Genomic DNA, 144,179 nt, shown 5'->3' with positions numbered 1-144,179 from the left:
GCTTCAATTCCATCCCCATTCCAATCCATCTTCCATTCAACTGCTAAAGTGATTTTTCTAAAGCACAGGTGTTACCATGTCACCCACCAGTCCACCCCTCCCCTACCTTACCCAGTGCCAGGTCTTTGCACTGACTGTGTTTTATGCCTGGAATGTCTGCCCCCTTGATTCTGCCTCCTGGTTTTCCCAGCATCCTCTCAGCTCAAAACCCATTTTCTTCAAAAGGCCTTTCCCAATCACTCCTGCCAAGTAGTGCCTTCTTTTTGATATTACTTTTAATTCATGTAGCCATTTTTGTATGTTTTCTCCCCCATTAGACTGTGAGTTCCTTGAGGTAAGGCAAAGTGTTCTTCCTTCTCTTTATATCCCTGGATTCACCACAGAGTATGGCATATAAGCACAGTAGGTGCTTAAAGGCTTGTTGTTTAATTGATAAGGATGTGATTTGTTCAAGGTCATATAAACAGTAAGTGACAGCACAGGATTGGAATCCAGATTTTCTCGTTCAATTTTCTGTCTGCCCTACCATGCTTCCTCTGCTGTCATTTTTGTTGATTAAATCATGAAGAACAGGAAAAGGTAGAACCAAAATGATTAATAAAATGTTAATGTACAAGACAGATGATAGGATAATAAGAAATCACCTAACTTCTTTACATGATTCAACTCTTCATTGTCTTACCCCACATATCCAATTAGTTCCCCAATATTGTCATTTTTACCTCCACCGTATCTCTTGAATATCTCACTTTTCTCTCCACTCATATAGCTGCGTCCCTAACTCAGGCCCACATTAGCTCTCATCTGGATTATTGCAATAGCTTCCGAAGTTCCCTCCCTGCCTCAAATATTTCCTTTCTCCAATCCATACTGCCCACAGCTGCCAAAGTGATCTGCCTTCCATAAATGTCAGATTTCACTACATAACTTCCCTACTTAGTAAAATCCACTGGCTCCCTATTGGCTTGAAGATCAACTATTATTTAATCCTTATATCATTAAAAAAATCTGTTTTAATTTTGTTTGTATGTACACATACAGTGCATGTATTAGTGTATCAGTATGTATATGTAACTTTAAAATAAATAAATATATTGGGGGTTCATGATTAACATTTTTTGGGGGCTGACAAGGATGAGCACCCAAAACAGATCAAACAGAATGGCACAGTGGATGGAAAGTTGACCTTTGAACAAAGGATACCTAGGTTCAGTTCCTGCCCCTGACACATGCTGCCTGTGTGAGCTTGGGCAAGTCAAATCATTTAGCTTCTCAATGACCCAGGCAGCTCTTTGAATTGGAGAGCAGATGCTGAACTACATTTGTCAGGTAGAATTTCTCACTAGCAGTCTCCTAGGATGAAAGTACAGGCTCAGATTTTTTTAAAAAGGCAGAATGTATCAAACTAATATAATGTTTGAGCACTGGAAAAGGTAATATGATGACGGCCTAGATCAGAGTGGTAGCAGTATCAGAGGACAGAAGTTGGCAGTTAGAATAGATGTCATAAATGTACAATTGACAGGTATTGGCAATACATTCAATATGGAGGAGGTGAGGATGACAACTATGTTGCTAGCCTGGGTGACTGGGAAGATGGTGGTACCTTTGACTGTAATTGAAAAGTTAGGAAGAAGGGAGAATTTTGGGAAAAAGATAAGGAGTTCACTTACAGATATGTTAAATTTAAGGTGTCTACTGGACACTTTAGAGATACGTGAAAGGCAGTCATTAGTAACACTGGAGGGAGCCGTTTCCATTTAATGATGATGTTGGAAGTCAGACTGAAGAGAATTGATGAGAAAAGCAATGGAGGTACTGATTGTAGATTGCCTTCTGAAGGAGTTTAGCCCCAAAAGAAAGGGTAAAGTTATATGGGATGATAGCTTGAAGGAATGGGTGGATCAAGTGAGGACATTTTGAGGATTAAGGAGGCACAAGTGGGTTAATAGACAATAGAGAAGAAACTAGTAGACAGGAAGGGGTTGAAGATATAGGAAAGAATGAGGGTGATAAAGGGGGAAATCCAATGGAGAAGAAATGATAGGCTGAAATCACCGATGCATTTGGAGCGGTTTGTCTTGGCAAGGATAAGGGCCACCTTTTCACCTGAGAAAAGGTGAAAGGACATTATGGCTAAAAGGCTCTATGTGATATGAGATGAGAACAGGGAATTCTTACCAATGATTCTATGAGACAAAGTTTTTAGCTGAGAGAGTATGGACAGAGAGAGAGACAGAACAATAGAAAATATTTACTTATCAGTATTATTAATATTTACTACATGCCAAGCAATGTGCTAAGCACTGGAAATATAAATTTGGCATTGTAAGGCAGAGAAATAGGAGGAATAACACCAGATTGTGATCACATAAGGGAATTTCAGAGTTCATGGACATGGAAATGAAACACTTGTGGGTGATGGCAAGATCAAAGATATGAGAATCCTTCATATAGCTGAGGTGGAGTGGAGGAACAGATCACAGGAAATGAATAAGCTGAGATATTGAGAGATGAGAGTGCTTGAAGGAGTATTAACATGCTCCCTCAAAGTATGTGAAAGTCTCCTAGAATGAGATCAAGGAAGAAAGAAAGACCAATCTAGGTGCTGAACTTGTTGAGGAAGGATGTCCTGGAGGTTGGTAGACAATCACTGGAATCCTAGTTGATTGATAAATATACGTTGAATGAACCCCAAAGGATGAGAGGTAATTGAGTGATAGTGGTAGGAGAATTTGGAAACGGCAATGAGAAGTAAGGCATATTCCAACTCCCTTACCACAACCACAAGTAGGGAAGGGGGGATGAGTGAATGGGCAGCCATTGCTTGGGAGGGTTGCCAAGGAAGCTCTGCTATTAAGAGGGTCCGAGTCCCAAGGAGTACAAAAAGATGGAAGGAGTAGGAAATGATAAGGTTTGTTATGAAAGCTAGTTTGTTACTTATGGAGCAGGTATTCTAGAGAGCATAGTGGAAAAACTGGATAGCTTTAGAGTGAGACATCATGGGATGGGAGGTTCTGTTTAGGAGTTTGGGAATAATGAAGCAGTCATTGGCAGACAGGGAACAGGGTATGAACAGTAGCAGCCAGGTTTAGTCTTGGAGTGGAGTTGTCCCAAGGTTGTTGTGTAGTTGTGTAGTGCAGTTGTGTAGCCAGAAAGGGGAGGGTGCTCAGGCAAGGGGAAGGAAAAAGCTATAGAGTTATAGGGGGCCAGAGTTGGGGTCTAGAGTATGATAACTGCTCAATTGGACCAGGAAGCTCTCCATCTTCCCAGGCAGACATAGGTGAGACAATTGCTATGGAGCTGCAGCAGGCCAGAATCTAAATTTTATTTTACTTTTGTAGAGTTACTAACTGAGAGACTATTGAAATCTGTAGATAGAGTTTAGCTGGAAGAATTGACAAAATTTCTCATGATACTCTTGGGAATAAGATAGAGAAATGCATTGCTGCATAAGGGAAGTTCAGATGGATTCAGAACTGGTTGAATGACAGTCCCAGAAGTGTTGATTAGTGGATCAATAATAATTTGGAGGAGCATATTTCTTGCTGTGACTTGGAGGTAGGCATAGATGGCATGCTCATCACATTTCTGGATGACATTAAGTTGGAGGTAATAGCTAATAGATGGGCAACACCACTGGCTCTAAAAAGTTCTTGACAGGCTGGAATGATGGGTTGAATATAAATACGCCAAAGTGTAATAGAGAAGAGACATAAAGTCCTACACTTAAGATTAAAAATAATAATTGTACAAGTATAGCTAGAATGGCACAAGATGGCATTTCATATGAAAAAGACAGGGATTTTAATGGCCTGAAAGCTCAGTATCACTCAGTATCACTGCAGTCTTTAGTTACATTAATAGAAGTAGCAGAACAAGGAAAGTGATAATCAGCCAATCATTTGTGAAGTACCCACTATGTACTTCACATAGTGAAGATTCACATCATGTTAGATTCTGCTCTAGGTGTTAAGGATAAAAATACAAAACAGATAGGTTCTGTCCTTAAGGAATTTACATTCCAGTTGAGGGATACGTTATTCTAAGACCAAGAGCTATGAAAGAGATGAAGAATGGAAATGGTACACAAAGATGTGCTGGGCAGGCCCTGCAGTTCTGCAGGATGGTTGAATGAGATGTGAAATGCCATCTAGGGCCTACTCAATATAGTAGCTGAGGTGAGTCTCTTGCCCTCCAATTAGGAAAGTTCAGTCCCAGAAGAAAGTGGATTACCTCCCTTCAATTTTTCCCCAACTCTACTACTCCCAACCACCTATGGTGGATATGGTATCTGGTTATTCAGACTACATCTGGAGTATTGTGTTCAATTCTGGCCACCACACTGACAAATTGGATTTTGCCCAGCATGGACTTTTAACTAAAAACCATGACATATAAGGAGTGACTAAAACAAAAACAGTTTAACTTGGAGAAGAGGAGTAAGGAACACAACATAATAATTTTGCAATGTTTTAAGGGATCAAACAGTGATAGTCCTGACTATAGGATATCGAACTGAAGAGGTAAAGAAGATGGATTAGACTTACTTTATGTTGTTCTTGAGGACAAAACTAAAACCCAGGGATAGAAAACTGATTCTGGTTCCTTGTAGACAAGAAAGAATTTCTAGCTACTAGAGATGTCCAAAAAATGGGGTTGCTTCAGTAAGCACTGAGTTTCTTGTCACTTGAGATTGTCAAACTCAGGCTGGATGACCACTTTTTTGGAATGTAGTAAAGGGAATTTGAATACTTTATAGATCATTAGAATAACTAGGACTTCTCTACCCTGTCCCTTTGTGGGAGGGGCGTGTTGGAACCAGCTTGAACTGATTGTTAAATTTTCAGTACATCTTCATTTACACCTCAGAAATGGGCAAATGCTACAAATTAGGATTTGATTGTTTCGTTGATTGTCTAGATTTAAGAAAGTGATGTAGAAAATGTTGATAATGGAGATTTAACCTTAAATGTGTCATGCATGCACATTTTTTTCAGGGAGCCAATTATTCAACATTTATCAGCACATGTCTGCTTTGAGGGTGTTTTCTCTCCCTCTTTCCCCTTCATCTTCTTTTTATTACTTTTCTTCCCTGATTACAATGTAAGCTCCTTGAAGGTAGCGATGGTCTTTCTTTTTCTTCGTATTTATATTTCCAGTGCACAGTGCCTGGCAAATGATAAATACTTAACAAATGTTTGTAGATTGTTGACTTATTGGTTAACTAACCTCCAGATTACCTTTTAACTCTAAGATCCCAGGATGGATTCTAGATAAATTTATATTCCGGTGGATTTTGTAAAAAAAAAAGTATACTATATAAGGTGTATACATATAACTGTATCTATATCCATACATCTATTTCATCTTTATTTATGTCTATATACATGAAGGCTGAATTGAACAATGAGATACGTTTTTAAAGGGACTTCCTGCCTCTAGATTTCAATAGAATGGAGCCTTTCTTCTGATTCCAAAGGGGAATGGCACCTCTGTGTTTTATACAGCTAATGGGAGAAAAGAATTTTAAGCTTGACAGGAAGCCAGTGGAAAAACTTTAATGAGAAAATATATTCTCTTGTGGCTTTTAGTCTATGCTCTGGGCTGCAGTGATCCAGATGCTTGGGATAAGGACTAATATTAAGGAGGTTTATCTAAATTCTGTCTTAGTTCTCAGATTTTTGAAGAGTTTGGGCATCAGCAATGTAATTAATACTTAAAATATAAAGTGGATTGTCATAAAGATAGACATATCTTGAGCACAAAGTATTGTTATTGAACCAGCACAAACAACCCTAGTGTGTGATGAATAGCTGCTTTTTCTCTTCATCCCATATTTAAGGAATATGCAATTTTTCATCTGCTGCTGAGAGTTCCTATTATGTTACCACTTAATTGTTCTAGTTATCAGAGAGAAAAACAAATCATCTCTTCTTTTTAAAGAACTAAAACTCTCCCAAGACAATTTGTCTGTTTTCTGGGAGATGCAAAATAATATTCAGTTGCTACCCAAGATAAGAAATAGAAAATTGTGCTTCCCCTTCCCCTTCAGTGATGTGCTGACCACTCTGGAAGCAGTGGTAGGGATGGTGGTAGTGATGTTAACAAAGATGGCACTATTGACCCAAGGAAGTATTCCACAAGTTATTTTTCTAGGACCGTTTATAAAATCACATATTAGAATTTCAAACCAAGGAATTGATAACATAAGGATCAAACTTGGCCTCCGTTGAGATGAAGATTTGGATTTTCCAAAGTCTTCAGGTAAGTGGATAATTCACTGATTTCTCAAGACTATGAAAGTAGCCAGTTTTCTATCTGTCTCCTTGAACACTGCTGTTTTTCTCCTTAATGTGTCCCTAACGGTTTTTTCTGCTTCTGGATCATACAAGCTAAGAGGAAGGTGGATGTCTCTAGAAGTATATCGGGGTTTCAGTTCTGCTTCATTCAAATATTACCCAGAATCACTCTGCATGCACATAAATGGAACCATTTTGCTTGGCCCCAAATAGGGCAAGCCTGAGAACATAGTGAGAGCAATGCAAAAAATGCCTTAGAACTTTGGGTGTATTTGAAGGAAATATTGATGCCCTCTCACTTCCAAACAAAGATAGTTTGAATTTGGTTTTCCAGTGTGTTCCTGTCCTAGAAGGAGGATATTGGTTAGATGACATTTGGAGGCCTGTCTTTTCAAAAACCGAAGGTTTGGGGAAGAATTTGAACATTATCTTTTAAATATAATTTCGAACCTCGAACTTATCTTGAGCTTTCTAGCATAAATGACATCTCAACTAGAAATTTAATAAGAGGGGCTAGATGCTAAAGATTTATCTACACATTCTATCCAATATGATGAAAAAGAGGAGACTTGAAAACTATGTTTATGATCATTTGATTTGTGCTACCCTGGTCTGAATTAGAGGAGTTATGTGATTAAAAATAAAAGGATTCAACCCTTTCTTGGCATCATACAGTTAGGAGATAAATTTTAATGAAATGGTTGCTACAGTTTCTCATAAAAGCAACTTGGGAAATTAACTTGCATTAGTCTGGATATGAACATTGTCATAAGAGCTGAATCTTGGGTAAAACACCAAGAAGAAAGAATAATGATGATCAACAGTATATTGAATCTGAAGAAATATGCTCAGCCTGGTGCCTCGGGAAGCTGGCTTTGGTCTGGTTTAAGTTAATTTTTTAATTAGTGATTTAAAAATTAGAGGGGGATGGTGTGGAGAAAAGTGGCCTGCAATTCCCTAGATGCAAATTTTGTTGTCAGTGGGAACATTACCACCTCCCCCCAAATCTCAAAACAAGGGAAAGACCAGAAATTTCTCTGTCAACCTTAAGACATTTTAAATATCCCTAGCTCATTCTTCTTGTGACTAACTTTTTCTGTAAGTTTAAAATAAATTGCCTTAACTTCAAAAGTTTTTTCCTTCCAGAATGTGTAAACCAGTTTATATTAACTATTTCACACCACTGTTTGTGAAGTAACACAACAGGATGGAAATAGCCGAACCAAGAGAGGAGAGGGAGCTGCTGTGTAGCTTTTTGAGACATTGGCAAAGTGTCTTAAGCAGAAGTTCCCAAATTTATTTGGCCTACTTCCCCCTTTAAAAAAAAATTACTCAGTACCCCCACTGGAAATCTACTTTCTTTAACCCTTTAATAGTTTTTTTTTTTGAAATTTGTGTCATTTCAAAAATTATATGATTTTTTTAAAAAAGATGCATCTTAAATTTAATAATTTATTGTAAATTTGTGTTTTTTTTCCTAAGTTGAAATTTTGATGGCACAATATTGCATCATATAACCTTATAATATCATATTGTAAACAAGTCATTACACACACATATTCCTGACAGTGCATGCTGCATTTCCTGACAATCAGCAACAAGCTCTCCTGCCAACACTTGCTTGTTAAGACCTATTGGTGGACTTGACCACTGATAGATTATAACTTGCATTTTGTGTGTTTATTTGGAAAATAATGCAATCACTATGACACTAAGTCTGTTACACAACAAACAAAGCATATACAAACAGTTTTTCAAATTTTTCTTATCTTTTCTTCTTTCTTTATGCTTCCAAGGTCCCCTTATTTTTATTCAAAGATCCCTGATTGCAACCAAGGCTATTACCATCCCCTCCATTTTTCAGTGCCCTCCAGCGGGTGATATCGTGCACTTTGGAAACCTATGGAAAGGGATGCTTTGAGTTCCTTCTTCATTCACTTGTTCAGTGCTTAAATGGGGAACTTAGAAGAGTTGAAATGTATCATTCTACAAAATGAAGGTAACCATGGCTTAGTTTGGGTGGTTTCCTGTCCTAAAGGCAGGGAATAAAATGGATAATATTTTGGGGTACTGGAATTCTGAGTTAAACTTACATCACACAATCACAGTGATTGTATTAGAAGTGAGAAACAGTTCTGAGGTTCCTGGTAGTTCACACCTTGAACAACAATGATCCTTTAAACCAGTGGTCTTCTGAGTTTTTTGATAACTAACCTCCATCAATAATGAATTTTGAACACACATTCCCCAATATGACTATATTTACTTACTTATAAATTATGTAAATGTAATATTATGCTAATAATTATACATATTATAAAGGTTATACAAAAATAAAAATTAAAAGATAATTATTATGAAATAATATTTAATTCTAGAGTCAGTAGGGAGCTACTGGAGTTTATTGAGTCAGAGAGTGACATGGTTTATACTTGTGGAAGAGGGAGACTTGAGGCTGGATAATCTTATGTTTATATAGCACTTTTGCAAGGATTTGTGAAGAACCTTACAGAAATTGTTTCATTTAATCCCACTTAAGTCAGGGATTTTATAGATAAGGAAACTGTAGTTGAGAGAAGTTAAGGGACAGGACCACGATCCCATTGTTAAAAGAGGCAGGATTCAAACCCAGGTTTTTCCATACTGTCTTTCTTTGAGGAGAAATAAGAAATCTGAAAGGTAGAGATGGAGAGAGAATATAGTCCAGGCATGGGGAGTAGACTGTACAAATACACTGAGAGAAGATGGATCTCATAGTTGAAGAATATTAAGTGGTCCAGTTTGGCTGAAATGAGATATGGAGTGTATGAAGGAGCGAGGTGTGAGATAAGGCTAGACAGACAGATTGGCAAAGGGCCTTGAATGCCAACTCAGGACTTTGTATTATATCCTGATGGCAATAGGGAGCCACTAGAGTGAATTGGTCAGGTATATGACTTAGTAAGATTATTTAGGATCATGACGTAATAGACTTAGAGTTAGAAAGGACTTTTTATACTATGTAATTGAATCCTCCCAATTTCAGATAGGAAAAAAAAAATGTGGTTTAAAGGTTGTGACTTGCCTAAGTTACAAAAAAAGTAAATGAGGCAGTCTCAGGATATGAACCCATGTCTTCTGACTTCAGAGGGCTTTTCAATATACCACAATTTTTGCTTATGACAGTTGTGTCAAGAACCTATTGGAGAAAAGAAATTGTGGAGACAGGGAGACCAATGAGGAGGCCATTATAAATAGCCATGGGCAGGTAGGTGGCATGGTGGATAGACTGCCTGCCTTGCAGTCTGGAAGATCTGAGTCCAAATCCAGCCTCAGACACTTACTAGCTGTGTGACCCTGGGCAACTCATATAACCCTGTTTGCCTCAGTTTCCTTATCTGTAAAATGAACTGGAGAAGGTAATGGTAAACTGCTCCAACATCTTTGCCAAGAAAACCCCAAATGGAGTTACAAAGAGTTGGATACCACAAAACAATAACAACAAATAAATAGCCCAGGCAAGAGATGATGTTGACCTAAATTTAGGTGATGGCACTACCATTCAGAGGAGATGGATGCTAGAAATATAGGTAGGATTGAATGCCCCTGATAAGTGAATGACTTGGGGGTGGAGAGGCAGGTGTCTCATCCTGGTTAGCTTTTCTATGAGTTGGTGCCTTACTTGACCTCTGTGACCTATCTCCCTGATTAAGTTGCCTCTGACATATGGATTCCCTATCCCCGCCCCCCTCTTTGAATGTAAAATCTTGGAGGTCAAGGGCTACTTCAATTTTTTCTTTCCCCAGTATTTAGCTCAGTGCCTGGAACATAATAGGCCCTCAATAAATGTCACTGATTGACGGATTGCTACCTGTGTAAAGGAGGACTAAGCAATCCCTTTGTAGGATTAGATCCATGCATCAATTATTGCATACTGAAACCACAAACGCGATCCTTATTTTAGGAGATTCCTTTCATAATTGGAATAAACATTTATGTTAAGGATAGCTTACTCTAATCCTTTGTGCTTGTCTATTAAAAATTAATGGTTTTCTCTGAAGCCTAGGTAGCTACATATAACCTCATACTTTGCATGCTTAAAGCCCAGCAGTGGTTTCTCCCTTGCGTAATTTTTTTTGTAGGAAGCCTAATTAATCAGGTTTTGCCATTCCCTTTACTGCCCTCCCCTGCCCCAACTCAAGATAATGTGGTTTCTTCCAGGTCACGGACAAGATAATTATTTGTTATCTGAACTGGACAGGCCACTTGTCCTGAGATGACAGCGGCCTTTCCAAGTCACTTGAATAAGCATCATTATTAATCTCATGAGAAATGAGCCACCACATGCATAAAAGGCTACTGAAGGTGTTGAAGGCCTAGTCGCCCATAAGAACAAAGGTGAGCTCATAAAAGTCTGTTACAAGCTTAGCTACTTCTACCCTCATGGTGAATGCTCCTGCCCTCTCCCCAAGACTATATTTTATTGATGCGTTATGACAGAAATGGATCTTTTTATCCATATAAGAAAGAAAAATCCAGCAAAAATTGCATTTCTGCTGAAGATCTGTCCCGTTATCTTCACATGATAAAGGTGCTAATATCAGTATGCCAATGGCTAACACAGGTCAAGGAACACTAAAGATGCAGAGTCGTTAACTGAAATCATCCAAGGGACCTCTGGCAACTTTCATATTCCCTGCACCTGCTATTCATTCAAGACCACAGCTGCTAAACTATAACCTTCTATTAATTTCATTGGAATAAGTATGAGTTGTGCGTTGTGTTGTGCTGTGCAGGTAATGCTTATCATATAGCTATCCATTTAGAGAGCATTTGCTGCTAAATATTAGGTGGGATAAACTGATCATTTCTTCTACCCTTGAAATTATGAGTCCCTTGAACTTTAGGACAGGGATGAGAGTGAAGAGTCAAGTATGATTTCCAAGTTATAAACCTGTATAGTTCACAAGTTCCTTAGTATAAGGTATAATAGTACCAGAAAATGCCTGGGGAGAATTAAACTCATTTAGACTTAAACCAGATGGATTTTCAGGGATATAAATTTCCATAAATTTCTTTTGTTGGCTCTTTTATCAGTCCTTTATTAGATTTCAACAAATAATCCAATTCAACAAAGACTTGTTCAGCTTCTGCTATATGCAAAGCAATGTGCTAGGTAGTACAGTTAGATCACCTCCAGAAGTTTCTAATCTAGTAAGGAAGATATTAGAACCACACAAACAGAATATCATAGATGCCTGAGAGAGATGTAATAATAGCATCTTATTAGCTCTATTTAGCAGTTTTCTAGTAGTGAGTTCACATATATTATTCATATGAGCTTTACAATAGCACCTATGAGGGTAGGTATTATGTTCATTTTACAGATGAGAAAACTGAGGCTGAGAGTGATTAAGTAATTTGTCCAAATTTATATGGATACTTAGTGGCAGAGTCTGGTTTTGATTCTTGGTCTTCTATACCAAGTCAAGTTCTAATCAACTGCAGCATTTTTTTTAAGTTTTAGTTATTTTATTTTTAATTTATGAAATAAAACAAGCATTTCCATAACATAGCAGAATAATAAAAAGATGATTGCACATGAAACTGCACATCTGCTATGTATAACTTGCTATTGCTTTTAAATGTATAATAATCACATAAATTGCCTTTTTTTCCCCCTTCTGTCCCCCCAAGAGATGGCTACCATTAGACACAAATATATATATGCACACACACGTAAAACCATTCTATACATCTATCTATCAGTTCTTTCTCTGGATGCAGATAGTGTCTTCCTTCATATGTCCTTTGTAGTTAATTTGGGCATTATATAATAGTCAAAGTGACTTAGTCTCTTAAAGTTGTTCTTAATGTTGCTTTTTCTGTATACAACACTTCTCAATTTGACCAAATCAGCAGCTGCAGACGGCATAACTAAAGAGTATCACAAGATCAAGCTACATTTCTCGAAAATGTGGTATGTCTTTGGAGGTAGAACTGAAGATAGAATTACTCTTCTTCCTCCTCTCCTCCTTCCTCCCTCCCTCCTCTCCTCCTTCCTTTTCCTCCTCCTCTCCTCCTCTCCTCCCTCTCCTTCCTCCCTCCTCCCTCCCTTCCTTCCTTCCTTCCTTCCTTCCTTCCTTCCTTCCTTCCTTCCTTCCTTCCTTCCTTCCTTCCTTCCTTCCTTCCTTCCTTCCTTCCTTCCTTCCTTCCTTCCTTTCTAATATACATATAAATAAATATACACAAAGTATTCAATTGCTCAAAATAAAGAGGCAAAAGATTATAAGAAATGGGAGTTATGTTATTTATAAGGCTAAGGACAAAGCACTTTCTTTCCCTCTCTACAAGCTACAGTTAGTAAAGGGGAGAAAACTTTTATTCTGTAAATGATCATAAGCTTGTTAATCCTTAGACCCACTGAGCCTCCTGCTGGACATGAGAAGTATGGGCTAATGAGCTAATGAAAGCTTTGGATTGTGTCTCAGTAATTTCTGTATGTAGACATGGAATTCTTTACCTAATGGTTTCAGATGAAAGACAGTTAATTAAGTTCGTGTTCTCAGCTCAGAAATCTATTAGCTTCTTTGGAATAAACTATTTTCTGTACATAAACAATGAAGCAAAGATTAGAACTCAGTGTATAGACCCATAGGCTTGTTCAGTGTAATACATTGCTTAACCAGACTTGTTTTTCAATGTTTGCCCTTCTTCAGCTCATCACAGATTTGTTTCTAATGAGTATGTCTGTTAAAGGGCAACATTTCTAGAATAAATGTGGTGTAATTCTATCTAAGGGAAGAATAAAATAAAAAAATAAGATAGTAGCCTCTTTTAAAGCAAATAAGCAAATAAAGTAAAAGTTAATGGATTCTTCCATATCCAAGATGATGGAAGCTGGGCTCAGGTCTTTTTTTCAAACAATTGCCCATCAAACATTTTACTAGGGCCTGGGAAAACCCTTGAGGAGAGTAACTGCATTTACAGATTCATTTCTCTCATCATTTACTTTCCACCTTTCCCCATCCAATTTTGAGGAAGAAATAAATTATTTTTTTCCCCTGAGTAATTTCCCCATTTTTGCTCTAATGCAACTGAGACTGTCCCTAGAGCAATTTCACAGCTGAAGCTGTTGATTCCATGGCAGGAGAGCAAACTATTTTTCTGTGTTCTCCCTCTGGTCTTGCTCAGCTATTTTCCTTTCCCCCAACCTTACCGGAACACACTCTAGGCAATGAATGACAGTATCTTCTCTACCTCCACCTCTCTCTACGTTAAAGTTTTAAATTATTTTAAAAAATGGAGTAAACAGCCATGCAAATAAATAGTGATATTCAGATTGCACCTTTAACAGAAATTGCATAATTCTGATTTCAAGCAGGGCTCTGGTTCACAAAATCTGTTTTGAATTTAATGCTTTGTAAGTTCATAGGGTCACTCTTGATGGAGACCAAATGGAGGGAGAGGATAAAAGGTAAGAAATTGAAGACTTTTATAAAATGGCCACTTTAGATGACTGTAAATTCTTCAAGCATATATGTCAGCTTGTAATGCAGAGCGCATGCTTACAGGGAATTTACCATTACATATGCTAACTAGTGACATGGAAAGACTAATTAGACTTATGATTCTTATTACATGCAATCAAACTTTATTAATCAGTAGTGCAAGTAATACAAACATCAACCCTTCTAAGAACAAAGTGGGGGTTGAGGGAGCAAACATTTATTGTCTAGTATGTGCTGGGTATTGTTCTAAGTACTTTACTGATATCTCATTTGATCTTCACAACAACCCTGGGAGGTAGGTGAGATTATTATCCCCATTTTACACTTGAGGAAACTGAGATAGGAAGAGATTAAAGAGCTGTGCAAGGTCGCACAGCTAACAGGTGTCAGAAACAGGATATGAAATCAGATCTTCCTTATTCTAAGTCCGGCACTCTATTCACAGCACCGCCTAGTGTCACAAATTGCCAAACTGCCTGGTAAGCATCTTAAACAGGTGATGGTGACAAGCTTCTCTCTCTATTCAGTTATAGGCCATGTGTCTCCCGTCTCATCAATCGTCTGACAATTCTCAGTCAATTGGCACTTATCCCAAGCAGACAGCAGAGACTACCTGAGTCTCAAATGTAGGGAACACAGGAGTCTGTCCTCCACTAAATCTAGGAACAGGCCACTAGCTAGGGCCTCTGGTGTATTTCTTATAGTTCTAGCTAATTTATTTGTTTGGGAGTTGATTACATTAGCTAATGATAAAATTGTTTATGGTATTTTTTCATTATAGTCTATTCTAGGGGTGAGGAACCTGCAGCCTAGAGGCCTCATGTGGCCCTCTAGGTCCTCAAGTGCAGCGCTCTTTGACTGAATCCAAACTTCACAGAACAAGTCCCCTTAATAAAAGGATTTGTTCTGTAAAACTTGGACTCAGTCAAAAGGCAGCACCCAAGGAGCTAGAAGGCCACATATGGCCTCAAGGCCACAAGTTCCCCACCCCTGGTATTCTTTCAGAGGATTTACATATACTTTTCTTTTTTTTCTTTTCTTTTTTTTAGGCAGTTGGGGTTAAGTGACTTGCCCAGGGTCACACAGCTAGTAAGTATTAAGGTCTGAGGCCAGATCTGAACTCAGGTCCTCCTGACTTCAGGGCCTGTGCTCTATCCACTGTGCCACCTAGCTGCCCCTACATATACTTTTCGATTGATTATGAAAACATACATTTTTTTTTTTTACTAAATCATACATGTTGTTTACTAGATCATACCACAGAAATCCTTATCTTATTTTTTAATAACAACTTATAGGAAAACAAACTTAAGCAAAACAACTCAATAACAAAATGAAGGCTTAAAATAAAATAGTCAGTTATGCCAAATTGGCATATTTACTTCTACTATCTTATTAATGTAATAATACTTATTGTCATTACACTGGTAGGTCTACTCTTGATGAAAAGTAGGATAAAACCCCGGGTGAAAAAATATACCAAATGGTAAGAGTAACACAGGAAAATTCTTAGGGATAATCCAGTTCAATAATCATTTATTAAACAGGTACTGTGGAAAGACCTTCCCTTGGGAATGGGCAGACAAGAACAATTTGTTCCAATGGCCATGTAAGTGGCTGAAGAGGTGCTGTGGAGAGCTTAGAGCTTGGTCAGATATTGAAGATGCCAAGGTGCACCCTGGGCCATCACCAGTCATTTTGACCTTTGTCCTTCCACTGGACTTTGATGACTCTAGAGGAAAGAGTGAGGCTGATGACTTGATGCAACTCTGCCTCACTTAGATCCAGTTCATGCTCAAGTCAAGATATCACCTGGGGATGTCACTGGTCGTCTTCAAAAATGAAGGACAAGCAGTCATAATCACCAGGACAATCACGGCAACATGTACAAGGCCCTAGAGATATAAAGATGAGACAAAAAAATAGATTCTCCCTTCAAGGAGCTTAAAATCTATTGCAGGGAAATACCGTGTAAAGTATGTTCATGGTAATTTGAAGAAGAACAAGGTGTTAAAAACTAGGGGGTTAGGAAAGACTTCCTGTAGGAGGTGGCACATGACCTGACCCTTGAAGAAATCTTGTGTTCTAAGAGGCAGATTTAAAGAGGAAGTATATCTCAAGCATGAAAATATCTGTGAAAGGCACATAAATGGGAGATAGGATGCCAATTCTGGAGGACTGCAATTGGGCCAATAGAAACGGAATATACAGTACATACAAGGGAGTTATTTGCAATACGCCTAGAAAGGAAAGGTGTACCTCCTTCTCTCTCCACCCCCTTTCTCGGCTCTCCATTTATAGTTTGTCTTCCTCCATTAGAATATATACATTAGAACACATACATATACATATATAAACACACATACATACACATTTATGCATATATACATGTGTAAACAACTGTTGCCCAGCATAGTAATTGCTGAATAAACGTTGGTTGAATGACTGAAACACAAAGTTTTGGAGATTGAGAGGTGTCCCCTGGAAGGTATCTGATGATATCTCTCTTCCCTCCCACCCCATTACTTCACTGATGGAGCCTCTTTCCATTGTGGAGGAGGATGGGCTACTTCTCAGCTTGATTCTGTTTCCCTGGGCTTCTCTGGGGAGTCAGGTGTATTTCCCTGATAGTCTGTCTCCATTAAGGAGAATGGTTTATCAGTGAGTTTCACCTCCCTCTCCACCCCTAGGCTGGGTCAGAGTTTGGGTCCTAATAGCTATGCCCACTAAGCAAGACCTCTACCCAGGGAACTCAGGAGACAATTCACCCTGTCCCCATCTTCTATTCCTTAGAAGAATGCAATGGCTTGTCAGTGGTCCTTTAAATTTCCCTTCTTGAGGCAAATTTTTTACCCTTGGGGAATTGCTCCACTCTAGAGCAAAACCTCTTTCCCCAACCTGGTTACATTTGTAGCAGCAGTAGTGAAGTAATTGGAGATCACTGTAAGGATGAAGAAAAAGTTAAGAGAACTGAGGTACCAAAAGAGATAGATAAGTACAACTGAGTGACCTTTTCCTTTTTTAAAAATATGATCTTATATATAAAATACTAGTGAACCAGTGCTCATAGAATTAATTAGATATACAAGTCTGAAAGAGAGAAGGCTCTAAACCAAGAAATGTTTATAGATTAAATCCCATAGTGAAAAATGCTTTTTTTTTCAAAAGAGGGGGTTCTATTTCCCCATCTCAATTAATATAGTCACAGAAGCCCCACATACCTCAACTGAATCAATAAATAAACAATATAAATTAGACATTAAGGATTTTCATACAATCTACCAAATGTGTGACTAAGTAATTAATCAATTTGAGAGGATTTAGGGTTTTAGTTATTGGATGAAGACAGATGATACCACAGAGGAAATAAATAAACGTGATTGTCTGAAAGAATCAGACACAGCTCTGGGGTCTATATATTTAAAAAAAACAGCTAGTCCAGCAGTGGAGAACACCAAGTTCAGGAGAGGAGTTTTCCATTGCAGAAGTCAGAGCCCAGACTCTAAAGGCAATCAATCTTGGAATCTTCCTCTGTCACTGACCTTGTCATCAGAGAAACTGGACAACTAGCAAATAGTTTATTAGCTGAGATCAGTGAAATTAGACTAGCACAGGGGTGGGTAACCTGTGGCCTGGAGGTCATTTGTGGCTTTTAGGTCCTTGGGTGAGGCCTTTTGACTGTGTCTGAGTTTTACAGAACAAATCCTTTTAAGGGGATTTGTTTTGTGAAGTTTGGATTCAACCAAAGGGCAGCACTTGAGGACCTACCGGGTTCCCCAACCTGAGACTAGTAAAATACACACAGAGGAGCAGAGTAACACACTGAAGACAAATAGCTGTGGGCACATAGTCACCTGGGGAGAAAAGATGTTTCAAGGAGTAACACAGTAGAATGCAGAGTATGGACTCAAGAAAGAACTTACAGGGGTAGCTAGGTGGCACAGTGGATAGAGCACCAGCCCTGGAGTCAGGAGGACCTGAGTTCAAATTTGGTCTCAGACCAGACACTTGATACTTACTAGCTGTGTGACCCTGGGTAAGTCACTTAACCCCAACTGCCTCGCCTAAACAAATAAATCAATAAACAAACAAACAAACAAACAAATAAACATCCAGGCCATAAAGCAATACAAATTGTCCATTATTTCTTCACCATATTCATATTCTACATATGTGCCTCACTAGCTTTGAGCTCTGAATTTAAGCCCACTCTTCCCATGGATTTGTGTGTTTTTGTGGGAAGTGCCTCAGGCTTTTGGAGTGAATGTTTTATATCATTTTTTTCTTACTAGACTACTTTAGTAAATACCTTTGTAAGACATCATTGAGTCAACCAGCTGATTGTTAATGGGGAATACACTAGTAGGGCTCATGAATGACATAGAAACCAAGTCTTTTGGGGTTACCACTAGGACCCTGCGAGTAAGTAGTATTCTCCTTGATATACAATCTATGAGTTTAAGTATGAATATTAGTGCGTGTTGGGGAAATGGCCTCAGAAGCAGGGTGCTATACTGTGTTTACGTGAATGTCCACAAAACTGAGAGATCTTCAAGCTCCTTCTGGTTATGTGCTGTTTTCTCTCATCAATATTTTGTTACACTTCATGGTGCTGCAGATAGGATTTTTGTGTGGATAGGGTCTTTCCAAACAGGGCTGGAGCTCCTACAAATACATGGAAAGACATCTATGTTCTCTCCTTCCCATTAATGTTATTGGAAAGCTGAGCCATCAGTCAACATCATATCAGCCAGCAACTGCTTAGTGATAGTCCAATCTGCCCTTCTCTTCTGTCTGCCCTTCCTTATCTCGCCAAAATAGCAGTATGTAAGCTCTTCGAGGGTGGGTACAATCTCATATTTGCATTTGTATCCTTAGTGCCTAGAATAGTTCCAAGTATGTATTACTAAAAACTTGTTGATTGATTGAAGCCAAGTGTTATTTGGAATGAATCTCCTACAGTTAGGCAGATAGGTGGCATAGTGGATAAAGCACTGGGCCCAGAGTTAGGAAGACCTGAGTTCAAATCCAGCCTCAGATATTTACTAGCGGTGTGAAACTGGGCAAATCATTCAATCTCTGTCTGCCTCAGTTTCCTCAACTATAAAATGGGAAGAATAACAGCACCAACTTTGCAGAGTTGTTGAGAAGGTTAAATAAGATAATGTTTTTAAAGTGCTTAGCACAGTGCCTGGCATGCAGTAGATGCTATAAAAATGCTTATCCTCTCCTAGTTCTGCTTTTCCCATCAACCACACCATCCAATTAAGTTTTTTTTTTATGGATTTTTTGAGAGAAAAAAAAATTAAGAGGCCCTGAAGTTCTACGCAATGAACTTAAACAGACCAAAGGATTCTTTTGGCATCTTCCAGAATCTGTTTCTGGACTATGTAATTAAAAGAAAAGGGTAGCCCATAGATCAGACCAAAGATGCAGCAAAACTCAAGTTACTAAATGGTAAATGAGTCATGGTACTTGGGAGCCAGCATATTAAAGAGCAGATATCAGGTGTTTTCCCATGATAGCACACTACAAAGGTGGTATAAAATAAAATTCCATTAATAAATACCAGTTTTATGGATTTAATAAGCTCACTTGTCAAAACTTGTGAATACCAGTTAAATCACTGCCAGATGTATGTTGACTAAATTTTTTTTAATGGAATTGGAATGGGAAATGAATATGTCTTGAAGTTGACTGTGGCTTAAAAGTAAATATTTGCTGGGTATACTGGGAGGTCAGCTTGACTGCTTTAGATGTGGATTGTGTTGAGGAAGGCTGGATAAGCAGGAGGGAGATGATAACCATACTACTAGTTGGACTTCTGGCAGAATAGAAGAAAAGAGAGGGAGGCAGAATGGACAAAACGAGGGAACTTTGGAAGTGAATGAAACAATCTTTAAAATGTCATTATAGAAGTCAACAGAATAATAATAGCTGACATTATATTATACTTTAAGATTTGCAAAATACTTTAAATAAATTATTTCATTTGATCCGTAAGTACTCTGAGATGTAAGTTCTAAAGATATTCTGTGGTATCTGAAATCCCTTCTAGCTCTAATTTCATGTTTCTCTAAATTCTGAAATCTATACTTTTTCTGAAGAGGTTGACCTAGTTAGAAGTAGATGCTAATTGAGTTAGAACTAAATGCTAATCAATTTCTGAAATATTAATTAATTGAGCATTGTAGATACTCAATATTCTAACTTTCCTGTTACTTGAGATTAAACTGAGTCTATAGGCAGAAGTAAATAAAAGAAAATCAGAATTTGAAAAATTAAAGTTAACACATATGAGCAGGTTCTTTGTAATGTTGGCATTTTCAATACCTGTCACAAGGGTGAGCCTGATCTATAAGTTAACTTCATTCCATATATACAACACATAACATATATAACATGTATACATATGTAGTATTTATAGCTTTAAATGCTAGAATTAACATAGAACCTTAGAACATTAGAATTCCAAAGAAACTTTAAGATAACCTAGCCCAGCTTCTAATTTTACAGCTGTGTAAACTGAGGCTACATAGGTTAGTAATGATAGAACTGTGGGCCTGGAATTGGGAAGACTTGAGTTCAAATATGACCTCTGACACTTACTAGCTGTGTGCCCCTGGCAAGTCACTTAACTTCTGAGTGTAACAGTTTCCTCAACTGTAAAGAGGATAATAATAGCACCTACCTCATAGGGTTATTGTGAAGATCAAATGAAGTAACATATGTGTAAAATACTTAGCATAGTTCCTGGTACATAATGCTTGTTTCCCTTCCTCCAATATCAGCATCTTTGTTTCATGGATTGTTACAAGACCCTTTCTAGGAGAATATTTGGACAAGAAATGTAGTCTATTGCTAGGATTATGTTGGAAACCTTTTCACCATGGTGGAATCTGCCAATTTTAGAAGGGATGAACTTTCAAGAATTCAGACTCACCTCCATACCACAATGAGGCATCAGAGTTCATCAAGCCTTTTGTGGAAGCCCTGGGTATGTTGGGTAGATCACAGGATAAGACAGAGTAGATGGGTTGCAATCTTTACCTTTAGAGGAAGATGAAAAGATGGACCTATGGAGAGATTGAGGACATCTGTCCCTTTGGGGGTACCACAAGTAATAAATAAGAAGGAGATTAGAAGCCTCACTGATGCAAGATAACCACTTCTTATAGTATCCTCTCTTGATTTGGAATTCTTAACCTAAGGTCTGTGAATACACACACACACACACACACACACACACACACACACATACATATATATACACACACACATATATATGTATGTATACAAATATTTCAATATAGTTAATTTTCTTTGTAACCTTATATGTTTTATGCATTTATAAATGTTATTCTGAGAAGAGGGGCTTTAGAATTCACTAGATTGCCTCCCCATCTCTGTTGGCCTTGACTATTTGCTTATTTGTATATATTTCTATAAATGCATATATATATATATATATATGTATATACATCTGTTGTTTCCTTAATACAGTTCAAATTTAATTTGTGGCAAGGATTGTTTTATCATTGTTCTTGCATCCCCAAAACCTAACATAGAACTTGGGACAAAATAGGGGCTTACTTAATGCTCGTTGATTATATGCCCCTTGGGAACAGGACCTATGTCTTCTATTCCTTGTATTAAATGTCCTTTCAATTTCTGGGATTGTATTTCTTATAAAGTGTACAACGTATTTGGTGATTTTAGCTCAGTCATTTTGAGAAATTTTGTGTCATAATTCAAATTCAGAGTGGTACAAATGCTGAGGATAGGATTTTAAGCAATGCCCTATAAGTCCTTATCATTTTGATTTCAGCTCTTTTGACAATTTGCCTGCTAATGGGGCGATCTTGAAAATAATCATTGCATTTCATCTGTTTAATAAGGCTCTCATAAGAGTCAATCTGAGTTGGAATAAAAAGGCCCCCAAAGGGGATAATCCCACCATGATGTTTGGAATCAGGGAGAAAGCTTTTTGTGAATCCCATGGCAGGCTTTTTCAGACTTCATTTGTCTTTCTCTATGATTCACGCCAAAGTACTGTTAGACCCTACTGGCAAGCTGGCCAAAAGTGCAATCTGATCTCCTATTCTCTAGAAAAGATTTGGACACATTAGGTCATAGAGTGGCCAACATTCAAAGACAGATGAAAACTTCTGGAAATTCTTTTATTGTAGCTTGAAGATGATGGCCACTTCTAATGTAGATGAAAAAGCAAAGTTGATTCTTACGAAGGTAAAAGCTTGGAGCCCAGCAACTCTCTCTTGTTTGGATCTCAGGTTCACGGAAGCTAGAAACATGTCTTTCATGTACTCTTGTAGACAATGAATCTGGAGGGCAGGCCTCTATAATTTGGAGGCTCAGATGCTTTTCTTTAAGACTAATGCAAGATATATATGGTGGCTAGGAGACCTCCTGCAGTATTTAGCATAGAAACTGCCTTGGTTTGGGGAACTTCTGGTACCTGAATGTTGGGATGATAGCAAGGCACAACCTAACCAGTCTATGAAGGATTCTATCACCATCCAGTAGATCCCAGGTACAGGAGTCTGACTGAAAGAAAATTCAGAGAACCTTCCAGTTTAGAGGTTATGGGGCTCTTAGTCAAACCCCTAGCAGTTTTTTAAGTGATGTGACAACTATCTTGGGAGAACAGCAGCTAAAAGGTTTTTTTTCCCCCATACATTTCTTGATCATCTGTGCTCTCATGGGAACATGTTTAATATTAAATTTTTAGAGCATTAAAATCCATATAAAATGAAGAATTTAGTGGTTAGAATAAATGATTTTCCTATAAAATATGAGTTTAAGTAGATCAATATTTTAAGGGAACCTCTACCATCTCAGCTTATCAGCTAGAATTCACTTGGAACAGACTTTTCCTGCAGAACTGAACATCAGTTAAAGAGAAAGGAATTTACTAGCAAGCCCAAATAGATCCATCAACACTTTTTTTCTTTGCTAGAAAGTAGCTAAGTTTATTAAATATAGCACTCTTCAGCTTCTGTACCAGTTTTAACTACTTTTGTAATTATTTTCATTATTTGCTAAAAAAAAAGAGCCTACAAGTCTATAAGGACTTTACTGCTCCATTTTTTTTTTTTACCAGATGCCTAGCTGCTCCCTTTGTAGAATTTCTCTATCCCAATTTTCCCTTCCCCTGCCTCCTTTCTCCTCCTCTTCCCCCCACCCAGTTATGAACCAAATCAATATTGCTACTGCTACTGGAAAGGCTTTGACAATCTACTTTCCTATAATTCAATTTACTGTCTCTGTAACTTTCCAAACAAAAATACTAATCTCTGCCCACTACTCCTCTAAATTAGAATACAAGTCCCTGGTGAATAGGGAGTTTATGTTTTATATGTAAATTTTATATCTTAATTTTATATTCATATATCCAGGTCTTAGTTCTCTGCTTGGTACATAATAAGTGCTTAATAAATGACTTTTCATTCATTTATCCATTAATTTTTTGTTCTTTCTTTCCTCCCTCCTTACCTCCTCTTTGCTTTTATACTCCTTCCTTCCTTCCTTCCTTCCTTCCTTCCTTCCTTCCTTCCTTCCTTCCTTCCTTCCTTCCTTCCTTCCTTCCTTCCTTCCTTCCTTCCTTCCTTCCTCCCTTCCTTCCTCCCTCCCTCCCTCCCTCCCTCCCTCCTCCTCCCTTCCTCCTCCCTTCCTCCCCCTCCCTCCTCCCTCTCCTTTTCCTCCTTCTCCTTCTTCTTCCTTCCTTCCTTCCTTCCTCCTTCCTTCCTTCCTCTCTCCTCCTTCCTTCTTCCTTCCTTCTTTTCCTTCCTTCCTTCCTTCCTTCCTTCCTTCCTTCCTTCCTTCCTTCCTTCCTTCCTTCCTTCCTTCCTTCCTTCATTATGACTATCCTTGCCAGTAAGAAAATTTATAAATATATCAAATTCCCTGGTAAACAATTTTAGTTAAAACTCAGTGGTTCAGTCATCCAGGCCTACTTGCTGCTCCTCACATGGCATTCACTATCTTTCTTCTCTCTTTGCATTAGATGTGCTCAGTATCTGGAATGTTCTCCTTTTTTACTTACACTTCTTAAAGGAAATCCTTTTCCTTTAAGACTCTGTTTAAATATTACCTCTTGCCAAGGGCTTTTCCTGGTCTTTCAAGCTGCCAATGCTTTCCCATCCGAGGTTTACCTGTGTCTGCTTTGTATGGTTCTTATAGATAGCTTGATTTTTATATGTCTCCTAGTTAGAAAGTAAATACCTTAAGAGCAAACACTTGCTCACTGTTGTCCTTATATCCTCACATTCTAGCACAGAGCTTAGCACATACTAACCACTTAATAAAGTTATCGTTTATTGATGAAAATATTCTCATTTCCCACCAAACTCTTCTCCCATATTACCTAATGAGTAATGTACAGAATTGAGTTTTATTCTTTGTTTCTCTGCCAATATGAGGTTTGTAGAAAAATGACTAATGAGCACAAAGCAGGCCAGGAAATAAAGAGCTGGAAGAACTTACCATCAACCATTAAATAATTGAGAGCCAAATATAGATTGGTTAAAAACAGAGGGATTTTCTTTTTTAAAAAGTTAAATTGAAATTTTTGGTTGCATTTTAAGTTCTGAACTGTCTCTTTCCCTCCCTCCCCATCCTGCACTACAGAAGGCCACCATTTAATGCTGATTTATACATATATGTGAAATCATACTATGTGTACTTCTATTTATTAGTTCTTTCTCTGGATGAATATAGTGCCTTCCTTCATAGGTCCTTTATAGTTGATTCGAGTATTTATAGTACTCAGAATAACTTGGTTGTTCACAATTCGGATCTTTCCTAGTGTCTTCCCAAGTTGTCTTTAGTGGACAACTGCTTTACCGCAACTTTTAATTCTTTCTGCCACTTAAAGTTCACTTGGAGGCTTTATTTTATATTGTTAGTGGGGGAATTTAGGAGAGCCAGGTAATTTCCTGCCTTATTCCACCATCTTCCCTGACAAAGGGATTTCCCAGAAATTCACAGATAATTGGTTGTGAGGTATCTATTTCATAGGAATAACCTTATCACAGAATGGTAAAAGACATGAATCCCCTACATAATACCTGCAAAATGAGAAGGTTATACTAGATCACTTTTAAGATCTCTTCCAGCTCCATATCTATCTTATGAAATAGTATTTATAAAGCACTTCACATACTGCCTAGTACATAGTAAGTTCTTAATAAATGCTTATTCTCTTCCCTCTTATGATCTATGACAGGGAGCATCCTCTGCTTAAAGATCTCCAGAGACAAGAAACTCAGGGCATCATAGGGTATCCTACTTCATGTTTTAATAACTGAAGGTATTAGGAAATAATTCCCTATATTGAGCCCAAATGTGCCTTCCTGAGCCTGCTAACCATTGCTTCTAGTTCTCCCCACTGCTGCCACTCCACAAATGCTCCTTATTTAGAAGCAATTATCATGCCCAAGATATTTTTTAGCTAAAAGTCCCAATTCTTTCAATAATTCTTCATTTTAAATTTTAATTTAATTTAAAATTTAATTTACTTTAAAATTTAATTCCATCACCTTCCTGTCATTCTACTGTTTTTTTCTAACATATCACTTGAATATCTTGATTTTCATGATCTATCACAAAAAAGGATTTACATTCCTGACAGTATATACGCTATAGTCCTTTTTAGTTCTGTTTTACAGTTATGTGGGAAATGTTGGTTTCAAATCTGGTTTTCAACCTGGTTTCAAATCTGGGTTTCAAACCTGGTTTCAAATCTCACCTATGATAATTACTAGCTGTGTGATCCTAGGCAAATCATCTAATCTCCATGTGCCTTAATAAGTTACAAATGAGTTTTCTATCTATATTAGTAGAAGGAATTCTTACATTGGGAGTTAACCAACCAATAAAATCACTGGTCTAGACTAACAACCTTCTATCCACATTCCTCTCCCCACAAAAATCCAAAGAGTAGTTAAAATTATTTCTGTGTGTGAGTACAAAAGCTGTTAAATTTGCTTGACTTTCCCCATGAATACAAGCAGGACCTATCTAACGGGAGCTAAATGGACTGCATTTTATAGTTTAAGCACTATAAACAACAAAATAAACAGATCAAAAAGGAAAGAAATTAAATTCAATAAATATTTATTAACAACTTTGTGCCTGACATAAAATATTTTCTTGTTTTGAGAGACTGTCCTTAGTGGAATTGTCCAAGTTGGCATATTCCTTCAAAAACTCCAAGTGTTCATTTTATGGTGCATAGTATAGCTTGAGCAGAGGGAAACAGCAGACAGCCTAATAGATATTTTCCACCTCCATTTTCTTTGATTTGATGATTTAGCCATGCCTATTCGCACAGATTAATGCTGGGTTTTGTTTCTTTGGACAAGCGTGGGTGGAAAAACCTACAGTCACAATCCTGGAAAACCTTTAAAGTTTGACCTCTATTATCACTCTTTTTACTTAGGCTGTTTTGGACATTGACTCTAAAACTTAATTTTCTTGGGAAAAAAAGTCCAAAGGACAAAAACTTAGCTAATTTTAAAAATAGACCAGTTACGATAGTCTTTATCCTAATGTTATGCCTAATTGTGACTTAGGCAAGCCCTTTCTGTGTCTCAGGTTTCATCATTTGTAAAATGAAATGGATGAACCAGGTGAGCCCCATGGTCTCTTCACAATTTGACATTTTGTGACTTGATGAGTTGTAGGATTTAAGAATATTTGAGGGGCAGCTAGGTGGTGTAGTGGATAGAGAACTGTCCCTGGAATCAGGAGGACCTGAGTGGAAATTCGGCCTCTGACCAAACATCTTGACACTTACTAGCTGTGTGACCCTGGGCAAGTCACCTCACCCCATTGCTTAGCAAAAAATAATACTTGAGTTTGAAAGGACCCCAGAGATTATCTAATCCCACCCTATTTTAGACCTTGAATCTCTTCCATGACCTACAAGTCATCAGTTATTTGGACCCTGTTCCAATACATCTACTCAAGGCTCTTTTATTACTTAACAATCCACTATTCTACACATGTCTTCTTTCTATAGATTTGTTGGTATGTCGTCTCTTTCATTAGATTGTGAACTCCTGTGGCCAGGGACTGTTTTTGCCTTTCTATGTATCCCCAGAAAAAGGCTTAGTACATAGTGGGCAGTTAATAAATGTTCATTAATATGAACTATCGAGATATCCCATTCTTTTTTGAATATCTCTAATCTCTTTACCATTCCTCCTTACTTTGAACTGAAATCTGTCTCCCTGTCATTTCCACCCAATGGTCTTAGTTACTACCAAAGATTATAGCAACAATATTCACAGAATCACGGAATCTCAGAGCTGGCAACGATCTCAGATGTCATCTAATTAAATCCATACTTGAGCAGGAATGCCCTCTCCAATATTCCCAAGAAGGCCATTCAGCCTCCATTTGAAGGTTTCCAGTAAGAAAGCACTCAATGTCTTCTGAGAAATCCCATTCCAGGTTTTGACAGTGCTATTTAAGCAGGCTGTTTCCCTATATATTAACCCCAAGTCTGCTTCTCTTCAACATTTATCTAATTTTAATATTCTAGTTTGTAGTATCATTCAGAGGAAATCTACTACTTCTTTGACATTAAATTCCTTCAAAATTTAAAGAAGACTTGGTACTTGCTCTGGAATTCAAAGCATTTAATAAATACTTGTTGACTGACTAACTAATAATTCTCTGGGCTCAATATCCCACTTACTTCTATTGGTTTACATAAAGTCTGGTTCCCTTCAGGACATTTACCATACTGATCACTGTTTCAGAAATGCTTGAGTTAATCAATGCCCTTACTAAGACATGCCATCAGAAGTAGGCAGAACAATGAATGTGATCTGAGTAGGGCAGTGGGACTGTCACTTTCCTTATTCTGTACACTGTATACTTAATGTAACCCAAGAGTGTAATAACTTCTTTTTTAGCTTCCATTACGCATTTTTTTAGGTGTTGAGATTATAGTCCACTGAAACGTACACATATTTTTTCAAATGAATTATGTCCTGTGATAACCATACCTTCCCCCCTTTGCCATATTTGGAATATTTACAAATATCTTATTTGGTTAGCAAAGTAATGGAAGATGAATACAAATCATGTCTGCTGTAAAAAGAATATGAAAAGTACTAACCCTCAGAACGGGAGGTGGCTCTCCAAACAAATTAAGGACAACAGGACTTTAAAAAAAAGAATTTAATTGGGTGCACTAGTGCTACAAATCCTTTACCTTTAAAAGTCTTTAGGTAAGAATAACTGCTGCTTTCTTGCAAGACGTGAATGCAAAAGCTAACAGCTTGTATTAACCAACCTGCCTTAATACATAGATGTCCAAATCCCATCAGAATCTAAATCCCCTTAATACTGAAGCCCTTCGGTCTGAGAGCTTCATGAATCACCTTTGACAGCTCTCTGAGCATAAGCACCTTGCTGATTTCCTGGCAAGATTGCTCCCCATTACAAGAATCCCAGGCATTAGCAGCTGGGAAGCTCATCCACTTAGCTGAATGATGGTATGCTATCTATTCCTACCAGAATAGACTGGAGTAGGACACAAACTGAGGACAATAGCATGGGGACAATGAACATTTACTCTAAATTCCAGAGTCCTGCTCCCCTGATTCCTGAGAGAGTAGCAGTCTGCCTATTAAATAAATAAACCTGGACTTAAGCAAGATCATGCTTTGTCAGATCACTCTTATTTCCTTCCCTTTAAAAAAAATAAACCCAGGGGAGCAGAACAAAGATGGCAGAGTAAAAGTAGTGATTTCCTTGAGCTCTCCCCCAAACTCCTCCAAAAACCTATAAAAATGGCTCTAAACAAATTATAGAGCATCAGAACCCACAAAAAGACAGAGTGAAACAAATTTCCAGCCCAAGACAACCTGGATGGTTGATTGGAAAGGTCTATTGCACCAGGCTGGGAGAACACAGTTCAGTGTGGGACGTGCAGACAAAACTTGAGGCTTGCCTCAGTGAACCTGGAGAAGGCCTCAGGGGACTGAATCATGGACAGCTGTGGTGGTTTCCAGGCTTTTCAACCCACAAATGCCAAAGACAACTTAGAAGGTCAGTAGGAAAGGTCTGTCAGACCTTGGTGAGAGAGGAGCTCGATCTGGCCCCAGTCCTGATGCAGCCTTGGAGTGGTGGCTGCTTCTGGAGCTCTCAGCCCACAGAAAGAATGGCTGATCAGAGGGAAAATGCAGGGATCTCTTTGCTGGGGCTAAGGCAGGATTCTCTTGCTTTGCCCATCCTTGAATCTGGGTCACAGTTCTGGGTGATGGTCCTCAGCAGGGAAAAACATAGGGGTGGTAAAGCTTGTGGCAGTAGGGTAGAGAGAATCCTCCTCATAGTTTCAAAGTGCTTGTGGTGACTCATAGACCAGAGCACAGGCCAGGAAAGGAGCAAACACCTCAGCTTTGATTATACCACTTTGGAAGAACCGAAAACTTACAGGTCCCTAGAAGTATCTCTGAAAACAGATGCACAAAACCCTCGAAACTTGGGACAGTGCATTCTCTGCACTGGAAGCATACCCCTACCTTAACAAAAGTTTAAAACTGAAGTAATTGGCTGGGATCATGAGCAAACTTTGCAAAAAAAAAAGTCAGACCATAGAATCTTTCTTTGGTAACAAAGAAGATCAAAACATACAACCAGAAGAAGACAACAAAGTCAAAGCTCCTACATCCAAAGCCTCCAAGAAAAATACAAATCAGTCCCAGGATGTGAAAGAGCTCAAAAAGGATTTTGAATGGAGCAAATGGAAGCTAATGACTTTATGAGAAATCAAGAAATTATAAAACAAAACAAGAATGAAAAATAGAAGAGAATGTCAAATATCTCATTGGAAAAACAACTGACCTGGAAAATAGATTCAGAAAACATAATTTAAAAATTATTGGACTATCTGAAACCTATGATCAAAAAAAGAGCACAGACATCTTTCAAGAAATTATCAAAGAAAACTGTCCTGATATTCTCAAACCAGAGGGTAAAATAGAAATGGAAAGAATCCACCAAGAGATCCCCAAAGGCAAACCCCTAGAATACTGTAGACAAATTCTAGAGTTCCCAGGTCAAGGACAAAATATTTCAAGCAGCCAGAAAGAAACAATTCCAGTATTGTGGAAACACAATCAGGATAATGCAAGATTTAGCAGCTGCTATATTAAGGGACCAGAGGACTTGGAATATGATATTCCAGAGGGGAAAGGAGATAGGATTACAACCAAGAATCACCTACCCAGCAAAACTGAGTATAATCCTTCAGGGGGAAAAATAGACATTCAGTAAAATAGAGGACTTTCAAGTATTCTTGATGAAAAGACCAGAGTGAATAGAAAATCTGACTTTCAAATATAAGACTCAAAAGAAGCATGAAGAGGAAAACAGGAAAGAGAAATCGTAAGGGACTTATTAAGGTTGAACTGTTTACATTCCTGTATGGAAAGATGATATTTGTAACTCATGAGACCTTTGTTAGGGTAGTTGGAGGGAAATACATACATACATACATACATACATACACACACACACACACAGATGGATAGATAGATAGATGGCACAGGGTGAGTTGAAGATGAAGGGGTGATATCTCGAGAATAAAATTAAAAGGTGAGAGAGGATTATACTGGGAGAAGGAGAAAGGGAGAAGTAGAATGGGGCAAATTATCTCATGTAAAACAGACAAGAAAAAGCTTTTACAGTAGAGTGAAAGTGGTGAAAAGTGAGAGGGAATGAGTGAATCTTATTCTCATTGGATGTGGCTTAAGGAGGGAATAACGTACTCAATAGGGTATGGACATCTATCTTACCCTAGAGGAAAATAGGGGGAAGGGGTAATAGAGGAGGGATGAAGGGAAGTGTAGTTAGTTTTTCACAGCATCACTACTATGAAAGTGTTTTTCATGACTACACAAATATAACCTGTATTGAGTTGCTTGCCTTATCAATGGGGGTGAGTGGAGAGGGAGGAAAGGAGAAAGTTTGGAACCCAAAGTTTTGGAAACAAATGTTGAAGATTGTTTTCACATGCAACCGGGAAATAAGATATACAGGCAATGGGGTATAGAAATCTATCCTGCCTTCAGGAAAATAGAAGGGTAAGGGTAAGAGAAGGGGGGGTGATAGAAGGGAGGGCAGATTGGGGAAGGGGTATTTAGAATGTATGCTATCTTGGGGTGGCAGAAAGGGAGAGATGGGGAGAAAATTGGAACTCAAAATCTTGTGGAAATGAATGTTGGAAGCTAAAAATAAATTAATTAATAAAAAAAAGAAGAAAAAATAAACACAACAAAAAGCCAAAGCTACCAAGTTTCAAGCTACATGGCTTCTGGACTTCTCTTACCTGCCATCTTGCCACACTGGATAATCCTTTATCTTAATTTTTTTTAGGCAATTGGGGTTAAGTGAGTTGCCCAGGGTCAAACAGCTAGTAAGTGTCAAGTGTTTGGTCTGAGGCCAGATTTGAACTCAGGTCCTCCTGACTTCAGGGCTGGTGCTCTATCCACTGCACCACCTAGATGCCCCCAAGAATACTTTATTTTAAGACCTTATTCTTTGTATCGGTGATACCCTCCCTAGGGCTTGTCTTTCCTCATGAGAATGTAAGATATATGAGAGTAATGACTTTCTTGTTTGCTTGTATTTGTATGTCTAATGTTTAGCACATGGTAAGGACTTAATAAATGCTCTATCTACCTATATATCCATCCATCTACTATACTTGTAGATCAGAAGAATTCTGTAAAACAAATATATTATATATTTAGATTTTTAGGAAAGCATTTGCTAAGGCTTCTCATGTTCTCTTCTTGTAGAAAAGGTGAAGCAAATGGGCTAGACAATGGTATATTTATAATAGCCTGATGCCAAGAGTAGTCTTTAATGGTCTGATAACTTAGAAGGAGATCTTTAATCGAATGCAACAGAATTTTGTGCATGGCCCTGTGCTATTTAACTTTTTATTACTGAAGTTTTTTAAATTAGTTTTTAATTAGGAACATAAAAGCATTAATGAACAATATTTCAATTCACAAAGAAAGATGAAAAAGGGATAATATTGGAAATGCTGAATTTTATGCATATTTTGGGTTTTTTTCTACAATGTATAGTCTTTTTGGGTGTATATAATTCAAAATAAAAATGGTAACTCCAATACTGATATGCTTATCCATTCCTCTTTCTGAACTTTGTGTTCTTAAGTTTTTTTAAAAAATGATTAGTTGGATAGATCCTGGAGCCAAGATGGCTGAGTACAGGCTGGGACCTAGCCGAACTCTCTCAACATTCCCCTTCAAACAACTTAATATAATGATTGAAATGAAAATTTGGAGAAGCAGAGCCAACAAAAGGTCAGAGGGAAACATTTTTCCATTCTAAGGCAAATTAGGAGGTCTGAAGGAGAGATCTGTAACACTAGGATGGCGTGGAACTCAGCAGGAGTACCAATACAGTGGGCCTTGGAGGAAGTCATAACAGCAGCAGCAGCACCTGTTGTAGCAGATTCAGGAACTCTGAGCTCAGAGATGGCAAGGGTGTTGGAGAACTTATCAGGAAGAAATTACAATGCTGGCACTGGGTGCTATTGGGACTGATTAGCAACTCAATAGAGTTGCTCATAAATACTTCTGGGTCACAGTTCTAGCATGGAGATGAGTAACTGTCATTGGTCAAAAGGGATCAAGGTCTCTGGTTCCAGGGCCAAGAGGAACACAGTATTTGTGGCTTCTGGGGAGCAGGGGTCCTTCCTGGGTAAAGAACAGAGCATAGACCAGAATAGCACTGACCATACCTCTCCCAGGATAAAACCACCTCGGAAGCACTGAAAACTTACAGATCCCTCCCCACCCCTAGAACTAGTTCTGAAAACAGCAAAGTGAAAAAGCATGAAGTTTGGCACAGTGCCTCCCCACCCCCAGGTGAGCAGAGTGCAACTTGAACATAAAGTTCAAAGTGAAGAAATAGATTAGGGAAATTAGTAAACAAGGACAACAAAACACTTGACCATAAAAATCTGCTATGGTGGCAGGGAAGACCAACACATAAGCTTAGAAGAAGACAGCAATGTGAAAACAGCTGCATACAAAGCCTCAAAAAATGCTAATTGGACCCAAGGGCAGTAAGAATTCCTGGTAGTGAAAAAATTGAGAAGAGAAATGAGAGTGATATGAGAAAACTATGAAAGAAGAATTAACAACTTGGTGAAAGAGGCACAAAGAAATAGTGAAGAAAATAAAATCTGAAAAATCAGAATTGGCCTAATAGTAAAAGAGGCACAAAAATTAACTGAAGAAAAGATCTCCTTTAAAAGCTGAATAAGCTAAATGGAAAAGGGGGACAACAATTCGCTGAAGAAAAGAACTCCTTAAAAAGCAGAATTATCTAAGTGCAAAAAGAGGTACAAAAGCTCATGGAAGAAAATAATTCATTAAAATCTGGAATTGGGCAAGTGAAACTTAATGATTTAACAAGAAATCAAGAAAAAAAAACAAAATCAAAAGAATGAAAAAAATTGAAAGCAATGTGAAATATCTTACCAGACAAATAGCTGACCTGGAAAATAGATTATGAAGAGATAATTTAAGAATTATTGAACCTTCATAAAACTATGCTCAAAAACATAACCTAGACATCATATTTCAAACAATTATCAAGGAAAATTGCCCAGATATCAGAACCAGATGGTAAAATAGAAATTGGAAGATCCACAAATCACCTCTGCAAGAGTTCTGAAAAAAAAAAAGCTCTCTGCAACATTATAGACAAATTCCAGAGCTCCCAGGTCAAGAAAAAAAAAATATTGTGAGTAGCCAGAAAGAAACAATTCAAATATCATGGAGCTATAATCAGAATAATACAAGATTTAGCATCTTCCACATTGAAGAAGCAGAGGGCTTGGAATATGATATTTTGAAGGGCCAATGACCTAGGATTAAAAATAAGGATCACCTAGAATAAAAAGAGTTATTATAAATATTTTTGTGCATGTGGGGTCTTTCCTTGTTTTTTGCTGCTTGTGATATAAGCCTGGTAGATATAATGCTAAAACAGGGAATATTCATAGTATACATATGGTGGCTTTTGGGGTTTAATTCCAAATTGCTTTCTAGAACTGCTGGACTACTTCACAGTTCTACTAACAGACTTTGGAGGACAATATACCTGTCTTTTGATATCCCCTCCAATGATGATCATTTTCCATTTTTGTCATCTTTGTCAAGCTGATCGATATAAGATAAAATCTCAGAGTTGTTTTAATTTGCATTTCTCTTACTATAAGTGTTTTGGAGCATTTTTCATAGAATTGATGATAGCTTTCTTTCTTTATTTATTTTTAAAATAACTTTTATTGATATGTTTTTTCACATCCTGTAATTTTCTTCCTTCCCTCTCCTCTTTAACAAAGAGTCATTTCATATAACAAAGAATATTTTTTTAAAGAAAAAAATAAGGGAGAGGAAAAAAAATCAGCAAAACTGATGAATGTATGTGAAGAAATCTGTATATGTAAGCAAGGCTCCACTATTATGGACATCTTCTTTGCAAAGGAGTAGGGAAATGGAGGAAAAATTTTCTTCTTCTATCTCTATGGGGACAGAGGGCATGCTTATTCTTTGTAATTTTGTATTATTAGCCACTGATCGCTTTGTGACTGTTATTCTTTCCATTTTTTCTTGTTGGTGGTGATGTTTCTTCATTTCAGTGATGTCTGACTCTGTTACCCCATTTGGGATTATCTTGGCAAAGATGCTGGAATGGTTTGCCATTTTTCTTTCTCCAGCTAATTTGACAGATGAGAGGACTGAGGCAAACAGGGTTAAGTGACTAGCACAGGGTTTCACAGCTAGTGCGTGTCTGAGGCTGGATTTAAATAAAGGAAAATGTTTTCCTGATTTCAGGCCCAGCACTCTATCCACTATGCCACCTCACTACTAGGCAAGTCATTTAAACTTTGTCTTAGGGACTTCAACTATACAATGGGAATAATAATAGCACCTACCTCTCAGCTTTGCTGTGAGGTTCAAATAAGATATTATTTATAAAAGAGCTTAGCACAGGGCCTGACACATAATAGGCACTATAAAATGCTAGTATTATTAGCTCTGATTCTCTTGAATGGGTGAGGTAACTGTTATTTAGCTCTGTAGCGTGGACACCACTGTTTCCAATCTTGATGGAACAGTTGGAATCAGGTTCCAGTATTTGTCTCATCCCAGGTTTTTTGTCTCAATGTGTTAGTAATGCACTGTTGATTATTGCCTTGGTAGTATTCTGTGCTTTCTTGCTTATAAGTTGTTTCTGTCCTATTATGACTCTGAAAGGCCACAGGGGTATCCTGGGGATCAGGCTGGACCCAGGCATCCTGAATAGTCCCCATGACACTGGCACCCACTTGCCGAGTTGGCCTTGTCTCCTGCTATAGCTCCCAGTGCTCCAAGGAATACATGGCTGGTCCTTGTATAGTGATGTATGGGGTTTACTGTTGACCTTACTTTTGTTTTGACAGTCCAGGGTCAAGATTGGGTTTCAGATCCCCAATTATTAGAGCTACAGATCATTTGTAATCCTATTACTAAAAGCTCTGGCTAGGAGATCTCAGGTCCATTTGCAGGTGCTTATGGGTTAGATTCCCTGAGGAGGTTCATCTCCCTGACTTTGCCAGTTGCTGACTGGTTTAACTGAGTTGTGTTGTGTTCTGTGTTATAGCCTCTTCCCCCAACTCCAAAGTTTCCTTGTTATCTGCCCTTTTGCTGACTTTCCTGGTGGAAAACCTCTATTTGACTTCACGGGCTTCTAGCCATGTTTTTGTACAGTTATGAACTGTATGGAGGACCTGACTTCTAACTTTTATTTTGTAAGGCAAATTGTAATATAGCTAAGAAAGTATGCTTTAGTCTCCTGATCAGCTGTCCTCAAGCATAGATCATTCTGAGTGTTGGTGTTCCTACACTATTCTTGCAGAATGATGTTATTCTTTATCACTCATCCTCACTTTCCTTTCTTTGCTTCCATCTCCTCTAAACGTCTCAAAAATCCAACTTGATTGATGAGCTATCTATAGGCTTCTTTAAACAATACCTTCTTTACAAAATTATTTATGTTTGTTTAGAATTTCATTCTTGAGAGTATCCTTCTTGGGTTAGTATTTCTTGTGGAATTTTTGGCCACAGGGTCCTACATATCGTGTGTTTTTGAAATTCTTTGAAATTGGTTCTCATGAAGTCTGAGACTGGTGTTAGATCATACCTAGCTATTTACTCCTCTTTTTAAAAAAATAATTTAACTTTTTAAGATTTCATATCCAAATTCTTTCCATCCCTCTTTTCCTTTTCCCACCCATTCAGAAGGCAAGAATTACAATATTACATACATATATACATACGTACATATGTACACACACACACATATACATATATATTATACATATACATATATATATATATATATAGTCATGCAAAACATATTTCTGCATTAGTCATGTTCCAAAAGCAAAAAAAAAAGAAAGAGGAAAAATATACACTTCAATCTACACCCTGCATCCATTGAATCCTCTATATGAAGGTGGAGAGCATTTTTGGAATTGTGGTAGATCATTGTATTGATTAGGGTTACTAAGTCTTTCATACTTGCTTATCTCTACAATATTGCTTTTACTTTGTAAACTGTTTCCCTGGTTTCAGTCACTTCATTTTGCATCAATGTTTTTTTTTTTCTGAAACCATCATTCCTTTCTTTAACAAAACTTTTAAGATGAGGTAGCCATTTCCTTTTATGGTTTCTGTCAACTCTATTTCAGCTGCCATTTCCTTTTTTCTTTTTTGGTCCAATTCAGGTTCAAAATAGCAATTTTAATTGTTACCTTTTCTCCCTTTTGAAGAATATAATTGTATTATCAATAAGGCATGTAGAGATGTCAAGAATTTATTAACACCTCTGTTTTTGGGAAGGGGGAGATAAATAAAAAGAGAGAGGAGACGAGAGGAGAGGAGAGGAGAGGAGAGGAGAGGAGAGGAGAGGAGAGGAGAGGAGAGAGAGACAGAGACAGAGACAGAGACAGAGACAGAGACAGAGAGAAAGACAGAGAGAGAGAGAGAGCTCCAAAATTGGATGCTCCCATCAACACTATAACATAGTTCCATGCCAGAATGTCATACAATTTCCCAGGTGGTCTATATTATATTCACAACAATATCCACCATTTTTCCCTACTCTGTTTCCTGAATCCCTTTACATAAATATATCCTTTTAATATGTAATGTGCCTCCACTCCTTTGTTGTTTGTGCTACTCCTTTTGAATAAGATGTGCTCTTTTATAATTTATGTTATTGGTCTTTATTCTCATTGTCCTATTTTTATTCCTGCATTGTTATATGTTCTTTTCTATGTTATCTAGCTTGACAGAAATATGTGGGAAGTTCCCCCCACCACTACCACTTTTTGCCAAGGTATACATTTTTTAGTTTTAAACCCATTTGATGAGATTCACAAGAATCTAGGCAATTATATTTTTAACAGCCCTCATTACCAGCACTCCATCCCAGTCGTTTCTGTATTTTAATATTTTGATTGAAAAAAAATCAAATCCTAGTCTTAGATACCAACTTAACAAATTGCTTACTACCTAAGTTCTTTATCTTCTGAAGCTTCATCATTATTTGGTGGTAATAATTTTCAATAACCTATCACATACATGCTGTTAAGGTCTTTGGTGTCTTGCTCAGACTGTAATAATCTCTACTAATGGTTCCTGTGTCCTTTTCCACTGTAACATTTGGCCCATATAAATCATCAGGCATGGGTAATGGTCCTAAGGCATGACATGTTTTGGTAGGTTTCTGACGATGATTGCATTAGCTTATTTGTCAGCCATAACACTATTAACTTTTATTGAGATTTAATTCCTTTACATGTCTTACCATTTTTATAAGAGTTGATGCTGCATTCACATCTTTCCCCTTTCTATACCTACCTTTCTTTTAAACTTCCATGCAAGAATTTACATTTACTCATATTAAATTTTATCATATTAGTTTTATCCATTTGTCTAGTCTATTGTAATTTTTGATTCTGAATCTGTAATAAAAATAATAATACTCATATATTTATATAACATATTATGGCTTAATTAGAATCTCAAAATACCTTGAAAGGCTAGAATGTTAGGTGGAATTTAATAAAATGAAAATCACTAAGCAAATTTTAAAGTCTTAACATTTGAGTTTACAAAGTAATTGCACAAAATGGGGCACATCTGATTAGATAGCAGTTCATCTTAATTCAATGTGATTCATTAAATATTTATGAAGCATCTATTATGGTCAAGAAGTTCAAGGGGCTATGCGGTGAGAATACAATGATAAGCAGAAAAGTCTTTGCCCTCAAGGTGCTTACCTTCTACTGGAGGATACAGTGTGCATACAGATAAGAAAATGTAGAGTATGTACTACACAGTCACAGATGGACACTGTACCTGACCCCAAAATAGGGGTGTCATTTTGGTCCTCTTCAAGAATGAAGGACAACAACCAACCAACCAACATAAACTAATATCATTGGTAGAAATAACTAACAATGCTATTATGTGCAGAAAAAAACCCACAATCAATACAATATTAAAATGCATGAAGAAAGGCATGGTGTACTGGACTAGGAAGGTAGTAGATACACTGCACTTTGCTCTGGCCAGGTCACACTAGGAATACTGTGTCCAATTCTGGGCACCATAGTTTAATAATAGAAGAAGGTATTTAGGACAGCCAAAGACTTAGTGATGATGCTAGTTGAAAGAAGGAAGTGGGGATGTTTTGCCAGGAACAGAGAAGACTTGGGGGAGTGGATACATGATATCTGTATCCAAATATTCCAGGGGCTAAGTGGAAGAGAAATTAGAGTTTTTCTACTTGGCCCAAGAAAGCATAAGTAGAAGCAATGGATGGAAGATATAGAGAAACAGATTTTGATTTTATGAAAGGAAAAACACCTCATACTTGTCCAAAATTGGAATCTTTGTGTGGTAGTGGTTACCCCTCACTAAAGCTCTTCAAGCAAAGGCTGGATGACCGTCTCTTTGTTACATTGTAGAGCAAAATCTTATTCAGGATTTCTTGGTGAGGTCTATTCTAATTCTGATAGCCTATAGAATCTGTGAAATGCTTGCTAGGTATATTTCTCCTTCACCTAGAGAATTCAATTCCTACCTTCCAGCTTCATATTACTTGAAGATTTGATAAGCACTATATGTATGCCTTCATCAGTTAGGGCATACAATGACAACAACAAAAAAAAATCCCTGTTCTTAAGGAGTTTGCACTCAAGGAATTAACTGACAGCTATGAGGGTCAAGGATAGGACAGAAAGAGGCTGAGAACATAAATAAGGCTAAAGGGAATGGCTCACTATTTGTAATAGTGAATATGCCAGTGGGTCAGTAGTGAATAAATTCTGAATGAATACCATTGGGTGCACACATTATTTTATTAATTTTTCTCTATCCATATACACAAAATCATAAATACCTACTTGCTTCTTCACTCAACTGGATAATGTACAATATGGATTCAACTGGGTCCATCATGTCTGACACAGCCAGATGGAACAGTAGATAAAGTGCTGGGCTTGGGAGACAAGAAAATTTGAGTTTATATCCTTCCTCAGGCACTTACTTGCTGTGTGACCCTAGGTAAATCACTTAATTTCTCTCTTTCTCAATTTCCTCATCTGCAAAATTAGGGTAATAATAATAATAATAATGATATAGCCCTACTGTCAAAGGTTGTTGTAAATATCAAATGAAATAACATACATAAAATACTTTGTAAATCTTAAAGCACTAAATAAATGCTAGCTCTTTAGAAGGAGAAATAGGCAACTGAACTATCCCTGAACAACTACATGAGATAAATATATTAATTATAAACATTACCATAGTCTAGTCTTGGCATGTCCACACAATGATGGATAGAGACACTCATTGTATTTTACTTGGAAAGTAACATCAGTATTATAAAAGGGCCCCATAGTAAGAAAATAATACATTCATGTTGCGTGTTAAGCATTAGGGTAAGTGCAAACTAAAGGAAAGTGAGTAGAGAACTGAACTGTCCCAGAGGGGTCTTTGGGCTTTTGCCCAGTCAGTAGCATGTAGGATTGCCTATATTTTAATGTCAGAGGAGGAGCAGCTGCTACTTTTGAAATCTATCTGTTGGCCAGGAGTGACAGAAATTTTTCAGGCCTGCATTGCAAAAGTTGTGATAAGCTGATGGTGTCAATATTTTTATTTTATTTGTTTTTAGTTGATAGGGATATGATGATTTTCAAGAGCTCAGGGAAGGCACAGGGTGGTGGATAGAATCAAAAAGCCTTCCTAGTTGTGCTGCAGGGGTGACCCAAATTGCCAAAGCCCAAGGGAGCATTCAGAGGAGACACTGGGTATCATTAGTTGCTTAGGAAACTTGCATGTCTAACAGTTAAGGAAAAGCTCCCAAACTTAGAGCCTCTGAAATTCTAATACTGTATGAACCTGGCAAAATGGCTTTTCTCTTTGTTAGTGTGGCAGAAATTACACTTAAGTTTTCATGTGGAGGGCAAACTAATTGACTTAAGACTTTTTACCAAAGTTGCAAGTGAAATCTTACTTGCACTAAGAAAGTCATTTAGAAATTGAAGGTAATTTACCAAAAACAAAAACAAAAACAAAAAAACAAACCAAAAAAACACAACCTAAAATTAATCATTTCACACCATTTTGCTTCTGATGTGGAAAGAAGTTTTAATCACAGATATTCAGTCAAGAGACTTAGAGGTTGAAGATGGTGGAGTAAAAGCAGTGACTTGCTTGAGCTCTCCCCCAAACCCCTCCAAATACCTGTAAAAATGGCTCTAAACAAATTCTAAAGCAGAAGAACCCATGAAAAGGCAGAGTGAAACAACTTTCCAGCCCAAGACAACCTGGATGGTTGATTGGAAAGGTCCACCATGCCAGACTGGGAGAAGAATGCAGTTCAGCATGGACACACAGGCAAAACAGGTCTCAGTGAATCTAGAGTAAGCCTCAGAGGACTGAATCACTGGCAGCTGTGGCAGTTTCCAGGCTTCTCAACCCACAAATGCCAAAGACAACTTAGAAGGTCAGTGGGAAAAGTTTGTGACTGTGGTGAGAGAGAAGCTCATTCCCCGCCCCAGTCCCAGTGCAGCCCTGGGGCAGTGGCTACTTCCTGAGCTTGGCCCACAGAGAGAAGGGGAATTGAGTGGCTGATCAGATGGGGATTGCAAGGATCTCTTTGCTGTGTTTGAGGCATGATTCTCTTCCTTTGCCCATACTTGGATTTGGGTCACAGTTCTTGGTGGTGATCCTGGGGCAAGGAGGAGTGCTGGTGTGGTGGAGTTTATAGTGGGGGTAAAGAAAAAATCCTCCTCACAGTTCCAAGGCAGAAAAGAGTGCTTGTGGTCACTCAGAGACCAGAGCACAGGCCAGGGAAGGAGTAAACACCTTGTCTCTTATCATACCACCTTGGAAGAATTGAAAATTTACAGTTCCCTAGAAATATTTCTGAAAATAACTGCACAAAGCCCCTGAAGTTTGGGACAGTACATTCTCCACACTGGAAGCAGACTCCTACCTTAACAAAGACTTTATAACTCAAGTAATTGTCTGGAATCATGAGCAAACTTTGCAAAAAAAAAAAGCCAGACCATAGAATCTTTCTTTGGTGACAAAGAAGATCAAAACATACAACCAGAAGAAGACAACAAAGTCAAAGTTCCTACAACCAAAGCCTCCAAGAAAAATATGAATCAGTCTCAGGCCATGGAAGAGCTCAGGAAAGGATTTTAAGTAGAAAGTAAGAGAAGTAGAGGAAAAACTGCGAAGAGAAGTAAGAGTGATGCAAGAAAATCATGAAAAAACAACGAACAGCTTGCTAAAGGAGACCCAAAAAATACTGAAGAAAATAACACCTTAAAAACAGCCTAACACAAATGGCAAAAGAGGTCCAAAAAGCCAATGAGGAGAAGAATGCTTTAAAAAGTGGAATAAGCCAAATGGAAAAGGAAGTCCAAAAGCTTAATGAAGAAAATACTTCCTTAAAAATTAAATGGAGCAAATGGAAGCTAGTGACTTTATGAGAAATCAAGACATTGTAAAACAAAACCAAAAGAATGAAAAAAATAGAAGACAATGTGAAATATCTCATTGGAAAAACAACTGACATGGAAAATAGATCTAGGAGACACAATTTAAAAATTATTGGACTATCTGAAACCCCATGGTCAAAAAAAGAGCCTAGACATCATCTTTCAAGAAATTAACAAGGGAAATTGCCCTGATATTCTAGAACTAGATGGCAAAATAGAAATGGAAAGAATCCACCAATCACCTCCTGAAAGAGATCCCCAAAGGAAAACTGCTAGGAATATTGTGGCCAAATTCCCGGGTCAAGGAGAAAATATTGCAAGCAGCCAGAAAGAAACAATTCAAGTATTGTGAAAACATAATCAGGATAATGCAAGATGTAGCAGTTGCTACATTAAGAGACCAGAAGGCTTGGAATATGATATTCTGGAGGTCAGTGGAGCTAGGATTACAACCAAGAATCACCTATCCAGCAAAACTGAATATAATCCTTTGGGGGAAAAATAGACATTCAGCAAAATAGCGTACTTTCAAGCATTCTTGATGAAAAGACTAGAGCTGAATAGAAAATTTGACTTTCAAATACTAAACTTAAGAGAAGCATGAAGAGGTAAACAGAAAAGAGAAATTGTAAGGGACTTATTAAGGTTGAACTGTTTACATTCCTGTGTGGAAAGATGATATTTGTAACTCATGAGACCTTTCTTAGTATTAGGGTAGTTGGAGGGAAAAATTATAAGTACATATAGATAGACATATAGATAGATAATTAGAGGGCACAGGGTGAGTTGAAGATGAAGGGAAAATAAAATTAAGGGGTGAGAGAGGATTATACTTACTGCAAGAAGGAGAAAGGGAGAGATAGAATGGGGTAAGTTAGCTCACATAAAACAGACAAGAAAAGGCTTTTACAGTGGAGGGGAAGTGGGGGAAGGTGAAAGAGAATGGGTGAATCTTATTCTCATCGGATTTGGCTTGAGGAGGGAACAACATACAAACTCAATTGGGTATGGAAGTTTATCTTACCCTACAGGAAAATGGGGGAGAAGGGGATAAGGGAGCAAGAGGATGATAGAGGGGAGGACAGATTTGGGGAGGGGGTAATCAGAAACAAACACTTCTAAGAGAGAATAGAATAAATGGGGGGGTTTGGATAGGATGAAGGGAAATATAGATAGTTTTTCACAACATGACAACTATGGAAGTGTTTTGCATGACTACACAAGTATAACCTGTATCGAGTTGCTTGCCTTCTCAATGGGGGTGGGTGGAGAGGGAGGAAAGGAGAGAGTTTGGAACCCAAAGTTTTGGAAACAAATGTTGAAGATTGTTTTCACGTGCAACTGGGAAATAAGATATACAGGCAATGGGGTATAGAAATCTATCCTGCCCTATAGGAAAATAGAAGGGGAAGAGGATAAGAGAAGGTAGGGGGGAGATAGAAGGAGGGCAGATTAGGGGAAAGGGTATTCAGAATGCACACTGTCTTGGGGTGCAGGAGGGGTGAGAAGGGGAGAAAATTTGGAACTCAAAATGTTGTGGAAGTGAATATTGAAAACTAAAAATAAATAAATTAATAAAATCTGAAAAAAAATATGAGTTTACACTCTGCTGGGGGATTAACATATGCAATACTGTCACCCAAGGCTCTTGACTCCAAGGCCAGGGTTCTAGCCACTATGCCACAGATGAGAACAGAGCAAAGAAGAGATAACAGACAAGGTGCGTTCTAGAAGAGTTCAGTTGGCATCACTTCCAATTGGAGGAGGAGGGGGGAGTTAGGGAGATCCTCATGAATGAAAGTGCCCATGAGCTGGGCTTGAAGAAGAAGAAGAGAATTTTAACAAGACGTGATAAAAGGAGAGCGTATTACAAGTATAGGAGAGAAATAAATGGGGGCAGAACAAGATAGGGAAGCAGTGACAGAGGTGGGATGGACGTGGTAGTTTTAGAATCAGAACAGCTCGGTTCAAACCTTGGACCTGGGATATGCTGCCTTTGTGAACTTGGGCAAGTTGCTTAACCTCTTCAGGTTTCAGATTCCTCTTCTGTAAAATGATGGGAATAAACTAGGTGATCTCTAAAGTCACTTCAAGCTCTAACAGTTTCTGACTCTGGGAGTTCAGTTTGGCTGGAATGTAGGGTTTATAAGTAGGAGGGGGTAATGCTAGAATGGTAAGTTGGAGCCAGAGTCTGGGAAACCTTAACTGCCAAACTAAGGGCTTGTATTTTCTTCTGAGGGAAACAGGGAGTAACTGAAGGGTTTTGAAGGGAGAAAAAAAAAGAGATGGTTAGATCTGTGTACCAGATAGATTTTTTAAGGGTAGAAAAAATTCACTATGCTTCAGCTGAAGGAAAAAAAAAATCTAGAGAAGCAATCATGATCTCAGACAATGCAATAGTAAAAACAGATTTGGTTAAAAAAGAAAAAAATAAGGAAACTACATTTTTTTCTCTCCTGTAGGGTATAAGATTTTAATTTGATTTTTTTTTCTAGTTGCATGTGAAAACTATTTTTAACTTCCATTTTTAAAACATTTTGAGTTCAGGTTCTCTCCATCCCTTGTCTACTGCCTCCTTGGAAGGGCAAGCAATTTAATACAGATTGCATGTTGCAGTCACGTAAAACATATTTTCATGTTAGGCATGTTTTGAAAGAAAACAAACAAAAAAACAGGAAAAATAAAGTTTTTTTTTTAAACTAAAAAAAAAGAGAGACTTAGAGCTTCAGGGGACAGCTTTCTTAATAGATTCAGCCTCTTCTGTAAATTTCCAGCCACATCTCTCTTGCTTTCTTTGTCTTTGTGCACTTATGGTGCTGGACAGTGGATTAGCCAAACATCAGAGAAAACAGTTTGGACATTGTAAAAGCACCAGATACAAGAAATTATAACCACGTATGATCTGAAAGGTTTTAGTTACTCTCAATTCCAGCTGCTTACTGGTAATATGATTTCTTTTGCTATGATTCCATAATATAATTATATCTTTGGAGGCTTTCGCTTCAAACATCTGTACATAATCTCCTTCCTGAGCTCCTACCCCTGCCTCAAACACACATACATATAATAACGGGGTATACAAGCTTAGAAAGGTAAACTTGTCAGTTTCTAGAAATGAAGATTTTGGTTCAGTCTAATTATTTATCATGGATAGGATCACCAGTCATAGAGATATACTTCCAAATCAGAAACCTGGGGTTTGTGAATTTGCTTTGAAAAAATAATTGAAAACTTTAAGTAAAAATACATATTTTTTATAATCCTATTTATTTTATTCATGTAAAAACGTTATTCTGAGAAGGGGTCCATAAGCTTCTCTTGACTGCCAAAGGTATTTAAAAAAAGATTAAGAACCCCTGCTCTAGAGCAATCCTAAAGTGCAATGTGATACCTTGGAAAGTGGTGGATTCACTTTCATCGAAGGACTTCAAGCAAAAGTTGTATCACTGATTTTTGGAAATGCTGGAATAAAGAGTCCTATTTAGGTGGGTATTAAACCAGATGGATTCTAATACCCTTTCCTGCCCTGAAATTTTGTGTTTCTATACACAATGGAGTTAGAGAACCAATGTGTTATTTGCACTATGCTACCTGGTTTCAGGAGAGGCAAATGAAAGACAGGTGCCACTATTAGCACTTCCCTACAGCTAGAATGGATGGTGTGTGAGGATGGATGAGGGGGAGCTGTCCATAGTGATGACATTTTGTATGTTACCTCTTGTGTCCCTTTGGGAGGTTTTAAGGTAGTAGTGGTGGTGTATTCAGAGGATGTTGATAGTGGTAACAAACCATAGCCTACCCATCCCTCCTGAGCAGAGGGAAATGTCTAGGGGGATGAAACTGCCAAACAAAAATAACTTACCACCTTTCATTTGGAAGTAAATCATCCTGACCATGGTCAATGGAATAAACCTTAATTAGTCAAAGACAATGTACAGGCCTAGACCCTCGAGACTTTGTAGGTAAAGCAGAAGCATAGTATATCATATTGGAAAGGACCCTGATCTTAGAACAAGAAATGAGTTTGAGTTGCTAGCTTTGATGTTCATTGTGTGATTCCAGACAAGTCACTTAATTTTACTGAGCTTTTTTTTTTCCATTTGTAAAATAGATACAAAGACTTATGCTGCCTACTTTAGAAGGTCGTGAGAAAACACTTTGTAAACTTTAGTACTGGGTACTTCACTGAGCCTTTTATGTGGATGTTCTCTTCAGTGGCATAGATTATGCCCATCCACACATTCTCATCATTTATAGTTCTTATCAGTGTCTTCCTATGAATCTCCCATAAGACAGGCACCCAATCTGCTGGATGCCTTCCTCTATATCTGTGAACATGGTCTAGATACCAAATGATCATACAGATTGACCATGTGTTTCCCCTTATTCTTGTTATATTTGAGTCACCTTCTTTTGCAGACATTCATTTCTTTCTTTTTTTTTTAAGGCAATTGGGGTTAAGTGACTTGCCCAGGGTCACACAGCTAGAAAGGGTCAAGTGTTTGGTCTGAGGCTGGATTTGAACTCAGGTCCTCCTGACTTCAGGGCCGGTGCTCTATCTACTGCACCACCTAGCTGCCCCTGAGACATTCATTTCTCTGATTGTATTTTTATGCTATTTCTGCCATGCAGGTCATCATTGGCAATATGTTGGAGACATTTAATGCCTGCTGTGTAACCCCTAACTATAATTCTTTGGTGAAAAAATATTGTTAAAAATTAGCCTCTTTTTTGCTGGATATACTTATGTCTTCCCCTGCCCTCCATTCTTTTGATCATGTGTTTCAGGGAGAAGATTGCAATTATGAAAAGGATGACAATTCCCCAAAGGCAATTCCCCACTGCTTTCTTGCTGCTATTCAATTCTATGCTAAATTCATCACCCATTGTCTTTTCTAGATTCATATACTAGTGGATCAACTCTATGGGTTACCCATCCAGCTGCACACCACAATGTGGGCAATAGGAATTCTTCATCTGCTAGGGTTTTCTTCCTGTGAATCTTTAGGTAAAGTTCTTCTTAGTAACCATGGATCTTATTCAAAAAAGTCTATAGTGTTTTGGAGCTTGGTGCAATCAGCATAGTGGCATCTGTAACATGAAGAATCTGGAGAACTCAAGCATCAATAGGGAATTCCTTTTCAATTCCAACTTTGTACTGGAAAGCCTCCAGGATGGTGGCAAATACTTTTGTGAGCATATATCTCCTTTTTGATTTTTTTTTGCTTGATGTTGATAACTAGAGAATTAAGATATCTATTATATCATGTATTTCAAGAATCTTAAAATTGAAGGTAAATGTGAATCTTACATGAAGAAGGGCAACCCTGGAGAAGTTTTAAGGTATTACCACAATCTTACAGAACAGGAGTCATTTGGCATTTGAAAGGTGATTGTGGGATAGTAGAACCTAACAAAACATTTTGGACCACTTCAACCCATGCTCCAATCTATTGTGGTTCCTCCCAATAGACGTTACTCCTTGGCAATGTCCTTCCCTCTGCTGCCCTGGCAGAATAGGAGTGACAAGACAAAGGGACTTAGAATAAGTCAGACCTCAGCTCTTTCTGATGTATAGTAAAGACTGGATATTGAAAGCCCTAGTGAAATTCTTTCTCAGAGATATTAAGATGAATTTAAGCTTTAAAATGACTCTTAGAAACAGTGCCTATGAAGGAAAAATGGGCAAATTGTGTTGTCATAGGCTTTGCAATGTTTTAATAATTATAAATAGACAGAGATGAGAAAATTTGTGTTCGATGTCATTTCTGGCAGACCTGGGGCTTGATTTCCTTTTAATGATGGTGTCACAGAATAGGCAGACAATACATACTTGTAGACAGAGTGAATGAACAGTATGGGGAACTATGTTAGCATTGTGACTTCTATTATTCAGAAATGAAAATGGGCTGCAGAGAAAAAGTTAAGTCATCTTGATGGAAACTGTGAAAGAAGAGATGTATTAGGAATCTGTTGAACTTTTGCAATTATAGTTTATCTTAAATAGTCTATTTGGCAATTCCCAAAAGGAGATCTCATTTCAGCATGATGGAAGAAAATGAATTCCCCTGTCTAGAGTAAATTTTAATCCTATAAAACCTTGTGATATCCATGACACCAGTACTGAAAAGCATTGCATATTTACCTTGAGAAAATAGCCCTTCCAATTTCTTCAAATTCCTACTTTGTCCCCCATGCACTGAGTACCAATGGTCCTATCTGTAATACCATTGTAGGAAAAGAAATCCTACTTCACTGGCATTGTTTTGGCACTGCCAGAAGCATCACCATTTAGGAATGAAATGGAAGCATGGTAGATTATATTTTTGGTCTGGATGATTGACAAGAGGAGAGGTTGCTTTAATGACTACATCTTTATTAGATGTATAAATGCCACTGAAATATTATTCTGGGAGCATTTTTTTCAGCCAGGAGAAAATTAAGTCTGTAGACTCATTTGAAACAACCTGTTACACGTGGAATTATGAACTGCATAAATGCACCATGAATATTTATTTTGTGAACATCTGCTTGAATACAAAATACATGGCTTAAGAAAATCCAATGAGAGAAATTTTGTGATTAAAACCAACAACATTTAAGGAATAGAATATCTTGAAAGCAAGAGATTTCATTTGAAAACAAACGATAAAGTTATTAAACCCCACGAATAGTGAATAGTAAAGAAAAACAAAAGTGTACTCCAATTAAAAAAATACTATTAAAAAACAGCACAAAGAATTATCTGTCCATCTCAGAAGAGTCCTTCAGCCAACATACAATAATATTTAAAGCTAAGAAGAATTTTAAAGAGTGGAATCTTTCAAAAATATACTGCCACAAGAATTATAGTGATTGAGAAATTGCTTCACAGAGTGACTTTTCAGTTTGATAGAAGTGATTATCAATTTAATAAGTAAACGTTGAGGAGATTCAGGTTTTTTCCCCTTCCTAGATCTTCAGTCTTTACTAGGCCAAGCCAGCATCTGAAGGAAATTGTTGATGCATGATATTGCCAAAAATCCCCAGGCTACATACCTTTGGATTCTGGGTGGGAGTTCTTACCCCACTCAACTAGAGAACCTTAAACTAAGCCCAATGTGTTCCACTCAGCCAGGTCTGAGCAGAGGTGGACCACCCCACCCCCATCTAAGTTGCCCTAGACAGGGGTAGTCAGGATAAGGGACAAGTCTCAGTCCAAGACTGAGTGGTCAGAGCCATGGCCCCTAGTTCCTCATTAGAATAAGCCCATTTCCCATTATAATATTAATTCTTCTCATTAATTGTTAACTAATCAGAGTTGATTGCCAGCCTCAGGAATATTCACTCTTCCCAGGGCATATAAGTGTTGAGTGGGTTCCATGAGAGGTCTTTGGCATTTGAGAGTGTCACTGATCCCTTTTATTAATTATTGATAACCAATATAAAATGATTAATTATCTAGAAACTATCTTTCAAATTTTTTATATGTCACAAGTTCAATTTGAATGATCAACCTGAGTTTCAAAATGTCTTATAGAAGCATAGACTATTAGAGCTAGAAGGGACTTTAGAGAACCTTTTGAATGACTAATTTCCAGGTGAGGAAATCAAGGACCAGACAAATAAATTAACTTGCAGAATTTGCACAACTCAAGTTTCCCTCCAATCATCTTTCTCCAAATCTTCCCAAACCTTCCAAAAGGTTTGAATTGTCTCCTTTTAATGCTTCTTGGTAGAAACTTTTTTGATAGAGAGTAAATCTCAACCTCTATTGTAGTCAGTTACACAATTTTATTCTCTTATGTTTTAGGTTGGGCTGGAAGGACACCAGTTTTCATTGGAAACTGTAACACATGAGAAGTTGGGTGGAAATCGTTTTATTCAATACTCGGTGCACCGATGTCAAGCTTTAAGCCAGGATTATACAATGTAAGGGATTTTATGTCACTGTATCTCTGTCTCTTTCTGTTTTTCTCTCTCTTTTTTTTTTCTCTATCTGCCTCTACCTTTATTTCAGACTGTTTATCTGTTTCTCTTTTCTTTCTCCCCAAGAGTTATTTTTAAAGACCCATAAATATAGGCAGATATCAAAGTTTAGCTACTATTAAATCCAACACATTAAGTAATATGTTGGCTCTGTTCGAGACATGTAAAACAAGGACATGCTGTCATGTCACCAAAGGAGTGCTATCATGGAGGGTGTTCTGTGAAAAGACCACAAGGAAGGAAGAAACTCTATAGAAAGGTGGAAGACATGAAGGAAGCTTGCAGAAAAATAATTCTGGATTCTGAGCAAGTGTTGAATTGTATCCAGAAGGTGCCTCTTCAGACAAAACATCACTATTTCTCTCATATGAGACAGGTTCAAGTCGCTTCAATATCTTGATTGTTCTTCTCTGGATATATACCTCTTTGTAAATTGGGCAGCCAGGTGGTTCAATGGACAAAGAGCTAGAGTTGGACTCTGAAAGACACAAGTTAAAATCCTGCCTTGTACATTTCCTAGCTTGTGACCCTTGGTAAGTAACTTAACTTTCTCAGCCTCATATTCCATGAGAGGTTTGACCTTGATAGCTTCTAATGTCACTTCTAGCTTTAAGTCTATGATCCCATGAGCATTTTTAAAATGTGGGGCTAAGAAATGAACGCAATGCTACCCAATACTTCTCTGCCTAAGCAGAAAGCAATGGATCTGTTATCCTGCTTGAGCTAGGCATTCCTGTTAATATAGCCTAGGTTAACAAAAGATAGAGAACTGGCCTTGGAGTCAGGACAGCCTGCATTATTGTCTAGCCTCTGGCACATGTGGGCTGTGTGACTTTGCTCAAGTCACTTTACTTCTCAGTGCCCTTTGTAACTTGACAAGACTGTAAATTGGATAATGGTTGCAGATCTGCATGGGTAGCAGGACTTCACTCAAAATCACAGGTCCAGATCATAAAACAAGGGGAAAAAAGATTAGTAATGTTTTTGGAAGCCACAACACATTTTAGGCTTGCAGTCTCTTAAAATACCCAAGTGTTTTATCACACCAACTATTGTCTAGCATTATCTGTCCCACATTGTATTTGTCTAGTTGATTTTTTTTGAGCCTCAGTACAGAACTTTATAATTAATGTCTACTGAATTTCATATTATTAAATTTGCTCAGTTCTCTTTTTGGATCCTGTTTTTATCATGCAGGGTACTAGCTTTTCTTCCCAGCTTCTGCAATTTTGATTCATATTCTATTTATGTCTTAAGCCAAGTATTGATAATAATGTTGAACAAAACAGGATGAAGGACAGAGAACTCCCTCCAGGTTGACATTGATCCAACAAATAGCAGCACTTGAGTAATATCACTCAACTAGAAATCCTCCTAACTATACTGTTCCACACCCATATTTCTTTATCTCTAATCTCTACAATAGTGTGGACTTTGTGAAATGCTTTGCTGGGGGCACTATCCTGGTCTGTTTATTTGTTTCTGATCTCAGTGTCCATAAAAGGAAGAAAGGAACATTTCACAGTCATGGTGATGCCCACTAGCCAACTTCCCTCTTCCACAGAGCAGCCCCTCCTTCAATTGCAAGTTGGTTTTCCTACTCATTATTTTGTTCTGTTTTATTTTTCCACTATTGACTTCATTTATAATTTTTCCCTCTTGAGTTTTTAAAGGCTGAGTTTCCTTCACCTGCCTCTACAAAGCACCAAACCAGGTGACATCTGACATACTTGATACCTCCTAAAACATCCCATTCTTCTTTGAGGAAGCCCTTACCATCAGGAAATTGTTTCTCATATTGAAACAAAATCTGCCTCTCTATTCTTTTACCACTTGATGTCCCTTCAAATATTGAAATAAATAAATAATAATAATATTACTGATAGCCTGCCTTTATATAGCATTTTAAGGTTTTCACAGCATTTTATAAATATTATCTCATATGACTATGCTTCCTCTTCATAATTTGTCCAAAGTACTAGACAACAAATGTGGGTAAGACATCTCTCCTGGAGTTTATTCTCCAGGAATAATTTTGACACTTGGCAACTTACGAATATTCATCACTTAGGGTTTTTTCCCTCCTTATTTTCCCATGGATCTCATGAATTATCTACTCTGGCTCACACTCCCTACAACCTTCCTCTTAAGCTTCTCTGCTTGAGCTGCTCTAAGCTTCACTGACATACATAATGCCTGTGAAGGTCAATTTACTGTCTGGCCCTTGATTAACTTTGTGTTTATATTCTCAAAGGCCAGAATTTTGACTCCTTCAAGGCTGCATGGGTGAAATGGACCAATTATAGTCTGGTTGCCCCATTCATTTCAGACTTTTCTATGATCAATAAGAGTGGCTTCAGCCATTTCCATTTTATAGAGACTCCCACTTGTGGTTAAGAGAGCAGAAACAAACATATTGGCAACACCATAGGCCATTAGCTTTGCATGAGCAGGCAGTTACTGGGCTCATAAGGATCTTAGCTTACCCTTCTGTTCTTCTTTCCCAAAATGTTCTGTCCAATTGACCTGAGTGAGTCACTTCCCAGGTCACTGCCATAATTCATTCTACCTAGACATTGATGGAAGAGGCACACTGGGTCACCCACTTTATTCCTCTGCCTCTAACATTTATAAACAGTGCATTACAGATGTATTTGATTGCTGTTATATTACTCCTTCATTTTTATCTACTCTGCCAATATTCCTATTTTATGATTCTCTTTCTCTTTTGAAGGAAGAACATTTTACCTAAAAGATAAACATTTGTTCAGAGAAAATAGAATAGACCATTGATTGGAGTGAAATATCACTTTTGTCCCACAAGGAATAAGAACCTGACAATCAAACATGGCTCTAAAGCTTCAAACCCAGCAGGCTGTAAATCCCTCCCCTTAGTCTTCTCTCCTAGAAATTTTTAGAGAAAGCTATGATTGGAGCAAGAATGGGAAGATTAGTTGGAGGAAGATCACGTTTTTGACATCTGAATACTGGGCCCATTTTTGGATAAAATTATGAGCTCTGGATTCTGGAGGCCAAAACAGGACAAGCACCTTGCACTGTGGTGTCTGCCTCAGTGCAGTTGTATTATGGCCCAGCTTTCAGTGGTTCTGTTCCTTTGATTGTAAACAAGACTGTGTCTGGTAATTGCTTTTCCCAGAAGATGGCCAAGACCATGTTATTCGGTATGGATTTAAAAACACAAAGGAAGTAGTAAAAGCAAGGGGCTTGTGTTCCCCTTTGAATCCCTGCCCCTTGACAAGAAATTTGTTAATTTTTTGATATGATCAAGTCAAATCATACCAAGTCAACAAGCATTTATTAAGCGCCTGATGTGTGCCAGGCACTGTACTAAGACCTGGGGCAAACAACAGGACCTGCACTCAAGGAGCTCACAATATGATGGGAGAGACAATTCGAGAATACCCATGTACAAGAAGATATATGCAGAGAAAATGGAGAAAAGCAACAGAGAGAAGACACTGGAGAATTGGTACAGGCTTCTTATAGAAAGTGGAATTTAAATAGGACTTGAAGGAAGCCAGGGAAGCCAAGTGGCAGCAGTGAAGAGGGAGAGATTTCCAGGCATGGGGGACAGCCAGTGAAAATGCATGGTGCTGGGAGATGGAGTGTTTTGGTTCTGTTGACAATAAGAGGTAAAGATTTTGCATGATGGCTATCAGTAGGATCAGGAGGAAACAGGGCATAGATACATTTTTTTTTTGGATGTAGTCAGTCAGTAAGCATTTACTAAGCACTTGCCATGTGCCAGGCACTGTTCTAAGTGCTGGGGACACAAGGAAAGGTAAAAGAAGGCAGTCTTTGCTCTCATGAAGCTCACAGAATAATTGAAGAGACAGCATGCAAATAACCACATACAAACAAGCGATATACAGAATAGATGGAAATAATGAACAAAAGGTATTAAGGGAGATTGGGAAAGGTTTCCTGTAAAAGGTGGGATTTTGGTTGGGATTTGTAAATACAATTGAATCCATCTATCTCTGGGTAAGGTTGTCTCATTCCAAGGGCAAGTGGGTCACTGAGACAATTTTTCCCATGCCTGGGATGGCTTTGTTATCAGACTTAGTGGAAATGTATGTAGATCGACTGAAGCAAAATGGAACAAATTGAAAGGGCATTGAACTAGGAGTAAGGAGACCCTGCTTTTAGTCCTGAGTTATCAACGCTGTGTTACCTTGGATAATGGTCTTCATCTCTTGGGGCAGGCATCATTTACCTTATCTGTAAAATGGGAAAACAAGGCTAGGAGTTACTGTGATATGACAACAGTGGACACCAAGAAGACTCATTTTTTAAAAATGCTGCCTTGGGGGAAAGTCCTTATTGTTTCACCCTCTTTACTGCTATGACATCTGCCAGCTCATTCAGACTGCTCTTATAATGTCTTTTAGGCTTAACTCATGAAGGTCATGGATTTCTTTTCCATGAATTTCTTTACAGCTAGGTGGCCCAACCATTGAACCTTGAATTTGGAGTCAGATGCCTACTAGCTGTATAACTTTGGGCAAATCCCATATCATCTTTTAGCCTCAGTTTCCTAATATGTAAATTGGGAATAATAATAGTACCTACCTCATAGGACTTTTCTGAGGCTCAGCTGAGACAATATATTTAAAGTGCTTTGCAAGACTGTAAGTGCTATCTAATGTTAGCTGCTATTATTATTATTATGTGACAATTCCTGAAGTCAAAGACCTCTCTAGACCCCTTTCTGTACTTACTAATATTTCCAAGTGTGCTCTAATAGACATTCAGAGTGTTAATTAATTATTTATTTTGGTTAGGCAATGGGGTTAAGCGACTTGCCCAGGGTCACACAGCTAGTAAGTGTTATGTGTCTGAGGCCACATTTGAACTCAGGTCCTCCTGAATCCAGGGCCAGTGCTCTATCCACTGTGCCACCTAGCTGCCCCCTTATTCCAGGGCATTCTAATGAAAGAACAAAGCCTTTTAATCAGTCTGTCATTAGAGGAGCTTTATCTATGCTTCCCTGGAGTTTCCAATAGATGAAGTATTTTCCCCTACTGGCTTCAGGCTTTTGAAAAGTGTTATTGTAGGTTGAAAGGCTGCACCTGATACCCTTAAGGTATTTGGAGTTAAGTGGTCAAGCAATTCCTTCAGAATGAAACAGGTACTTTATTTATAAAATGAAATTAAATGAATAGCTCTTCCTAGGGAGATTTGTACGTGGCACAAGAGAAAGATGACGTAGGCTTTTTCAGAAGGAGCTGCAAAGGTTTGTAAGATGCATACAGATGCACATCTCTGACCTTTCCTTTCTCAACTGGAAAGGAAGAGAGGAAGGATGGGATGCTGAGAAGAGTCACAGTTGGCTTACAATTCTGCCAGGCTCAAGCAGCTGTTTATCATCATTTTCATTTAGAATAAAAAGGAACATCTGTATGTCACATGCTGATTTTTATTTATGCTGGTAAGGCCTCATACGTTTTGGGTAGGAAGTGTGAATAGGTTTAAGTGTTAGCTCACTGAGTTAGCTAAAAATATACATGTGCCTTGTTTTCCTGACCAAAAAAAAAAACCCAACCCAAAATGAAACAAAATAAACAAACAGATAGAAGAGTAATGGACATATGGGTATGTATGAAGGAGGGTGATGGTAGGGAAGGGAACATGTAATCTCTTTGCAAATGGATTTTGGATAGCTGGAATAAATACCTGCTTTCTTTGACAGAATATGACGTCTGGTACCTTGGAGATCACTTAACTCAACTCTCCCACTTTACAGATGATGAAAAAGACTCCCATGAGGTAAGGAGACTTTCATTTTGTGGGGAGTTAAATCACAAAACCAGGACTAGGGCCCAGGTCTCCTTACCCCCAGTTTTATGAACCTTTCACTATAACAGGCTGCCTCTCTATCCTGGAAGGAGACATAAACGTTCCAAAGAGTCTTCTAAGTGAAACAGTGTGTGACAGGCTTAGAGAGGAATAGGATTGCCTCTGCCTCCATCAAATGCTCTGTGTGAAGTCCCCCAGGATAAATGATTTCTTTTGTAATTCCTGGAATGATTTGGAAGACTGAACCCTTCAAAGCAGTTTGGGTTTAAAATCCTTGGAAGCAACATTTCTTTTATAAATCCCTAGAGGAAATTTCCTTGTCCTAAGTGTGAGTATTTCAGTGTCAATCAGTAAGCTAGTATTTATTAAGTGCTTATTCTGTGTGCTAGGCACCTGCTAAGCACTGGAAGCAGAAATACAAACAAAAAGAAATGATCAAGTGTCCTACTTATATGTTTCTTCCTAGTCCACTTTCCCTCTTACCCTTCCCACAAGAGGACCATTCTTTAAAATACAGGCAGTCCACCACTGGTATGTTGATAGAGGTTGAACAAGGATCTTTGCTATAGTGGCTGAAACATAGCAGGCCCTTAATAAATGCTTGACTGACTGAATGAATGACTGATCAGAAAAATTCACCCTCTGCTATATGAAATTCTCTATTACAGAATCATTCCTTTGGGTCTCGAAGGTTTTGGGTCTTGAGACATCCCCTATGATAGGCAAAAACTCCACGGGGATTTTTTTTATTATAAATGTTCAAGAATGATCTTTTAACATGACAGTTGGCAGAACAAAGAATTAGAGAAATGGGATGTAGGAGAGCCCCTTGGGGTGGAGAGGGGCAGACCATAAAGGAGAAAGGGGATATTAGAGGGACTTGAAAACAAAACTAGCAGAAAACCTCAGCTCTCTGAAACCTTATCTATTTTATAGTTTGGTGAAGAACAGAGCCCCTGTTCCTAAGGCTTTTCCTCTAATGGTTTGTTTCCCTTCCTTTCCCAAATCCTGTAGCAGGCTTTGGAGCTATTCTTTGAAACTTCTGACATCTTTGTATTATTCCAGAATTGCTTTAAACTCTCCTGCCCTGCTGCTCTATCTTAGCACTGGTGGTGCAGCAGAACACAAAGGGGTCCCAGGGACAGGATTAGTGAGGTCTTTTCACAGAGCCAAAGAATTGCAGAATCTGTGTGTGTGTGTGTGTGTGTGTGTGTGTGTGTGTGTGTGTGTGTGTGTGTGTGGTCTTCAGAGGCCATCTGGTCCAATTTGTACCTAGATAAGAGTCCCCTCTACAGTTACCCTGGCAAGTAGACAACCAACCTTTGTTTGAAAGTTTCTAGTGAGGGGGAGGCAACTCATTACCTTCCAAAGTAATTTAGCCAATTGTCTTAGAGAGTAATTGCCTTCTCTTAAAAAAATACAAACCAGAAAATTAGTAATGAAACAATATACAAATATTTTTCCCCTAAAAATTCCTATAACCTTCTGAACTCTATTTGGTCAAACTTTGGATTTGTATGTTGATTACTGCACTTTCCAAGTCTGATGGCACCAACCCATACTTCCAGTGGCTTATTTCATACCACCTAGAGAACAGCACATAATTTTTTTCTGATTTACCTGCCTCTTTAGAAAAACAAAACCAAAAACTTTCATTCCCCATGGGCTTCTGGCACTTGGTGCTTTTACCTCACTAGGATGGTGTATACCCAAGTAAAGAATCTAGGCTGGACAAAGTATTGCTCCTTAGGAGAGGTAATTGTAGAATCTTTTTGTGTTGTTCAGTTGTTTCGGTCATGTCTAACTCTTTGTGAACCCATTTGGAGTTTTCTTGGCAAGGATACTGGTATGGCTTGACATTTCCTTCTCTAGCTCATTTTACAAATGAGGAAACTGAATCAAAAAGGATTAAGTGACTCGCCCAGGGTCGCAAAGCTAATAAGTCTTTGAGGCCAGGTTAGAACTCAGGAAGATGAGTCTTCTAGGCCTGGTGCTCTAACCACAGTGCCACCTAGCTGCTCTCTAATTATAGAAGCAGTGGTGGACCCATGAATCTGTGTGATAATGAGCATGACCAAATCAAACATTCTGGAAAGAGAGATGGTGGGCAGTGATAGGTGCAAGAGCCTTGGGAGTGGCAGCATGCTGTATTCCACTTGTCATGCTTTCAGCTCAGCCCAGCCCTTATAGATATCATCTGGGGAGAAGGCTCCAGTGGAAAGAAGCCAGTTACCTCAATCAGCTACCAACAAACTACCACCCACAGTGCAGGAAAATGAGACTTGCTGAAGCTACTGGGTACCCTTAGAGAAGAAACAGGAGACAGTGTGTGTCCTGGGAGATTCAAATCACTACAATAATCTTGAATACCATCACCTAGACCCCGATGAAGATAGGGGCTGAACTCTTAACCCAAGAGCCTTGGAAATAGTGTTGTCTCCTAAGCTGCCTGACCTGCTTCTAGTTCAGTGCTCAGAGACATCACTGACTAGATAAATCATCATAGAAAAAGGATCCAGCAATAGGTGTTGGCCAACTGCTACCAATGAGTTGATTAGTGCAGGAATCCTGCGTAGAATGAGTGGGTAAGCCCTAGCAGCTAAGGAGTAGTTATGGTGTTGGAGGCAGCACCCTCTAGACTACTGGTCCTGATTCTGGTCTGATCCTCATAGCCGTCATCCAAGGATGCAACTCTTATGGAGAAGGGGCTGGTCATTCTCAACAACTGCCACTCACAAGGCAAGCAAGCCAGCCTAGATGAAATGGAAATGTACTCTGTGAGGGAGAGGGGAAGTAGCATGTGCCAGGCAAGTTTAACCACCACCACCACCACAACCACCACCACCAATGCTTTGACCACCATATCTCCTGGATCATGGAGTTGGCTCAGGACCCTGGCCATAAGAGCCCCAGGAATAGTAATGTTTCCAGCCCCATGCTCTCATTCATTGCTGTTATTCAGGGAAGCAACCCCTATGGAGATGCTGCCTGGGAAATGCCCCTGCAGGTGCTACAGCCACATCCATTGAAGACACAGAAAAGAAAATTCTTATTACCAAAGTCCTTAGCATTGTCAAATAATTCACATCAGAAACTGATATAATTTTATCTATGGAAATGTCATTAAAGAACAGGCATTACTATCTACTTTGCTGCTGGATCTTAAGGACCATAGCACCTTTCATCTAACTGAAACCTTCCATATGTATTGTCTCTCCCATTGGAGTGTGAGCCCCATGAGAACAGGGACTAATTTTTATATTTGCTTAATACAGTGCTTTATAAGTAAGTGCATAATAAATGTTTTTAATTCATTCATTTGAACAAATTGGCTTGGCCTAGTTGATGTAACACTGGATCCAGAGTCAGAAAGACCTGAATTCCGATTCTTCCTCAGACGCTTACTAGTTATGTGACTGAGGATGTCACTTAACATCTAAATCTCAGTTTCTCCATGTGTAAAATAATAATAATAATAATAGCTCTTAACTCATAGGGTTTTAAGGATCAATGAACTAGTATATGCATAGTGCTTTACAAACCTTTAAATGAAATATAAATGTTAGCTGTATTATTATTGATTATTATGGTTATTATTATGATTGGTTGCTTAAGACCTGAATGGGATGTCCCTGGTGTATTAGTTCCTCACTCTCTGATCTGTCTTGTTCATTTCAACCTTCAACAGAGTGGAAGGTACAGGTTTTCAGAGGAGGACCACATTATTCGGCTATACTCAAACTTTATTTGGGTCCTAAGGATAATCTTGTATGAAAATCTACTTCCTGTACTATAGTGCTCAAACCCCTACTAGTGTGCTTACATTTGTACAAAGTCACCTACTTAAGATGATGCTACTTTAGCTCTTAAACATAACCAATTGTTTAACAATAAAACGAAAACAATAATAATAACAGCAATAATAATGATAACATCATAGGATTCCTAAAAGGTAAATGTAGGAATAATAAATATATGAAAATTCACACATAAAACTGGATCACATTTTTCCACTAATGCTTTTAGTAGCTCTGGGGAAGAATGGACATATACTTACATCAACCTGGCAGGGAAGAACATGAGTGAGGAAAGCCTATGTATTCAGGGTAATTTACAACTCTGGAAGCATAAACTTTGGTGGCCTCTTTATATTTGAGGAAGCATCCATAATGATTCTTTGATTAATGCACTTGCTGTATTGAACCGATACTTTCTTTGCTAAGTTGAGTTGGTCTGTGCTGTGCTTGACTAGCACCACACTGGGGACACAGTCTGAGGCAAATTAGTCAATTTTCTTGGTGATTTCTCTGATTCTATGCCTTCAAACTGATCTTCTGTTCAGCTAAATATATCTTGAATTGAAACTCTGGTGTGCATCACTTACAGCTTCAGGTTTAGAATATGATATTCTCTATTCACTCTAATATGCTACACCTTGTCACATGCCAACGAACAACTGTTGTCTCAGAACTGTGAATCAGGTTTAACTTTAGTGACTCCTTCTCTTAGAACTCAGTATACCTATTACCCAGAGAAATAAACCATCAGTGTAGACCACTCATCAAGCAGATCTTTGTCTAAGAAGCAGACCTAAAGTTTCACTTACTCTCTTATGTAACAGGAAAAAAAATCAATAATTGATGCCTTGAGTACCTTGCTTTGCATTACTTTACTAACTACCAGCTTCAATCATTTTAATAAGATAAGAATTGTGTTATTTATAATAAGAATATTGTCCCACATGAAAACATGTGTAGCTGAAACTGTGATGTAGTATCAGGCCTTATAATAAAAAGTGTAATCATATTAATCATCTTTATATTAAAACATACTGGGTAAAAGATGGACCTCACCTATAATGTAAAATATCCCAACAAATGTAAGACCTACAAATGCAATGAACTGCCCTGCATATCAAGTCATAGAATGACCTGTTTGAGCCACTATGCTTGAGCCATGGAATGACTGATCCATTTGCATCATATATTGACCAGCTTAAGCCATATATGAATCAAAAGAGCCATAAACAATTGTGAACTCTGTATTTTGGTGTCTCAGATCATGCTGGACAGACTGCAGAGCACTACCTTTGATTCTTTTAATAAATATTGGTTTCTTTGCCTATAAAGGTTTCCCAGTTTCTTTAACTTATGATGATGATGAAAATGAGAATGTGGATTAAGTCCTCCATGCCTGGAATGTTTTTACCTCCTTATCTCTGCCTTTTGACTTCATTGACTTCCTTCAATTCTTAGCTAAAATACCACCTTCTATAAGAATCCTTTTCCAAAACCCCTTAACTTCTGATGACTCTCTCCAGCTTATCCAGGATATATTTTGTTTGCTAATAGTTAATTTACATGTTGTCTCTTCCATTAGACTGTGAGATCCTTGAGAGCAGGGACTGTCTATTCCCCTTCTTTGTATCCTCAACTCTTAGCATTGTGCCTGACATAGTAAGTGCATAATAAAAGCTCTTATTGATGATGATGATAAAAAGGATGACTTTCACATTAATTGGTTTCAGAAAAGAAAGAGGCCCTGTGCTTCAAGGGAAAGAGTATAGGATTTGATGTCATAGAAACTAGGTTCTGATCCTGGCTCTGTTAGCTATAACCTCTGTGATCTTGGGAACAGACTATCTTGCTTTTTTAACACCATCTACAGCCTACGAGAGAGGAAACCCTCAGAGGCTTATCTACATTGCCTTTTACTACCCTCTCTTGTCTCAAAAGGAGGAAATACTTAGAAACTCAGATAGAAGACTTGAACAATTTTTCAGATCCTAGGTTTAAAGAAACTGCTATTCCCTGAAAGAATATAATGCTACCTTAGTGCCTAGTGAAGGGAGTAGATGTGGGAAGCTCTGCAGATTGTAGGCTTAAGGTTTCTCAACATCCTAAGAATAGCTGAGAAGTAGCTCTCTTCTGCTCTGATGAGCAAATTAAAGGAGAGGCACAGAAGAGGAGCAGTTCTGCCTAGCATGTAACTTGCACTGCAGACCATTCCCTAAAGACACCAAGGATAAAAAGGCCTGGTGTCCAGATTTATGAGCTACCTCAAGCATATGGGTTTCCCTACTTAGCTAGTTTTTTGCAAATTTCAACCCACTTTCCTTTACCTTGTATATTGGTGGGAGAGTGTGATCCAAGTTTGTGGGTGTATTATGTTTTAACTATTATTGTTTTATCTTCTGTTATTAAGTGTTTCAAGAAGAAGAGTTAATTGCATTATCTTAGCTGATTTATTTAAGAGAAGCACACTGATGAAATTTTAGGACTTAACAGCTGTGAGTGGTAGAGACAAGGGTGTGCTGGAGATAGTTGATATAAGCTCTAGAGAGTTGATTGTTATGTTTTCAATGTAAGCATTTATCTATCAGAAATTGTCCAATACTACAAACCAGGGCTGAATTTATTGTTTTGTTGATTGTCTAGAGACTCAGTCTAGACTTAAGAAAATGATGTAGAAAATATTAATAGTGAAGATTCAAATAAAAAAAATGTGCCATGTATACATTTTTTGGTAAAGCTAGTTGTTAAGCATATACCAGCACACTCTTAAGTAGTGATATGCTTTTCCCTTCTCAAGGGTTACTCCTAGTCCTCTGAGAACAAGGCTACCCCTTTGGGGAACAACCCCAATCTATCACAGTGGGTATAGGTGAGAGTAAACAAGCCAACCTCCATCCAGAAAGAAGGAATTTGGGGTGGTGGTGGTCAATGCTGGACCTTGAACTATGTTAGGAAAAACTTCGTAACAGTTAGAACTATCCCAAGTGGAATGGGCTCCATCAGGAAATAGTGAGTTCTTCATCACTGGACGCCTTCATGGAAATGTTGGGCAACCATTTTTTGAGAATGCTTTATTGGGGGGTTTTGTTCAAGTATGGATTAAAATAAGAGGCAGCATGGTGTAGTGAATAGAGTGCTGATTTCAATCATGAAAACCTGAGTTCAAGACCCACCTCTTATAAATATTTGTGATGTGATCTTGGGTAAGTCATGTAGCTTCTTAGTACCCCAGGAAACTATAAAATTGACAGTTACAAAATGGTTTCTGGTCTGGACTGGTAAACAGAGTTTCCTCCATGGAAGTTCCCTATACCAATGAAATCATGAGATAGTGTGGTATTGCAAATAGAATACTGCACATGGAATCAGGAAGACCTATATTCAAACCTCTGCTCAGACTCCAACTTGCTGTGTGACACTGGGTAAGTGATCTTTACCTCTCTTGACCTCAGTTATTCAATGGCAAACTGGGAGGATGATGGGTCAATGACTTCAAAGTTCTCCAGATTTAAGTCTATGATCCTATGAAATACCACATCTAGTCCTGTCCAATCCAAAGAATTAGAATAGATTACTTCAAGGACTGTTCTTAGGTTCTTTAGTTCTTTGAAGTTACCAGCAATATTCTACAACATGACAAAGTGGACTATGACTTCCTGAAAATATACCCTTTCAGGTTTCTTTTCCTTCCCTGCCCCACCCCAGTAGAGAGGAGATGGGAGGGAGGGAAAAGTAAAGGCTTATTGATTTAAAAAATAAAAAAAAATAACAAAAATAAAATAAACCTATGAGACATCTCATTTACCAGAGTCAAAAATCTCTTAAAAATTAAAAATTGAGGAAGTGTAAAAATTTCAAGAATGCTTGCATTTCTAAACTTTGCTAAAGATTAAATACACACATGCACAAACATACGTTATTTTGACAGTTCTTATCCCTTAAAACAAAATAAAACTAGAACTAAACAACCAACCTACAGTCTATGTTTTATTTTAAGAAGAGGAATCTCAGTAATTAGTTCTTTAGCTTTCTAAGCTTTAGCAAACAATATTGTCTTTCACTTTTACAAGTGTATGAAGAAAAGATTCAACAATTGGGATAGTGAGGTTTTTTGGAGCAAATTTCATCGTGGCATATAGAAAGAATGTGTTTTCTCTAGCTTTTCTTCAGAGGTGTGTGGTAAAAGAAATCTATGGTTAAAAATTCTCCATCATGTAAGCATGTGTGTTTATATGTACATATACATTTTGGAAGAGGGAGGGAATATTCTAGAAGTTCTCTTAGTATTTATGAATTAAGTATACATTATATATACATACATAGGTACATGTAAGTTTATTATAAGCTTTAAAAACATAATAACCACAACAAAAATATAATACAGCAAGTGAAATATTACATAAGTTGTGTCACACCTAACAAGGTTCACATCAGGGCTTTTTTACCCCCCTTTTTTTTAGTGTCATAGATCTCTTTGGCAACCTGGTAAACTCTATGAACTCTTCTTAGAATGAGGTTTTTAAATCTATAAAATAAAACACATAGGATCATAAAAATAAATTACATTGAAATATATTTATTAAAATATTTTTTCAAACAAGTTCACAGATCCCTGGTATGAGCAAATGGATTACTGAACAAAAACCAAGGAAGAAAATTCATATTTATCACTTTTATGGCACCATACATTCCATTTTTTTAATATACCATAATTTGTCCCTGCCCTTAAGGAGCTTGCAATCTAGTTGAGGAGATAACAAGCAAATAACTATATACAAATAAAGCTATACATAGGATAAGTGGGAAATAATTAACAGAAGAAAAGCACTAGAATTAAGAGAGGTTGAGAAAGGCTTCCTGTGAAATATGAGATTATAAAGGGACATAATGGAAATCAGGGAACTCAGCAGGTGGAGAGAGAGAATTCCAGGCTTGGGGGACAGCCAGATAAAAAGCCCAGGGTGGAGAGATAGAGTGAATCACCAGTGAGTCAGTTCCTCTTTCCCTTGGGAGAGTCAGAATTTTTCAGATAACATTGCTCAGCTTTCTAAATCAGAACAAAAGTTGTTTATTTTTAATTTTTTTCTTGTGTCTGCTGGTTTTATGGGGGGCAGAGAAGCAACCCTTGGTTGTGGAGGTGGAGAAGGAAGGAGATATGGTGGAATAGGGAAGCATTAAAGTCCAAGCTACTACATTAAATTTATATATACTGAAGTTGATTATATCAGCACTGTAACTAACAGGTGGTTATGTGAACAGCTGTTCATAAAGGCCAGAGGAGAGAACAATGAAAGAAAAGCAGAGTAATTTAACATGACAAAGCAAAAGCAAATGTGCTTTGAACATTGGGAATTGGTACTCAAGGAGAGCTGTCAAATAGTCTGAGGAAGACACTAGCATAATAAGGCCATTGTTTAGAATATGCAACATTTAAGAATCAGATTTTTAAAAAGTGTTTAAGTCTAATTGGTTCCTTGTTGGGTATAATATATACATATACACATTCATATATACATGAGCATATACATATTACACACACATGCACACACATACATGGCAGCTAGGTGGTGCAGTAGAGTTCTGGGCCTGATATCAGGGAGACCTGAGTTCAAATCCAGCCTCAGACATTTGCTAGCAGTGTGACCCTAAGCAAATCACTTCATCTCTGTTTGCCTCTATTTCCTCATATGTAAAATGGAGATAATAATAACACCTACCTCCCAGGGTTGTTGTGAGGATCAAATGAGCTAATAATTGTAAAATGTTTAGCACAGTGCCTAGCACATAGTAAGTGCTATATAAATGTTATCTATATGTATTACTGTATAATTATACATACCCATAAAATATACCCCCAAAATAAAACCTTACATTCAAATATTTAGAATCCAGAAACATAGAGTAGGGATAAATGGATATTTCTCTAAATGAGGAAGTATAAATATTGATATCGTTAGGGATTTTCATTAGCACCTTTCTTACTGAAATTGACATGCTGGAACAAATACAGAAGTATGTATCAGGAATTGGAGAGCAACAGAGACCATGCCAGGATAAGGTCATTTGAACTAACTGAGACAGTTAAATGAGAAAAGACAATATGTGACATGAAAGCTATCTTCAAATATCTGAAGAAGGATTCAATTTATGTCTTGACTCCAAAGGGCCAAATTAGAGCCCTGGACTGTGGTAGAGCCATATGTGGAGAGAGATGGAGAGGCAGATTGGGAGAATTTAAGGAAAATTTAATCCCCCTTTCTCTGCTACTTACAGTCTTAGAGAGTTGCTTGGAGGATACAAAGAGTTAAATGACTTGTCCAGGGTCACCCAGCCAATATGTGTCAGAAGTGAGACTTGAACACAGTTGTTTTTGTTTTTACTCCAAAAGAGCTCTCCAAGAGTAAAATGAGCTGCCATAATAGTTAGAGGCTATTCCAGAAAGGCCTGGATTACTAATTGATGGTGATGTTATAAGGGGGAATCTTGGCTAGGTACAGGTTAGTCTCTCAGATTCTATGATTCTGGAATTTTGAAAAAATGACCTGGAGCTACCTTAGCATGAATCTTCTAGATTTTCAAATGACATTAACCTCTTCCAAGTGTGCTAATGCAAAGCTGATGGGCATAAACTTCTGGAAGATCTTTTAAGACTGAATGAATTCACAACAACAACAACAACAACAACAACAAATTGCTAATGAATTTCAACATGGGCAAGTGTAAGAATATGTATTTAGGGGAAAACACTAAAATTATGGTTATAGAATGATAGACTCCAAATGGTCATGAATCCCAGGAAAGAGGCTTAAGAGTTACCTGGGAGTGACTGCTCCTTGAAGTAATCTACGTACTATGAAACAGCAACCCGGAAGACCAGCAAAATTCTTGGCATGACCTGGAATGGTCCTGGAAATAAAATAGAAAACATTCATTTAGCCTTGTGCAAGCTTATCACTTGTTTGATGTAGAATAGTAGACTCTGGTTGCATTTACAGAAGGCAATAGTCAAAGTTGAAATCTTTATTTAAATCAATGATTGGCTTTGGGAATAAAAGGTAAGCAAAAATAGTTTTTTTTTTTAAATTTCTGGTTGCTTTTTCTTTCCTAGTGTGGACATTACACAGCATTTAGAACAGTGATGCTACATATATTTTTCTTCCAAATATGGATCTCACACATCTACCTTAGTATCCATCTGGATAGTGATTTAACTAGCTATACTCAATTCACTTACAGTATAAAGGGATTACATTAGTATTATAGCTGCCAGCTGGATGAAATGTAAGTGTTCCCAGAGGCAATAGGAAATAAAACAGAAAGAAAAACACAATGATTTAATATGACAAAGTAAAACTAACAAGTCACAAATGCAGATCATCAGTTCTCTCTGTCTCACACACACGTATATGCAGGAGAAAATAATGAAATACCAACAAGGCCTACCATGCCAGGAGGTGCTATTTCTGGCTTCAAACCTGGGATCTTGGGCAAATTATTTATTCTTCATTAGTTCAAAGAGTACTGCAATTACTCCTCTACTTTTTTTCCTATGTGAGATGAAGTATAGAAAATTGTAGGTAGAGGGTTAAGAAGATCTACAATTGAATCTACACTCTTATTCTTAATAGCTAAGTGACTATAGGCAAACCATTTAACTTCACTGTCTCAGTTTCTTCATCTATAAAATGGGGATAATAATAGCACCCATCTATCAGTATTGTTGGGGGATCAAATGAGATAGCTTATGAAGTACTTTGCAAACCTTAAAGTGCTATATGAATATTAGTTAATAAAAGTCCATCACCAGAACATTAAAACAAAATCATCATAACAAGGAAAATAAAGATCCTTGCTATATAAAAATAGCTGAAGAATGGCTGAACAAATTATGATATATTAAAAGAATGTAATGTAGTGATGTCATAGCAGTGATAAATATGAATCATACAAGGTAATATGGAAATACCTATGCAAAGTGAATAAAATGAGATAAACAGAACTGTAACTCATAACTACATAAAAAGGCAAAGGAAAAAAAGCCAGAGGTAGTGATCTTCACATATACCTGTGAGGGGAACAGAAGAAAATAATTTTCTTCCTTGTTTGTTGTTCAGTAATGTATTTGCTCATGCCAGGGGTCTGTGAACTTGTTTGAAAAAATATTTTAGTAATAGTATTTCAATCTAATTGAATTTTTGGGTAATCATGCATGTTTTATTTTGATTTTAAAACTTCATTCTGAGAAAGGGTCCATAGATTTTACCAGAATTCCAAAGGGGTCTATGACACTATAAGAAACCTGATTTAAACCTTGTTAGATGTGATACTAGGGGAGCTAGGTGGCACAGATAGAATGTTGGGCCTGGAGTCAGAAAGATTCATCTTTCTTAGTGCAAATCTGCCCTCAGACACTCATCAGCTGTGTGACCTTGGGCAAGTCATTTAACCCTGTTTGCCTCAGTTTTTCATCTGTAAAATGAGCTGGAGAAGGAAATGGCAAACCACTGTAGTATCCCTGTTAAGAAAACCCAAAATGGGGTCACAAAGGGACATGACTTAAAAATAACTAAAAATGTGACACAGTTTATACAATATTTCACTTGCTGTTTTGTATTTTGTGTTGTGGCCACTATGCTTTTAAAATTTATAATGATCTTTAAACACCCCCATATATGGATATGTAATGTATGTTTTATTGCTAAATACTGAAGGTATCTCTGGAACATTTCTCCCCCAAAAAATATGTATGTACACATATACTCACAAATATATATATATATATATATATATATATATATATATATATAATATATATATATATATGTATATATATATATATATATATATATATATATATACTACTAGCTCTTATATCTGAAAGTTCATTGTTATGATGGTGAGGGATGTAATAAAGCCTTTTATTGTACAAATTGAAAAATTAAATTACACATGCCCCTAAGAGAGGTGACTCATGGATTGACATGCTTCTAAGTGCAGGTTTTGATAGAGAGAAGAGTGGACAGAGCAGGGAGATGATGAGTGACTGAAATTGGAATATAGTGAGGGAAAGTGTTAAGAAAAGATTGGGAAGGAATATACAAAGCTGAGCCAATGTTGCAGAATAGAAAGAATCCTGAATTTGGAGTATGATAGCTTCAGTTCTGAATTGCATTTTCACAACTTGCTATGCCTACAATCACGAATAAATCTTTTTTAAATTAATTTTTTAAATTTCAAATTATTTTATTTTTAATTGATGGAATTAAACAAGCATTTTCATAACATAGTACAATTAAAAAATGATTGTACATGAACTGCAATCTACTATGCACAACTTGCTATTGCCTTCAAATATACAATAAAATTATCGTGTAATGTTTTTCTTTTTTTTTCTTTCCTCCTGCTCCCCGCCCCCGAGATGGCTACCATTAGAAACAGACATATATATATGTATATATATATATATATATATGTATATAAAATATATGTATGTATGTATGTATATATGTATATACACATTTATGTATATATGTGTGTATGTATGTGTGTATATATATAGATGTGTGGGTATGTGTGTAAAATTATTCTATACATCTATTTATCAGTTCTTTCTCTGGCTATAGACAATATCTTTCTTCATAGGTCCTTTGCAGTTAATTTGGGTATTCATAATAGACAAAATAACATTCACTCAAAGTAGTTCTTAAAACAATACTGCTATTACTGTATTCAGTGTTCTCTTGGTTCTGCTCATCTTGCTTTTCATTATTTTGTGCAAGTCCTTCCATGTTTTTCTAAAATCATTGAGTTCATTATTTATTATAGCACAGTAGTATTCCATCACAATCATATTCTACAACTTGTTCAGCCATTCCCCAATTGATAGGCACCCCTGCAATTTCCAGTTCTTTGCCACCACAAAGAGAGCTGCTATAAACATTTTAGAACATATAGGTTCTCTTCCTTTTTCCCTAATCATACTTGGATATAGACCAAGTAGTGGTATTACTGGGTCAAAGGGCATAGGTAGTTTAATAACTCTTTGGGTATAATTCCAGATTGCCCTCCAAAATGGTTGGATCATTTTACAATTCCACCAACAATGAATTAGTGTCCCAGTTTTCCCATATACTCTTCAACATTTGTCACTTTCCCTTTCTATCATTTTAGCCAATTTGGTATGTGTAAAATGACATCTCAAGGTTGTTTTAATCTGTGTTTCTCTAATCAATAATGATTTAGAGCACTTTATATGACTCTAAATTGTTTAGATTTCTTCATTGGAAAACTGCCTGTTCATATCCTTTGACCATTTATTAATTAGGGAATGACTTGTATTCTTATAGATTTGACAGTTCTAATTACTGTTTGTGAATTTCCCTCCATCTTATTTTTACTCACTATATTCCTTCTCAACCTCTCTTTTTACTGTATCTACTTTATCTTTTCTCCTTACCCTCGTTCCTTATTTTACCCAACTCTCTAAAATCCCCTCCCTTTTCTTGTACTCCTACTGTCCTAATCTTATTCTATATATCCTTTTAAAAGTCCCTCCCCTCCTCTATCTCCCAGTTTTCTCATCTCTCTAGAAGTTTAAAAGACTTCCAAAACTCTTTAGATGTGTCTTGTTTCCCCATCAACCCAGATGAAAGTAAGATTCCAACATTACCAGCCCTCCACCCCCTCTCTTTCATCTGTAATAGTTCTTTTCATGCCCCATTTTATGAAATAATTGCTCCTTTTTACCTTTTCCTACCCAATTTTGGTTTTTAGAATCACTCCATCATAAACAACTCAGCCAGAACCTTTCTTTCAAGCTATCTTAGTAATAATAACCATTTTAAGAATACTGATAACATTTTCATGTGTCATAAGTAAATAGTTTAACCTTTACCAATGCCTTGTAACTGGTCTTAAATGATTTCCTTATGTTCCTTTTATACAGAATTTTCCACTGAATTCTGGTCTTTTTGTTATAAATACCTGAAAGTCTTTCAGTTCATCAAACTCCTTTTTCATTCAGGATTATGCTTAAGTTTGCTGGGTTAAGTTATTCTTGGATGCAACCCCATAAATAAATAAATCTTTAAAAATGGGATCTATAATATGAAAGGATTAATGGGTCTATAACTCCAAGCAAGTCAAAGACAGAGGGTCCTTTATGCTCATCCTCATGAAGAAATTTCTTAATTCTTCTTCACTTTCTGCCATCTTAGTTGTATCAACTGCATATATGAAATTTTTGATATTTCCCCAAGCAACCTTAATTTCAGCTTTTGATTCATCCAGCTTGGCATTTCTCATGATGTGCTCTGCATATAAGCAAAATCTACATTTATATCTACCCATATGCTATTGGATTTCGACTGTATGTTAGAGATCATATAATCTAGCCTCCCTTTTTTATAACTTAAAAAACTGAGGTCCAGAGAAGTGTGGTGGTGGAAATGACATGTTACATGTCACACAGATGTATCAGAGCTAGTATTTGAATCCAGGTTTCCTGACTTCAAGTTCTATTGACAATTCCCCCTGTGCAAAGCTGCCTTTCTAAGTAGTATGGCCCAGACTGGAGCCCAAGTTTTCTGACTTTAGGGCATTCCCACAAACCACTGTTTGCTGCTTCTGGAGCAAAGAGAGCTGTGATGATAAAAGCTGTGTCTACCTTTCCGATGGGAGATAGGATGGAAAGAGGAAAGGAAACAAACATTTTTTAAGTGCTTACCATGTGTCAAAGCATGGTGCTTAGCACTTTATAAATATTTCTCATTTGATATTTACAACCTTGGGAAGTAGGTCCTAGGAGATAGTGGAGGATTAGGCAGACAAAATCAGAAAAAAAGTGAAATGCACTTATATAATGGTCCATGGATGCACTGACAAGGATTTTTTTGTCTTTTTGTTGTTGGATCATCATTTAGTACCAATAATATGGCTAACTCACCAAAAGGTGTAAACAATAAATATCATTACACACACACACACACACACACACACACACACACACACACACACACACAAAGAGGAAGGCTGGGGGGAGGGGGAGGAAGGGAAGGAGAGAGCGGGAAGAGAGAAACAGAGAGGGAGAGTGCATTCTGTAGTTTATAGAGTATTTCCTTCATAGCAACCCTGTCCCACATTTAAGGAGGTTAGGGATAATTTGATCATGGCAAAGTTAAATAGTGACCTTTTGGTCACCAGCTTTAGCCTTCCTCCTCTATTCTATTAAGTGTGCCCTACAGATACAAGGCAATTTACATAGCTAAAACCCTAGCTGCCAGACAGGAGTTAAAAGGGCAAAGGAAAAGTGGTACTTGTGCTTATGCCCAACCTCAGAAAGACTTACTGGAAACTGCAGACTTTCCCAAGGAAATACAACCCGAACTATTAAGCAGGGGAAGGATGCAAGGAACTTTCTTGCTCTAATTCAACTAGATGTGTGAAGCAAGTTTCCATGAAGGGGGCACAAAATAAAAGGTTTAAGAGCTGCCTAAGAAATAGTTTTGTATGTCATCCAGGTGCTGTATATACCCTCTGCCCCAATTCTTATAATGTGGGAGTTTAATATCCACACAGATACTCACTTAAACTTCCTGACCTCACATATCTCAGCTTCCTTAAATTTCATTATTTACTTGCTAATTCACTCCACCTCAGCTGCATAGTAGATATTGTCATTACCCACCAGTGTTCCATTTCTCTAATTAGAAATTCTCTTATTCTTAAATCTGACCCTAATAGCCTCCTATTATTCCATTTCTTCCTATATCTCACTTGTCCTGTCTATTTTTTAATTTTTTCTAGTTCCATGTTTACTTATTTTTTAAAAAATTATTTATTTTTTAACCTTCTTGTTTTTTTTTAATTTTTGAGTTCTAAATTCTCTCCCTCTTTTCAGCTCCCCACATGCACTCAGAAGGCAAGCAGTATGATAACAATAATACATGAGAAGTCATGTAAAACATATTTTTATATTAGCTATGTCATGAAAAGCAAGAAAAATAAAGAAGCTAGAAAATATACTCAATTTGCACTCAGAGTTCATTAATTCTCTCTTTGGATGTTAATAGCATTTGTCATCATGAGTCTTTCAGAATTGTCTTGAATCATTGTATTGATCAGAGTATATGTCTTTCACAGCTCATTTGTGAACATTACAACATTAATTTAACTGTGTACAATGATCTTCTGGTTCTGCTTACTTCACTTTAAATCAGTTCATATAGTTCTCCCCAGCTATTTCTGAAACTATCCCCCTCATCATTTCTTATAGCACAAGAGTATTCTATCACAGTCATATACTATGGCTTGTTCAACCATCCCCAACTGATAGGCATCAACTCAATTTCCAGTATCTTGGCTACCACAAAAGAGCTGCTTTCAATATTATTGTGAATAGAGGTCCTTTTTCTTTGCTCTCTTTGGGATATAGATCTAGTACAGATATTTCTGGGTCAAAGGTCATGCACAGTTTTACAGCCCTTTGGGCATAGTTCCAAATTGATCTACAGAATGATTGGACCAGTTCACAACTATACCAACAGTTCATTAGTATAACTATTTTCCCATACCAGCTCTAGAATTTGTCATTTCTGATGGGCGTGAGTTGGTTCCTCAGAGTTGTTTTAATGTGCATTTCTCTAATCAGTGTGATTTAGAATGTTTTTATATGACTATAGATAGTTTTTATTTCTTCTTTTGAAAACTGCCTATTTATAGTTTTGACAATTTACTAACTGGGGAATAGCTCTTTTTTTTTTCTAAATTTGATTTTGTTCCATATGTATTCAAGAAATGAGGCTTTTATCAGAAACACTTGCTGTTAAATTTTTGATATTTCTTCACTCTTTATGGTACCTTCTAAAGCAAAATGTAGTTTCTCTATTTATCTCTTTTAACTAGATCTATTTTTGCTTTTACTGTGTCTGAGATATCCCTGATTTTTTTGTAACTTCAGCTGAAGCATAATAGATTTTGTCCCAGGTCCTTAACTCTGTTGTGTTTTTTGGTTTCAAGTGTGTTTCTTGTATATAACATACTATTAGATCTTGTCTGCTATCTGCTTCCATTTTATGGGTGAGTTAATCCCATTTGCATTCACAGTTATGATTACTATGCATTTCCCTCCATGCATTTTTTTTCTGTTTATCTTTCTCTATCTTTTTATCCTGTCTCTCCTCAAAAGTATTTTGCTTTTGACCACTGCCTCCTTGAATCCACTCTCCCTTTTATCACTTCCCTTTTCTTATCCCTTTGTCCTCCTACCTTTCTGTTGTGTAAGATACATTTTCATACATAATTAAATGTGTGTGTCTGTGTATGTATATATGTGTATACACACAAACATATGTGTACACACAAAGAAATTTATGTATATGTATATATGTGTATACATACACACATATATACACACATATTTTTCCCACAGGAATGTAAACAATTTAATTCTATTGAGTGTCTTATGGTTTCTCTTTTGTGTTTACTTTTTTATGCTTCTCTTGAGTCTTGTGTTTGAATGTTAAATTCTCTATTCAGCTCTCATCTTTTCCAACAAGAATGCTTGAAAGTTCTCCATTTCACTAAATACCCATTCCTTCGCAGAAGAATTATACTCAGTTTTGTTAGGTAGGTTTTTCTTAGTTGTAATCCTACCTCGTTTGCCTTCCTAGCCCCCAATCCTTTAATGTAGGAGTTGCTAAATCTTGTGTAATCTTGACTCTGGCTCCATTATATTTAAATTGTTTCTTTCTGGCTGCTTGCAATATTTTCTTCTTGTCCCATGGTTTCTGGAATTTGCTATAAGATTCCTGGAAGTTTTCGTTTTGGGATCTCTTTGAGAAGTTGCTTGTTGGATTCTTTTATTTTCTATTTTATCCTCTGGTTCTAAGATATCAGTGCAGTTTTCCTTGCTAATTTCTTGAAGTATAATATCTAGGCTCTTTTTTAGGACATGACTTTCAAATGGTCCAATAACTGTCTCTCCTTGATCTGTTTTTAAGGTGTTGATTCCTTTGGTATTTTTGTGCCTCTTTTACCAAACTATTATCTCTCTTTTCATAATTTTCTTGAATCTCATTTCTTTTCTCAATTTTTCTTCTATTACTCTTCTCTTTCTTTAACTCTTCCAAGAATTCTTGTGGGGCTTGTGTCCATGTAGCATTTTTTTTTTGAGGCTTTGCTTGTAGCTGTTTTGATACTATTATCTTCTTCTTAGTTTGTGTCTTGGTCTTCCCTGCAACCATTGTAGCTTTTCATGGTTGAGGGTTTTCTTTTGTTCTCATTTTCCAGCCCATTTCTTGACAAACTTTATGTTAAAGTTGGGCTCTGCTCACTTTGGGTTGGGGAAGCATTGTGCCAAGCTTCAGGTTTTTTCATGCTACTGTTTTCAGAGATAGTTCTGGAAATCTGCAATCTTTCAGTGAGGTCTTTCAGTGCTTCCAAGATGGTGTAATCCAGGGAGAGGTGTGGTCATTTGTCTTCTTGTCTGTTCTTGCATTTACCCAAGAAGGGGCCCTGGTCTCCTGTAGCCATAAGTGTTATTGCTCCTTTTTACCTTTGTGCTGTGACCAGGTGCCTTGCCCTCCTGCATCCACAAGGGCTAGTGCTCCTCTCTGCCTTGGAACTGTGAGCAGGGCTTCTTCTCCCCTATGTTCAACCACAAATGCTCTTCTATGCTCTGGAACTAGAACCCCAAACTATGTATGAGCAATAGAGTTGCCAAACAGCACCAGTCCTGCATCCTGTGCCAACAAAGTATCCCCTGTAGTCTCTTTTTGAGCAGTTATCAGACCCCCTTACCATCTCTGGATTAAGAGCTCCTGAAGCTGTTGCTTCCACTGTCATAGACACCTCTGAGGCTCATGGCTGGTGTTGCTGCTGCATGTACTGCAGGCTAGTCCTCACCCTGCTGTTACAGACTTCCTTTGATGACCTCCAGATCATCAAGACCTCCATGATGCTGGGCTGGAAAAATGTTTCTTCCTGACTGTTTGTTGATTCTGCCACTCCAGAAATTGATTGGAGGCATTATTTTAAAGTTGTTTGGCAGGGAATGTTGGGAGAATTCAGCTGGGTTGCTGCCTCTTCTCAGTCCTATTGATTCTACTTCCTCTCTAAATACCGTCATAGAGATCTTCAATCCTTCTACCCCTCAATACTTTCTGAAATTCCTACTTAGACCTCACTTTCCTCCATCCCTAATCTCAACCCAACAGTTAGCCATCATGACTCTGTACTGTTCTCTGTTCTTGAATCCCTTGTCCCTTTGTCCTATTAACACCTCTTTCTGTACCTCAGCCTGACTTTCTGCCACAATTTTCCACTTCGACTCAAGAGCCACTGAACACAGCTGGAGAAAGGCTGGATTTATAACAAATTCAACCTCAGCTGGGCCCTCAGTGTAGCCAGGTAGTTCTTTTATTCTTTCCTAATTGATTTCCTATCTTACTCGCCACAGAAACTATTTCAGATCTTTTGCTTCTTCAAGCCTCCAACACTGCCTCTCCTTTCAGCTGAGGATCCTGCTTCTTCCTCAGAAAACTGAGGCCATTTGACCTCAGTTTCCTCTTCTCCTATTCTCTCAATATCAAAACTGTTTTACATCATCTCCCATTGTCTCCTCTCCATCAGTCCTTGAAAAAGAAGCAGTGTATGTATGTACGTGTGTATGTATCTGAATGTACAGGTGCACACACAGATACAGACACCACACCCACACCCACACATGTATATACTTGATCACCTCCCTTCCATCTTCTCTAGCAAAATGTATCTTCAATTATCTACTCCTATCTTTTCTTTTCAAACTCTTTATATTTGTTGACTGGCTCCTTTCTTACTGCCTAGAAGCATGTCCACATCTCTTCATCTTTAGCTCACTACTTAACCCATTGTATTCTGGCTTCTGATGTCATTACTCAAATGACACTGCTCTACAAAGTTACCAATTATATCTCAATTGCCAAATCTGATGATCTTATTGGGGAATTACCCACCTGAGTGGGGGAATCAATGGAATACATCACCTATCAACTGGATATGCTGACTAGAGGTCAATAATTTCAGAGACTGACTGAGTAGAAACAGTAAGCTTATTTGAAGTTGTTTTGGAAACCATCCACTGGAAAAAGACTTCCTGAAGAGACGTTTAGCCTTGCTTAAGTAGATCTTTTGCCCTGATATCCAGACCCCTTTAAAAAGGTTACACAACCCATAAACAGAATTCTATGGCAATTTAGGTCCAATAGGCAACATCTTTCAAGGGAGAGGGAGGAGTAGCAAAGGGGGCATCAAAAGGGGAGAAAAGGTGATTTCTGGGGGACCATTTGCCATGCAATGGTTGTCTGGTGGGATAAAGGAGGTAAGCTTAGAGAAACCTTTATAATTGTTGTCATAGCCATCTGTTATTAATGCCATCTACTTAAGGACATGAAAGAGGAAAATTATTCACAATTGGTTTTACAATACTGATTGAGGCCAGTGTCCTTGTATTGTTTGTCTCCTTTAGTCTTTTCTCCTTTTTCTTCCTTTTTGACCTAGCTGCTGCATTTGCCAGTATTGACCACCTCTGCCTTCTGGATAATCTCTTGTCTCTGGGTTTTTGTGTCATTACTCCCTCATGGTTTTCCTATCTATTTGACTCCTCAGCTTTCTTAACTTGGTTATCATCCATATCATGCCCCCTAATAATAGGTGTTCCCAAAGGTTCTATCATAGACTGCTTTATATTTTCCTCCACAATCTCTTTTTGGAAACTTGATCAGTTACCATGGGTTTAACTACCAGCTTTATGCAGAAGACTCCTGGGTCTGTATGTCCAGCCTCAGTTCCTGAAATTAACTCTCAGATCACCAATTTCTTATTAGACATTTGAAACTGGATGTCCTCAGGGCATCTTCAATCTACATGTCCAAAACTGAATTTATTATCTTTTCCTACAAAGCCTCCTTCTGCTTTTCCTAACTTTCCTTTTAAAATCAAAGATAATATCCTTCTAGTAACCCAGGTTGATAACCTCAGCATTATCTTGGACTCCTCATTTTCTCTCATCTCACATATGCAATCAGTTGCCAGCTCTTGTCCTTTCTACCTTTACAATATCTTTAACATTCAACCTCTTTTCTCTACTCGCACAGATACCACATTAATTCAGGTCTTTCAAATTTTTCACTATTTTAGTACATACTACATATTGCTGACATAGTCATTTTCCTTCAGTGCATATCTGACCATATCATTCCACTACTCAACAATCTACTATGGACAGAAGGATTGGGGGCAGAGCCAAGATGGTGGTGTGAAAGCAGTGACTTGTTTGAGCTCTCTTCCAAACCCCTCCAAATACTCATAAAAAATGGCTCTAAACAAATTCTGAAGCAGCAGAACCCACAAAAAGACAGAGTGAAACAAATTTCCAGCCTAAGACAACCCGGATGATTGATCAGAAAGTGTATTGCGCCAGGCTGGGAGCACAGTGCAGCGGGCATGGGTGTGCAGGCTGCAGCAAACCTGGAGCAGGGCTCAGAGGACTGAATCACCGGCAGCAGCAGAAGTTTCCAGACTTTTCAACCCAAGAACGCCAAAGGCAATTTAGAAGGTCAGTGGGAAAAGTCTGTTTCTGCAGTGAGAGAGAAGAATGGTGTGGTCTCAGCCCCAGCTTGCAAGCAGGGCCCTAAGCGGCGGCTGCCTCCTGAGCTTCCAGCCCACAGACTGAGGGGGAATCCAGTGGCTGATCAGAGAGGAATTGCAGGGATCTCTTTGCCAGTGCTGAGGCAGGAATCTCTTGCTTTGCCCGTATTTGGATGTGGGCCACAGTTCTGGGCGTCCATGCTGGGGTGAGGAGGAGTGCTGGTGGTGGAGCTTGTAGTGCCTATGGAGAGGCACCCCTCCTCACAGTTACAGGACAGAAAGGAGTACTTGTAGTCACAGGCCAGGAAAGGAGTAAACACCTCACCCCTTATCATACCACCTTGGAAGAACTGAAAATTTACAGGTCCCTACAGTATCTCTGAAAACAGCTGTACTAACCCCTGAAGCTTGGGACAGTACATTTTCCACATTGGAAGCAGATTCATACCCTAACAAAGAGTTTAAAACTCAAGTAATTGGCCGGGATCATGAGCAAGCAGCGCAAAAAGAGTCAGACTAAATAATCTTACTTTGGTGAAAAAGAAGATCAAAATATATAACCAGAAGAAGACAACAAAGTCAAAGCTCCTACATCCAAAGCCTCCAAGAAAAATAGGAATCAGTCCCAGGCCTTGGAAGAGCTGAAAAGGGATCTTGAGAAGCAAGTAAGGGAAGTAGAGGAAAAACTGAGAGTGATGCAAGAAAATCACAAAAAACAAGTCAACAGCCTGCTAAAGGAGACCCAAAAAAATACTGAAGAAAATAACACCTTAAAAAATAGCCTGACCCAAATGGCAAAAGAGGTCCAAAAAGCCAACGAGGAGAAGAATGCCCTAAAAAGCAAAATTGGCCAAATGGAAAAGGAAGTCCAAAAACTTACTGAAGAAAATACTTCCTTAAAAATTAGAATAGAGCAATTGGAAGATAGTGACTTTATGAGAAATCACAACACAGTAGAACAAATCCAAAAGAATGAAAAAATAGAAAACAATGTGAAATATCTCATTGGAAAAACAACTGACCTGGAAAATAGATTGAGGAGAGAGAATTTAAAAATAATTGGACTATCTGAAAGCCATGATCAAAAAACAAAGAGCCTAGACATCATCTTTCAAGAAATTATCAAGGAAAACTGCCCTGATATAGTAGAACCAGAGGGCAAAATAGACATTGAAAGAATCCACTGATCTCCTCCTGAAAGAGATCCCCAAAGGAAAACTCCTAGAAATATTATAGCCAAATAGCAGAGTTCCCTGGTCAAGGAGAAAATATTACAAGCTGCCAGAAAGAAACAATTCAAGTACTTTGGAAACACAATCAGGATAATGCAAGATTTAGCAGCTTCTACATTAAAGGACCGTAGGGCATGGAATATAATATTCCTGAGGGCAAAGGACATAGGATTACAACCAAGAATCACTTACCCAGCAAAACTGAGTATAATCCTTCAGGGGAAAAAAATGGTCATTCAGTGAAATAGAAGACTTTCAAGCATTCTTGATGAAAAGACCAGAACTAAATAGAAATTTGACTTTCAAATACAGACTCAAGGAACATGAAGAGGTAAACAGGAAAGAGAATCATAAGAGACTATTAAGATTGAACTGTTTACATTCCTGCATGGAAAGATGATATTTATAACTCATGAGACCTTTGTCAGTATTAGGGTAGTTGGAGGAAAAAAATTATATGTATGTATATGTAGATAGATAGAGGGCACAGGGTGAGCTGAAGATTAAGGGGTCATATCTGGAGAAAAAATTAAGGGATGAGAGAGGATTATACTCGGAGAAGAAGAAAGGGAGAGGTAGAATGGGGTAAATTATCTCACAAAAAAAACAGAAAAGAAAAGTCTCTTACAGTGGAGGGGAAATGGGGGAAGGTGAGAGGGAATGAGTGAATCTTATTCTTATAGGATTTGGCTTAAGGAGGGAATAACATGCACATTCAATTGGGTAAGGAAATCTAGCTTACCCTACAGGAAAATAGAGGGAGAAGGGGACAAGAGAGCATGGGGATGATAGAGAGGAGGGCAGATTGGGAAAGGGGTTAATAAGAATTAAATACTTCTGAGGAGGAACAGGGTCAAAAGAAAGAATAGAATAAATGGGAGGGCAGGATAGGTTTAAGAGAAATAGAGTTAGTTTTTCACAACATGTCTAGTATGGAAGCGTTTTGCATAACTGCACATGTACAACCTATATTGAGTTGCTTGCCTTTTCAATGGGGGTGGGTGGGGAGGGAGGAAGAGAGAAAATTTGAAACCTAAAGTTTTAAAAACATATGTTTAAAAAAAATGTTTTCACATGCTACTGGGAAATAAGAAATACAGGAAATGGGGTACAGAAGTCTTTCCTGTCCTACAGGAAAATAGAAGGGGAAGGGAATAAGAGAAGAGGGGAAGAGATAGAAGAGAGGACAGACTAGGGGAAGGGATGTTCAGAATGCATGCCATCTTGGGGTGCAGGGAGGGGGGGATGGGGTGAAAATTTGAAACAAAAACTTGTGGAAGTGAATGTTGAAAACTAAAAATAAATAAATTTATATTAAAAACCCCCTACTATGTCTTCCTATTGCTTCTAGAATAAAATTGTTAACTTTTCTGTTTAGTTTTGAAGGCCTTCAAAACCTGGCATCAACCTGTCTTTACACTAAACTTTAGTATCCTCCCTGCACATTGCAATGTAGCAAAATTCTCTGTTCCTCTCTATTCTTCACAAAGCATACTTTATCTCCTGCCCCTGTGCCTTTGCACTTGTCCACATCACATGCCTGGGGAGCAATCCCTCCTTTTGGCTCACGTAATCTCTATCTTCCTTTAAGATGAAACCTAAAGACCATCTCATACTTAAGGCTTTTGCAGATTTTTGCAATTGCTAGTGCCCTATCTCTGAAACTACCTTGTACTTAGTTACTACTCATTTATATATATATATATATACATATATATATATGTATATATATACACATATATATATACACATATATATATATATATACATATATATACACATATATATATACACATATATATATATGTGTATATATATATGTGTATATATATATGTGTATATATATATGTGTATATATATATGTGTATATATATATGTATATATATATACACATATATATATATACACATATATATATATACACATATATATATACACACATATATATATACACATATATATATACACATATATATATACACATATATATATACACATATATATGTGTATATATATATGTGTATATATATATATATGTGTGTATATATATGTATATATATATACACACATATATATACACATATATATATACACATATATATATACACACATGTGTATGTTTATACACACACACACATATATACACACATATATACATATATATGAAATGTGTATGTTTATATGCACACACATACATGTCTTCTCCACTAGAATTTAGGATCCTTTTCAGTAGAGATTGTTTCATTCTGCGTTCTATGTCCTCAGCATGCAGCGTAGTGCCTGGCACATAGTAGGTACTTAATAAATTCCTGCTGATTGAGTAATATTAAGCCTAGAAGCATGTTGGCTTAGAGAGTCCCAACAAAAGATTAACCTCTCCTCCCACCCTGCCCATGGAAAAAGTCACGACAGCAGATAACACCTCTAGCAAATGGTAGCAGTGGCACAGAAGATAAACAAGCAGCAGCTCTAAGGGCAAAGATAAAGGACGGCTTTGGAGGCCGAATGGAAAAGGAGTGGCAAGGACAGTTTCAGGACCATGGTTAGGGGATGGCAAGAAGTAAACCCAAGAAGAAGAGAAATAATTCTAGTTACGGGGGGGGGGGGGACTGAATTTGGAGAGGTGTTCCTTCCTATCGCAAACCTTTCTTACTTAGGAACAGTAGCTTTCTGGTGAATGTTCCCTTCTTTACCCATATGGGAATGGGTAGGATTTAAAACTTTGTTGGGAGAGCTGAAAATGATTCTGCTACTTGATTTTCCCTTGTTATTTAATTTGCCATTCTGTCCTAATTAAATGACTTGCTGCTTGATTTATAGTTCCTTCCTGGTCTATTGGTAGAGAATGTGATAGGGGCATAAGACATATTTGCATACATCACAAATGAAACCTGGTGTAGCACACAGTTCTTGAGTCAAGTGGGATTTTTTTTTTTTTGGTGAGGCATATGGGATTAAGTGATTTGCCCAGAGTCACACAGTTAGTGAGTATCATGTGTCTGAGGCTGGATTTGAACTCAGACCTCCTGAATTCCTGGGTCAATGCTCTATCTAGCCACCTAACTGCCCCATGGGATTTTTAATAATACACATTATTATGCGCAGTCCACAAATCAGAAAACTGAGTCTCAGAGAGTCTAAGTAGATTGCCTATGTTGACACAGTTAGTAAGAGCCAGGATTCAAGCCCAAGCCTCTTGACTTCAGGAAAAATGATCTTTCTAATACATTGTGTACCTTATAATTCTTGCCTCTGGTCATCAAGTAAGTGGTGCTAACCCAATTCAAAGTACCACAGCTATGACCCAGAAAATCATTCCTCTAAATTCCAATATCCACTTGTTAAAAACTTCCTTAAACATCCTCTTCAGAAATGAAAATGCCCTCTTACCCCCTGGGATTGGGAAACACATTAAGCTGTAATCAGCTAGTAACACATTGTTATGCAATAATTTATAAAATACTTGAGATCTGGGCCCTGAGGGAATAGAAAGGTGCCTTTGTTTGTTTTCTGTTTTATTTTGTTTTGCAGAGAGGGAACAGACAGGGAGAGAAAGATAATTTTAGAACAAAGAATAAATACTTATTTGAGGTCAGTGTGAGGATACTGGGCAAGAAACAGACTATGCCTTTTTAATTAGAAAATAGGATAGTGAAGCGAAGGAAGTGAAGAGGTCAGTATGTACTCCAAACCCAAGTGGACTTGGTTTCTCCTTGTTAAAGCACCCCTACTACACCTATACAGAGGTTACCATCCTTTTTTCTACTCATGACCCCGGTTAACAACTGATTTTTTCTCATCCACAGAATTTCACTAGTGGCCACATGTTTATCAGCTTTTGGTTTTGAAAAACCTCCCTTCCTTGTAGAGAAAGCTTAAAACTAATAATCCCTAGTAAATGTAACTATGTATGGGTTTTATCACCTCTCCTTGTTGTTCATAAATGTTGCCCCATTTAATGCCTAGCCAGAACAAGTTCCCCTGAACTTTAGGGCCTAAAGATCTGATTCTTTTTTCTTTTTCTTTTCTTTTCTTTTCTTTTTTTTTTTTTGCGAAAGTAGTTTCCAGACCACCATAGAATACTATTTATCAAAAGTTCCAATGTGAAGTTTTTTGAAACAGATGATTCTTGAACAATAACCTTATCCTGTTTATTTTTTTAAATTGAATTTATAATTTAATTGGTGGAGGGAACTCCTGATGAAGAATTTCCTTCTATCAATACAGATTGTCAACTAATCTTCAGCTTAGAGATTGATTAAGGTCCTGAAAGATTAACTGTCTTTTCCAGGATCTCACAGATGGTATGTATCAGAAGTAAAATTTGAATTCAGGACTTTCTGGCTCCAAACCTAATTCTCTATCTGCTATACGCCATTGCTTTTTCTTCTTGTTTGCTTTTTATCTTTGCTTGGCTTTCTTCACTTTGAATACACCAGCCACTCTGTAACCACCAATGCTTGAAATACTACAGTTCCTAAAAAATATCCCAGTGTGCTTCCTTACCCTATCCTACCTAACCTCAAGGACTGAACCCTGGGTTCTAGTGCAAGTTCCTCAAATAACTATGTGACTATGGGCAAATCACTTAATTTCTCTAGGTCTCAATTTCCTCATCTATAAAAAGGGATAATGATTATACTTTTAATTGACTTCTCTAGGTTCCTGTAAGGAAAGCATTCTGTAGACTGCAAAGTCCTGTGGACTCTTTTACTATTACAATAGGCTCCAAATTGGGATAGGCAAATTTAATTATAGTGAAAAGAAGCAGCTTATTGATGCTGAGTTGAGATTAATACTCACAGCCTCCAACTCTTAGGAATCAGCAATGACCCTCCCATCTTTCTGTCTTTATCCTATATATTTCTCTATTTCTATCTTCATCTCTACCTCTCCGTATTTCTCTCCGTCTCTATCTTTGTATCATAAATCTTTATCTATTCATCTCTCATCTATGCATCTGTGTATCTATGTATCTATCTATCTATTGCACATGAAGGCTCCCTTCCTCCATCACCAAAGTGTTCAAAAAGGGGGGTTGTGGTAGTTGTATGTGTAATTTGCACATCCAATCACTCATTTGCACTTACCAAAACAGCTACAAGTTTGTACTTGCAGCTGTAGAACCCAGCTCAGGAATGCCTAATTCACATGCACAACTGTACAGTAGACACCAGCATCACATTGTAGAAAAGGGCAATGGCTTGGCTTATTGCTACCTTTTCAAATGATGCTCCTGCACCAATGGCAAAGGAGGTAAAAACACTCCTTGTATAAATAATTGTCATAGGGACAGGAGTTGGGATTTCCTGAGGAATATATTACAAATAACAAAGCAGCATTTCAGCAGAGGTCAGAGGTCCAGGGCTCACTAAAGCTATAGTCAGGCTGGATAAGAGCTCAACCCATTCTACAAGGTTTTTTTCCTCTCTCCCAGTTATTTCAAAATAAGTGATAGAATGATAAATGTGAAGCAAAGGTTTTTTTTTTTTATTATTGTTTGTGGCTTCTGAATAGCCCTAAATCCTTTGCTGAGCCCCCTACCTCCAAACTTCCTGGCGAGGCCTTCTGTTGAATAGAGTGGTAGAGGACAGAGGAATATCATTTGTAATCCAGGTGATTTGAAAGTCCAAAGCACTGAGAATCCCAGATGACGCTATTGAACACAGACACAGAAATATTGACAAAAGGATGAGTTTAAGGCATAGGACTTGCTGCCCTTCTCAGCCTGACAGGTTCAGCTTTCTTTAAAGATGGGTTAAGTCAAGTCAAGCCAACAAATATTTATTAAGTGCCTACTTAGTCCCAGGCACTAAGCTAAGTGCTGGGAACATGAAGAAAGTATAAGACTTTGCTCTGAAGGAGTTCATAGTGTAATTCGGAAGACAGCATTCAAACAGCTATGTACAGACGAGGTATGTTCGTGATAAATTGAAGATAATCTCAGAGAAGGCACTAACTTAAAGAGGACCAGGAAAAACTTCTTGCTGAAAGTGGGATTTTAGCTGAAAGGAAAGCAAGGTGACTAATTGGATTTTCCCAGGGGAAACTTAGCACCAACCTAGTGACCTGTTAAATCCCTACATTTTTTCTATTTTTTTTTTATTGAGTTGGGATGAGCAGCAGTCCTGCCTACTTTGCCAGCCTATTACTTTATTTCTTCTCCTTCCTTTGTTGGCGTAGGACCGAAGTGGTGGAGAACCTGTGGCCTCAAGGCCACATGTGGCCTTCTATATCTTCAGGTGTGGCCTTTTGACTGAGTCCAAGTTTTACAGAACAAATACTATTATTAAGGGGATTTGTTCTGTGAAGTTTGGATTGAGTCAAAGGCTGCACCTGAGGGCCTAGAAGGTTACATATGGTCTTGAGGCTGCAGGTTCACCACTCCTGCTCTGGAGAGTCAGTCATAGCTAGTGATTCCAGTTTTCCAAGGCAAGTACTAGGTAAAAAATGTTATCAAATGAATTTTCAAAAATGAATTCAGTTGAGTGAGGGTGGGCACCTTAAGTCTTGGAACATAAAGTCCTATGAGAGAAAAGACCTGGAGACAATACCTTGTGAGAGAGGGAGGTCAAGTTGGGCACAGCCACCAGATACCTTCCTATTTTAACTAACTATTCTTGCTAACTAGGTGCTAATCTGAGTTGCTTCTGCCTGCTAAAGGAGTATATATGCTGATAGCACCCTTTAAATTTCAGCACCCTGAGAAAAATCCCTAATTGCCCCATCTTAGTTATGATTCTAGGTGGAATGAGGCTCCTTTTTCACCTATGGCCTTGGTTCCTTTGTTTCTTAGGTGAGTCTACTCAGGGCCACTGAAATCTTAAGTCAAGCTGAATGTGTTACGAACTATTTGATACTCAGATGGATTTGTGATGTGAGTGTGCACCCTTAAAAGAAGAGGGTTTTAGTCCTGGCTTAGTCACTTACTAGCTGTAAGAATCTGGACAAATCACTGAAGTTCTCTGAGCATCAGTTGGCCCATCTGTAAAGTGGAAATACTATGATTTTGCAAAGGGTTCTTTTGTTGTTGTTATTGAGCAGGACCTATGATTTCATTCCTTGTAGGGTCTTCTGTTATTCCTCAAATCACACTGGGGAAGGAGACAGTGACATGGGTCTGGTCTGAATTATCTTTATGTTATAGCTTCCCGGTCCAGGCTTTTGTAGGTTGTGATATGTTATTTCTTGAATAAAGGGAAATCACGAGCTCTTAAATTCAATTATCTGTTATGTCATTCTAACTCTCTTTCTGCCTTTTAATCCAAAACCTAGTTCTTTATCCTCGCTATGACTTCCAGTCCTTCCATTCCTCAGTTCTTTCCCAGAATATCACCCCATACACTGGCTACATTCTATTCTCTTCTCCATCTTAAACCTTTGGTGAACCAGTTTAATTCTATGCTGCCCTCTTCAGTTTAGTCCCTCGTTCCCTTATCCTACTGAAGATCTTGCCCTGCCACGCCTTAACCTTAGATTAACCCCACCATCTGTTGCCTTCGAAGATTCACATGTTTTTAAACAAAGCTGGAGAAAATAACCAAACTGCTGATTGGGTCCACTACAAATTTATGTTATATACCCTTAACTGGGCCCTCACTGTAGCAAAGCAATTTTTTTTACAACACCTGCCTAATTACTTTACTACCTTACTCATCACTACAGTTTTTCCAAACCTTTTTATCCCTCTTTGAAACTCCCGCAACTCACCTTTCTCTCACTATTTCAGCTGAGAACCTTTCCACACATCATTGAAAAAATTATGCCTGTTTGTCTAGTGCTCTCTTCTCCTCTCTTATTTATCTCACATCATTCAGTGTTTGCTGCCACTATCTCCTTTACTGTTGTTCTAACATGAAGACAAGGCTCTTCTGCTTGCCAAGGCAAACCCCTCTACATGCACAAGTAATCCTATTCCATTTCATCTTCTCTAGAATATTGCCCTCTCTGTCATCCTCACTCTTTCACTTACCTTCTGTCTCTGTGTCTACTGGCTGCTTCCATAGTGCCTACAGGGGCAGCTAGGTGGCGCAGTGGATAGCGTTCCAGGACTGAAGTCAGGAAGACTCATCTTCCTGAGTTCAAATACAGCCTCAGACACTTACTAGCTGTGTGACCTTGTGCAAGTTCCTTAAACCTATTTGCCTCAGTTTCCTCATCTGTAAAATGAGCTGGAGAAGGAAATGGCAAACCACTCCAGTATCTTTGTCAAGGAGGGTCAGACAAGACTAAAGACAACTGAACAACAACAACATAGTGCCCAGAACTATGTCTGTCTCCTCCATCCTCAAAAACCCTCTGTCAATTCATCCATCCCCACTAGGTATCATCCTATGTCTTTTCTTTCATTTGTGGCCAAACCCCTTGAGAGTTAGCCAGCTACAATTGGTTCCTCAACTTCTTTCCTCTCTTCTTAACTCTACAGTCTGACTTCCACCATCATTATTCAAGTGAGATTGCTTTCTCCAAGCTACCAATGACCTCTTAATTGTCAAATCTATCTGGTCATCCTTGACTTCCCTGTAGCCCTTGACACCATCAATCACTCAATTTTCCTTCACCCTGTCGATACCCTGTTTTGTCTAGGTTTTAGCGATGCTGTTTTTCTTACCTCTCTTCCTATGTGTCTGACCACTCCTCAATTTCCTTTGCTGTTTCTTCATCCAAGTCACTCCTGCTAACAATAGTTCTCCCCAAAACTCTGTCCTGGGTTTTCTTCACTTCTCCCTCTCTACTATTTCACTTGATCTCATCAGCTTACATGGATTCAATTATCTTCTCTATGCTTATGATTCTCAGCTCTACTTATCTGGTCCCAACCTCTCTTTTGACATCCAATCTTGAATCTCCAACTGCCTCTTGGACATCTTAAATTGGGTAACTTGTAGATATTGTAGACTTAATATATCCAAAATGAAACTCATTATCTTTTCCCAAACATTCTCTTTTCAAAATTCCCTATCAGTGTTGAGGGTAGCACCATCCTCCTAGTCACCTGGGCTCCCAACCTAGGTGTTATCCTCAATTCCTCACTTTCCCCCCCTCCCCCATGTCCAACCTTTTGCCAACTCCTATCCATTTTTACCCTCATAACATCTCTCATATAAGCCTCTTTCTCTTCTCTGACATTGTTACTACCCTGATGGTAGCCCTCATCATCTCATGTCTGGACTAATGAAAAAGCCTGGAGGTTGGTTTTTCTGCCTCAACTCTTTCCCCATACTCAGCTATCAAATTAATATATCTAAAGTGTAGTTCTGATCATCTCAGCCCTCTACTCAACACACTTCAGCGGCTCTCTATCGCTTCCAGGATCAAATATAAAATCACGTTTGGCTCTTTGGCATACAAAGCCCTCCATTACGTGGTCCCTGTGAAGTCTTCTTACACTGTCCACGTACTCCATGATCCACATTGGCTTTCTTGTTCTTCCTCATTTAAGATGCTCCATCTCCTGACTCTGGCCGTTCTCATTGGCTATCCCTTCTCTGGAATTCTCTCCTTCCTCATCTCTTCCTTCTTACTTCCCTGGCTTCAACTAATTGCCAACTAAAACCCTGCCTCCTACAACAAGCTTTTCCTGATCTCTTTTATTACTAGTTCCTTCCCTCTCTCCATTATCTCCAATTCATCTTGCACATAGCTTGTTTGTATATAATTGCTTTAGTTTTGTCTCCCTCATCAGATTGTGAACTCCTCAAGGGTAGGGATTGTTTGCCTGGTTTTGAATTCTGAGTGTTTAGCACAGTGTCTACTGTTCAGTCGGCAAACAGTAAATGCTTGTATACTGGCTGATGGCTGATGACTGACTCCTGGTGAAATACCTTCTACCAATGCAATTAGACAACTTTCTGCATTGAAGATTGTCTATGAGCACTGTCTTTTAATTTTTTTTCCCATTTCTTCCTTTCTTCAATCTCAGGGATTTTATTTAGAAGTTTCAGAACTGAGGAACAAAAACTCTATAGTTTTAAGCTTGATGGCTTAAAACTGCACTGTGAGTTGTTGAAAGGGATTTTTAAAAAAACATAATTTGTCCCCAGAAGGAGTTTAAAAACCTTTGAAGACTGGAATAACTGGAAATTCACCCATGAAAAAATGGTGAAGAAGATAATGTATGGTGCATGTTTTCAAATATGGACTACTCATCCAATTGTCCTCCATGCCCTTAGAATATTAAATCAAGCTGAGCACATTAATCAACAGTCAGCCAATTTTCAAGTTATAGTCTTAGATGCCTGGAGAACTGAAAAGCTAAGTCATTTGCCCAGCATCACACAGTCAACAGGGACTTTTACTTTCACTCAGATCTTTCTGGTTATAAGATCAATTCTCCACCCATTGTAACATGCTACTTCTCTAAAATATTCTTTTTTTTTTTTTTTGCTAGGCAATAGGGTTAAGTGACTTGCCCAGGGTCACACAGCTAGTAAGTGTTATGTGTCTGAGGCCGGATTTGAACTCAGGTACTGTACTCCTGAATTCAAGGCCAGTGCTCTATCCACTGGGCCACCTAGCTGCCCCTCTAATATATTCTTAAAACAAACCAGCAACTGGGAGAATATATATCTATCTTTTTAAAAATTATAGCCACATATCCATAGGTGTGGTTAATTGACTCAGGGTTTGAACAATCTATTGTTTTCTTCTATCTTCACTAATTACTGTATGTCACCTTACTTGATTAACTGTTTAACAAAACCCTTCAACTTTTAGGACAGCCCAAAGAATTAGGGTGGTTGAATGACATCATGGTTCCTTCATTTATATATTGACAGTCTGTGAAAGAAGATGAAAAGAAAGGAAAAGAGGGAGGAGAGGGATGAGGAAAGATAGGATTGTGCATTTCTGGATGTATCTGTATTGAGTCTGGGGAGTAGAAGGAAGTAAGGAGGAAAAACATTGGAAATGAGTGGGTGGAGGAGGCCACTTTTGTGAGTATAGTACAAACGATGTCCATGGTTTAGTGTCTCATGAGCTATGATTTAGGAGCTATTTACATTATTCTACAAAATGGCTTTTCACAGAATTGCATCTAAATTGATTGAGACCTTGCATACGTTTACATGTGCCCACATAAACCTGTTACACAAGATGAATTAAGCAGCTTTCACTGTGAAAGGGGTGGAAAGGAAAAATGATGCTAATTCAGCTGAATTTTTGTTTTCTGCTCAGATGAAAGGGAAATCAAAGGTTAGCTGAGTTAAGACCCCTCCCCATAGTGTCCCCCACACTAAGACAATTTAGAAAAGGGTATATTCTGCCAAAGGTAATGTTTACTTGAGCAAACCAGAATATAAATGGAATGAAGCTACTTTTACCCTGACACAGGCTTACTTCTAGGATAAAATATGAATCCATTGTGCCACCATTCCATTTTTCTTAATTAACCTCCTTAGATTACAGTCTGCACTGCAGCTGAAGTCCTCCAGAGCTTATTCATGTTAAAAGGGCAGTGTAATTCCTCTGTCCCAAAGCAATTAGGTGCCGACTGTAAATAGCCAGACAGAATTCTTAAGCATGCAAGTTATACTGTGGTCTGTAAATGTTTCAGCCTTAATTTAAACGTGAAAATAATGCATGTAAAATGACTACTGAGGATTTAATGACTCTCAGGGACTTCTTTCTCAGGATATAGGGAGGACCACTCATTTACAGCTGAAAATCAAATGACAGGACTTGCAAATGAAACTGGCATGTAGATTATTTTTCAAGTGTGGGAATGGGAGGGGGGGATATAGAAGAGTGATACCAAGAAAGAGGAAACAATCCCACTAAGCCAGTCCTTAGTAACCCATGGACCAAAGAGTGGGCCATCAACGTAAAAACCATGAGCCAGGAGAGTTAAACACTCTCAAGTGGGACTGTAGAAAAGCAATAAAAGTTGTCAGACCTGGGGAAATTAAAACAAGATTCCTTAACAAGAATTAAAAGCCACAACATGACACAATACAGATAACAGAATGAGCACCATATTTGAATTTCTTAAACTGTGCAATCAGAAGCGTGTGTGTGTGTGTGTGTGTGTGCTTGTGTGTAAAAAGACCTCTGGAGATAGTATTGTATAGATGAGTTTGAGTCAGGTTGAAAAGAAAGATGTAGAGCTTTCAAACATGTGGTTACCAAGCCCCCCAACTCTCCTGAGGGTGGCCAGAACCAGATTAAAATGTTATTAGAAATATTTGGCAAAATAAGTACAAATACAATAAAACACAGATAACATTACATTTTAAAACTAATGCGGCCCCACAGAGATCCTTATTTATGCACAGTTCTCTTGTGCTTTTCCAGTCACCAATGGAGTGAAACAAGGTGTTGTCAAATGTCTTAAATGAAGATGAACATGACATCAAGGTCAGCTACTGCACTGATGATAAATTCTTCAACTTGAAAAGGCTACAAACCAAGGCTAAAATGGGAGGGAGTGTTGGTGCATGATTTTCTGTTTGCAGATGGTGGGAACTCAATGCAGTCTCTGCAGCTGAGATGCAACAATGTATGGATCATTTCTCTGCTGCTTATGCTAATTTCAGCCTAACAGTTAACACCAAGAAAACACAAGTGCTCCATTAGCCACAACCACATTATTCATATGTGGAACCATCAGATACAGCAAATGGAGAAGTTTTGAGTGCTATGAGTAAGTTTACTTATCTTCGTAGTGTATTTTCCAGGGATGTATGTATTGATAATAAGATTTATGCACACATTACCAGAGCTAGCTCAGTGTTTGGGAGGCTCTGAAGTAAAGTATGGGAGAGAAGAGGTATTAGTCTGACTACCAGATTGAAGGTCTACAGGGCTGTTGTGCTGACCTCATTGTTGTATGCTTGTGAAACCAGGACGTTCTACCAGTGCCATGCCAGGAAACTGAATCGCTTCCATTTGAATTGTCTTAGGAAGATTTTGAAGATCACCTGGCAGGATAAGATACAAGACATTGAAGTCCTTTCTTGAGCTAAACTGCCAAGCATTCAGACTCTACTTCTGAGAGTGCAACTCTGATGGGCTGGTCATGTTGTTCAAATACAAAACGTATGCTTGCCAAAAAGACTATTTTATGAAGAGCTCACGCAGGGAAAGCATTCACATGGTGGTCAGAAGAAGCAATACAAGGGTATTCTCAAAGTCTCTCTTAAGAACTTTGAAATTGAAATTGCTCTCACTTATTTTTACCTTCAGTTAAGTTTTGTTTCATCTTTCTGATAGTTCCCTCCTATTGGTTTTAATTTTTACTTACAACTTCACTAATGTGAAAATATGTTTAATGGGTATGTAAATGTAAAGCCTATGTCAGATTGTGCGCCATCTTGGGGAGGGTGGGGGGGGGAGAAGAAGGGAGAAAAAAATTTTCAACTCAAAAGCATATGGAAAAATTAAAATTAAAATTAAAATTAAAAAAAAGAACTTTGAAATTGATTGTGTGGCATGGGAGACACTGATACAGGGCCACTCAGCATGGTGTGCCTTCATCAGAGAAGGTGCTGTGCTCTATGAGCAAAGCAGAATTGAAGTAATTCAAAAGAAACTAGAGATGCACAAATTTGGAAAGTCCACCCCAAATGTTCACATGGACTATTTGTATCCAACCTGTGGTAGAACATGCCGAGCTTATGTTCATCTGATCAACCACAGTTAGACACATTGTAACTGCACTCTAGCATAGTGATGTCATTTGGGTCCTCTTTGAGAATGAAGGACAGCAACCAACCAAAACGTGACATACTCAACAGATACCAAGTGCTATTTTCATTCCTTCTCCTCCGTGTCTTTTTTTCTTCTAAATAAAATGAGGGCGCAATTACAACTGCATATTATGGGAGAAAACAATTACCTCAACAATCATTATTATGAATGAGAATGGGATGAACTCACCCAGAAAACAGAGAAGAGTCATTGAGTGGATTGGGAAGCATCACTCAATGATTTGTTGTTTACAAGAAATACCCTTATAACATATTTATCTAGAAGAAAAAGAGCACTGGACTACATGAGCAGAGGATTTGGCTCTAAATCCTACTTCTCCTATTTAGTCCTCTTGTGACCTTGGACAAGTCATTCTTCTTTATCTCTGGGTTTCTTTTTTCTCATCTGTAAAGTGAAGCAAGAAGTGGTGGCAAGGGGAGAAGAATGTTTTATTAAATCTAAACTTCCTTCCACCTGTAAATCTGGTATCATGAAAGAATGAGCAGTTGGAATAGATTTTATTATGTTTTAGAGGAATCAAAGAAAGAAGTGTTAGTCTATACATGACTATAAAACGTCAATAGCAAAAACAGATAACAGTTAAGAAAGAAAATCAGGGAAAGTATACTATGTGTAGAGATGCCATAGATTATGAAATAATTTAAATATTAAATATATATTCAGTGAGAAATAATATCTAAATATTTTAAAAAGCAAAGTGGATTACAAAAAGCCTTAGAGATTAATACAATTGTTGAGTACTTCAATGCTTTCAAACTTACACAAATATAACATACGTATAAATAAAAATGAAATTAAGAATATGAATAGAGTGGAAAATTATATATGCTAGAGCTTTTGTGATTATTGAATGGAAATTTAAAGGATTATACCTTTTTTTTTAAGCACTGTACAGTACCTTCACAAAAACTAATCATGTGTCAGGAAATAAAAAGCTGATAAACAAGTGTGGAAAGACAATAACAACAATAATAACACACTTTCTGGGTCATTTCGGGGGAGGCCCAGAACTGTGATTTCTCAATATAGGGAAATTCTCTTCACTGATGAAGCTCAGCAACTCATTTGAAAATTTTAGTTTTCGAAATGTACCTGGTGAATGGAGAAGTTAAGTGACTTGCCTATGGTCACAGAACTAGTATGTATCATCAACAATTGACAAGCCAATGAGCATTTAAGCGCTTACTGTGTAAAAGAAAGGTAAAAGACAGTCACTGGTTTTAGGGAGCTCATAGTCTAAAGTCAGAGATGGCAGGAGAGGCAGAATTTGAATTCACTCCTTCCTGACTCCAACACCAGCTTTTTATCACCTGTCATTGCTTTTTTATGTAATTTAGCACATGCAATCAATAAGGAATTGTGAGCAATAGACTTAAGAGAACACTAAATAATGTAATGCTAAAGAATGTGTGTCAAAGAACAAATTATAGTAAAATACTAATTACCTTCAAGAAAATATAATGAAACAACATACCAAAATTTATGAGATGTAGCTAAAACTGTCCTTAGGGGGAAATGTACATGTTTAAATACTTATATCAACAAATCAGAGACAGATGAACATGCAACTTAAAAAAAAAGCAACCTAGAAAATTAACAAATAAATAATTCCCAAACTAGCACACAAGTTGAAATGCTGAAAATAAAATGAGAGATTCAATTGAAAACAAAAAGACTATTGAGATGATAAAGAAAACTAAGAGCTATTTTTTTAAAGAACAATAAAATAGACAACCATATGGTAATTGGATTTTTTTTTAAAAGAAAGAGAAGATAACTAAATTAGCAAAATTAAAAATGAGAAGTGGGAATTCACAGTGAAGGAGAAGATATGAAGAAAATTATCAGAAATTATTATGCCCAATTATATGCTCTTCCAAATGAAACAGATGAACACTTATAAGAATATAAAATGTTGAAATTAGCCAAACAGGAAATAGAAATTCTAAACAAGCTGATATGAGAAAATGAGCAAGGCATAAAGGATCTTCTAAAGAAAAACTCTTGTGTCTAGATGGATTTAGAAATGAATTATAACAAACATTTAAATTATAATTAACCTCAGTGCTACATGAACTGCTTACAAAAATAAAAAGTAGACATGTCACCAAATTCTGTGAATTAAATGTGGTATTTATGTTCAAACTGAGTAGAAATAAAACAGAGGGAACAATTATTACTAATGAACATTAATTTAAAATATGAAATAAAATATTAGCCAGGATCCTATAACAACAATTCAAAATATTCATTATGACTAGATTTCTGTCAGAAAGTAAAGGATAGTTCAACGTTAGGAAAATTATGAATACTACAAATCACATCATTGTATAGCTGGGTGCTAAGAAGAGAAATGATTGGTTCAAGCATTCTGAAAAATAATTTAGAATTGTTTGAGAAAGTTTACCAAATTCTTTATGCCCTTGAAATCAGTAATTCCCAAAAGAAACCAAGACAGAGAGACAGACAGAAAGGGGGGGTTCAGGGAAGAAGGAATAAGAGGATGAAAGGGAGTGAGGGAGGAAGAAAAAAGGGAGGGAGGGAAGGAGAGAAATAGGGAATGGTGGAAAGGAAAGAAGGAGGGAAAGAAGAAAGGAGGGAAGAATAGGAGGGAGGGAAGGAAAGGAAAAAGGGAGGGAAGGAAGGAGAGAGGGAGGGAAGGAAAGAGAGTAAGAGCTAAAGAGTGGGAGACACAGAGAGAGAAACAGAGAGAGAAAAAGAGAAAGAGAATTAATTCTAAAGTTTAGGGAAAGATTGAATAAACTGTGGTCTATGACTATAATTGAATTTTATTGTGATATGAGAAAAATCAACATGAATAATTTAGAGTAACATAATGCTTTTAAGAAGATTCAGTGAAGAAATTGACTTTGAAAACAATATTCACAATGAGTACAACAATTTCTAAAAGGTAAATACAAAAGCAAAATGTTTAAAAAACTGTTTTTTAAAAATAAAACAGCTGAAATTAGATTAAATGAATAACTGGTATCAATTCCAGGGGAAAGATAGTGAAACCCCTTCCTATATAAAGAGGTGAAAGACTAAAGGTGCTAAATGTTGAAAATATTGTTAAATGCAGTTTCTGTGGTGGTTGGATTTGCTAAACTCGTCTTCTACGGAGAAGGTCAATGTGTTTGTGGTGAATTAATTATGTCTTGAAATAATTATAATGATAAAATGATACTTCCCCCTTCTACTTTCACATAGTACTTTGCTGGGATCACTTTTATACATTTATTATGTATAACTTTATATTAAAGTTATTTGTACAAATTCCATGTTTTATTACAAGGCTGTTACCTCCATGAAGAGGCACCATGTCTTATTTCAACTTTGAATCTACCCCGTTGCCCAACATAGGGCTCTGGATATAGTAAATTCTTGATAAATATTTGTTGAACTGATTCAAATGAGTTCAGGGGAAAAATTACAGCCATGAGAATGAATTTGTAACCAGCAGGTGGTGACCAGGAACTTCATTTATGATAAGATTCATTTCTTTATTGTGAAAGTTTCTAGAAGCCATTTGGAAGGCAATTGGGGTTAAGTGACTTGTCGAGGGTCACACAACTAGTAAGTGTCTAAGGCTGGGTTTGAACTCAGGTCTCCTGACTCCAGGAGTTCTATCCACTGTGCCAGCTAGATGCCCCCTAGATTAGGAATTTTTGCCCATTTTCTATGTCATAGATCCCTTAGGCAGTCTGGAAAAGCCCATGAATCCCTTCTCAGAATGATGTTTTTAAATGCATAAGATAAAATATATAGCATTACAAAGGAAACCAATTCTATTGAAGTACAGTTATAAAAACAAAACAAAAAGATTTTTTAAAGCAAAACAAGTTCCCAGACTCCAACTTAAGAACTTTGAACTGGACACATTGTCTAGTGACAATAATGACCTATTTGCTCATGTTTATTTCATTAATTTATTTTTTTGTCTAATTGCTCTAGCAGGCATTTCATGTTCTAGATACTTTTTAGAACACATTTCCACCTCTAAGACTCTATGCTCTTCCACTACCTGATGAAATAATTGCCCTCCAATAGTGTTTTTTATGCAAATTCTAAAAGTAGCTGGAATTTGTTTCAGGGATAGGACCTATTGGGCTGTGAGTTATATTCATTGGATACTAGGAACAATTATTCCAGTAAAGAGGTTAGCAGTGCTGTGCAGGCTTGATTAAGAATATTTCTCTAACATCATAGAGTCCAATTCCTCTGCTATCAGGAAAAACTATCTCTAAAGCTTCCCAGAAAATATTCTTAAAAGCCGTCTGGGGACACAGTGTCCCTCACATGGCTTGGCTGTCTGTTCCCATATGTATTTGCCCTTTGCTTGGATTTGAAAATTTTCTCTATTTAATCCTTATCTCTCATACTTCAGTGTTGTACCATTTCCTCTGTGGAGTTAGAGGATTTATTAAGAGCACCAGCACAAAAGTTATAGTTCTAGAAAGAGTAAATTCTATAGTGTTGAGCACTATACTAATCTTTTGTAATACAAATCCAAAAAGGGACAATCCTAAACCTTAAGAAACTTATATTCTAATAGGGAGAGACAATACACGTAAGGGAGTGGTGGCTGGTGAACGGAATATTATTTTGGAGAATCACAGCAATGGTGAGTGGAGCCATCAGGGAGTCGATTGGAATACCTTTTCCAGGAGTAATAGTAGTATTGATCTGATTAAATTTCTAGAGCTAGAAAATAGGTACAGGGGTGATACTAGGGGAAAGGGCACATATACAATAGCAGGGTAAAATGGCCAGGGTAGAAGGTAATATGTCACTGGAGCTAGTAAAATACAATGGGCCATCCGATTCATTTACTAAAAAATATAGCATGGGAGTCAAGGCAAAATGTTTAAGACTGAGAGGGTTAAGTCCTTCCAGGAGTGACCGTTGTTCAGAGGGTACAGACGTAGAATTAGAGGATTACTACATAAGCCACAGCTTCTTATATCACTCAATTTTAGAGTTGGAAGGAACCTCAAAGATTATCTGATTGAATCTGGCGACATCACAAATAAAACTGATGTGTGTGGAGAGGGAGTGAACTGTCTCAGTCATATAACCAGTTATCATCATGTGTTCACTGAAAGGAGAATCTTGGTCTTCTGCCTTCAAATCCAACCCTTGTGACCTTTCCATAATACCCTAATCCTTCCCATTCTCTCCTCACTGTTCTAACTGGCTTCCCTAGGAAAAACACCAGGTACTGCTCAAAATCCTACTGCAAATAGCATAGACATTTAAGTCATTTTTCCTCTTCTCTTGGATGTGTCCCCTTTTCCACACATGGTAATGTATCAGAGTAGAGGAGAGGGCCTCTACAGTTTTAACTTATTTTGCCTGTGTAAGAAAACTGCATAGCAAGTTGTTCTGAAATGGGAGGGCTATGTGACACAGCACAGAGTGAGCACTCTGGACAGGCTACAGAAGAATGCTCAGCTCCAGCCCAGCCATCCATCATGTTAATGCCTTCACTACCAAGAGGCACCATGGCTCAGTCAGCTAAGAAATGGACTGGAAACTGCTGGACTGTGAGGTGCCTGCTGCTCACCACCTGCTATGTGACCTTCCTCACGTTGGCTACCCTCTCTATGTTTGGGCTCCTTCAGCTGTTATAGGCAAAAAATAATATTTACCTTATGTTTTCTTTCTTTCTTTCATTTCCTTTCTTTCTTCTTCTCTCTTTCTTTCTTTCTTTCTTTCTTTCTTTCTTTCTTTCTTTCTTTCTTTCTTTCTTTCTTTCTTTCTTCTTCCTTCCTTCCTTCCTTCCTTCCTTCCTTCCTTCCTTCCTTCCTTCCTTCCTTCCTTCCTTCCTTCCTTCCTTCCTTCCTTCCTTCCTTCCTTCTTCCTTCTTCTTCTTCTTCTTCTTCTTTCTTTCTTTCTTTCTTTCTTCTTTCTTTCTTTCTTTCTTTCTTTCTTTCTTTCTTTCTTTCTTCTTCCTTCTTTCTTCCTTCCTTCCTTCCTTCCTTCCTTCCTTCCTTCCTTCCTTTCTTCCATCTCTTCCCTCTTTCTCTCCCTCTCTATTTCTTTCTCTTCTTTTCTTCCTTTCTTCTTTCCTTCCTTCTTTCTTTTATTTTTATTTCTTACCTCTGAATTGTCATTTGTCTTATCTAAGGAAAGCAGGTCAAAAAGATAGATATAGTAAAATATCTTTGTAAAAATACAGTATCACAAAAAGGAAATTGGAAAAATCAGTAAAGAAAGACTAAGGATTGAAAAGGGAGGTGGTACAGCTAGGTGATCTCTAAAAATTCAGACATAGGGTGAGAGGTGAGAGGGTGAGGGGAGGGGTGGGAACAGACTCAAGAGGCTTCTGCCTCAGGTAAAGGCTAGAGGCAGTGCCAGGATGAGATCTCTCTTTTTGCCAGCCAAGAGAAGTGGAGATGAAGAGAGTTTAATAAGCAAACACAAGAAACCTATGTACCTTAGATTCATGTGTAAAAGGTGGAAATGTAAGGAACACATGTAGCTAGGTCACACATATGGGTAGGAGCCACCCACGGGATAGAGCTGTTGATGGCTTTTGGCAGTGTATTTTGCCAAGGCCTGCTCTTCTCTGTTCTCATGGACTCCACAGTATGCTGGTCGGCCAGATACATAGTTTCCACCAGAAGCTGCTTGACTAAATTTAAAATCTTCTCCAGCCACTGTGCTACTGACCACATATGGCCTCTACTGGACATTGGATATTCTGCTCCCTCCATCTTCTAACTCAGCCAAGTTCATTGACTTTCTAAAGAGCGAGCACTGTCCTGTTTATTCAGCTTTAAATCCATAGCTTTTTCCAGCTCTTTTTGAAAAGTCAGAAATCCCTGCTTAAAACTGGCAAAAAGCTTCATTCATTTTCCTGATTCTTCTATCTTGTTTCCTTCAGAGTGAGCTACCAAATCTTATCTCTCCAACAGGAGATTCCTAGTCCAGTTGCCAAATTGCTTGAGGTCAGAGATCTCCTACCTAAGCTAAGATCTCAAGCTTCATCTTTCTTCTAACTCCTCATCTTGATTCAGGGACTTCCCTAATGGAGACTTCACCCTAACTTATGATAAACGTCCCGTATCCTCCATGATTTTTATTTCCAAAATATAAAATACAAACTAAGGAGTGGTGATTTGTCTAATAACTACTGAATAATCCTCAGGTTTCCTAGTTTTTAAAGCCCTAATCCATTCCATTCTCTCATATAAATGAGTGTTGTGTGTGTGTGTGTGTGTGTGTGTGTGTGTGTGTGTGTTTGTATAAACTAAAGAGACAATGTCAAAACTAGGGAACAAAGTTACTGTCTCCTCTAACCTCTCAGGCCTACTACTAGACTTTCATATATAGGTATGGCCAGCCCAAAGCCTCAGAGGGGAACGCATATACTGATCTTTGTTTCATAAAATGTTTTACTCACAACAACGCTGTGAAATAGATAATGCAAGGACTACCTGACGTCTCAGATAGGAAACCCAGAGAAGGTGCTAAATTTACCTAGAGTCACACAGTTTATGGGTGTGACAGTTGGGTTCAGGTCTTTGAGACCAGTGCTTTTCCAACTCCAAAGCCTCTCATCCTCCTTTTGCCCTCTCACCGGTCTTCAGGTACCTTCAGGACTGATGCTTGCAAGTCTTTTTTTTTCAGTCAGCCTAGTAATATGCTCAGAGATATTCTGTTTTTCTTCCTTTTCTTGAAGACAGTGGTGGTGGCAAGAATTTATAAAACTCCTACTATGTGTAAGGCACTGTGCTAATCACTTTACAAATATTATATCATTTGATCCTCACAACAACTCTGGGAGTCGGGTGCTGTTATCTCCATTTTATAGTTGAGGAAACTGAAACAGGCAGAGGGTAAGTGACTTGCCCAAGGCCACCCAGCTGCTTGTCTCTTGAGAAGAACACATAGCAATGTATCCAGACTGGTAGGTATCATTGTGCTGAGGAAAGGCAGAACCGTATCAGAGCTTTATTAATAAGTAGGTGCTATGTTGCAGAAGAGGCAATAGGGCATAGTGTGTAGAGAACTGACCTCAGAGCCCCGGATTCAGCTGTCACCTCTGACCAGACTGGCTATGTGACCTTGAGCAAGTCATCTAACCTGTTAGAAACCCAGGTAATTTTGTAAGGCCGAGTTTTAGAACAGTTGTTGATCTACATTAGTGTGAGGGATTTCCTTTCCTGAGAGTTTTCTAAACTCTTGAAATCTCAGGTCACACCATTCTAACTCCCTGCCCCGTATATATACATAGATGCACATGTATACATATGTATACAGTACACACATATATGTTTATATATACATATACAAACATTTATACATATGCTTATGTGTCTGTGTATACATATAAAACACTCTCACCAGATTGGACTCCCCCATGGCTGAATAAATTGCTTCTTTTCTCTATATGGCCAAGGGACCAATTATAATACGTGCATTACGTGCTGTCAGTTGCCTGTATCCAAAGGCTGGTCCTCTCAAGTTGATTACACACTTCTCCATAGTTTGTTGTGCTGCTACAGAAAAATTCCTTAATAACTTCCTGACAGCTAGTGATTACATTCTGGTCTCTCTATTACCATGTCAATTGAGGTAGAGAGAGAAATCTCCTCCCTTATACTGATTACATTCTGGACTTTCTATATTAATTGAAGTGGGAGGGGAACACCCTCTCACCCTACAAATACACAGTAAACTAATGTATATACATACACACACACGTATTTTAAATACATACACATACACACACATCTATATATATGCACACATATCCCGAGGCAGTTAGGTGATACAGTGGATAGAAGAGCTGGGAGATCTGAATTTAAACCCAGCCTTAAACAGTTACTAACTGTATGAGCTGGGACAAATCACTTAAATTCCATTTGCCTCAGTTTTCTCATCTGTAAAATGGAGATAATATCACCTACTTCTCAGGGTTATTGTAAAGATCAAATGAGATAATAATTGTAATGTACTAAGCACAGTGCTTGGCACAGTAAGCATTATGTAAATGTTAGCTATTATTATTATTATATTTTTATAATATTGGAGTCATGTTAGATATGTATGGACTTTGTTAATCAATAACACACATGCTTGGCAATTCAACTTACACTTGGTGAATATTAAGGTAAGTATTCCCCCATAACATATGTACTGATGATCCTTATTCAATAATTCTCTTTATAGCAAAATTTATGTGGTTATTTTTGTGAGGTTGGGTTTTGCAGGGGCACTCTGACTGAGACCTAAAAAGCTCCAGGCATCCTGGCCCCTGCAAATTTGAGAGTGAAGTAGACTCAACAGACAGTAGAAGCTGGGGGCTTCCCTTTGCTATCAGGCTATGTAGGTAGCATTCTTTCCTCCCCTCCAGAGTGTAAGGCACCAAGGTTAAGCAAGATGTTTTCTCTTTCTCTTGTTATCAAGCCCTGACTGCATGGTGTGAGTTCAGCCTGCTCAAAAACATACCTCTTCCACTGCTCTCCAAAGCTTGAAGTTCCCTAACCAGGAGACAGCCTTCCATTCCATATTTAGAACTAAGGGCTGAAAATGCAAACCTCCCTGAGAGAAGTAGCATGAGGATTTATAGCCACACTACAGTGTTAAGAACTGATTTGTTAAGGAGATATTTCCTGAGAACCACCTTTTATAGGAAAAATGGCAAAAGAAAGAGTACAGAAGTGCTTAGACAGACATGGACTGTGGAGGGGCGGAGACCAGAAGGCAGCAAAAACAAAGGTTTACTTCTCACCTGGGCTCACTGAGTCTCCTTCCTTTCTATTCTTTCTTCCTGGGATTAGATTTACCAAGGATGGCTTACCAGCTCTCAATCTCATGAGAAACGATTCTCTTAAACTTCAAATGGTGAAATATGGATGCTTTGTATTTCCTTACTGGTATTCACTTTTTCCCTCATCCAGGAAAATAAAGGCTCTTTGATATTAAGGACCATTTCATTGTTTTCTTTGTATGCCTTTCAGTGCCCAGGAGTGTCTTGCAAGAAGTAAATGCTTAATAAATGTTGAATTGAAATGAAGTATTACTATTGCCAGGAGCATATGAAAAACTATAAAAATAATTTAGAAGAAGAAGGAAAGGTTTCTATCCTCCATATGCATTGTTAGTCATTATCTTAATGGTATTATTACCTCTATTAAAGACAAGACATTGCATGCATCAAAGCAAGGAGAAATATATTTTTGGTTTCCACAGTAACTTCAACCTCTCTTTCTTGGTGGGTGTAAATAATATATACTTTTTATTATGGGAAATGCTATTCAATTATGCCAGATGTAGTAAAGACTGAAAACTGCATTAATACAGTATTAAGGTTATTAATATGATTGGAAAAATGAAGAATTTTACCCTATGCCTGGGTATCTTCGTTTGAATAAGTGACTCGTTTGACTCCACTGTCATAGCTGCAAAACAAAACAAGATTCTTTCATTAGAGTAATGTCATCTTATGTTTAAAATTGCCAGCTTTACATCTATTGTAACTATTAAAATGCCAACCACAATCCTATTACCAAAAGGAAACATGTTTTTTTCTTAAAATTTTTAATTTTAATTTTAAGAAAAGGAAATATGATGCTCAGGCTTCTGGACTTAATGACTTTTCTAAATGAATGGAGCTATGATTTCATGCATGTATATACCCCCTTTAATGGTGCAAATAACACCCTGTCCATGCCTTTTCATCCTACACGAATCTTGGCAACATTCTTCCAAGGATCTTCCACAAATGCTGGAGACCTTTTTCTGTGTCTTATGTTTTGAGGGCAGCAGCAGAGCAAGATTGCTATGCTTTTCTTATCTTTTGCCATATGATGAGCCCAACTCCTTTTCCAGTTGTACCCCTAATGCCATTCCTTGAATGGAAACTATCACTGGAAATCTATTAAAGCAATTTTTACCCAATAAATGTCTCTTTATTGCTCTTTGGGTCACCCACTACTTTAATTCCTTTGAAATAATGGTGTTTTACAATTTACAGTTATACGGCATTGAAAATAGAGTATTTGTGTTTAAAAAAATGGTGCATTCAGTACAATTTCATCCACTAACAGCAACATTTAGAGGATATCATCTCTGTAAGAAAACATTACTACCATTTGGACTTTGATCAAGATCTCCCTTATAACAGTGGTGAGCCCCTTTGGCAAATATCTCTATCTCTTTGCTTCATGCTTTGCTTGATGTTAATTATCAGAAGATCTCTGAAAAGTTGTGTCTATATTTACATTTATCAAGAAATCTTGTATGGTCTTGTAGCATCTCAACATAAGCATGGAGAAGATCTTTTAAGATGGCATTGGGATCTATTGAATCAAAAGGTGTTTGTAATTAACAAATGATAAACACAAGGATTTTTTGTATTTTTTTCTCTTTACCTTTCAGTCAACCACATGACCAAAAAGACATTGTCTGTTAGAGAGAATCATTCTATACTATACTATACCTATAGCTATTGTTGCTATTATTCAGTAAGTTTCTTTGTGACCCCATTTTTTTGGATTTTCTTAGCAAAGATACTGGCATGGTTTGTGATGTCCTTCTTCAACTCATTTTACAGAGGAGAGGAACTGAAGCAGTTAAGTGACTTTTCCAAGGTCACACAGCTAGTAAACATCTAAGGCTGGATTTGAACTAATGAAGACGAGCCTTTCCCAATCTGAAGCCCAGTGCTCTATCCACTGTATTGTGTATATAGCTATATCTGTGTTAAAATGATAGTTATAGGCACATAGATGAATCGCACAAAGATTTTATTAGTAGGCATATCAGTCATTAGTTGGTAATATTCTTTCTTTTTGTTTTTATAAGTTTTTATTGTTTTTTTTTTGTTTCTTACATCACCATAGTTATTTCAAGTATCTCCCTCACTTTTTACCTTAGAGAGATATCCAATATGATGATAAATAGTATTTGTTCAGAGGAAAAAATAATCAGCAGTTGATCAATATATTGAAAAATATGAAAACATGCAACATTTAACATTTGTGGACTTCCCATCTCTGCGAAAAGTAAGTTGGGGGTGCCTTCTCATATTTCTTCATTCAAGTACTACTGGGTCTTTATAATTTTTATAATTTTGTTACATTCACTTTTGATTTTTTCATGTTATCTTTGTTGTTTCCATTTATATTATTGTAGTTACTTGTATGGCTTTCTTGACTCTGCTTACCTTAATCTGCATACGTTCATATATGTATGTATACAATCACACACACACACACACACATATCTTTCCATGCTTCTCTGTATGCACCACAAACATAATTTCTTATTGCACAGTAATATTCCATTACATTAATGTACCACAGTTTGTTTAGCTCTTTCTCAATTGATGGACATCTACTTTACTTTCAATTCTTAGCTATCATAAAAAGTGCTGCTATAAATATTTTGGAGTATATGGAGACTTTCTTCTTATTGATGGCTTCCTTGGGGGTATAAACATAATAACAGAGTCCTGGGTTCAAAGAGTATGGACATTTTAATCACTTTATTTGCATAATTCCAAATGGCTTTCCAAAATTGGTGTACCTTTTCACATGGTATGTGAACAATGTATCACTCACTGCACATACCCTATCACAGCCCCTCCAACATTGACTGTTGCCGTTTTGGTGTCATTTTTGCCAATTTTCAGGATGTGAGGCTAAACTTCAAAGGTTTTTTTTTTGGATAATTAATTTATTTATTTTTAGTTTTCAACATGCACTTCCATAAGATTTTGAGTTTTGAATTTTCTCTGCCTCCCACTTCTGCCCCCCCCCAAGATGGCATACAATCTGATATAGGTTCTACATATCCATTCACGTTAAGCATATTCTCCCATTAGTCATGATGTAAAGAACAATTAGAACTAATGGAAGGAACCAATATGAAACAATAAAACAAAACAACAAAGAAAAGGAGAGCAAATAGTATGCTTCCATCTGCATTCAGACTCCATATTTCTTTTTCTGGGTGTGGATAGCAATTTCCATTGTGAGTGTTTTGGAGTTATCTTAGATTCTTGCATTGCTGTGAAGAGCCAAGTCTATCAAACTGGGTCATCCCATAACATGTTTGTTACTGTGTGCAATGTTTTCCTGGTTCTGCTCCTTTCATTCTGCTTCAGTTCATGTAAGTCTTTCTAATTTTTTTTTAAATATACCTGCTCATCATTTCTTATCGAGCAATAGTATTCCATTATGTTCATATACTACAGCTTCTTCAGCCATTCTCCAACTGATGGGCATGCCCTCAATTTCCAATTCTTTGCCACCACAGAAAGAACTACTACAAATATTTTTGTGCATGTAGGTTCTTTTCACCATTTTTATGATCTCTTTGGGACACAGCCCTAGAAGTGGTATTGCTGGGTCAAAGGGTATGTGCAATTTTATAGCCTTTTGGGCATAGTTCCAAATTGCTCTCCAAAATGGTTGGATCATTTCACAACTCCACCAACAATGTATTAGTGTTCCAATTTTCACACATCTCCAACATTTGTCCTTGTCTTGTTTTGTCATGTTACCCTATCTGATAGGTGTGATGTGGTACCTCAAAGTTATTTTGATTTGCATTTCTCTAATCAATAGTGATTTAGAACATTTTTTCATATGACTATAGGTGTCTCTAGTTTCTTCCTCTGAGAACTGCCTATTCATGTCCTTTGACCATTTATCAATTGGAGAATGACTTGTACTCTTATAAATTTGACTCAGTTCTCCATATATTTTAGAAATGAGGCCTTTACCAGAGACACTGGCTGTAAAAAATCTTTCCCAGTTTTCTGCTTCCCTCCTAATCTTGGATGCATTGGCTTTGTTTGTGCAAAACCTTTTCAATTCAATGTAATCAGAATTGTCCATTTTGTATTTCATAATGTTCTGTATGTCTTGTTTGGTCATAAATTCTTCCCTTCTCTGCAGATCTGAAAGGTAAACTATTCCTTGCCCTTCTAGTTTGCATATAGTATCAGTTATTATATCTAAATTCTATACCCATTTTGACTTTATCTTGGTATAGGGTATAAGATGTTGGTTTATGTCCAGTTTCTGCTATATATTTTTCCAGTTTTCCCAGCAGTTTTTGCTAAATAGTGATTTTTTATCCCAGAAGCTGGAGTCTTTGGATTTATCAATACTCATTTGGATTACTATAGTCATTGACTATTGTGTCTTGCATACGTAACCTATTCTATTGATCCACCACTCTATTTCTTAGCCAGTACCAAATAGTTTTGATGATTGCTGCTTTGTAATGCAATTTAAGATCTGGTACAACTAGGCCACCTTCCCTTGCATTTCTTTTATTAGTTCCCTTGATATTCTGGACTTTTGGTTCTGCCAGATGAATTTTGTTATTGTCTTTTGCTAGCTCTACAAAATAATGTTTTGGTAGTTTGATTGGTATGGCACTGAATAAGTAAATTAATTTAGGTAGAATTGGTATTTTTTATTGTATTAGCTCAGCCTACCCATGAGCAACTGATATTTTTCCAATTATTTAGATCTGACTTTATTTGTGTGAAAGGTATTTTGTAATTGTGTTCATATAGTTCCTGGTTTTGTTTTGTCAGGTAGACTCCCAAATATTTTATAGTGTCTACCGTAATTTAAATGGAATTTTTCTTTCTATATCTTGCTGCTGGGCTTTGTTAGTAACAAGAAAATAGAAATGCTGATGGTTTATGTGGTTTATATCCTGCAACTTTGCTAAATTTGTTTATTATTTCAAGTATTTTCTTATTTGATTCTCTAGGATTCTCTAAATATACCATCATATCATCTGCAAAGAGTCATAGCTTTGTTTTTTCTTTGCCTTTTCTAATTCCTTCAATTTCTTTTTCTTCTCTGATTGCTACAGCTAACATTTCTAGAGCAATATTGAATCACAGTGGTGACAATCCTTGTTTCACCACCCTCCCCCCGTCTTATTGGAAATGCTTCTAGCTTTCCCCATTGTATATAATGCTTACTGATGGTTTTTAATAGATGCTGTCTATCATTTTAAGGAAGACTCCATTTATTCCTATGCTCTCTAGTGTTTTTAATAGGAATGGGTGCTGTATTTTGTCAAATGCTTTTTCTGTATCTGTTGAGATAATCATATGATTTGTGTTAGTTTTGTTGTTGGTATGGTCAATTATGCTAATAGTTTTCCTAATATTGAACCAGCCCTGCATTCCTGGTATAAATCCTAGTCATAGTGCTTATCCTTGTGATAAGTTGTTGTAATCTCTTTGTTAATATTTTATTTAAAATTTTTGCATTTATACATATTAGGGAAATTGGTCTATAATTTTTTTCTCTGTTTTGGCTCTTCCTGGTTTAGGTATCAGTACCATATTTGTATCATAAAAAGAATCTGGTAAGACTCCTTCTTCACCTATTTTCCCAAATAGTTTATATAGTATTGGAATTAATTGCTCTTTAAATGTTTGATAGAATTCACTTGTAAATTCATCTGGCCCTGGAGATTTTTTTTTAGGGAGCTCACTGATAGATTGTTCAATTTCTTTTTCTGAAATAGGGTTAAGTATTTTATTTCTTCTTCCATTTATCTGGGCAATTTATATTTTTGTGAATATTCATCCATTTTACTAAGGTTGTCAAATTTATTGGCATACAGTTGGGCAAAATAGCTCCTAATTATTGTTTTGATTTCCTCTTCATTGGTGGTGAATTCACCTTTTTCATTTTTGATACTGGCAATTTGATTTTCTTCTTTCTTTTTTTCAGTGAAATTAACCAAAGCTTTATCTATTTATGTTTTTTTCTCTCATGAAACTAGCTCTTAGTTTTATTTATTAGTTCAATAGTTTTCTTAATTTCAATTTTATTAATCTCTCCTTTGGTTTTCAGAATTTCTAATTTGGTATTTAATTGGGGATTTTCAATTTGTTCTTTTACTGGCTTTTTTAGTTGCATGACCAATTTATTGATTTCTTCTTTCTCTATTTTATTCATATAAGCATTTAGAGATATAAAACTTCCCCTAAGGACCTCTTTTGCTACATCCCATAAATTTTGGTATGTTGTCTCATTATTGTCATTCTCTTGGATGAAGTTGTTGATTTTTTCTATGATTTGTTGTTTGACCCACTCATTCTTTAGGATTAGAATATTTAGTTTCCAATTAATTTTTAGTCTATCTTTCCATGACTTTCTATTACATGTAATTTTTTATCGCATCATGATCTAAAAAGGATGCATTTAATACTTCTGCCTTTCTGCATTGGATTGTAAGGGTTTTATGCCCTAGTACATGGTCTATTTTTGTGTAGGTACCATGTACCACCAAGAAAAAGTTATATTCCTCTCTGTCACCATTCAGTTTTCTCCAGAGGTTAGCCATATTTAACTTTTCTAAGATTCTATTGATCTCCTTAACTTTCTTGTTTATTTTGTGGTTAGATTTATCTAGTTTTGAGAGGGGGAGGTTAAGGTTCCCTACTAGTATAGTTTTGCTGTCTATTTCTTCCTGTATCTCCCTTAACTTCTCCTTTAAGAATTTGGCTGCTATACTACTTGGTGCATATATGTTTAGTAATGATATTACTTCATTATCTATGGTACCTTTTAGCAGGATGTAGTTTCCTTCCTTATCTTTTTAAATTAGATCTATTATTGCTTTTGCTTTGTTTGAGATCACGATTGCTACCTCTGCTTTTTTTTTTTACTTCAGCTGAAACATAATATATTCTGCTCCAGTCTTTTACTTTTACTCTGTGTGTTTCCCTCTGCTTCAAATGTGTTTCCTGTAAACAACATGTTGCAGGATTATAGCTTTTAATCCACTCTGCTATGCATTTCCATTTTATGGAAGAACTTATCTCATTCACATTCACAAATATGATTATTATCTGTGTCTTCCTCTTCATCCCATTCCCCCCCAAACTCATTAATGCTTTTTTCTCCACTTTCTCCCTTTCTCTCCTCAGTAGAGTTTTGCTTTCAACCACTGCCTTACTCGGTCTGTCCTCCCTTCTATTAGCTTCCTTCCTTTTCTTTTCCCTTTACCTTTTCTACTTCCTATAGCCTAAGTTAGATTTCTATATCTAACTGATTATGTTATTCCCTCTTTCAACCAAATCTGATGAGAGTAAGGTTCAAAGAATGTTCACCTCCTTCCCTTCTTTCCCTCTATTGTATTTGTTTTTTGTGCCTTTTCATGTGATATAATTTATCCTTGCCTGCCTCCTCCTTTCTTTTTCTCCCAGTAGAATCCCTTTTCACCACTTAATTAAATTTTTTACCATCACATCAAAGTCAATTTAAATCTATGCCCTCCTTTTAAATGTAATAATAGCATTACAATTCTTAAGAGTTACAAGTGTCATCTTCCCTTGTAGGGATGTAAAGTTTGCCCTTATTAATATGTTTTTTTCTTTCCTGTTTCCCTTTTTATGCCTCTCTTGAATCTTGTATTTGAATGTCAAATTTTCTGCTGAGCTCTGCTCTTTTCATAAGGAAGGTTTGGAAGTCCCCTATTTTGTTGAATGTCCACCTCCTCCCCTGAAAGATTATGCTTAGTTTCACTGGGTAGTTCATCCTTGGTTGTAATCCAAACTCCTTTGCCTGCTTTATGAAATAATGTATTCCACACCCTCTGATTTTTTAATGTAGAAGCTGCAACGTCCTACATAATCCGCCTGTGGTTCCATGATATTTAAATTGTTTCTTTCTAGCTGCTTGCAATATTTTCTCTTTGATCTGGTAATTTTGGAATTTGGCTACAATATTCCTTGGCATTTTCAATTTGGGATCTCTTTCAGGAGGTGATAGGCAGATTCTTTTGATGACTAATTTACCTTCTGGTTCTGGGACCTCAGGGCAATTTTCTTTGATGATTTCCTGAAGGATGTTGTCTAGGCTCTTTTTTTCATCTTTGTTTTCAGTTAGACCAATAATTTTTAAATTGTCTCTCTTGGATCTATTTTCCAGGTCAGTTGTTTTAGCAATGAGGTAGTTAATATTTTCTTGTATTTTTTTTCATTCTTTTGTTTCTGTTTGATTGATTCTTGCTCTCTCATAGAGTCATTAGCTTCCACTTGCCCCATTCTAATTTCTAAGGAGTTGTTTTCTTTTATTAGATTTTGTTCATCCTTTTCCATTTGGCCAATTCTACTTTTTAAGGTCTTGTTTTCTATAGTTAATTTTTGTCACTTCAGCATATCAGGAGGAGATCCTGAGACCAAGATTGGTGGAGCGGGCAAGTGCCAACACCAAGAACCCCCAAGAGCCTCAATACAGGAAGAGGAACTGGTAGACACAAGCTCACAAAACCACTATGGACAATGGCCTTCTCCAGCAGCAAAATCACCTGGTACCTCAACACAACTCTGGAAAGCACAACTCCAGAAGGCAAAGCTCCAGGCTGATAGAAATCCATCAGCACTGGAACATCCCTGTAAAAGGCCCTGGCCATGAGGAGCCAAATATTCAAGGGCAAGGCCCCAGTGAGGAGGAGAAGAAGCTTGGGTAAGTGCTCCCTTCATTCTAGCAGGAGAACTCAACATTTTTTTTTAAGTCAGGAAATAGGCAAACATCATGAACAAAAAGCAGAAATGGAAAATGACCATAGATACTTATTTTGGGGAAAGGGAAGATCAAGGCACAAATTCAGAAGGCAACATTGTTAATATACCCATATCCAAAACCTAAAAAGGGAATAAGAACTGGCCTCAAACCCAAAAAGCCTTCTTGGAATAACTCAAGAAGAATTTTAAAAGTCAAATAAAAGAGGTAGAAGAAAAATTGGGAAAAGAAATGAGAGATATATATATAAGAAAGTCAATACCTTGGAAAAGGAAGGTCAGTGTTGTTTTAACATACATTTATTTTTACACTGATGATTTAGAACATTCTTCCACATGATTGTAAATACTTTGAAGTTCTTTTATTAAGACCTGTTTGTTCATATTCTTTTCCTATCTATTGGGGAATGAGAGAAATTTAATACAACAATTTTTCCCCTTAATTGACAATTTCCCTTATTATCCTAGATGCATTAATTTTGTCTGTGCAGAACTGCTTCATTTTCAAGTAATCAAAATTATCTATTTTATCTTTTGTAATAGCTTCTATCTTGTTTGGTTTACCCAAAGCTGTGAGAGGTATATGATTTGTTTCTCTTCTAATTTTTTTTAACACTATGAATTTTAGTATTAAGGTTGCATATCTAGTTAGAATATATTGTGGAATATGATTATGGTATATGGTGCTTTTCTAAGTCTAATTTCTACCAGACTGCTTTCTATTTTTCTCAGCAGTTTTTAAGGAGGTATTTTCCCCCCTAGCTAACTTACATATTTCACTTTATTAAATACTGGGTCAGTGAGTTCTATTGTTTCTGAATCTCCTTTGTCTAGTCAGTTTCATAAATCAATTTCTCTATTCTTTAACTGATACCAAATGGACTTGATAACTGCTATCCAAATATGTTTTGAGAGCTGAAAGTGATTTTCATCATTATTTCTTTTCATCAATTCTATTGATGTTCTTGATGTTTTATCTTTCAAAAATAACTTTGCTATTATTTTATCAAGTTCTGTAAAGTATTCTCTTACCAATTTTTTGATATGGCATTAAAAATGTAAATTAATTTTGGTAGTATTATCATTTTTGTTGTATTGGTATGCCCAGCCATGAACACTGAATGTTTTTTCAGCTATTTAAGTTGTTCTTTGTATTTTTAAGGAGCACTTTGCAATTGAATCTATACAAGTTTTTGTGTACTTTAGGAGACTGATCTGTAGGTATTTTATACATTTTATACTTATTTGGAATGACCTTTCCCTTTCTATTTTTGTTTCTTATTTTTATTATTATTATATAGTAATACTATTTATTTTTGAGGATTTATTTTCTAGGCTACAGTTTTGCTGAAGCTATTAACTGTCTCAGTATCTTTGTTGATGTACTAAGATTTGCCACATAAACCATCATATCATCAGCAGATAGGCATAGTTTTGTCTCCTTTTTACTTATCTTTACTCCTTTAATTTCTTTCTCTTGCTAGCATTTCTGGAAGTATATCAAATAATTGTGGGAACACTGGGCAGCCTTGATTCACTCTCATTTATTAGAAAAAGGCTATATTACATCCTCAGTGTATATGATGCTTGCTTTTAGTTTTAGATGGATGTTTTTTATGATATTTTCAAAAGGACAACCTATGCTTATATTTTGTAGGGTATTTTTTAGCATAAAAGAGTATTATACTTTGTCAAAGGCTTTTTCTGCATCTATCAAGATTTCGAATATTTTTGTTTTTAATATGATTAGTCATGTTGATTGCTTTCCTAATATTGAACAATTCTTGCATTCCTGGTATAAGTCACACTGAATCACAATGAATGCTTTTTTGAATAAATTGCTGTAGTCTAATAGAATTTTGTTTAAAATCTTTGAGTCAATGCACACTGATTTTCTTGGCCTATAGTTTTCTTTCTGTGTTTTGTCTCTCACTCGTTAGGTATTAGGACTATGTCTTTCTTTTTCTTGAGATTTTTTTTTTTTGGTGAGGCAATTGGGGTTAAGTGACTTGCTCAAAGTCACATAGCTAGTAAGTGTTATGTGTCTGAGGCTGGATTTGAACTCAGGTCCTCCTGACTCCAGGGACAGTGCTGCCCCCCTTGAGAATATTCTTGAGAGTAATTTATAAATTATGGGTACCATATGTTATTTAAAAGTTTGATAGGATTCTCCTGTGAATTCATCAGGATCAGGATTATTTTCCCTCAGCAATTCCTTATAGCTGTATTTATTTCCTTTTCTGAGATTGAGTTATTTAAGATCTGTAACTGATCTTTTGATAGTTTGGGTATTTTGTATTTTTGAAGATATTTTTCTATTTCATTTGTTTTCTCGGGTTTGTTAGCATATAACTATATAATACATTCCAATTATGCATTTGATTTCAGGTTTTGTTGTGATTTTACCTTACTTATTACTATCTTATTGTCTTGCTCTTCTGTTCTCTTGTTTAGATTAGCTAATGGTTTATCAATTTTGTCAATCTTTTTAAAGAATCAGCTTTTACTTTTATTTATCATTTCTGTGAATCTTTAGTTTCCAATCTATCTATATGCTCTCTAACTTTTCTTTTGTGCTTATTTTAGTTTTGTTTATTTGTTGACTATCTAATTTTTAAAGATTCATATTCATCCTATTATTCATTAATTTTTCTATTTTGTTGAAGTGTGTGTGTAAGTATATTATAGAATTCATAAAAATATCACAACAGTCCCACTAAGGGCTGCTTTAGCTACATCTTGGAAATTTTGCTATGATGTTTTATCATTATCATTTTCTTTTACATAGTTATTAATTGTTCCTACAATTTGTTCTTTGTTTCTTCATTATTTAGGATTTCATTTTAAGTCTTCATTTGAGTCTGTATCTTTTGTGTGTTGTACCTGAACCAGTTTTCTATTTATACTGAATTATGATATGTAAAGGATGTATTTAACTATTTCTGCCTTTTGATATTGGTTTGCAATACCTCTGACCTACTACATGGTCAATTTTTAAAAAGTTCTATGTGATACAGAAAAAAAATGTATATTCTTTTGCTATCCCATTTAAAAGATGCCTTAAATAAGTCTTTTAACTCTAGTTTCTCCTGAAATTTGTTGAGTTCAATATTTTCTATTTTGTTTATCCTTCTGTTTTCTTGTCCAAAACTGAGAAAGGGATATTGAAGTCTCCTGTCATGATTGTGTTAATTTCTGTCTTCTTGTAGCTCAGATAATGTTTCCTTTGTGAATTTGGAGAGTAAGTTATTTGTAGCACATATGTTTATTACACATATTGGTTTGTTGTTTATGGTTCATTTTAGCATACATAGTTTCTGTGTTTATCTCTTTTTGGTTTTTGAATGTTTATTTTTACTTTGTCAGATAGCATGCTGGAAATTTCTGCTTTTTTGGAATCACTTATGTGTCATAAATTTTCTTCTATCCCTTCAGTTTTATGTTGTATATATTGTTTTTCAAATGTGTTTCTTGAAAGCAACAGATTGTCGGGTTTGTTTTCTTACCCAATCTCTGACTCATTTTTTGTTTGTTTTGTTGGACCAACATTCACATTTAAAGTTATGAGTTAGTTATATATTTTCCTCTCTTTCAATTTTTTCTTCACATTACGAGTTTTTCATCCTTTTGTGCTATATAGTATTTTTAAAATTTAAAATTTAAATTTTTAAAATTTAAATTAAATTAAAATATTTCAAACTTTAATTTTTATAGTGTTTTTTCCTGCTGGTTTTCTTCTCTTTATCCCCTGATCCCCTCATCTTGTTTTTACCCCTTTCATTTTGGCATTTTGCTTATTAGTTACTTTATCTCTCTAGCTTTTATCTGCTTGCATAATTCTCCTACTCTTTTCCTCACAGTTAGTCAAGTAGATTCCCTCTTCCTTTCCTCCCCTTTAATTAGTCCTGCTCATTTGTTTTTAAATTTTTATTTTGTGTTCCCCTTTACAGAAAAGGATTTTTCTTACTCTCTTCATTATGCATTCTCTCTTTCTGTCTACTCTAAACACTTATTCTCTGATTCATGACTCCTATAATTATCTAGTCTTTCTCTTTTCTCTGTATTCTTCATGCAACCAAAGCTTCTAAGTTCTCCATCCCAGGCTCTCTCCTCTTGGTGGTTTCTGCACTGCCTTGTAGAGCTTAGCCCCTGGATTCTCTTTTCCATAGTGCCTCACTATTAGACCAATGCCAATTATTGAAGGTGTCAGATAGGACACTTCTGCATGGTAGATATCCTCTCCTACCATATCTCTGATCACGCAGCTCACCATCAGTCTATACGTTTTCCTAGTTACCTTCCTCCCATTTTCCTCAACATCTACTCCTTGAGTCCATGCTCTCCCATTCCCCCAGGTGCCTTTCCTCTCAGGGGTTCCAACTCCCATCCCCAACCCCATCCTCAGTGTAGGATGACTAAACTCTCGAAGCACTAAATCCTGTAGGTCATACCCAGAGAAAGGCCCCATTTGCCTTTGCATGCCATATTTCTTCATGGGAACATTCATCTGTTAAACCCCCTCCCACCCCCAAAGTAAGGCCTCTTTCTTTTCACCCACATCATTTCAATGCTTTCCCATTCCTCTTCACCCACTCTCCATAAGGTCTTCTGTTTCTGAGACTAAATAATTCACCTTCCTCTCATTGGTAGCCTTTGATTTAACCCTGGTGCATAACATACTCCTCTCTCCTTCTTCTCCTCCTCCGCTTTCATGTACCTTCTTGTAATATAGTCCACAAAGAAATATTGATTCATCTGTAGACAGGCCGATGCCAAGTTTTGTCCATAATGTCACCCTCTGCCTCTTCATTATTACTACTATCATATTTTTGCCTTCATCCTTGTCTTTTGCATATATTTAGAAAGAAGTTTTTTATTGGTCTCTCTGCTTCACTCTGTTGCTGTTGTTCTCCTTGCCTGCTATATTTATTCAGTCTAACTGAATTTCTGTTATTTTGGGTGTTTGAGAAGAAATAATCTCTTCAATTCTGGTTTTCTTTCTCAATATACTTTGAATGCCTCTTTATTATTGGATGTCTGTCCTTTTTCATGTATGGTTAAGCTCAGATTTCCAGGGTTGGTCACCTGGATGACCTCCTGAGCATCCTGGGCTCCATTACTCTTTGGAACACATTATTCTATTCCTTCCTATGTTTTCTAGTGGTTGCAGAATAGTCTTGCATTATTTGAATTTCCTTTTCTTTGTATTTGAAAGTTTTTATCTTGATTTCTTGTAGAATTTATTGTTTCTGAATTGAAAATTTAAATTTATTCACTATGTGTTTTGGAGTATGCAACATTTTTTCCCCTTTCTGTATGTGATCTGTTAATTCTTTTGATTGCTACTACATTTTGTGTGTTCAGAATTTCAGGAAAATTCTCTTGTATTATTTTTTTCATAATGGTGTTAACACTTCTTGTTTAAAGTTTTTCATTCTGTCTTTTTCTTTTGGGATACCTATGATCCTTAGGTTGTCTCTGTGCATCTTATCTTTAAGGTAAGTGTGTTTTACTGGTATGGTGACCACATTCTTAAAAAATGTTATTCTTTTGCTTCTTTTCTTCTATATTGTCCTTCAATTCTATATATTTGCATTCCCAGTCTGTTGTTCTCTCTTTATTTCTTTGGTAAGACATATCATTTCACATTCCAGTTTTTCTATTCTGCCCATTATTTTTGCTATGCAGGCCATAAATTATCATCTCATAATTCTCATTTGTCTTTTGAATCATTCAGTAACATTGTGTTGTTCTTTCATGTTCTCCTCAGGGTTCTCTGCCTCTTCAGGTGTTAGACTGTTTTCCTTTATTTTGCAGTATTTATTCTTAGATGTCTGAATTTCTTTACTATATACAGATGTCATATTTCCTTCTGTTGTTTCTGTATTTCCTGTTGATAGGTCTATTTATGTTCAAGGTCTTTGAGTTTTCTTCTTCTTGAAGTCTTTGGTGATTTCACTCATCCTCTGGCCCTTTATTTGCCTTATGAATCACTTTCTGATTCCCTGATGTGGTTTACTTTGGAGAGGGATCTCAAAACGTCTCAGTCTCCTCCAACCCTGGACAATTCATATTTCAACAGCCTAGGTCTCTGCCCCAACTAACTTTTAGGTGGTCAGAACTTGTCCCAGCCAGGTGCTGTGCTCTTTCCTTCAGGCTTGGTAGAATACTGCAAGCCTTTCACACACATGATGTTCTCTTCTGATGATCTGTCTTATTTCCTCTATTCCTTAGTTCTCTGGCCTAGCACTAGCGGTTTAGAGCTTTTTAGTACTGGTGCTACGGGTTGCATTCACTGGCAGTCTTTTGCTCTGGAAAGGCTGTGGCCAAACTGACTATCACAATGTAAGTTAACTTCCCTAGCCTGGAGCTAGGATCTCCACAGCACTGGAAGATGAAGAGGGGAAATTAGGTTGTGGAAGTAGCTTTTATTGTAAGCCTGTCTTGAGTCCTTGGGTCTGCTAGTATAGGGTGGGATGTGAGGGAGAGGTGCTGAGGAAGCTCAGGGTAAGTGAGTATCAGATCATGTTCTTTGTTTTTACCTTTTTGATTCTGGGTATCTTAGACCATTGATACAGTTATTATGGTATTGTTTTTGCCAGTGTAGTATGATGCAAAGAGTATTGACAGTAGAGTCAGAGGACCTGAGTTCAAATCCCAGTTTTGATTCTTACTACCTGTGAGACCTTAGGGAAGTCCCTTAATTTCTTTGGGCCTCAGTAGTCTTCACTTGTGAGATAAAAGATTTGGACTAAAAGCAAAAAAGATTGTAAGATATTATTGTATTTTCCTTGCTGTTTCTATGTAAAATGTCTGTGAACCTATTAGTGCTGGTCTGTTCCTCTTAGAAACTCTTCATCTTATCATCATAAAGACGTCAGGGAGGGCAGCTAGGTGGCACAGTGGATAGAACACCAGTCCTGAAGTCAGGAGGACCTGAGTTTGCATCTGGCCTTAGACATATACTAGCAGTGTGACCCTGCCTCCAAAGGAAAAAAAAATGGTCAAGGAGAAGAACATCAAATTAACTTCCATGATAAGAAACTTAATGAAGATGGTAATTGGGGTAGCAGAAACTATAAGTACTAAAAAAAAAAAGAGCACATTTCCTTTTCCTAAATGAAAATTGTATCCTCTTTATCCTTTTACAATAACTCTAAAAACTCCAAAGGAATTTTTCCTCAAAAACTGTTTCTGAAAATAACTATAACATCCTAGAGTTGTTGGAAAGAACTCACTTTGTAAAACTTAAAATATAAACGCTATTAAATGAGATAATCTGTGTAAAACACTTAGCACAGTGCTTGGCATATAGGAGATGGTATATAAATGCTTATTCCTTTTCCCTATTCCCTTAATAGTATCTAGTAAATAAATCAACTTTTTTCTTTTGAAAGCATTCACTATGTGCCAGGCACTGCACAAGTACTGGGGATACAAATAGGAAAGTGACACATACCCTGTTCTCAAGGAACTTACATATTACTAGGATTATGCAACATGTTTAGAAATAAGTAAATATAGGATACCCACAGTCATAGGTATACACATGCATCCCCCCCCCGAAAAAAACCCCAAGGAAAATAATCATTCAGTTTGAAACATGAACACATGGAGAATCATGGGAAAGTATTGCACAGTGTCAGAAGATGGGGGACAACATCTTTGTGGTTAGGAGAATTTATAGTATCTCAGATTATTACTAAGAAGTGTGCTACTGAAGGTGAAGGAAAGGGGAGGAAGCACAACCCAAAACCTAATCTGGTTGGGTAAATGGGTTGCCAAGAAGATAACAGAATGTTGGGTTAAGCCAGGGTTACATAGGAATTGTCAAGGGGAGTTTGTAGCAATGGTCCAAAGAAGGGGGAGAAAAAGGTTTCGGAGTTTATCAGGTACAAGGAACCATTGAGTTAATAACAATTTTCTTTCCATAATATCTCCACTCTAGACAGCTTTCTTTTATGGCCACAGTGTGCTGATCACAGGGTCATAAAATTGTAGATAGAAAAATGGAAGGTACTTTAGAAGTCATCTAATTCAACCCTCTCATAAATGAAGTCTGGAGAGTTAAAATACTTGCTCGAAGCTACTCATGTTATAAAATGAAAGAGGTAGGGTTTGAAACTCAAGTCCTCTTGTGCCAAATCCAGTGCTCTTATCCTGGGGGAAACTTTCATGAAATGGTCTTACCCTTGGGTTTAATTTCTTTCTAAGTGCTACAAAATGGCCATTAGACTAATGTACCATCGTCATTCCCACCTCCCCACAATTATACCAGAGCCACTGTTTGGAGTACAATGAAGAAAGTCGTTATGCTAACATCAAGTTATTGCTATAGATACGAGGCACATTCCTTTTTAATTATTCTACATCTGTTCCAGAGATGTGCAACTTCCAACTATGTAATTGGATTTTAAGTGCTTTTTCATTACTATAAATAAAGTGCTACATGCAATTATGTTGAAGGATCTACAGCATAAGAAAAGGCCACAGCCCACAAGATACAGGACTTGGAGCATATGGGAAATGTTCCTCTTAACAGTTTAATGCCCCATAAATTAAAAAGAACACTTTACTACTTGAATTGGATAATGGACTGATTATATTGAAAGCATCCAGATTTACACATAATCATCTTGAGGAGCATACTCTGATTTCCCACCAAATAATATTATTTAAAAAGCACTTTAAACTTTACAAAGTGATTTAAAATATTATTTTATTTAATTATCATAGCAACTCTCAAAGGTAGGGGCTATTATGTTCATTTTACACATGAGGAAACTAAGGCAGTGAAGTTAAGTGACTTACCTGATTGCATGGCTAATGAGTGTCTGAGGCAGGTCATCCTGCCTTCAAGTTCAGTATTCTATTCAGTGTGCCACATAACTCTCTCATGACTTCCATGAATAATTTTCAATGATTATAAAATGATCCGTAACACACTCTAGATAAGGAATGAAAGCAGGCAATAATGCAGATTACGTATGCAAATGTATCAGTGGTAATGCTGACACTGTATGTAAACAAAACAAAGGTAAAATATTTGTGATGTCCCTGTGTAACTTCAAATTTAGAAATAGAATCAGGAGGGAGCCTTAGGGGTCAGATGAACCTTGTATGGCATGGTTTTTAATTTCCTCATCACCAATCAGTTAACAAGCATGAATTAAGTGCTTACTATGTGCCAGTCATTGTGCTAAGAGGTAGGAAATATAAAACCAAACATGAAATAACTCCTTTTGGAAGAAAGTAATAGTTTAATAGGAAAGATGATGTATACATATGTATCTATAGGTAATTGATGCAAAATAAATGCAAGATGGTTTTGGTAGGAAGAGCATTAGCAGCTAGGTAGATTAGGAAAGGTACGTGCAGAAAGTGGCGCTTAATCACTTGTGTCATCCTTCTCTTGATGTGTTATGCCTTACTAATGTCCTTCCAAAAATGCTGCCCAGAACTGAATACAGCACTCCCAATGTGATCTGACAAGTGAAAGTAGAAATGCACTCTTGCTCCTTTGTTCTAGACATCATACTTCTATGAATCATCATCTGCTTGCATTTCCTTTTTGGGCTGCCATGTTACACTACTGGTGTTTATCAGGCTAAAATTTTACTAATTTCTTTTACATGTGGATTGTTGGCTCTCTTTCCCCACTTCCCCTAGCCTATACTCATGAAGCTGATTTTTATTAACTTAAGCTCTTTGTGGCTAGGGACTGCTTCATTTTTGTCTTTAACTCAGCTGGCACGCAGTAGGCCCTTGAAAAATACTTGTTGATTTTGGAACTGCAATATTTAAAAAAAATAACACTTTCATAGTATTGTCACCTGCAAAGTTATTCCTCATGTTGGTGACACTGCTCATCCTTCATTTTTGAAGAGGACCAATAATATGGGATGATGTCTTGACTTATGTGTGAATTGGATTTAAGTGAGGTATAGTTATGTAAAATCATCAGCCTCACTCTTTCTTCCAGAGTCATCAAAGTTCAGAAGAAAGACAAAAGTCAAGATGATTGGGACGGCCTGTGGATGACCCTGATGTTTCCAATGTCTAATGAAGCTCTAAGTGCTCCATAGTGCTTATTTCAGATGCTTTCATGGCCATCGGAACAAATCATTCTCATCTGACCAATCTAGTAGGGGATGCCTTTCCATGCTTAGGTTAGACATCCCTCTAATTCACCAACAGGTTTGAGGAACTTCAGTTACCCTTAATCTGGTTCAGCCTGTCCACCAATATGGTTTTACTGGGATGTGACCACTGTGCATGCTACACAACTTCTTGGAGCCACAAGTGAGAGTTGGGGTACAGGTGGGCGCCCAAGGTGGATGAGCAGCCCTGAAAAGGGCTCAGCAAACCCTCGTGCCAGAAATCCTAGTTCTCCTTGAACTTCTCATACATCCCTGGTGACATTAGCTGTCAATGATGCTAACAGTGATTTTTATTTCTCTTATTTCTATAAGGAAAGGTATGACAGCCAGGGATACTTCTAGGTGAGAAACTCCTCAGGTGATTGCCCTCACTTGCTACTTACTGCAGGAATGTTTACAAAGGCAAAATTCTATTTAAAATTATTATTTTTATGTGACAATGCTATGAAACTGTTATTTTTTTTTAAATATTGCAGTTCCAAAATCAACAAGTATTTTTCAAGGGCCTACTGTGTGCCAGCTGAGTTAAAGACAAAAATGAAGCAGTCCCTAGCCACAAAGAGCTTACATTCAACTGGGGGTAAGAGGTGTGGAAAAGTATACACACATAAAGATTTATCCAGAATATGGGCAAAGTAAATACAGAATAAGTTAGGGGAACACTTAGTAACTGAAGTGAGTATCAGGAAAGCCCTCATGTAGGAAGTGGCTTTTGAATGACATCTGAAGCAGTCTAAGGATTCTAAGATGTGGAAGATAGGAGAGAGTACATTCTAGGAAGGAGGGACACCCATGCAAAGGTATGAAGACAGGACATAGAATGTTGTGTGTAAGGAGGGACAAGAAGGCCAGATAATTGATAACTAAATCCATTGAAGCTGAGTTCACTGAGAGAATGAATGCAGAGAGAAAAGATAAGAGTGCCCAGGACAGAGTCTTGGGAGACATACACAGTTAGGAGGTAAGATATGGATGATGTTGCAGAAAAAGCGATGGAGCAGTGCTTAGAGAGGGGAAGAAAATAAGCATTTATATAACGCTTGCTATGTGCCAAATGCTTTACAGATATTACATTTTATCTTTGTTGTAATGGGCATAATTAATACACGTTTTTACAGTTGAGGAAACTGAAACAAAAAGAAGTTAAGTAACTTGCCTAAGGTCACATAGCTAGTACATATCTGAGGCTGGATTTGAATGCAGGTCCTTCTGATTCCAGGGCCAACATTCTAGCCACTCAAGAAGTGGGAGGAGACTTAAGAGAGAGCAGTGCCATGGAATCCCAATGAGGAGAGAATATTTAGAAGAAAGTGGTCAGTAGTGTCAAAAGGTACGGAGAAGTCAAGAAGGTTGACTTTCTTTTTCTCCTCCTCCTCCTCCTCCTTTTTCCTCTTCTTTTCCTTCCCTTCCTTCCTTCCTTCTTCTCTTCTTATTTACATTTTCTAGCTTTAAGATAATTTAGAAGGGCCATGTTATCAGATAAAATATCTCTAGTATCCATCATTGGGTAAAGAAATTATGAAGTGTTTGGAATGTAAAATAAACTTTATTTCTTTTATAATGAAAAGCCCAAGTGTTGAAGGGTCAGAGTTCTTAGTAAAATAAATTATATGGATAATGTTTTTTATTTAAATACACATAGCATGTGTATGTATCTAAACTTCATATTTCCCCCATTGCCTAGCATAGTATTAGATGTTTAAGTGATTGCAATTTGTTAATGAACTTCTTTGTTTAAGAAACTTCAATGAAAAAGCCCAAAAGCTTCCTAAGGCCATCATTCCTTATGTGTCATATTCTCAATTCCTTTTCACTTATAACATTTTAGATGACTATTTTTTAATTAATTCAGTGCAATTTAATAAGTACATGTTAAAGGTCAACTGTGTGCCAGGCACTGTGAACTGAGTATATTAATAACAAAAAATATGCAGTCTCTTACCTCGAGACTTACAGTCTTCATCTTTCTTACAGAAATAGAAGCTGTCATAGAAAATTTTGGTGAACTAGAACTTACATGCCTCCAAAATGGCTTAATATGTCATAATTTCTTAATCTGAGTAAATGAAACATATCATTTTAACCTGATAGGAAAATCTTCTGGAAATTTCTGTGCCCTTTGGAATGAAAGGGTGTAGTAATGGTCATTTCCTGATTTTAAATATAGTTTATGTTGTTGTAAATGGTCTTGGGATCATGGATCCCATCCAAGCATGGGATCTTCAAGGGACCTCAGAGATAATCTAATCCAATGTCACTCATTTTACAAATGAGGAAACTGAGATCCAGAAAGATTAAATTCCATGCCCAAGAATAGACAGATAGAAGGAGAGGATTCTGGGAAGATGGCAGAGTGGGTCAGAAAATTCCAAGCTTTCCAGATTTTCCACACAAACAAGACCAAATAGAGTCTCAGGGTGAATGTAGAGTGGTAAAAATAAACAAGAAGGGCAGCTAGGTGGCACAGAGCACCATCCCTGGATTCAGGAGGACCTGAGTTCAAATCTGGCCTCAGACACATAACACTTACCAGCTGTGTGACCCTGGGCAAGTCACTTAACACCATTGCCTAACAAAAAACAGACAAAAAACAAACAAACAAACAAATAAAAATAAACAAGAGTTGGGACAGAACAGTGGTCCTCCTGGGGCAACTCAGAGAAGATATAAGAAAAAAAATCCCAGGACTGAGGTTTGGTCCCTGTAAAGTGTAAATACCTCCAGGCTAGTTCTGCTGAAACAGCAAGTGCTAGCTGGGTTGGGAGGTAGCCTAGGCTCCAGCCACAGGAATTTTCACTTCCTGGACAGTATGGAGAATTGGGAGTCTCAGCAGGGGAAGATTGAGGGAATTTCTGCTGATAAGGGATGCCAGGCTGAGCTGTGCTGTTGAGATGTGGCCTTGGGCAAGAAGGAACCAGCACACCCCCAGTGAGTGCAGAAGCAGTGAAGTGGGGACACTACTGAGTGTAGACACTTACAGGAGGGCAGAGTTCTTGGTTTTGATTCCAGGCAAGAGGGGAGAACTGAAGGAGGATGTGAGGCCAGAGGCACTATCCCCCATATCCCATGAATAGAAGTGATTACAATAATAAGCTGCTACAAATTTTAAGAAATGAGCAGGCAAAGGAGAAGGAACCTAACTATAGAAAATTACTACAGGGATAGAGGAGAGCAGGGTTTATTTTCAGATGAGGTTACTAAAACAAACAAACAAAAAAAGCCTCTCCTACCACAAAGAGTAATGTCAAATGGTCACCTGCCTAAAAAGAATTCATAGAAGAACTTTAAAAAAACTTCAAAAATCAAATGAGAGAAATTGAGGGAAAAAATTAAAAAATATGAACAATCCAAGAAAAACAAGATTATGAAAAGAAAGTCAACCAACTGGAAAAGAAGATCCAGAATCTTAAGGAAGAAAACAATTCTTTCAAAATTAGAATTGGGCAAGGGTAAGACAGCAAAGTTATAAGAGACCAAGAAATAATAAAACAAAATATAAGGAATGAAAAAATAGAAGACAATGTGAGTCATCTAGTAAGAAAAACAACTGATTTGGAGAACAGATCAAGAAGAGGAAAAAATAAGAATAATCAGACTACCTGAAAGCTATGATAAAAAAAAAAGAATCTTGATACAATAATACAAGAAATAATTAAAGAAAATTGTCCTGAAGCATTAGAACAAGGAGGGAAAGAAGAAAAAAAATTCACTGAACATTATCTGAAAAAGAAACTATGAGGAAAAGCTACAGGAATATTGTAGCTAGATTCCAAAACCCCCAGCTTGAGGAGAAAATATTATGAACAACATGAAAAAAAAAAGCACAACCCAATAATTTAAATATGGTGGAGCCACAATTAGAATCACACAAGAGCTAGCAACAATAATACTAAAAGACCACAGGTCTTGGAACACTATGTATTGAAGAGCAAAAGAACTGAGGTTGTGGCCAAAACTATCATACTCAGCAAAGTTAAGCATAATCCTAAATGAAAAAAAAAAAAGACATTCAATGAATAGCTAGACTTTTAGGATTTTGTTGCAAAAAACTCTAAACTTAATAGAAAACTTGATATACAAGATCCAAGAGAAATACAAGGTACACATCAAAGACTAATTACAAGGGATTCAATAAGGGCAGACTGTTTACTTTTTATATGATGAAATATAAAATACATGTGTAAGATTGTTATTAGTAATTGAGTAGTCTGAAAGAAAGATTGAGGTAGACCTGAGTATAATGTGATTCTAAAAAGTAGAACAGTTTTGGAAAAGGTAAAAAGAGTCATTATCTTATACAAATGAGATGTGAGAGGAAGAACTGACACAGAGGAAATGGAGGAGGAGATATCTAAGTATATGTATGTGTATGTAAATGTATGTATATATATTTGTATGTGTATATATGTGTGTATATATATACCTACATACACATACATACATACCTACATATACATGCATATACATGCATATACATACACACACATGTATCCATGCTTAATTGTGTCTTCTGGGGGGTGGGTGGAAGGAGGAGGGAAAAAAAAGAACAAAGTAAAAGGTACACAGCAGAGAACAAAAGAAAACTCACAAGGATATTTATTACATAGGCTTTCTGAAATACAAATTTATTCCTGTATATTTTGAATCCTCTCTTACATTCTGCTGTGCACACAATAATGCTTTTTTCTTTTCTCACTTTGTATTCAAGTTTAATATTTAAGTTTATAATGTTTCTTTTTCTTTTCTTATTGTGTATTAAATTTAAAATAAATTAATAAAAAAAAGTTTAGACAAATAGTAAGCATTAGAAGTGGAGTTGGAACCCAGGTGCTCTGATCAGTGCCTTTTTCATTATCAATTAATGAATCAAGCAAGGAACATTTTCTAATCTTCTTACCATGTATCAAGAAGTATACTGAAAGCTGGGGATATGAAGAAAAAGTGAAGAGCTTACGTTCTAATGAGAGATAACAGGTACATAAATAGATATATGTAGGATTCATGCAGAGTAGATGAGAGTTAACTTTGGAGGAGAAGGCACTAGCAGATGGTGGGGATTAGGAAAAGCTTCCTCTTTAGAAGATGTCCCATCTGTCCTGAAGAAAGCTAGGTAGAGGTGAGGAAGAAAAGCATTCCAAGTATGGGAACCAGCCTGTGCAAAAGCTTGGAAATGGGAGATGAGAAAACATATGTGAGAAATGGCAAGTAGGCTAATGTGACTGTATCTTCAAAGATGTGTTTAAGAAAACTGTTTGCACTGACTTCTGGGGAGAGCCAGGCTTTCTCAAGTCTAACAAGATAGAATTTGAAGTGAAGAAAGTCTTTGTCAGTAGGAACATGGAATAGGCCCAGAGGCCTTATCTTCTTTTACTACAGACCTTCAAAAGGCCACAGAAGCACTAAAAACTGCTGAAAAGATGACAAGCTGACTTCATGGAGGAATTTCTTGATGACACGAACATCAAGATCTAGAGGATTTGAAGATTGTACACTAGTCAAAAATATGGAATAAAATGAATTTTTATGGCAGTGTAGGATAAAAAAGACAGCTAGGTGGCACAGTAGGTAGAGTGCTAGACCTGGAAGACTCATCTTCCTGAGCTCAAATCTGGCATCAGACACTTAGTAGCTGTGTGACCCTGGGCAAGTCACTTAACTCTGCTTCAAGTTTCCTCATCTGTAAAATGAGCTGGAGAAGGAAACAACAAACCACTCCAGTAACTTTGCCAAGAAAACCCTAAATGGGTTCAGGACAGGACTGAAAATGACTGAACAACAAAAGATTTAAAAACTGTAGCTTTATACACTGTGTAAAATGCTTTATTGAGATATAGTCAGATAATTATTTACTTCACATCTTGATTTTAAGTGAAGGGGAATTTGTTAACATTAGAATGAGGATTTCCACAGGCCACAGTGGTTACTCTCCCAGCCAAAAAAATACAGATATTAGATACCTATGTGCATTTTATATAAGGGAGGGGAATTCTTACTTCCATTGCATGCTGTTGAAAGAATTTTTCCATTTTCAAGATCTCCCTCTTGAAAAGTCTACCAGCATTATTTGGTGATAAGAATGGATGCAGGCTGGATCAGTGGGCGTGCTAAAGCTTGAGGACATCACCAGACTTAGCAAGGAGGTGAAGGCAATAAGGAGAGGCTGAAAGGGCAAGTCTTCCACTCCTGAGTACAAATAATCCCTTTTTGTTTGTTCCTGGAAGGAAATCTTCAAATATAGAATTAAATGCAAACTGTAATCTTCCTACACACTGAAAATGATCTTAACTGTTATATCAAGCAATAAAACCCCAAACCTTTCTATTCATTGTCCTCTAAGACTCAGTGAAGAGCTCGAAAAACAAAGGAATTGGAACACAGTGGTGCAGTTGAGGTTGCCCTAAGAATACACTCTCTTTGGCACTTTTGTTATCATTTGTCTTCAACCTCATGTATCCTCCTTCATGCCTTGACACAAAACTATCCACTTCTCCATTTTCAAAAGATTTGCTGCTCTTACCTCTTTCTCTAGCTCTTTCCTTTCATACATTAAGAGGTGCATTAACCCTTCAAAAGGTAACCAAGTTCAGTTTAGAACAATCAGTTCTTCACAATTTCTCCTGTGGTTCAAAAAGGATTACATTTTTGTTATGTGAATGAACACTCCAACTCATTTCTCCTCTCCAGGCCTCAATTTCATCATCTGTAAAGAGAGAGGGTTATATCAGATCATCTCTTATAGCTCTAAATAATAATAGCTAGCTTTTATTCATCACTTTAAAGTTTGTAAAGTGCTTAAAGACTTTTGGGACACATATATTATCTCATATGATCTTCACAACAGCCCTGAGTTGGGAGCTATTATTATTCTGATGGGGCATAGAGAGATCAAATGACTTATCCAGGGCCACACAGACAGAGAATGTCTGATGTAGGGTTTGAACTCAGGTCTTTTAGACTCCAAATACAGCTCTCTACATGATATAACTAGAAACTCGGTGGATTATGTTCAGTCAACACTCCAGATAGCCCCTCACCCTGCCAAGGAGCCCAACTGTAATTTTGGAATCTGCTCTAGACTGTCAGGCCTTTGCAGTAAATTACTTTCCCCTTCAGCATGTGGCACACCTATAATAAATCCATCCAGTGTGATGCCTATTTCTCCTGTAGTTGTTACATAACTTATCATGCTTTGAAGTCAGCCTGTTGAAGTCTAGGGGTGCTGGTGTTAGACAAAGTAAACACACTGACTGTATCATTTCTTAGGAAGGAGACACAGGAAGGCTTCCAGCACCTCTCTTACTAGCAGGTTTGCTTTTGATCCAGTCAGACATGAAGACAGGAATGGAGGCATAATAAATATATAATAATATTAAATAAATATAATAAATATAATAAATATAATATAAATATAAAATATAATAAAAATAAATAAGCTTACTTTATTCTAGTCTAGTCTTCTCAAAGGGAGTTTGGTGATAATGGGAACACCAACTCCTACATCATTCCCTAACAACCCTTCTTGCAGGGACCAGCATGAAAGGGAGGCAACTACCCCTCCATCTTGATGGGGTCAATCAAGACAGGCACAACTTGTGCATTCCCCTAAATCCCCTCAAGCCTCAATGGGGCCAGTTGAGGCAAACACACATATTCCCCCTCCCAAGCCTAGGTGGGGGCCAATCAAGGCACACACAACATTCCAGCTTGTACATTCACCCCTAAGGGGTTCCCCAGTCACTGACCAGTGCCCACTTGCTTTACAGGGCAACAGACAAAGAAGGCATATTGCCAGCAATAGCCCCATTATTTTACATTACCTTGTTATTATATCTCACTGTGCAGTCACAGTGGATATTTATAATTTAAGCACAAATATTCATATTATTTATCATTATATAATGCTGCACAAGCGTGGTACAGATATTTTGAACCAAGATTGTGAGAACTTGTATGTAAAACCTGGAGACTAAAGATTGTTATGGCTAAGGATCTTGGGAAAGAAGAGTCTAAGAAAGAATAACAAAATTCCACCTTACACATAGTAAAATTCACTTTACTTATAGCTAGGAACCCTGGAATTCAAGGGCAAAAGATGTGGGTCCTGCCTCTAGTGAATTTGACTCAAGCCTTCTTTCAGTCAGAGACAAGGTTTATTAAAACACTGATTGAGGTGGGCAAGATTTTAAGAATCTAAGCTATTGACCAGATTTTAAGAATCTGAGCCTTTGTAGTGAGAATACAACCAGGCCAGATTCTTAGGGAATCTGAGCACTTTAATGGAGGCAAGATGGACCTTTTATACAGAAAGACTCTGAAAAGATCTGAATGTGATTAAAAGTGGCAAAATCTGGGGTGACTAGGAGCTAACAAAGAAGGACCCAGAAGGGCTAGGTAACCCAGGCTGGATGTCCCAGTTGAACATGCCAGAGACCTGGACCAGGTGCAAGGGGTCCAGATGGAATTAAGGGTGGGAAGTGGCCTAGGGTGATTCAGAGCTAACAGGCAATGAAGGGCTGGGCTAGGTTAGAGGTAACAGAGAATTAGAGATTGGGGCAGGGTCAAAGCCACAATGTAAGAACAGTTGAAAGGATTATTAACAGGGAAGGGTTAAGGGTCCCAGGGAATTGTCATTATGATTGGAAAACCATAGCTTTTACTATATGGACATTTGTTGGCAAGATGATATCTCTGCTTTTTAGTATACTCTCCAGATTTGCCATAGCTTTCCTTCTGAGGAGCAAGTGTCTTTAATTTCATGGCCACAGTGATCCCTGAGTTCAAGAATATAAAATCTGACATTAGTTCCATTTCTCCTATCTCTACTTTCCAGGAAGTGATGGGTCCAGTTGCTAAGATCACAGTGGTTTTTTTCTTTATGTTAAGCTTCAAGGCCAGCTTTTATATTTTTCTTTTTCACCTTTCTTGAGATTTCTTAATTCCACTTTTTGCCATCAGAGTGGTATCATCAGCATGTCTGAGATTGTTGTCATTTCTCCCAGCAACATTAATTCTAGCTTTTGATTCATGTAGCCTGGCATTTTGCATGATATATTCTGTATACAAATTAAATAAATTAGGTGACAATATACAGCCTTTTTGTACTTCTTCCTCAGTGTTAAAGCAAGCAGTTGTCCCATGTTTGGTTCTAACTCTTGCTTCTTGATCAACCTATAGGTTCTTCAGGAGACAAGTAAGATGATCTGGTACTCCCATCTTTTCGAGAACTTGTCACATTTTGATGTGATCCACACAATCACAGGCTTTAGTGGAGTCAATGAAGCAGAAGTAGATGTTTTTCTGGAACTCCCTTGCTTTCTCCACAATCCAGCAAATATTGTCTATTTGGTCTCTAGTTCCTCTGCCTCTTTGAAACCAGTCTGCTTTCTGGTAATCTTCAATTCACATGTTGAAGTATAGCTTGCAGAATCTTTTAAGGTAGACTGTGCAATGAGTGTAATAGTTTGGTAATTTGAACATTCCTTGGCATTGCCTTCTTTAGGATCAAGATGGAAACTGATCTTTTCCAATACAGTGGCCACTGTTGTGTTTTCCAAATTTACTGGCATATTGAGTGCAGCACTTTAACAGCATCATAAAACTGGGCAATTACTCTGTAACCCACAGACTTAGAGAGTTGAGAAGTTCAGTGATTTCCCATGTAACATACCCAGTAGGTCTCAGGAGAAGGACTTAAATCTATAATGTTTTGATTCCAAGGTTGACTTTCTATCTACTCTACAATAATGCCTTTTCAAAAAATACCAAAATGAAAAGACCCATGTAATTTATCTCATTTTAGATCCTGCATATGAAATCAATAAGTCATTCTTAGCCTGGCAGATTGTGCCTTGACAAGAGAAAGCAGCTCTAGACTTCATTGTTGGGACTCATGTAAAAATAGTTTATCGGGGTTATTGCATAAATATCTGTACTCAATCACACTTATTTTCATAATCTATTGATCAGAATACCCTAAGATGCAGAACACTTAATTCCTAAGGGTCTAAGTTGTATTTTATAGCTCTCAGGTCTTTGACATAAGCATTCACAGCACAATATCAATTTTGTTGGATGGTTATTCACAGCTGAAATTCATCAAAATGTTAAGATCATCAATGTCAAGTTAACAAAGTTGTCATGTTAACAGAGTTGTACTCCAGTGTTAATGTTATTTATCACTTTTAGAATGATTATAGTGGAACAAGTTAATATTGGTAGGAAAAAGAACTATTGTATCATTGTTCCTGACCTAAGGGTTACATTGGAAGATGAAAAACAACATTTCTTTAGTACTTGAGCGCTTAAGAACACTGCCATAAAATAATCAGTTTTCATAGGAAAGAACACAGGTCTTCATTTAATCATTGAAGTCATCCATTCTTCATTCATTCATTCATTCATTCAAAACCACTTATTAAGGACCTAGTATGTGCAAATTAAGGCTTGGTCTTAGAGTTAGGAAGACCTGGATTCAATCTTTGCTTTGGTCACATATTAGCTGTACGTCTATGACCAAGTCACAAACTCTCCTATGCACAAGATCATTCTTTAAGAATGGAATAGAAATTAGGGTCAAGCTCCCTATATGCATAAGTACAGGCAGTTTCTGCACGGGAAGTTGCACAGAACAAAAAATCATTGGTCTATGCCCCCTCTTCCCCCAAAAATAATGGATAGCATGTTTTAGGATTTAATCCAATGCATGACAAGTACATGCTTATTTCCAAATTAAAAAAAAAAGATGGAGAGTCTAGTTGAAGTTAATAACTATAGAGAATACTGTTAGTTAGAGCTAGAGTCTAGTTAAATTACTAGGCTTTTGCTAAAAGAAAGAAAAACAAACATGGAGCTAAGGTGATTGAGAATAGTCATTTTGGTGAAAATAATAAATGTGATCAAAACCCTTGAGCACCATATTTTTTGGCTTGGGGCTGAGAGTGATAACTATGACATCCCAACATATGGCATAGCCAAAAGCAAACCAACTAACAAACAAACATCATAATAGACCTATTGCAACAACAAAATCTTGAGTTATCAAAGATGAAAACATATATGAAAAAGGACCTATTTCTTTTAAAAATATATTTTATTGGTATCTTTTCTTTTGATGGTTATTAATATCTTTTTTTAAATGTAGCCTAGATTTCCCATAGTAGAGAGTCACCAAGAAATTGTATTCTAGGAAGAGAAGGTTGGGTTAGTCACATGGCATGAGCAAAGAATGGTGAGCAGCCAAAGGAGGCATCACTGATACTCTAGCAATGTAACCAGAAAGAGAGGAAAAGCCTTCACAACTTTGGGTAGACCCCTTGTGCTATGCTTCTGGGAGGGCACAGGCAAGAGTGGACCAGTCTGGACAGATTCCAATCTGCAGTTTTGGAGGAAACTCTTGTTACTGAGATCTCAGATTCATTTAAGTATTGAAAACTAAATCATTTTTACTGACTTTTACAGGTTTCATTTTCTTTTTGAACAATTCTGGAGTTTCCTAGAGTTGTTCTATTCTCTTTTGGGAGTCTGCAGGATCCTGTATTTCATCAGGCGCTGGTTCACTTTCCTATGCCTTGTAATATTTAAGAAAACTTTGCAATATCCTTGAGAATTTTTAGTCAGAGTCAATAAGCATTTATTAAGCATCTAGTATTTGTGTCAAGCACTTAACATAGAAAGGCAATAGTTAGTGGAGGCAGAAATTAAATGGAATAATGTGAAGGAGTGAGTAGATAAAGAGAAAATGGAGGTAATGAGGGTGAAGTTTGGTAGTGAAGGGAATACCAGACTGGTACAAGGAATCTCATTATTCACACCTTCTCTGAGTTAGTTTAGAAGCAGCATTAACTCCAAAGCTTAATTAAGTACAGTGGTACAATGATCTTATTCATTTGTCCTTCCCTGACCATGTAATCTTAAGATAATATTTGCAGAGAAAGTGACAAAAATAAATCACACTAAGTGATAGGCAATGTTGGAACAAGGCTCTGAAATCTGCTCTGTCAGCACCTTTGCAAATACTATACTACCCAAGACTAAGATTAAGTTATTGGGGGGAGGGGAGGGCAAATAATCAGTGTTCCACAGTCTGAACAATTCTTATAAGAAAAATATTTTTTAAATTAATTCATTTACTTTTAATTTTCAACATTCACTTCCATAAGCTTTTGAGTTTTAAATTTTCTATCCCTCCTTCTTTCCCTTCCCTCTCCCACCCTCCCCAAAAGTAGTGAAATCTGATATAGGGGCTACATATACATTCACATTAAAAATATTTTCACACTAGTTATATTGTAAAGAAGAATTAGAACCAATGGGAGGAACCACGAGAAAAGAGTAAGAAAATAACAAAAACTACAACAATAACAGCAACAACAAAAAGAGAGCAAATAGTATGCTTTGATCTGCATTCAGACTCCATAGTTCTTTCTCAGGATGTGGATAGCATTTTCCAGCATGAGTCTTTTGGAGTTGTCTTAGATCCTTGCATTACTGAGAAGAGAGAAAATTTTTTTTTAAAAATTTAAATTTTTTTTTTAAATTCCAAAAGATTTTATGTAGTCATCTGAATAGCCTACCATATTTTTAAAACAGTAATAATTTAAAACACAATTATTTGGCAATGTCTAAAAATCTTTAAGATTATCACTGGAACAGACTAGATAAGTAAGACCCAAAAGTCAATAAATAAAGCAGTAAACTTTTCTGATAAAACTAAGAACACAAACTACTGGTGGAAGGTCTCTGTTCTGAAAGAACCACGGGGACAACTGGAAAGCAGATGGCAGAAGCTGGGCTTCAACCAGGATCTTCCATCTACTACAAAAAAGCTCCAGAAGGATACACACACTAATTATAACAAAGGGACATCTATTTAAAAAAATAAAATGGAAAGATGTACCTTTCATAGTTATGGTAGGGGGAGGGGCATACCAACAAAGGGATAAAGAAGTTTATAAAATACAAAATTTTAATTACTTTAAACTAAAAACAAAACCTTTTGTAAGAAGAGGAAGAAGTAGAGAAAAATCTTTGTCCTAAATGTCTTATGAATCTAATATAGTATCTCTAGTCTGTATAACATGCATATATGTATGTATATATACACATATATACATACATGTATATATAGCATATATATATATATACATATATACATACATACATACATATATATGTATGTATGTATGTATGTATATATGTATGTATATATACACATATATACATACATGTATATATAGCATATATATATACATATATACATACATACATACATACATACATATATATATATATATATAACACACACACAAATATGTAAGACCAAGAGCCATTTCCCAATGTGTAAGTGACATGAGGGCAAAGGACATGAACAAACATCTTTCAAAAGAATTGCAAGCTATCCACAAATATATGAAAGCCTGGTACAAATCACTAGTAAAATTAAGTTTTTCCTTGTCCAAAAATACATGTCTCTTGCCTTGTGCCCAACATCTTTGTCATTATTGTTCATCTGCATGTATGGTTTGTCATTGCATTAATAAGAGTTAAGTCTTTCAAAGTTGTTTTTCTTCACATTGTTGCTCTCCTTGTAGAAACTGTTCTCTTGATTCTGCTCCCTTCAATTTTCCTCAGTTCATACTACCTAATATTCTCTATAATTGTCTTTTTGGCCAATAAATAGCATGGTGTATAGAGCTCTGTGCCTGGAATAGGGAAGACGAGTACAAAGGCAGCCTCAGGCACTTTCTAGCTGTGTGAGCCTAGGCGAGTCACTTCACCCCTGTCTCTTTTTTCTCAATTGTAAAATGGAAATAATGTCACAGAGTTGTTGTGATCATCAGATGAGACAATATTAGCACAATTTCTTGCACAAAGTAGGTGCTTAATAAATGCTTATTCATTTATTCCCTTGCTCTTTATCATTTTTTTTATCATGTAACATTTCATTGCATTCATATACCCAGTATGCTTAATCATTCTCAATTGTCTCAAAGAAATTTTAGGTAACATTTCTAAAATCCTCAAGTTCCTTATTTTTCCTTCCTTCCATCTCCTCCTACCCATTTTTTTCCTTTTTATTACCAGGAAGTCAGTTTTGCTTTAGACTCTTCCCTCTATAGTATAATCCTCCCTCTTAATCCACTTCTCCCTATCCTTTTTTGTTTCTCTTTTGAGTTGATGAATTTTAAAATAAAAACTTTCTCTGTGTGTGTGTGTGCGCATGTGTGTATCTGCACACATGTACTCAATCCTTCTCTATTTCATTTGAGTGAGCCTCATCCGAGGCTCACTCTCCCATCCCTTTCTCCATGTTTGTATACTCTTCTTTTCACCCACCCCAATTGTGAGAAAGAGCAAAAAGAGAACTACAAATCAAAACAACTCTGTGGTTTCAGCTCATACTCAGATAGTTGGCAAAAGTATAAAAAAGTAACAATAGTCAATGTTGAAGGAACTGTGAGAAGATAGGTAAACATATACCAATGGGTGGAACTGTGAATTACTCTAATTATTCTGGAAAACAGTTTGGAATTTGCAAGAAAAATTACAAAGTTGTTCATATCCTATGACCACTGGTCAAGCCCTCAAGGAAAACAAAGACTGAACAAAAGGCTGTATACAGTAAAATATTCATAGTAGCACTTTTTGCAGTAGCAAAAAAAAAAAAAGGAAATCAAAAGATTTTGTAAACTTCGCTGTGTTATAAATAGTTCATTCTAAGTCTAGGGGCAATTAAATGATCCTTGAGTCCACAAAGTCCCCTTCTCTGCTGTTTTGTGGAGTTTTTATCAGATGGAAAGTTATTGATATACTCATAATAGCTCAGAGCCCTTAGTTAGGAAAATCCCTAGTATTCAGATGGAGATTTGACTCTCTGCCCTAATTTCAATTTCATACACTTACAGCTAACTTCTAAATTCTTTATATGTGAGGCAACATCAGAATATAAAAAACACTTAGGTTAAAAAATATCATGCAGAATATATTACAGTGCACAGAGAGTGGAAGTTGGGAAAAAGAGCAGACCTTTTGGAATTTATGTATTCGTTGAGTTGAGTGATGTTAGACCCAAGTCTTTGTTCCAGGATGCTACCCAGGATGCCCAGTGGGCCACCTCAATTTCTTCTTTTTTTCTCTAATAGTTCAGCATTTCTTCCGGTTTCTCCTTTTATCCATTATCCCTTTGGATCTAATTCTTTCCAGATCAACTTGTTAAGTTCCAGGAAAAGCTAGGAATACCATCTTCCCCATTGTTGCTCCTCTTCAGCATACATAGTCCAGATTCTTTCTCTCAGTCTCTTTAAACACCCTCCCCAGGATGAGTCAATTCCACTTTCCTATTAAAAAATCAAGACAATCCAAAATCTCTGAGGTTTGAGAGAGGATGCTTGTCCAACAAATCTCAGGATGCCAATCAGTACTCAAATTTCAATCTCCCCCAGAAAGGAAAAGGAAAAAGCCAAGATTTCATCCTTCTATCAGCTTCCACTATCAGGAGCAACAATTGTAACATGAATCAGAAGATCTGATTTTGAATCCTAATTGTGTTACTTAAGAATTCTATGGCCTTGATCTAATCTTTTAAATCCCTTCAGCCTCAGTTTCCTTACTTATAAAGTGAGCATAACACTCCTCCTAGTACTGACTGCTTGACAGGATTGATGTAATGTTGAAATGAAAATGTATGTGAAACACATTGTGAACCTTAAAGTGCTATATAAAGATCACTGATTACCATCATTACTTTTTTTCTCACAAAAAAGCAAAGAAGACCTACAAGCCCATATTGTAAATGTGAACAATATTGTTTGCGTTATTCAAAACTGGCTGTTTATCTTTGTAGAGAGCCTGTTAGTGTGGAGGCAGAGGGAGAGGGGGCAGATTAATGGCTGACAAGGTGCTAAGGTAGTTCTCTGGTTATCAAATCCCTACAGCAAGCTAGCATCAGAAATGGCCAATTTCTCTTCTTTAAGAGCTTAGGAGGCAGTCTTGTTACAGAACTTTGAGTGGACAGTCAGGTCAGACCACTCCGGTGACTGGGACAGGAATACACGTAAGCCACAATGTTATAGAATGCTACTTAACCCCTTTATTATAAAGTCTTCAAAAAATTCTTCTGTAAAGATAAGAGAACAAGTTTATCATCTCTAGCCTGCCCCAGAACAATCCTTGTTCATGCCAACCATTTTCTGGCAATGCTATTATACGCCATCCTCCACCTCTGACCCAGTTCTCCACCTCCCACTGTCTGTGCCCTCCTGATTACTGAGAGTTCACCATATCAAGTCAGACTCAAACCCAACATGGTTTACTTTGCCAGTCTTCTAATTGTGTCCCTCATCTTTTCTGAAGCTCCTAGCTTTTTACCTCTTGCCCTAGGAACAATAATAAAAATGCTACCTCCATCCATGGGAAAAACAAACAAACAAACCACAAACAATTTGTCTGTCAATTGCCCCAGAACACCTGTCATGATTCCTGTAACATCCTAGTACAAAATGACCCTCTGATACCACTCTTTAACAGGTGTCGTTTTTCCCTGTCAGAATATAATCTCTTTGAGGGCAGAGACTGGCTTTTTTTGTTTGTACACTCAGTGTTTAGCGCAATAATAATGTTTCCCTCAAAAAATTCATTGATTCATATGTACAATGAAAAGTAGCATGATAGTGATGAAAGAACTTTCCTTGGAACCAGCAAGAAAGGAAATAAGTTTTCATTGAGCATCTCCTATGTACCCAGCACAGCATTAAGTGCTTTACAAATATTCTCATTTGATTCTCAATTTAAAGCTGAGAACACTGAGGTTGACGAAGGTTAAATGACTTTCCCAGGATCAAGATTACTACAGTTAGTAAATGATCAAAGATGTGGTTGAACTCAGATCTTCCTGATTTCCAACCCAATGTTCTACCTATTATGCCATCTAGCTGCCTGGTTTCAAATTCTGACTCTGATAATATGCTAGTTATGTGACACTAAATGCTAACTATTATTATTTGTAAAAAAGAAATCTCTCATTGGCTACAGGCAACTCTAAAAATATAAGCTGTGGAATAATGATTGATCTGCATAGATAGATGGTATTTCCTCATGTGAACTCCCTCTATGGATCAAACCAAAGGTCTGGTTAAAAAAGAGAGGCTAATCATCACATGATGAAGCAATTCACAAATATTATCTTACCAAGTCTCCACCTGACTCCTGTGCTATGCATGATCGGCTACCAATCTTTGCTATAGTTTCTGTATAGATTACCCATACTAGAGAGTTTTAGTGAGTCATTTAACCAGTCAGCCTTTGGTAAATGGCTAATATTTGCCAAGCAATGTGCTAGACACTGGGAATATAAAATATACCCCCTGGGGGCCCTTCGCTATCTCCTTTCACTTTTAAAGCAGACACAGATATCCTCTTACTGCTTTCTGTCACCTGTGATTATGCTTTTAATTAGCTATACTAAAGGGAGGAATCTTCGTTCTTTAGGCTCTATATGGATAACACTGAATTATGGAGGATAGGTGGGTGAGATGCTCAGAGAGTCATGCTTATATTTGGAGACCAGTAGGAGTTGGAGGTCTGGAGTTCCAATTCAGTAGTCAAATAGATGAGTCATCATGGCTGACAGAAAGCAGTCAGAAGATACCTTGTTGAGGGCTGGAACTGGGGAGTTGGAGGGCTTAGGCCAGCCCAGGTCTTACCTGTAGTTTGTACTAAGCCCTACAGCTGTGAAACTCAGGATGTCAGCTCACCACCCCCCTGTTCTGTCTCTTGAGAACAGGATGCAGGAAGGAGGAAACAGGGCACAGGACAGGACACAGGAAAGACAGTAACAGACAAGGTACAAGGAAATGAGGAAATCACTTGATTAGGTTTGTGCTTTTCATGTAAAATAATGTTACTATTGATTGACCCAGTATTATATAAGCCTGAGCCCTCAGATCAATAAGTGGAGTTTGTTCTTCACTGCTCCCAGCTGGCCTGTGATTCTTTCTCTCTTCACACTCTGCTGGCATCAGACCATGGCCGCGGATGCAGGCGCTCACAGCAATACCTAACTGCTCTGAAGTAGAGGTGAGGGGGGAGGGTCCCTTCATCACCCATCCATGAGTTGTTCCATCATTTTTCAATTGTGTTTGACTCTTCATGACCCCATTTGGGGTTTTCTTGGCAAGGATACTGGAGTAGTTTGACATTTCCTTTCCCAGATCACTTTACAGAGGAGGAAACTGAGGAAAACAGGGTTCAGTAACTTGCCCAGGATCACACCTCTAGTAAGTGTCTGAGGCCAGATTTGAACACATTAAGGCCCAGTGTTTTATCTACTGCACCAGTTTAGCTGATCCCCAACCACAGAAGGACATTTTAAAACACAAAAATGAAACTGTCCTGGCCCTCAAAGTGTTTGTATTCTATAGAGGAGTAGGAAAATGATTCCACAAACCAGGCACATATTTGGGAGTAGAACACAGATCTCCCCCTTCCCAAGGACTTTGGTCCTACAGAGAATAGAAAGAGCATGCAGCTGCTAGAGCAGAGTATTTCCTCTAGGAATGATCACTCATCATTTGAATACCCTGTTCATTTTCAATTAATTTTTGAAATGAATTTGTAGTAATGGGAACATGAAGGGAGGATGTTTTAGCATCCCAGTGTCCTGGGTATCTGTTATTCATTAAAAATAAATAGGTGGTAATAAGTCAAAAATTTAAAACATTCACTTCCTCTTTCTTTTTAGGAGGATATTAGCAATTAGATCCAGAATAAATGATCTAGTCCACCTTCTCATTTTAGTGATGCAAAAACTGAAAATCAGAGAGGTAAGTGACTCTCCAATGTAACACAGGTAGCCAGCTGCAGAGCTAAGATTTGAATCTAGATCTTTTGTTCATAAATGCAAGCACTCTTTCCTAAGGTGCTCAGTGCTAGCAAAGATAGATAAACTTTGTATCTAAGTGGCCCCACAATCAAGCTCTGTGCTGCCTTCCCTTCCTTATTCCTTGCCAAACCCCCTCAAGTGTCCACTATCCTTATGGAGTTATGGTGAAGATTAAATGATATGATGCACATAAAAGCACTTTATAACCACAAATAGCTGTATTAATGAAAGCGATTAATTTGAAAGCTACTCCCTCCCCTCCTCTAATCCACTACAAATACACTGTGCCAATCCACTGGAATGGATTTGGGCTCATAATACCTGAATTTGAATGCTGGCTCTGTCTCTTGATATTTGTGTGACCTTGGACCTAATTCTTTGGGTCAAAATGAAGGGATTGTACTATGTTATCTCTAAGCTTCCTTCCTGCTCTGAACTTGTGGCCTGGGACCTGATGTTTTAGACAAGTGATTCTCAAACATTTTTAGCTCTTGGACCCACATTCTTTGATGTTAGGAAGTATGGAACACTGAACATTTAGGTTGGCAACCCTGTAGGAGAGCTGGGAGACTCACACCTGTGCAGTTTCCCTGTGATAAGAGCACTATTTTTTTTCTTGAGTTCTTTGTGAATCCAAACTCTGATATATTTTGAGGTTAGTATATGGGCATGTGGACAGCTAGGTGGCACAGTCAATAAAGTGCCTGGCCTGATGTCAGAAAGACCTGATTTCAAATCTGGCCTCAGAAACTTACTAGCTGGGTGACCCTGGGCAAGTCACGTAACCCTTTTTGCTTCAGTTCTCATCTGTAAAATGAACTGGGGAAGGAAATGGCCAATCACTCCTGAATCTTTGCCAAGAAAACCTAAATGGGTTCATGAAAAGTTGTATATGACTGAAATGTCTGAACAACAACAAATATATTGTCTAATTAGTGCAATAGGCACATTTTGTTTATTTTGCCAATGCTACACTTACCATACTACACATTCTAGGTAAGTAAAATTGTTATTAAAATTATTTATAATTTTTTTCTTATCTGCAATAGTATAATATATTCAAAATTCCAACTTTTGAAAACCACTGTTCTAGATTTTCTCCTACATACTCCCATTCTCTCAGGGACTTTTCTTCTGTTAAGTTGAAAGACAAGGAGTTTCCTTCATATAGTGCATCCTTATTAGAGTGTTAGTATTTTTTTTTTCTAGGAGGGAACATTGTTTTGACTCAGATAAAAAGTATGTTTTCAATGCTGAAATATATGACTATCCTCTCATTTTAAACAAGAAATGATTCAATTCAATGATGTTAAATCTTAATTTCACTGATTATGAACCCTTTAATGGATGCCCTTCAACTTAGAGGCAGCATAGCATAGTGAATAGAATTAGGAATAGAGGAATTAAAATCCTAATTCAGGCACTAGCTCTTTGTGACCTTGGACAAAGTCAAATAACTTTGGAAGCAGTGAAGTAGCGTTGTAGATAGATTGTTAGTCCTGAGCTCAATTTATGGCTCAAGTAGTTACTAGCTGTGTGATATTGGGCAAATCACAGCCTCTTTCAGCTTCAGTTTCCTCATGTGTAAAATGGAGATTATAATAATTCCTCATTCACAGGATAATTGAAAGGATCAAATGAAATAATGCATAAAGTTCTTTGCAAATCTTATAGTACTATAAAGTTGCTAGTTATTTTTATCTTATTGGAGAATCAAATGAGGTTACATATTAAAGGAACTGGCAAGCTTTACAGCACTATATAATTGCTAACTATTAATAATGTCTCTGAGCCTCAGTCTCCACATCTATAAAATGTAGATAATAATAGCTCACAGTATAGTTGTGAGGAAATGAAACAATGCATGTAAAGTACAAACTAAATGTAAGTTATTTTTATTATTGGCCAAAACTGATTATGGCTTCTAATATAGTCCAGTGTTTTCCTATTTTCTTCTCCATAATTAAACTGGCCACTTTCAGAAATTGCATGAAAATGTTCTAGTTTCTATGACCCCTTTGACTGACTTGCTATAGGAATTTACCAAATGGTGCCTTAATATCTTACTAGTCCTTTAGGCACTCTCAAGGAGCAGCTTCTATACCACAAACCATGGCTCCCCAGACAAGAATTTACCAAGGTCATTGACCTCAGCTAGAAGAAACACATTAGGAAATAGTTGCTCTGGAGAGTGCCCAGTTGGTTTAACTAGGCATTTTACTTGAACAGTGATAACAGAATTGGGCCTGTTATACAAGTATATTTTCCTTGCTGAAGATTTGTACTCTTAAATAAGATAATGACAAAATTATCTTAGGAACTTTAATAACATAGTTTGTATTTCAACACAAAAACATTACTATAGCATTGTAAGTTCTTTACAAAGTATCTTTCATCTATCTGTCTGTCTGTCTATCTATCTATCTATCTATCTATCTATCTATCTATCTATCTATCTACATTCATGAAGCCTAATGCCTAGAGTCCTATTTTTCAAAGGTATGATTAATCTCTGCTTTTAAATATGAAAGATTATCCCTCAATGATATAGTGACCTTGGCTACCTAACTTCCCAGAGATTGTACTGGAACAAGCTCAGTGAAAACAACTAATTTGTACTAAAGCTTATATGAAGCAAGTTAAAAGAACAGTTACAAGACACCTTTGGAGGAATGAATGATAACCCTGTAGCCATTGAGAAGAAGGCAAAAGGACATCTATTTGGAGTCAGAAGTTTAAAACAAATAGAAAATACTGTGCTCTGTCACCTTCTAACCAAGTATATTTTCAGATTTTTTCTTGTGGCCTAGCAGCTCTTTAAAAACTTCTAGAAGGAAGCTCTGAGGCCAAGGCCTTCCTCCCACCCAGCTGGAAAGTAGACGATTGGCCATTACCAGCTAGATGGATTATTTATATTGTTTCTATTATTAAAATTATTCTATTATCCAAATGAAACTAGAAAATCATAGACCTAGAGGTGAACAGGATTTCAAAGACCATTTAGTCCAATCCTTCACTTTACAGATAGGGAAATTGAGGTCAAGGAGGTTAAGTGAGTTGCCCAAGGTCAAAATAGCAGTAAATATCAGTAGAATTTGAACCCAAGTCCTCAGACTCTAGGGACATATCTCTTTTCACCATACTGTGCTGCTTCCCATTCTAATACTTTCCTCTTCAGGTCAGCACAATGAGTTGCTTATATCATTGAGCAACAAGTCAAGGCATGATCTAAGAACCAAATGGAAACCCTCTAGATAATTCTACTTTATTTTTACAATAGCCTCCCTAATTATCTCACTATCAGTTGTTTTCTTTTCTAACAGAGACATAAAAGTGCCATGATTCCTAAAGCTAACAAGCAACTGGTTTTTCAGAATGTCCTTTTAAAAGGCCTTTTGAATTTGTTGCAAGAGAATTTATAGTAATCGAGGAAACAAAATCTGATTAATGTGATTTATTAGCAAAACATGCATAAGAAACTGGGTCCACGAACCCTCAGCAGGTACAAGGACCCAAATAGATT

The sequence above is a fragment of the Phascolarctos cinereus genome, unplaced genomic scaffold (assembly GCF_003287225.1).
Source record: "Phascolarctos cinereus isolate Bilbo 61053 unplaced genomic scaffold, phaCin_HiC Scaffold_726;HRSCAF=1367, whole genome shotgun sequence".
In the NCBI taxonomy this organism is placed as follows: domain Eukaryota; kingdom Metazoa; phylum Chordata; class Mammalia; order Diprotodontia; family Phascolarctidae; genus Phascolarctos; species Phascolarctos cinereus.
Note: the sequence above shows the minus strand (reverse complement) of the source record.